Raw genomic sequence first — 144,179 nt, forward strand, 5'->3', positions numbered from 1 at the left:
GTGGTCTACCCTAGAAAATAGCCCATGTTCCCTTGAAAGTAAAGGATATTCTGCTGCTTTGTGATGAAATGTTCTGTTTTCTAAGTCAAGTCTCAACTATTTAACAATCTGACAGCTGAGACATCCAAGAGCACCCACTCACCCTTCTCATGGTTACTCACAACTGTCACTTCAGAAGAGACATTTTCCTCTCACCTAGCACATAATGGTGGTACCATAGGCTGAACTAAATTTTTGACTCTGGCTAACCCAAAGGCAGAAGGTACTGGTTTTTAGGATTAGAAGACTTACCAATAACAAGAAGTAGGGACATTTGGGTTTGTAAGACTGCAGACCTTTCTGACCTTAAATGACATGTAATATCAAAACCAGAGATTCTTAATAGGAATAGGAAGCAAAGCAGTATTTTTTTTTAAAAAAAAAACAAAACATGAAAAAACAGATTAAGCTTATTATGATGCTCACCTTGCACTTTATATCCATCCGTTAGCAAGTTACATTTATGGGCCCAGCACGCTTCCGCTGCGCGACTCTGCTTCTGCTACAAGTTACATTTATTAATTTCCTAATTCACTGAAGAGACAAAACTGTCCCAGATAAGTAACATGACCTACAAAAGGTCACCTAGCTGACAACCATGCCAGAACCTGCCTATATCCTCAAGAGCTAACACACTCATCACTGATAGCCTGCTTAAGCCTTTGCCTATGAGAATAAGTGACTTAGAGCAACTCTCAATCAGCACTGAGAACCAGGGTTTAAGACTAGTCTTTCTCCACATGTATATTAGTCACCAAGGGCTACCAAAACAAAATACCAGAGACTGGGTAGCTTAAACAATAGATATTTATTTTCTCACAGTTATGGAGGCTAGAAGTCCAAGATCAAGGGGTCATCAGAATTGCTTTCTGCTGAGGCACCTCTCCTTGGCTTATAGATGGCCAGCAACCTATTTATACTGGCCTTTTCCTTGCATGGCCTTTTCCTCTGTGCACTTGCCTCCCTAGTGTCTCTTCCTCTTCTTATATGGACACTATTCCTATTGGATTCGGTCCCATCACTTATGACTTAATTTATCCTTAGTTACCTCTCTGAAGGCCCTATCTCCATATAAAATCACACTGTTATGGAGTTAGGTCTTCAACATATTAATTTTGAGGGGACAGAATTCAGTCCAGAAGAGCATAAGAATTCTTTGACAACTGGGTGCAAAGAATGCTTATCCCCAACTCAGCCTACATTCATGAAACTACATTTAAGTCCTCCTTTCCAACACCATCCTAGAAAGAGCCTTATTCCATCCCTCTAAAACCATCACTGCTTCTTCCACTGTCACATCCCTTGCATTCTTCTCCAGCCCCACAATACCCTGCCCCTTCAGTTCTTTTGCATGTGTCTTCTGCATGTCTTTTTCATATGGGTTCTATGTTCCCCAGCAACTCTGTTAGCTTTCTAAGGGCAGGGACCAAATCATCTGTTTCCTTTGGGGCCCAAGAGACAGAAAATGTCTGGGCACACATGGGCACTTGCACTTAAGCCACATTATACCCTGTTTAATGACATGACATGAAATGATAGTAAATGTCACAACACTCCAGAAATGTTGACTGAGTGACTGCCAAGGGACGGGAACAGGAACAGGGTCATCTCATCCTCCTTTATGCTTCCTTTTTTAGTCTTTTCCAAACACCAAGGAAAAGGTCTTGCTCTTTGCTTCTGTTAGACTGTTCTATTTTCTGTCCTTACACGCTAGGCAGTGAGAAACTCAAATAAGACTAAAGGGCATTTATCTCACTCTGAGAGACTGAGTTTTTTTCTGCTGCTGCTCTGGGACTCTCGCTCTCCCAACCAAACAGCTTAATAACAATAAATAAATAAATAAATAAATAAATAAATAAATAAATAAATAAATAAAATGATATTAGGAATAGGGAGAAGGGAAAAAGGGAGGAAGAAAAAGAAGGAATAGAGATGAAAGAGAAAGCTAAGCCAACATTACATTGCCCACTGCTGCCCTCTGTGCTAACAGTAAGGGAGCTACATATTGCAAAGTACCTGTAAATATAGCCTTTCTTTGGACAAAGATCTTAATGAGAACTGAAAATGAAATGAGTCCTTTTTCATTCTTATGATCATGTTAAAAGTGTAACTTCATCATCTGGGTCCTCTTCAGCCCAAGAAGGAGGGCAGCAATTGCCTAGTGATTTTTAAAAAAATTATCTTTATTATTGAAAGTACTACAGATGTCCCAATTTTTCTCCCCATTGACCCTTTCCACCCCACCCCCACATTCCACCCCCAGGCCTTCAAGGCACTATTGTCTGTGTCCATGGTTTATACATATATGCATATAAGTTCTTTGATTAATCCCTTCCCAACCTCTTGGTTATTTTTATCCCTGATATCACCTCCCAGATCCCAGAGGGAGTCCAGCCTGGCTTATGTAAGATCACATGACATTGCGGTTAAATTCGTGTGTTCCTGAAGGACACTTCCTATCTGTTGCAGGAAAAGAGAGAACCTAAACTGAACTCCTTGATTCTCTGGCCCTTGTCTTCCAGCCAGTGGTTTAATAGTAGCAGTGAGCCAGAGAAGCAGCTCAATGACACTCCAAGTCCAATGAGTACACTGAACAATTACACCTGGCCCAGTGAGGTTATTTGTCACCAGCTAACAGTTCTGGAGTATTTACTAAACACAAGACTTTGCAATAGGGACAGTTGGTTTTTTACATAGAGATGGCATGATCTATGTCTTCAGGAGCTCCAAGATCCTGGGACAAGATTAATTCAGTAATGTATTCATTTTTAGTGATTGCTAACAAATTAGTATCAACTGTGTTTTAAATAACACCCATTTATTAGCTAGGTGATTTTCAACCTTTTTCACCTCGTGGCACACATAAATTAATTAATAATATTCTGTAGCACACCAAAAAAGATATTTTTTGCTCCAAAGTGACTTTTAAAAATATAGCAGGTGCCTAAACTTGTATATAATGACTTCTGGTATCAACATCACATAATCAATAAGCTATAACACTATTATGTGACCTATATATTTATGGTTCAAGGCAGGGCATTCAACCAGATGGCCATTGTGTTGGCTGTTGTCATCTTTTAAATTTGACAATTTAAGGGAAAAGAGGTCAGTGCCCCTGACTAAATAGTCAGGTGTCACATGTTTTAAAAAGTATTGTGGCGCGCCACAGCACACATGTTTAGAAATCACTGTATTAGATCATAGGTCTGTAGGTAAGAAGTGCTACATGTTGTGACTAGAATCTCTGCTTAAGGTCGTCCAAGGCTAAAATCCAGTTGTCAGCTGAACTGCATTCTCACCTGAAGTCCAGGGCTCTTTTCCAAGCTTGTGTAGTTGTGGCAGAATTAAGTTTTTTGCAGCTAGAGGACTGAGGTCCCCATCTTCTTGCTGATGGTAGCCAGAGGGTCACTCTGCTCCCAGAGGCCACTTGCGTTCTTTCTCATATGGCCCCTCAATATTCGAATCTGCAATAGCACTACAAATCCTTATCATCCTTTGAATCTCTCTGACTTCCATTTCTGCCTTTCATTTCTGCCACCAACCATGAAAACTTTCCCGCTTTTAAGGGTTCGTGTGATTACATTAAGCTCACTGGAATAAGCTTCCTATCTAAAGGTCAACTATGCCAAATAACATAATATAATCTCAGATATCTAATCAGATTAGAGAGTGGATCTAGGCAGGGAGGGAATGTATTTTTAGATTTCTTCCTAACACAGAAAATAAAAGGACATTTGTATGTGTGTGTACCGTTATAAACTCTTTACCCTCCCCATTTCATCATGCACAGTTTTGTAGACCTAGGAGTACATAAATCAGTACAAATTCATGAGCTGGCTATAGTCAGAATTATCCCGAATCTCTCCTTTTCTTGTCATGATTCTGGAAATATAGCAGATGCTACTGTTCCCATTATTTCAGATACGAGTGTAGTTCTTGAGTTTAAACTGCAAAAGAATGACAGAGAACACTATTTGAGAACAAATTCTCCCTTATGATTGGCCAGGAGAATGGAAACCATTTTTATTTGTTTGTTTTGTTTTGGTTTGGTTTATAAAAGTTCTCAATCCTGTGTAGCAGTGAGTGGTGACCACTTACATTTCATATGCTCCCTGGAACCTCAGATCTTTTTAAGTTGCTAATTATGAAAATACTGCAATTTACCTAAATGCTTGTGATTTTCTATTATTTAGAAGTAAAATGGGTTTCTGACTGCTGCCATGTACAATAGATTAAAATATAAATTCAAATTAGTGTTTTTGTTTTCTTCAGATAAATATCCAGGAGTGGAATTGATAGGGGGCAGAAATAGAATATTGGGGACCAGCTATAATTGTAAGAAATATTAATCATGCTCTGTTAACTGTGATTAAAGAAAGCACATTCTAACCTGGCTGGGAGTTGCACAAGGGACCTGGGAGCTCACCTGGAAATTCAGCCCATCCTCTATATCTAGGAGCTGCCTTTTATGATGGAAAGATTACCAACCTTTTCACAGAAATCAGAGCCACCAGCACTTTGAAGACCCCCAGCATTTCGTACACTCGCAGGCCTTTGCAAATGCCCAGCCCGCATTAACTGTAAACTGTCCATTTGGCATACACTTTTGCCTACTTCCCCATGCAATCTTTGTCCTTTTACCCATTATAAGAAGCTGGATTATGGTGGGGAGCTGATCATGTTTTTGTGGATGACCTGCTGCTCTCCCATACTGCCAGCATTGTTGGAATAAACACTCATATATGATTCAACCCTGTCTCTGCTGAATCAGCTCAAGTAGTGACAGGCAGCTCAGACCCATTGATTGTCTGGTTACAGATTTGCTGGATTATATGGTAGCTTTATTTTTAATTTGTGTGAAGAACCTCCATACTGTGTTTCATAATAGCTGTGCCAATTTATAATCCCAGCAACAGTGCCAGAGGGTTCTTTTTGCCACATCCTTGCCAATATTTGTTATTTATTGTCTATTTGATACTAGCCATTCAGATAGGTATGAGGTGATATATCATTGTGGCTTTTATTTGCATTTTCCTGATGATTAGTGATGTTGAGCGTCTTTTCATATGGCTGTTGGCCATCTGTATGTCCTCTTTGGAGAAATGTCTTTTCAGGTCCTCTGCCTATTTTCTAATTGGATTGTTTGTGGGGGGATTTTGCTGTTGAGTTTTATGAGATATATATTTTAGATATGAACACTTTATCAAGTAGATTATTTGCAAATATATATTCCACTCAGTAGGTCGTCTTTGTTTTATTGATGGTTTCCTTCCTTGTGAAATCAGAGAGCATGATACCTCCATATTTGTTCTTCTTTCTCAAGATTGCTTTAATTATTATCTGTCTTTTGTGGTTCTGTATGAATTTAAAGATTATTTGTTTTAGTTCTATGAAAAATGTCAGTGTGTGTATAATTAGATAGATAGATATTACTCAGCCATAAGAAAGAGTCACAGAAAGAGAAATTTAAAAAGCAATCCCATTTACCATTGCAACAACAACAAAATATAAGATACCTAGGAATAAACTCAACCAAGGAGACAAAGGACCTGTACTCAGAAAATTTCAGGATGCTAAAAAAAGAGATAGAGGAAGACATGAACAAATGGAAGAATATACCATGGTCATGGATTGGTTGAATCAACATCATTAAAATGTCCATACTACCCAAAGCAATCTATAAATTCAATGCAACCCTCATTAAAATACCAACGGCATACTTCAAAGACCTAGAAAAAATTCTCCAAAAATTCATCTGGGATTTAAAAAAAGGCCCCAAATAGCCACAGCAATCCAGAGAAAGAAGAACAATGTTGGAGGGATCACAATACCAGATAGTAAGCTATACTACAAAGCCACTGTTCTCAAAACTGCCTGGCACTGGCACAAGAACAGACATCTTGGTATAGACCAGTGGAACAGAACAGAGAACCCAGAAATCGACACAAGCCAGTATGTTCAGTTAATATTTGACAAAGGAGGCAAGAGCATACAATGGAGACAAGGCAGTCTCTTCAATAAATGGTGCTGGGAAAACTGGACAGATACTTGCAAAAAAATGAAACAACTAGACCACCAACTTACATCATATACAAAAATAAACTCAAAATGGATAAAGGACTTAAACGTAAGATGGGAAACCATAATAATCTTAGAAGAAGCCATAGGCAGCAAAATAGCAGACATTTGTCGTAGCAATACCTTTATAGACACAGCTCCTAGGGCAATGGAAACTAAAGAGAAAATAAACAAATGGGACTACATCAATATAAAAAGCTTCTGCACAGCAAAAACAAACAAAACGAACAACAACAACAACAAAAAACATCAACAAAACAAGAAAGCCCACTGCATGGGAGAATATATTTGCCAATGTTATCTCCAATAAGGGTTTAATCTCCAACATTTACAGGGAACTCATACAACTTAACAAAAGGAAGATAAACAATCCAATTAAAAAATGGGCAAAGAACCTAAATAGACACTTTTCGAAAAGGGACATTCAGAAAGCCAAGATACATATGAAAACATTCTCAAAGTCACTAATCATCTGAGAGATGCAAATCAAAACAACAATAAGGTACCATCTCACACCTGCCAGAATGGCTATCATCAACAAATCAACAAACGACAAGTGCTGGAGAGGATGCGGAGAAAAAGGAACTTTCCTTCACTGCTGGTGGGAATGCAGACTGGTGCAGCCACGGTGGAGAACGGTATGGTGTTTCCTCAAAAAATTAAAAGTGGAACTCCCATTTGACCCAGTGATCTTACTTCTAGGACTATATCCCAAGAAAACAGAGACACCAATCAGAAAGGATATATGCACCCCTATGTTCATAGCAGCACAATTTACCATAGCTACGATTTAGAAACAGCCTAAATGCCCATCAACAGATGAATAGATTAGAAAAGTTTGGTACATCTACACAATGGAATACTACACTGCTGTAAAGAAAGAAGGAATTCTTACCATTTGCAACAGCATGTATGGAACTGGAGAGCATTATGCTAAGTGAAATAAGCCAATCAGTGAAAGATAAATACCAGATGATCTCACTCATTTATGGAATATAAAGAACATTATAAACTGTTGAACAAAAATAGATAGAGGCAAAGAAGCACCAAACAGACTGCCAAACTACAGGGGGAAGGTAGGGCAGTGTTGGGGTGGGGGTAAGAGATCAACCAAAGGACTTGTATGCATGGATATAAGCACAACCAATATACGCAAGACACTGGGTGGAGGGGGAGGGCACGCGCCAGGGGGTAGGGGATGGTGGGGAGAAGTCAATGGGGGAAAAAAGGAGACATATGTACCACTATTTATAATACCTTAAACAATACAATAAAAAAGAAATAATCAAATCATGCCATTTAAAAAAATATGTTTTTATTGATTTTTAGAGAGAGAGAGAAACATCAATCAGCTGCCTCCTGCACGCCCCCTACTGGGGCTCAAGCCCTCAACTCAGGTATGTGCCTTGACTGTGAATCGACCAGCAATTTTTTGGTACATGGGTCGATGCTCAACCACTGAGCCACATAGGTTCAAACTGCCATTTTTGACAACTTAGATGGGCCTAGAGAGTATTATGCTAAGTGAAATAAGTCAGGTAGAGAAAGACAAATATATGATCTCACTTATATATGCACTTAAAAAAATGATCAAAACAGAAACAGACTCATAGATACAGAAAACAAACTGATAGTTGCCCTAGGGCAGAAGGGGGAGGATTGATGAAAAGGTTAAGAGGAAGAAGAGGTACAAACTCCCAGTTATAAAATAAATAAGTCATAAGGATGTAATGTATAGTATAGGTAAATAACCAACAATATTGTAATACTTTGTATGGAAATCGATGATTACTAGACTTATTGTGGTTATCACGTCTTATATAAATGTTGAATTACTATCTTGTATACGTGATATAAATTCAAAGAAAAGGCAATGCATGAGTAAAGACATGAAAGCAGGATATGTTAGAGTTAATGGTGCAGCTATGAATCAGGTTAGGTAGAGAGCTAATGTCCATGAATTCCTATGATTTACAGAAGAAAAAAAGATGCACATTATTCTTTAGAACCCTATAGGAATGAAAATAAATATGATTATTTTTGAATGGTAATGTGCCAGCCATACAAATGATAAAAGTCTTTAAAACTTAAGGTGTGTGATGATTCTAGCCTTTTTATTTCTTTTTTTTCTCCTTTTAGTTATTTATTTTATTTTTTATTATTTTTTTAATTAAATATTTATTGTTCAGATTATTACAGTTGTTCCTCTTTCCCCCCCCATAGCTTCCCTCCACCCATTTCTCACCCCCTCTCGGCCCTCACCCCACCCCCCCACTGTCCTCATCCATAGGTGCACGATTTTTGTTTAGTCTCTTCCCGCATCCCCCACACCCCTTTCCCCCTATGAATAGTCAGTCCACTCCCTTTCTATGCCCCTGATTCTATTATAATCACCAGTTTATTCTATTCATCAGATTATTTATTCACTTGATTTTTAGATTTACTTGTTGATAGATGTGTATTTGTTGTTCATAGCTTGTATCTTTACCTTTTTCTTCCTCTTCCTCTTCTTAATGGATACCTTTCAGCATTTCATATAATACTGGTTTGGTGGTGATGAACTCCTTTAGCTTTTTTTCATCTGTGAAGCTCTTTATCTGACCTTCAATTCTGAATGATAGCTTTGCTGGATAAAGTAATCTTGGTTGTAGGTTCTTGGTATTCATCACTTTGAATATTTCTTGCCACTCCCTTCTGGCCTGCATAGTTTCTGTTGAGAAATCAGCTGACAGTCGTATGGGTACTCCCTTGTAGGTAACTGACTATCTTTCTCTTTCTGCTTTTAAGATTTTCTCTTTGTCTTTTGCCCTTGGCATTTTAATTATGATGTGTCTTGGTGTGGTCCTCTTTGGATTCCTTTTGTTTGGGGTCCTCTGTGCTTCCTGGACTTGTAAGTCTATTTCTTTCACCAGGTAGGGGAATTTTTCTGTCATTATTTCTTCAAATAGGTTTTCAATATCTTGTTCTCTCTCTTCTTCTGGTACCCCTATAATTCGGATGTTGGTTCGCTTGAAGCTGTCCCAGAGGCTCCTTACACTATCTTCGTATTTTTGGATTCTTTTTTCATTTTGCTTTTCTGGTTGGGTGTTTTTTGCTTCTTCATATTTCAAATCTTTGACTTGATTCTTGTGATCCTCTAGTCTGCTGTTGGGAGTCTGTATAATATTCTTTATTTCAGTCAGTGTATGCTTAATTTCTAGTTGGTCCTTTATTACAACCTCAAGGGTCTCATTAGATTTCTTGAGGGTCTCACTAAGTTTATCGGCGGTTTCTAGAAAATTCTTGAAAAACCTTAAAAGTGTGGTTTTGAACTCTATATCCAGTAGTTTGCTTTCCTTCATTTCTGTCATTTGTGTCCTGTTTTTTTGTCTCCGCATTTTTTTATGCTTCGCTGTGTCAATAGAGTGGCTTTCTGTGCTAGGTGTCCTATAGGGCCCAGTGGCTCAGCCTCCCCAATTACCTGAGGTAGACACTCTTGGTGCACCCCCTGTGGGCTTTGTGCACAGTCTTGTTTTAGTTAAGCCTTGATTGTTGTAGGTAACACTGGGAGGGATTGACCTTCAGGCCAATTGGCTGTGAGAATCAGCTGTGTCTGCAGTGGGAGAACTTCTGTGCTGGAGACACCCCTCCAGGGCAAGACTTGCTTCATTGGGACTTTGGTGGTCACTGAGTCTTCCCCCTGAGTGTGTCCTTTATGGATCCGAGGAGCTGCAATCTGGATGGTCCCACTCTGACCACCGGGCACACTGGCCCCTGGATCTCTAAGGAGGTGCTAATCTAGCCTTTGCCTGAGGCTACCCAGCAGGAGCCAGCTGTGATGCAATGCAAGTTGTCCTGGGGCCTTGGGCCAGCTGCAGTTTTTTAGGTAATTATGAGATTGCAAAGGGCCAGGCCTTTCATATGCAAAAGCCTCCGTGCACAGCTTGGACGGGGCGGGGTCCCAGGGGATTAACAGGGCAGAGTGAGCAGTTATGGCTGCTCTCAGTCCTGCCCTCAGAGGCCCTGCTTCTCAGTGTCCTGGCAATCACTGCAAGCACCTCTGAGAGAAAGCTGCCCTCGAGTTCCGACTGATGCCAGACAGTCCAGTTTCTCCTGTATGAGTCTGGGTCCCCAGAGACTCGCCAAGAACTGGAGATCAGAGCTTGAGACTCCCTCCCAATTGAAAAAGACAACCGTGTCCTCAGAGGCCAGCCCTCTCTGCATGCGCCTCTGTACCTCTGTATTTTACTTCCGTACCACACCTCCTCTGAGTCTCGGTATGCTTTTCTCTGTCCTTCTTGTTGTAGAATTTCCACTCAGCAAGCCTTCTTGTGTTCTGGATGATGTCCGTTCCATCTTTCAGTTGTATTTTTTAAGTGGTTGTGCAAGGCAGCAATCTCCGGTGTTTACCTATGCCGCCATCTTGTGTTTTTTTTTTCTAGCCTTTTTATTTCTAAAAGCAATGAAGGAAAGATAAATTATAGAGGACAGACCTCTATATATCTCCACCCTATATCTGAGTTATGTTTTATAAATATAATATGTATATATGCCATGTATGTTTACATGAATTCATTTGAACTTCCCAACTCCCCAGTAAAAAGAATGGCTATACATAAAAGCAGGGAGGGATCTCTCTCTCCAAGTTTGCTAATTGAAAACAATCCTAGTCAGGCAAGAATTTAAAATAAGGAAAGACAATTTTTTGTTAGTGAGTTAATGTTCTAAACTACTGCTGACTCAGACCTAGAAGCATGGTGTGGGGATATGGTGGTCCTGGCTGAGAGAGAAAAACTGTAAAGAACTTAAGAGATCTCTGGGGAAGTTCCATGTCAGAGAGAGGAGGAATGCTTGCATAAAAATGAGAATGGCCCTTTTTCCTAGGTTGTATGACAAAGATTTTGGAGTTTATTTGTTCCAGGATCCTGGAATGCTAATGTTTCTGAATTTTGTATAAATAATTAGAACATGTACTTCTTGAAAGGAAAGATGAACTATATAAAGTTCAGCCAAAAAAGGGGGTTTTAATTTTAGGGAGGCAAGAGAGCTGCGACAGAGATGTGGCATTAGATGGGGCATATAGAAGAAGTATAAGGAAACTTAATAAACAAGTGAAAACTATAAAACACAATTTATATTTGAATGTACAATAATTGAAGAGAAGTAGCCCATAAATTTAAGAAGGACTGGGACTCCAAAGTAAGACTCTCAGAAAAGAAACCTCTGGAATGCAGGAAGGGAGAATTAGCTAGCAGCAGACAATGAGGTTGTTCTATGGAGGTCACCCCAATAGAGGGTGAGAGATAATGGGACATAAAACAGCTAGAAATAGTCTCAAATGAATATCTATCATTGGCTATGATTGTGATTTTTCTTTTTAGATAAGAAAGCAGAGACTCAGAGAGGTTAAGGTATTCATCCAAAGTCACACAGTTAATTAGCAGAAGATCCAAGGCTGGAACCCAGGACTCCTGAACTTTTTAGCAGCTTTCATCTAGGCTTTTCACCTTGAGTACATTATTGCAAAATGGTATTGAGTATGGCAGGGTTTGAGGAAAAGGAGATTAGAGGATAGGGAAAGAAACCCCATCAAGAACACTGAGTAATGGAACAAGGAATGCAATAACCATAAACATGTTAAAATTAGATTGTGTTGATGGTTACACAGATTTATAAATTTATTAAGAGTATATGAAGCATACAGTTAAAACAGGTGAATTTTTTAATGTTTAAGTTATACTTTAATAAGAATGTTTTATAAAGAAATCAACTAGGCACAGATATTTTCACAAACCTTTGCACATGTTTGCGCACTGATTATAATCACTCCCAAATCCACTTCAAAGAATCCTAAACATGTCCATAAAATGAAATATGAGCTAAGTAATGCAGCCTTCTAAACAGGAGAGCTAAGGATATTATTCCCAGGCTCAGGAAGAAGTCTGGCTAGTAACACTTGTGTAGTGAGTTTGAGGTTCGTTTCTCTTGGCTGGTCCCCAATAGTGGGGAGAGATAATGGGACATAAAACAGCTAGAAATAGTCTCAGAACATGGAACACTTGGGAACCCTAACAGAACTTCTTACAGAGTTTCCAATCTCTCACCCACATTATAAGTGACAGACACTACAGAGTTGACTCCTAAGACAGAGCAACTAGAAGCAACTCTGAACAGGGCCATCCTTAAGGTAAAGGGGTAAATAACCCAAGGTTGCCTTTAAAATTTATCCCTTCATTTCTGTTCCCAAACCGGCACCCAAGTCCCTCATATCACATAACGTGAATGAGGCTAAACTGTTGGGAGCATATTCCCAATAAAGTTTATAAGAAGGAGCTGGAACGGATATGACAGAAATCAAAAGAATAATTTTATAATGGCGAAATTTATGATGCAAATGACAGGTTAGTGTGGAAGATATTATTTTCTTAAAGAAGCCTTCCAAATACTCTTGAACTTATACTACAGAGCAACTGCCTATTTTGTAGTAATATTAATAGTAGTAATAATTATAATAGTAATAACAACAAAAATAATAATAAAGCAGCTAATATTTATTTGGCATTTACTATGTGTCAATGCCCTCTGCTAAGTGCTTAATATAATTATATCATTAAATACTCTCAACCAACCTTTGAGGTAGGTATTAATGTCAGATCTGGAAACGGAGACATAGGGAGGCTAAATACCTTGTTGAAGATTGCACAGCTAAGAGGCAATGGAACCTAGACTTTGAGTATTGTATACATTATTGAGATAGTTCAACAGGGAAACTGCAGATCCAAAATAGGAAAAGAAAAGAAAGGAGACTAACACAATTGAGTATCTAGATGCCAAGTACATGTTCTCATGGACATAGTCTCATCTACCCCTCAGTATAACCTTACAAGGCTAGTAGTATTGTCCCCATTTACAGATGTATGAAACTTGTATTCTTTCAACAAGTGTTTATTGAGTGCCTACTGTGTGCCAGTCAATGTTCTGGATGCTTGGTCCATAGCAGTCAACAAATAAGGAAAGTTTCCTGCTTTTGTGGAATTTACATTTTCATATGAGGGTGAGAGAAACAATAAACAAACACATGAAATGTGGTAAAATGAATCAGGATAAAGGGGGGAAAAGATTCCTTGTTCCCTCTCTCAAAAATAACCACTCTCCTAAATTTACTGTTTATTATTCCTGTTCTTATTATGTACACGTTACCATTTTTAGCTAGTTATTGAAGGGAAAGGAAGCAAAGGGAGAGTCAGACATTGTTAAGCATGGTCAGCTGAGAAGCAGAGGTTTGTTTGTCTCACCAGGAAGCTATAGCTTCACACTATCCCCAGGTAACCACCAGTACATTCCCCACAGATCACAGAACAAAGGGGAAGGTAAACACATGCACAATAAAGTCAAAATGGTGCAGGTGCAGATCTGTCAGTGTAACCTGGGAGAAATATCATTGGCTGGGGAGTGGAGCCAATGCAAGCCTAAGAAATTGGTGGAAGCTGGTCCATCCTTGCTGCTTGACACAGTTGCTGCAGGGAAGAAACATCTGCACAGCATATGTTTCAAGGGACCTGGCGTATATGGCATACTCTTCTTAATATGTTTGCTCCCCTTCTTGGCCTTATGTGTTTTAACCAAGGTCACCTCCCTGAGAAAGGTTGTTTCCCCAGGTAGGGATTTTTCCCTGAAGTTAGGGAGGGAATAAAACCCCTTAACTAAGTGCCAGGCGGGTAGTTAATCACTTTAACTACGAACAATCACACTTAAGCTACATAATCTTTACTCCCTGGAATGGAGATAAGAAACACCCTAACCTTTGGAATAGAAATTGATAGGATTAAAATCAACTGGTATAAATACAGATATAACAAAACAATAAAACACAGAACCTGGCTGGAGATCCTGGACAGAACCTGGCTACAGAACCTGGCTAGAGAACCTAACTATGCTGATCAACTGAAACCTGCCTCCGTGTCATTCCTTCTTCGCCGACTCTGTCCACACCTTTGGGAACCCCTGGACCTGCTGGGACTGGACCCCAGAAGGAAATCTTGGGAAGTTAATTGGTTATTTTGAACAAGTTCCTGGTTATAATGCCAGGAAACAAAGTCCCCCCCGCCTCAATCTCTCCCTCTCCCTCTCTTGCTTCTGACCCACCCTCGCCCCATGCATTTGCCTGTTCTCTTTCCATACCCATGTGACCTTAGCAGAAGCTGGCCATTTCAGACTCCAAATGCAGGCTCCAGGAGGGAGCCTGGGTACAGCAGAAAAGCAATGGATTGCAGCTGGGAACAAAAACTAAGCTAGCCAACCCTGGCCGGTTTGGCTCAGTGGATAGAGCATCAGCCTGTGGACTCAAGGGTCTCAGGTTTGATTCCAGCCAAGGGCATATACCTTGGTTGCGGGCACATCCCCAGCAAGAGGTGTGCAAGAGGCAGCTGATCGATGTTTCTCTCTCATCGATGTTTCTAACTCTTCCTCTCTGTAAAAAAATCAATAAAATATATATTTTTTAAAAAAACTAAGCTAGCCAGATGCTGGGCTAGGACTAAATTTTAATATGGCACAGAATCACTGGACATTGACTCTATTTCTGGACCTTATTTTTATGGTGGGACAGACAGAGATCAGACTGATGGAGATGGGCCATTGGAGAGGCTTCTTTCTGATTTGCATTACAAATAAATATTACCCCCAGACCTCATCCCTTCTTGTGAGCTCTAGACATTTTTTTTTTCTCACAACACTGCAAGAATCCTACTTCCACCGGCAACACACATGCATTACAAATATATATGTATATATATATATATATATATATATATATATATATATACACACACACATATATATGTGTGTGTATATATATGTATATGTATATATAATGTGTATATACATAAATATATATATGTGAATCTGTGTGTTGGGGGGAGTGCATGTGTATTCATAAACAACATTTTACTTTTCAGGTTTGGCTGTATATCAAACCTAGTGTCATAGAACAATAAGCATCTTGCCTGGCAGGTGTCACTCAGCAGTTGAGCATCGACTCAGGAACTAAGGCCACCAATTCACTTCCTGATCAGGGCACATGCCCGGGTTGCAGGCTCAATCCCCTGAGTGGGGCGTGCAGGACACAGCAGATCTATGATGTTTCTCTCTAATTGATGTTTCTATCTCTCTATCCCTCCCCCTCTCTAAAAAATCAATAAAAACATATTTAAAAAATAAGCATTTATTCTTCTGCTCCCAGGTCTACATGTCAGCTGGGGAAGATTTTCTCCACATTTTCTTTCCCTTTCCTTCTGAGGGTGAAACTGAAGGAATAGTCTCAGGGGACATGGTATGGGGGGGGGGGGAGAGAGAGAGAGAGAGAGATTGAAAGAAGAAGAAGGAGAAGAAGGAGGAAGAGGAAGAGGAGGAAGAAGAAAAGGAGGAGGAGGGAGGAGGAGGAAGAGGAGGAGGAGGAGACAGAAGAGAGCAAATTCTCTGTTATCTCTTTTTATAAGGCTACTAATCCCATCATGAGGTCCGCACCATCATGACCTTATCAAAACCTAATTGCCTCCCAAAGGCCTCCATCTCCAAATACTATCAAATTGTGGGTTAGGGCTTTTAACATATGAATTTTGGGAAGACATAATTCAATCCATAATGATCCTTTATTCTGTTCCATTGGTCTATTTGTTGATCCCTATGTTGACATTACACTTATTACTCACTATATCTGCATTAAGTTTTGATATCTAGATACATATGTGAAAATCAGCAAGTAAAGTTACAATAATAGAAAGATGTGATAGTTATAGGAATTGCTTAGAATTTACAGATTTGTTTAGAGAACTAAGATACACTAAAATATTTGGTCTTCATCCATGTAACCTATTTATCTCTTTTTTTAGTCTTTTCCCATGTTCTTGAATGATGTTTTTTATCATTCTCTGCATCTTTTATTAGATTTAGTCACAGGTGCCTGATGTTATTGGTTTCTATTATTGGCCTAAATATTTTTCATTGTCTTTTTCTGAATTAAATTATAATGTTTCTAAGATTTATTAGTACAATGTTTACTGAAGATTTGACAGATATCTGTTATCAGGTTAGAATATCCCATTTAATCCCAGTTTTCTAAGGCTTTTTATCATTAATGTTTTAGGATGATGGCAGTAGAGAGAAGAGAAATAGATAGATAAGGAATATATTTCTAGGTAGAATTTATAGGACTTGCACATGGATTGGAGGTAAGGGCCAAGAGAAAGAAAGAAATCAGATATTACTTACAGATTTTTGGCAGAAGCAACTGATTGGAGAAGGTGAAAAATAAACTAGTGATTTTCTTTTATTTGAATAACCTGACCTTGTTTAAATTAGAACATTATTAGCATATTTTATAAGATCACCTGGAGAGATTCTGCAAATTTAAAGGATCAATGTGTCCCCTGGAGCATTTCAACATTAAGAGGTAGAACAAAGGCAAAGAGTCAGAAAAGGGTGGGAAGAGCCACCAAAGAAGAGAAAACCAGGTAAAAATGGTGCCATTTAATTACTAAGATAGGGATAATGAAAAGGAGCAGGTTTAGGGAGAAGGATTTGAATCTTGGTTGTGGATATGTACAATTTGTCAAGCCCGTTAGACATCCAAGTAGAAATATAGAATATGTAATTGGACTTATGAACCTGGAGTTAAAAGAAGCTTGGCCTAGAAATATTAATTTGTGAGTCATCAATATTTAGTTAGTAGTTCTCAAACATGACCGCACATTAAAATCACATAGTGACATAAAATTTATGTATGTCTAGACCCTACCCTAGACCAATTAAATTAGAACTTTTAAAATTGAGCTTAAGCATTAGCAGAGTTTTAACTCTCCAACTGATTCCAATTTGCAATTGGAACTGAGAACCACTAGTATAGATCCTGGGATTCTTACTAAAATGAAGACTCTGATTGAGTAGGTCTGGCGTGGGGCCTAAGACTCTAAATTTCTAATGCACTCCCATGCTTTTGGAGTATACTGCCACTTTGAGTAGCAAGATTATATATAACTAGAGGCCCGGTGCATAAATTCATGCACCAGTAGGGTCCCTCGGCCTGGCCTCTGGGATCAGGCCAAAACAGGCTCTCTGACATCCCTCTAGGGGTCTCAGATTGTGAGAGGGCACAGGCCAGGCTGAGGGACCCCACCGGTGCATGAACGGGGCTGGGGAGGGACACGGGAGGGCACCAGGGCATGTCTGTCTTGTCTCATTCAGTCCCGATTGGCTGGATCCCAGAACAAGTTAACCTACCAGTTGACTGTCTGCCCCCTGGTGGTCAGTGCACATCATAGCGAGCGGTTGAGTGGCCTTAGCATGTCATTAGCATATTATGGTTTGAATGATTGAACAGACAACTGGACAACCGCATACTTAGCATATTAGGCTTTTATTATATAGGATATTTAAAGTCATAAGTTTGGATGAACTCATCAAAAGAGTAGCCCAGCCAGTGTGACTCAGTGGTTGAGCATCAGCCTATGAACCAGGGGGGTCATACTTCAATTCCTGGTTAGGGCACATGCCCAGGTTATGAGCTCAATACCCAGTGTGGGGTGTGTAGGAAGTGGCCAGTCAGTGATTCTCTCTCTCATCATTGATATTTCTGTCTCTCTCCCTCCCTCTCCCTTCCTCTCTGAATATATATATATATATATATATATATATATATATATATATATATTAGAGGCCCGGTGCACAAAAAATTGTGCATTCAGGGGGGAGGTGGGGTCCCTCAGCCCTGCCTGTGCCCTCTCGCAGTCTGGGACCCCTCAGGGGATGACCACCTGCTGGCTTAGGCCTGCTCCCCGGGGCATTGGGTATAAGCTGGCAATCAGACATCCCTCTATCAGCCTGGCAGCCCTCGGGGGATGTCCACTTGCCAGCAGGGAGCAGACCTAAGCTGCAGTCAGATATCCTTAGCGCTGCTGAGGAGGCAGGAGAGGCTCCCACCACCACTGCTATACTGGCAGCCATCAGCCTGGCTTGTGGCTGAGCAAAGCTCCCCCATGTGGGAGTGCACTGACCACCAGAGGGCAGCTCCTGCATTGAGTGTCTGCCCCCTGGTGGTAAGTGTGTGTCATAGTGACCAGTCATTCCCAGTCATTCTGCTGTTAGGGTCAGTTTGCATATTACACTTTTACTATATAGAATAGAGGCCTGGTGCACAGGTGGGGGCTGGCTGGTTTGCCCTGAAGGGTGTCCTGGATCAGGGTGGGGGTCCCGCTTGGGTGCCTGGCCAGCCTAGGTGAGGGGCTAATGGCTGTATGAAGCTGGTCACATCCCCTTCAGGGTTGGGGTCCCCACTGGAGTGTCTGGCCAGCCTGGATGAGGGGCTGATGGCTGTTTTCAGGCTGGCCACACCCCCTTTAGGGTGGGAGTCTCCACTGGGGTGCCTGGACAGTCTGGGTGAGGGGCTGAGGGCCGTTTTCAGGCTGGCCAGTGACTGAAGTTCCAGCCTCTCTTTTTTTCTTATTCTGGGATGTATTTACCTTCTATAATTGAAACTTTGTTGCCATCACTGGAGCTGAGAGCAGGCTCCTGCTCACTCCAGCTCTGTGGCCACGGCCTGCTGAAAGCAGATATCTGTGGTTTGTTTAGCTTCTATAATTGAAACTTTGTTGCTTTCAGTGGAGCTTAGAGCTGGGCCATGGCAGGTGGGGAACCTTGGCTGCCTCAATCACTGGAGCAAGCAAGATTCCTGCTTGCTTCAGCTACGTGGCTGCCAGCCGCCATCTTGGTTGAGTTCATTTGCATATCACACTGATTAGCCAATGGGAGGCATAGCAAAGGTACAGTCAATTACCATGTTTGTCTATTATTAGATAGGATATATATATATATATATATATATATATATATATATACTAGAGGTCTGGTGCAAAAAATTTGTGCACTCGGGGGGGTCCCTCAGCCCAGCCTGTGCCGTCTCGCAGTCTGGGACCCCTCGGGGGATGACCACCTGCTGGCTTAGGCCTGCTCCCCGGGGGATTGGGACTAAGCTGGCAGTCAGACATCTGTCTGGCAGCCTGGGAGCCCTCGGGGGATGTCCACTTGCCAGCAGGGAGCAGGCCTAAGCTGCAGTCGGACATCCTTAGCACTGCTGAGGAGGCAGGAGAGGCACCCACCACCACCGCTGTACTGGCAGCCATCAGCCTGGCTTGTGGTTGAGCAGAGCTCCCCCATGTGGGTGCGCAGCTCCTGCATTGAGTGTCTGCCCCCTGGTGGTCAGTGTGTGTCATAGTGACCAGTCATTCCCAGTCACTCTGCTGTTAGGGTCAATTTGCATATTTACCTTTTATTATATAGCATAGAGGCCTGGTGCATGGGTGGGGGCCGGCTGGTTTGCCCTGAAGGGTGTCCCGGATCAGGGTGGGGGTCCCACTGGGGTGCCTGGCCAGCCTGGGTGAGTGGCTGATGGCTGTTTGCAGGCTGGCCACAGCCCCTTCAGGGTGGGGGTTCCCACTGCAGTGCCTGGCCAGCCTGGGTGAGGGGCTGAAGGCTGCTTTTAGGCTGGCCACACCCTCTTTAGGGATGGGGTCCTGCTGGGTGCCTGGTCAGCCTGGGTGAGGGGCTGATTGCTGTTTGAAGGCTGGCCACAGCCCCCAGCCACCTAAGCTCCCAGTGGAGGCTGGCTGGAAGCAGGTATCTGGGATTTATTTATCTTCCATAATTGAAACTTTGTTGCCTTTAGTGGAGGCCACAGCTGGCCAGGGCAGGTGGGAAGCTTGGCTTCCTCCATCTCTGAGGCAGCCAAGCCTCCTGCTTGCTCCAGCTCCATGGCTGCCGGCCGCCATCTTGGTTGGGTTAATTTGCATATAGTCACTCTGATTGGCTGGTGGGCGTGGCTTGGGGTGTAGCAGAGGTGTGGTCAATTTGCATGTTTCTCTTTTATTAGATTATATATATATGTATATATATATATTTTTTTTTTAAGAGTAAGTGTATACCGAGAAAAGGTGCAAGAACAATTCTTGTGTTTTTTTGTCAATGTTTTAAAATTTGATGGAAGTTCAGATCAGGCAGATTATTACATTTAATCACAATTATGGCTTTATTGGACAAATATATGACAAGGTGAATAAGAGGCAAAAAGTGGAATATTTATTTAAGAGGTGAATATATTGATGAACTATGGATTCTAGACTGGGTAAGTAGCGTGGAGTCAGAGTTGATAGAGTGAAAATATTAAAGAACATGAGCTGAAAGGATAAGAAGTGTTGGTTAGGAATGGGAGACTTGAAAGCTGGATTTTGGTGATGTTGCATTTGTTGGTGATGCCAAGAATGGGAGTGGCAGTGGCTGGGTGGAAGAAAAATATCATTGGAGGTAAGGAAGTCAATGAACTTAGAAGCCAAGAAGTTGGTAGAGTGATTTGCATGGATGTTGAAGTTTACAAAAGGCTGACAGAAATAGGAATGAAAAAGAGAGTGAAACAGGTGTCTGAAGTTTTCAATAAATGAAAGATGACTAGGAGGTCAGTAAATTATATCAATGATGAAGATATTGTAATATGGTCTAGCAGCACCCATAAATTCAGACTCAGTTGAACTGGGGTGAGACCTAGCCATCAAACATTTTTTTTTTTTTTTTTTTGCCATCAAACTTTTTAAAAGCCTCTCAGAGGATTCTGTTGTGAACCAGGATTAAAAATCACTGTGCAAACTGGAAGGTGTGGGGTCATTGGAGAGTAAATGCCTTCTGTAGTTCCTGGGGAGAGTGGAGTCCAACAGCAGACAGGATATACTGTCTTATAAAATTTAGTAAATACAAAGAAGTTATGTAACTTGCCCAAAGACAGAGTTCAGAAGTTTTTGGGCTGGGATTCAAACCTTGGTCTGTGTGACTCCAAAGCCTTACTGTCTTCACTTTACTATGTTATCTAGGGGAAATATTTTAGCTTAGAAGATACAGAGAGATATCTTGGAAATAAATTTAAAGTTCCCAGATGAGATTCTAGTAGGCCTCAGTGGGAGGCAACACGTTTCTGGAATGATTCCAATATTTACCTCTCTATCTACCCCCTCTTTATTCCCCTTGATCTTTCTACCTTTCTTTGTTTCCTTTCTGTAGTTACCACTACTTCCTCAGGAAGGAGAGTCACTACATGAAAAGAAGCCAACATTGGGAGCTGCCCCATGGATGCCAGTTGACCTCAATATCCCTCTCCCCCAAGTACTATTCTCTGGGGGCTCCTTTCTGTAGAGGGAGGAGGAGCAGGACACGGTGCTGCAGTCAAAACCAAGCATTTTGTCTCCTCCTACTTCCTCCTGACATATCAGCAGTTCTGTATAATGAAAATCTAAATCATTTGTGTGCACACATAGCAACTGTTTATTTGATGTTAGCTTTGAGGACTCAGTGGGGGTTCAATGTGTTTAGAAAAGAGATCAACTCTGGGAGAGCATAATCTCATAAGTAGACAAAATGAAAATTAAAACTGAAAATGCATCTCTCTACATCTGAAAGAGAGGCCAGTAATAAATATTCTTCAACATCAGCACCAATCCAGCTTTTAAAAAAATGCTTTCAAACCAAGGACACAGGGCAGAGATGACTTTTTGGAAGTGTCCTGCCTCCTGTCTGTTAAGAAAGCTTTACTAGGCCTGGTTGGAGATTGATTGTGAGTTCTAGAAATAGCACACCTTTCCCCTCAAGCCACCAAGTGGGATGCCTTCCATCTTTTACAAATGCATTCACTATTGTTTTTTTTTTTTCTGAAACTTCCATTTTTTTCCCACTGACAGTCTGTCTTGGGACTTAATACGGTCCTAAAGCTTCTCCACATTAGAATTTCTGCCAGGAGTGAATGCCATACTGAAGAAAGTATCCTTATCACATTCTGAAGTGGCAGGCTTTTCCCTTTTAGGGTAATTTGTTGGAGAGTGTATAAAGCCTCTGCTTGCCAGCAGCTTCCTCATCCTCTTACCCTTCCAGGGTTCCCCTCCTCCAGAAACCTCCTATTGCCACCTATTCTTGCAGAAGCCAGAACTCCTTTTCCCAGAGGCCAGAGCCTGTCCTGTCTGTCTTGGTTCACAGCTCATGCTCTTGCAAGGTGAGAACCCACTGCCAGGAAGACACCAGAAGCTATAAATGAATGGAGGCACTTACTCCCCATGGGAGCAGGGATGATGAGTGATATTAAGGAGAGGGCACCACTCAAGACAGACCTGAGTGACTTAACACTTGCAATATACCAAGGGCCACACCAGGTGTAGAAATTGTAACCCTGCAGACACAGACACATGCCAGTCAGGCAGTTGCTGCCCATCTACCATTTCTGCTAAACGGACTCTTAATGAATACTCAGTTGATTGTGAGCTAGCCCCGGTGAAAAACCTCCCACCTCTCTCAGCCTCCCGCCCCCCCCCCCAAAAAAAAAAAACCACACACATAAGATCTAAGTGGTTCCAAAAATCAGGAAGGACCCATGGTTAGGCATTCCATTTGTGTACATGCAGGGAGCATGACAACCAGCCAGGCATAGGACAAACCAGTCTCTGAGGTCCTCACTTCATTTGTTCAGCCCTCCACCTGACCTATGGGCTCTACTTCCTCTGCTCAACAGAAGCCAGACCAGGTAAGCTTAGTTTTCAAGAGCCTGCTCCAGACCATAGAGAAAAAACAAGCTAATCAAACATCTATGCAAAATACAAGGCCTGGCAAGAAAAATATCAGACGCAGGCAGGAAGGAATTTAAATTCAAACTGAACAAGGGACTGGATCCCTCTTTGAATGTAAGGCCCTGCAGGCCCAGTTTTTTGACAGAAAAAAAAATCTTTTTACATTCTATCCTCTTTTTGTGGAAAAGGAGAGGAAACATTCCAACTGACTAGGACCTTATACAAAGTGGCAGTCATTTAAAATGGCTCTTTTTAAATTAACCCTTTCTTGAACAGTCACTTCTCTAGGGTGCAACTACTTCACCGGTGTTTAGGTATCTGGGCCAAGGAGAGCAGCAAAGCATTGACTTCTTGGGAAGCAATGGGTTAGGAATTGGTAGCATCAGGAGCTAAGAACACTCACTGAGCTGCTATTTTCCATTTGCCCCTCATGACCCCAAGGTCCTTGCTCTGCCTTTCTCTGCCATGCTTTGTGCCAAAGGAACCTGACCTCAATGGACTGTAACAACAGGGTTTCTTGTACCCCAACACTCTGGAGTAATTAAAAATAAAAACAGAAGAGCTGGCCTTTTGAGTCATAGGCCCTGCCTAATCCCTAAAGCTGTAGTTATGGAACAGTAGAGCTGGCCTGAATTAGTTGGGTGTGGGGGAGAAATAAATTCTGTCCCTGAGCGACAAGTTCTTCTATACCATCCATCAGCCTTGAGCACATTTGGGATGGTGGCCAGGCCTAAAAATACATCAGCCCTTGGTGACATCAAGGCTGTATTCTTTTGTCTAGCTCACCCCAGATGGAGGGGAAAGCATTTGATGAGCAATTTTTGAAATAGGCAGAGAAACATATCAATGTAGGAATGACTACAGGGGCAAAAGGCCACTGTGGATTTCTTACTCAGTAAAAATGAACTCTGATAGAAATTTCAGTAAGGAGTCAGCAGAAACATTCTTGTCATCATCATCATAAAACCATGTTTATTGAGTGCACAACAAGTGCTATTATATGCTCAGAACATTTAATGAACACCATTTCTGAATATATAAAGGACTAGAGAATACTTGCCACTATATTTTAATGCCAGTCACCAAGCCAAAACACAAAATGAACTCTTATGAATATTCTAGAGCATAATGAGGAAGGAGTCTTAGACTAAATAAGTATCCTTGGTTAATATTTTCCTTATTGATAATTACCCTCACCACAAGCTCACAAAAGAAAAGGAAAAGAGGCCAGATAAAAGAGGAAGAGTCAAGGTATATTCCTGAGAAAGTCTCAAGTATTTGATCAGTGGCATTTTATAGATAGTAATCAATACTAGGGGGAGGGCCATAAGAATGGAATGGCAGGAACCAGCCCTGTTCATCTCCTTGTCCCTCCCTGCTCGAGTGTTCTTATCTAGCTTCGTGCAGTTACATTTCAAGTGAGGATCTTCTCCTTATTTTTCATTAAGGAGTACTTTAGGACTTGGGGGCTAGTGGGTACTCACCAGCTAGGTAAACATTTGAGAAAATCATATATCTTGATGAATTTTGTAAGTAGTCACTGACCCACTGGCTTAAGGGCAAGTGAAAATGAATGACTGGTGAGTTAAAAAGCATGCAACTCTAGGCTACCCTGCTGACAGGTGGGTGGCAACTGGTCTAGTCTTAGTACCTCTTTTCAAGGCTCCCTTCCCTCCTCTTTCCCACCCTTTCCAGTCTTCCACCAAAGCTCAAGGCTTGAGGCAGTAGTCAAGCTCCATGGCATAAGAATTGGTGTTCCTCATGATGCTCTCCACCAACATTACAGGTTTGGGGTTTCTTCCAGCAAAGCAAGAGAGCCAGGTACAGATCAACATGGCTGCAGCTGCTCCACCTCCAGCACAGTAATAGGCCCAACCAAGCCTACAGGTACCTGTAGAAACAGGGACAGAGACATGAGGATTAGTGTAAGAGTAGGAAGCAGTGAATGCAACTGGGATTCCTGTGTCCTCTTTTTCTCCTTTGCCAGTGGCTGGTAGTTGCTTTAGCAAGAGGTTATAATGTTATTCTGTTACAGTAGGAATCTGGGGGTGATGTGGATGGTGATAGTGGTGGTGACGCTAATGACAATGATAATAAGACAATGATAAATTGTCAAGAACTAGGCTAAGATCCTCAGACATACTAGTACATCTCCTTGATCATTACAATAACTGTATGAGACAGATACTTTTATTATCCTTGTTTTTTTTTAATACAACGTGAAGCAATCAAGGCATAGGTAAATAGTGAAAAACAACAAAGCTCGAAAGTCAGAGTCAAAAATATAAATCCTGGCTCATCTTGATTCTAACACCACACTTTTTACCACATTGGTATACTATAGTGCATGGGCTGTTTTCAAAGAACAATATCCTGCATCAGCCGGAGATTTGACAGGTAAAATCATATATCTTGCCACTTACTCTATGTCTCTCTCCCAACCTACCTTTTCAACATCCAGGGAAGAAATATACATTGTAATCAAGGCCAAGCTACTAAGCAGTTAGTTTCAGTTTGAAGGGAAATGGGAAAGGTCATCTGCTCAAAAAATCTACCCTACCACCTGACACTCTATCAGAGGTATATTCTTTCATTTGAAGTGTGTGTGTGTGTGTGTGTGTGTGTGTGTGTTTCAGAGAATTTTCCCTCGGAAAATGACAATGCCCAAAGATAGGAGAGCTATTATTTTACCAGGGATCAAAATAACAACTAAATGTAAAAAATCAAATGCTTAAGCAAACAGAACTCCAGAAATTGGGATAGATGCCTAGTGTTAGAAAATTGCAGAGGAGTCCTGAGAAAAGAGGTAAGCAGCAACTTTCACCTGCCTCACAGTCTTGGAAAAAACCGAGTACCGACTACAGTCAGTTGGGGATGTCAAGACTGATTTTTGTAACAATTTACTTATTATTTTTATTTATTTATTTTTTTCAAGTTGTTTAATTGTGTTTATTTGTTGTGATGATGAATGAGTAGTGAACCTTCATTTTTTTTTATTGGTGACCACTAAAGAGGCCATGTTTTAAGGCATGAGAAAAAGTACTCTTCTTACTGATTCAGTTTCTGAGAAGAGGCTGTTTCTTAGGATCATATGGGAACTGGGGAGGGAATATAGGAGCAATGAAAAGGAATAAAATATAGATTGAAAAATAAGACCTCTGAGAAAAAGTTAGAAAAAAAAATAAGATCTTTTAATTCCATAAAGGAGAAAGCTGTTGAGATAGTTTAATAAATCATAAGTTATTGAGTCTTTTATTGAACGATTTAAATTAAGAAGGAATATAACAAACTGTTCTCCATCTCCAAGAAGGATAAAATAAGAGGGAATAAAGGTCTTTAAGGAAAAAAAAAAAAAGACACCATGAATAGTTTAAGGTTTAAAAACTTGGGTAGGAATCATTATGAAGCCTTCAATTTGATTTTGATTTTTTAAGAGAATAAAAATTTAAATATTATAGGATATGCTAAATGGCTTTTACAGGTTCTTTCTAAACCTTTTTTTTTTTAAATATATTTTATTGATTTTTTACAGAGAGGAAGGGAGAGAGATAGAGAGTCAGAAACATCGATGAGAGAGAAACATCGATCAGCCGCCTCCTGCACATCCCCCACCGGGGATGTGCCCGCAATCCAGGTACATGCCCTTGACCGGAATCGAACTTGGGACCTTTCAGTCCGCAGGCCGACGCTCTATCCACTGAGCCAAACCGGTTTCGGCTCTAAACCTTTTTTTAACTCAGGTTGGAACAAAGATGTCATAAAGAGCACTGAACGTAACATTTGAATTTCACTCATATCTGTAAGAATTTAGCTTATAAGATGAATTTGTTGAGCAGTAGATGCATGAGTGCAGTAAGACCTACTTAGATGTTATTTTTATCTTAGATTATTTTATTTTATTATTTTATTTATTTATTTTTATTGTCTAAAGTTTTATATGTCTCCTTTTTACCCAATTGACCCTCTAAAGCCATTCCCACCCCAGGCAAGCCCCCACTGCCCCAGTGTCTATGTCCATTGGTTATGCTAATATGCATGCAAATAAGTCCTTTGGTTGATCTCTAACCCCACCCCCCACTCCCCTGCCATTTGTCTCTGGATCAATTCTTGTTCATCAAATTATGTTGATCATTATATCCCGCATGTGAGTGAGATCATGTGATACCTTTCTCCAACTAGCTTATTTCGCTTAGCATAATGCTCTCCATTTCCATCCATGCTATTGCAAATGGTAAAAGTTCCTTCTTTTTTTTTATAGCTGCAGCAGAGGTCCAGTGCATGCAATTCGTGCACTGGGGGGGGAGTCCCCTCAGCCTGGCCTGTGCCCTCTTACAGTCCGGGAACCCCACAGTTGATTGCCATAAAGAGGTAGGCCCTACCCACCCAGCCGGGGTTCCTTAATTGATTGCCCTCGCAGGGGAGGCCCCGCCCACCTGCCACAGCCCGCTGGTTGGTGGCCTGGGCCTCCCTCTTTGGGTCGATCATGGAATCCCTTGATTGATTGCCCCACTGGCCAGTGGCCTGAGCCTGCCTCTGCAGGGCGATCATGGGGAAATGGCTGGTCTCCCAAATAATCACATTGCACCCACCTTGGCTGGCCAGGCACCAGTGGGTGTCATAGCGTGGTCATCCGGAAGGTTGTATGGATGGTCATTCTTCTGTTAGGTCCTTTGGCCAATTTGTACATTACAGTTTTATTATTATAGATAGTATTTCATCATATAGATGTACCACAGTTTTTTAATCCACTCATCTGCTGATGGGTACTTAGGCTGTTTCCAAATCTTAGCTATGGTAAATTGTGCTGTTATGAACATAGGGGTGCATATATCCTTTCTGATTGGTGTTTCTGGTTTCTTGGGATATAGTCCTAGAAGTGAGATTACTGGGTCAAATGGGAGTTCCATTTTTAATTTTTTGAGGAAACTCCATACTGTCTTCCATAGTGTCTGCACCAGTTTGCATTCCCACAAGCAGTGCATAAATGTTCCCTTTTCTCCACATCCTTGCCAGCACTTGTCATTTGCTGATTTGTTGATGATAGCCATTCTGACAGATGTGAGATGGAATCTCATTGTTGTTTTGATTTGCATCTCTCAGATGATTGGTGACTTTGAGCATGTTTTCATATGTCTCTGGGCCTTCTGTATGTCCTCTTTCAAAAAGTGTCTATTTAGATCTTTTGCCCATTTTTTGATTGGATTGTTTATCTTCCTTTTGTTAAGTTGTATGAGTTCTCTGTAAATTTTGGAGATTAAACCCTTATCAGTAATATCATTGGCAAATATGTTCTCCCATGCAAGGGGCTTTCTTGTTGTTTTGTTGATGGTTTCTTTTGCTGTGCAGAAGCTTTTAATTTTGATGTAGTCCCATTTGTTTATTTTCTCCTCAGTCTCCATTGCCCTAGGAGCTGTGTCTGCAAAGATATTTCTATGACATATGTCTGCTATTTTGCTGCCTATGGAGTCTTGTAGGATTTTTATGGTTTCCTGTCTTACATTTAAGTCCTTTAGCCATTTTGAGTTTGTTTTTGTGTATGTTGTAAGTTGGTGATCTAGTTTCATTTTTTGCATGTATCTGACCAAATTTCCCAGCACCACATATTGAAGAGTCTGTCTTGACTCCATTATATGCTCTTGCCTCCTTTGTCAAATATTAATTGAGCACAATGGCTTGGGTCTGTTTCTGGGATCTCTCTTCTGTTCCGTTTGTCTATATGTCTGTTATTGTGCCTTTACCAGGCAGTTTTGAGAACCATGGTTTGGTAATATAGCTTGATATCTGGTATTGTGATCCCACCACCTTTGTTCATCTTTCTCAAGATTGCTGTGGCTCTTAGGAATCTTTTTTTTTTATTCAGGATGAATTTTTGGAGAGTTTGTTCTAGATCTTTGAAATATGCCGTTGGTATTTTAATGGGAATTGCATTGAATCTGTAGATTGCTTTGGGTAGTATGGAGATTTTAATGATGTTGATTCTACCAATCCATGGACATGGTATGTTCTTCCATTTGTTTATGTCTTCCACTATCTCTTTTTTGAATGTCCTGTAGTTTTCTGGGTTCAGATCTTTTACCTCCTTAGTTAAGTTTATTCCTAGGATATCTTAATTTTTTTGGTGCAATGGTAAATGGGATTGTTTTTTCTCATTTCTCTTCCTGTGAGTTCATTATTGCTGTATAAAAAGGCCAGAGATTTCTGGGTGTTAATTTTGTATCCTACTACATTGCCAAATTCATTTATTAGGTCTAGTAGTTTTTTGATGGAATCTTTGGGGTTTTCTATGTACAGTATCATGTCATCTGTGAATAAGGACACTTTTACTTCTTCTTTTCCAATTCTTATGCCTTTTAGTTCTTTTTGTCTGATCACTATGGCTAGCATTTCCTGTACTATATCGAACAGGAATGGTGAGAGTGGGCATCCCTGACTTGTTCCTCTTCTTAGGGGAAATAAGTTTAGTTTTTGCCCATTGAGTATGATGTTGGCTATAGGTTTGTCATATAAGACTTTTATTATGTTGAGGTATGATTCCTCTATTCCCACTTTGCTGAGAGTTTTTATCAAGAAAGGGTGTTGGATTTTGCCAAATGCTTTTTCTGCACTGATTGATATGATTATGTGATTTTTGTCTCAATTTGTTCATGTGATGTACAACATTTATTGATTTGTGGATATTGTACCATCTTTGCATCCCTGGAATAAATACCACTTGGTCATGGTGTATGATCTTTCTAATGTAATGCTGAAGCTGATTTGTTAGAATTTTGTTGAAGATTTTAGCATTTATGTTCATCAAGGATATTGGCTTGTAGTTCTCTTTTTTGTGGTGTCTTTATCTGGTTTGGGAATTAGGGTAATGCTGGATTCATAGAAAGAGCTTGGAAGTGTGCCTCTTGAATTATTTGGAATAGTCTGAGGAGGATAGGTTTTAGTTCTTCTTTGAATGCATGGTAGATCTCCCCTGTAAAGCCATCCAGACCAGAGCTTTTGTTTGCTAGAAGATTTTTGATCCCTGCTTCAATTTATTCAGTAATTATAAGCCTATTCAGGTTTTTTTTATACTTCCTGATTGAGTTTTGGGAGCTTGTATTTTTCTAAGAATATGTCCATTTTATCTAGGTTGTCCATTTTGTTGGAATAGAGTTGTTCATAGTATTTTTTCATAATCCTTTGTGTTTCTGTGGGATCAGTTATTATTTCAACTCTTTCATTTCTGATTTTGTTTATTTCATTCCCTCTCTTTGCTTCTGGGTGAGCCTGGCTAGAGGTTCATCAATCTTGTTTATCCTTTCAAAAAACCAGCTCTTGGTTTTATTGATATTTTGTGTGTGGGTTTTTTGTGTTTGTTTGTTTATTTTTGGTTTGTGTTTGTTTGTTTGTTTGTTTTTGGTTTGTGTTCGTTTGTTTGTTTGTTTTTTGGTCTCTATGTCATTTAATTTCTGTTCTTATCTTTATTATTTCCTTCCTTCTGCTTATGCTGGGCTTCTCTTATTGCTCTCTTTCTAACTCTTTGAGTTGCAGGGTTAGATAATTTATTACCATTTTTTTCTTGTTTTTTGAGGTAGGCCTGTAGAGCCATGAACTTCCCTCTCAAGACTGCTTCCACTGTTTCCCATAGATTGTGGATTGTTGTGTTTTCATTGTCATTTGTTGACATGGTGCTTTTTATTTCTTCTTTGATCTCTTTGGTAACCCAATTATTATTTAATAGCATGCTATTTAGCCTCTTGGTGTTTGATTTTTTTAATTGTTTTTATTGTAGTTGATTTCTAATTTTATGCCATTGTGATCTGAGAAGATTCTTGATATGATTTCTATCTTTTTGAATTTGAAGAGACTTTGCCTGTGTCCCAATACGTGGTCTATCTTTGAAAACGGCCCATGTGCACTTGAGAAGAATATATATTCTTTGGCTTTGGTGTGAAATGTTCTGTAGATGTCAATTCATTCCATCTGATCTGGTGAGTCATTTAGGATTGATGTTTCTTTGCTGAGTTTTTGTTTAGAGGATTTGTACAGTGGTGTTAGTGGGGTATTAAAGTCCCCTACTATGACTGTATTGCTGTCAATCTCTCCCTTGATATCCTCCAGAAGTTGTTTTTTTTTATGTATTTGGGTGGTTCTGTATGGGGTACACATATGTTTACGAGAGTTATATCTTCTTGTTGATTTGCTCCCTTTAGTATTATTAAGGCCTTCCTTATCTCTTGTTATGGCCTTCACTTTGATGCCTAATTTGTCAGATATAAGTCTTGCTACTCCAGCTTTTTTTTTTTTTTTTTTTCATTTCCATTCGCCTGAGAAACCTTTTTTCATCCCTTCACCATCAGTCTGTGTGAGTCCTTTGTTCTGAGGTGGGCCTCCTGTAGACAGCAGATATATGGGTCATGTTTTCTTATCCACTCAGCTACCCTATGTCTTTTGATTGGGGCATTTAATCCTTTTACATTTAAATTTATTATTGATAGGTACTTGTTTGTCGCCATTTTTATTCTTTATGCCTGTGTTCCTTCTTCCCTTTCTGTTTCTTCTTTTTACAGAAGACCCTTTAGCATTTCTTGCATTTCTGGTTTGGTGGTAATAAACTCCCTTAGTCCTTTTATGTCTGTGAAGCTCCTGATTTCACCCTCAACTTTGATTGATAGCCTTGCTGGATACAGTATTCTTGGATTCAGACCCTTGCTTTGCATGACTTTGTATATTTCATTCCATTCCCTTCTGGCCTGATGTGTTTCTTTTGAGAAATCAGTCAATAGTCTCATGGGAGATCATTTGTAGGTAACTTTCTATCTCTCTCTGACAGCCTTTAAGATTCTTACTTTGTCATTGATGTTTGCCAATTTAATTATAATGTGGCTTGGTGTTGGTCTTTGGGGGTTCATCTTGTTTGGGACTCTGTGAGCTTCTTGGATTTGTGTGAGTTTTTTCTTCCCAATATCAGGGAAGTTTTCTGTCATTATTTCTTCAAACAGGTTTTCTATTCTTTGCTCAGTTTCATCGCCTTCTGGCACCCCTATTATGCAGATGTTGTTTCATTTCATGTTGTCGCAAAGTTTTCTTAGGCTCTCTACTTGTTTTTTAATTTTTTTTTCTAGATGCTGCTCTGCTTGGTTATTTTTTTCCTACCTTGTCTTCTAGCTCACTGATATGATCCTAAACTTCTACTAGTCTACTGTTGATGCGTTCTATTGAGTTCTTTATTGCAGCAATGTCATTTTTCATTTCTTCTTGGTTCTTCTTCATTTCCTCTTGGTTCTTACACATATTGTTGAATTTGTCTTCTATCCTTTTCAGTGTCCTTATGACCATTGCTCTGAATTCTTTCTCTGATATATTGCTTGCCTGCATTTCATTTACTTCTTTTCGTGATTCCTTCATATGCAGCTGTTTCTTTGTCTCCCCATGATCACTCCTCTCAGGGTGTCTGGTTAGGTAGCTCTCACTCTCCTGCGTTGACTTAAATGGACAAAATACAACACGACAAGACACAACACACAGGGCACCAAACACAAATGTATTCATGATACTGATAACCACAAAAAAAGGTGACCACCAGAGAAAAGCTAGGGGATAGAAAAGAGTGCAAAAGTGATATTGAGAAAAGGAAAAAATGTAAGAGAGAAAAGAAAGAGAATAAAAAAGAAAGGGGAATATATATATATATATATATATATATATATATATATATATATATATAGAGAGAGAGAGAGAGAGAGAGAGAGAGAACTCAAAAAAAAAAACAAAACCAACAACTAATCCAAAAAAATGCAAACAACAAAAATTCTGATGAATCTGAGAAGGCAGAGCTTATTTACAGAAGGTTAGGTGAAGGAATTGAATGAATGGGGAAATAGCCACAATTCAGTATAGAGAAGGTAGAAAGAGAATGAGTGTATAAGAAGAAAAGTAAAAAGCAAAATACAAAAAAAGAAAAAAATATTTATATTAAAAATATATATAAAAGAAAATTTATATATATTTTCCCCTTTCTTTAATCTATCTGGTATGTATTCATCTATTATTGGAAAAGGAGAATAGAGAGCACATAGGCCTGAGTTGGTGATTGGAATTAATTAAGCTATTAGTAGAAGAAGAGAACAAGTGAGGAGACTAAAAACAGAAGCAAAAAAAAGAAAAAAAAACAAACTAACAAAAGATGAATCAAACAACAACAACAAGACATTAAAGAAAGAAAATGGGGAAAAAATGGATAGTGAAGAAAGAAGAGAAAAGTGTTCATGGACTTGGAGCAGGGGAGAGGAAATTAGATATATGAGTAAGATCAATTTTTAAAAGGGAGTAAAATGAAAGGATAGAGAAAAATGACGGCAGGAACCAGGTAAGAGAAATAAGATGAAAAATGAGAAAATGAGGAAGAGTGTTGGCATAAAGGAAAAATTGAGATAGAGTAAAATAATGATAAAAAATAAAAATAAAAATAGAATGTAGAATACTAATCCAGAAAAAATAAAATAATATAAAGTAAAAATAAAATAAAACTTTAAAAAAGGTAAAATAATAGTAGTAATAATAATAATTAAAAATAAAAATGTAATAATAAAAAGTAAAATCAAGTGAGAAAAATAATTTAGTTTCTTAAGTAAAAGATAAAAAATAAAAAAGTGAAGTAGTGAAGGTCATTCACTTCCTCTACTGTTTTGTGTTTTTTTTTTAATATTTTTTATTGATTAAGATATTACATATGTGTACCCTCTACCCCCCCTCTCCCCGCTCACCCCCTCACTCCCCCGTTGTCCGTGTCCATTGGTTAGGCCTATATGCTTGCATATAAGTCCTTTGGTTGATCTTTCCCCCTTGCCCCCACCCTCCCCTACCTTCCCTCCAAGGCCCGACAGTCCAATCAATGCCTCTCCGTCTCTGGATCAGTCCTTGTTCATCAGTTTATGTTGTTCATTATATTCCACAAATAAGTGAGATCTTGTGGTATTTATCCGCTCTCCAGTTCCATCCATGCTGTGGCAAATGGTAAGAGTTCCTTTTTCTTCTTCCTCTTCTTAAAGAATACCTTTCAGCATTTCATATAATGCTGGTTTGGTGGAGATGAACTCCTTTAGCTTTTTCTTATCCGTGAAGCTCTTTATCTGACCTTCCATTCTGAATGATAGCTTTGCTGGATAAAGTAATCTTGGTTGCAGGTTCTTGCTATTCATCTCTTTGAATATTTCTTGCCACTCTCTTCTGGCTTGCATGGTTTCTGTTGAGAAATCAGCTGACAGTCGGATGGGTACTCCCTTGTAGGTAACTGACTGTCTTTCTCTTGCTGCTTTTTAGATTCTCTCTTTATCTTTTGCTCTTGGCATTTTAATTATGATGTGTCTTGGTGTGGTCCTCTTTGGATTCCTTTTGTTTGGGGTTCTCTGCGCTTCCTGGACTTGTAAGTCCATTTCTTTCACCAGGTAGGGCAAGTTTTCTGTCATTATTTCTTCAAAAAGGTTTTCAATATCTTGCCCTCTCTCTCCTTCTGGTACCCCTATAATTCTGATGTTGGTACGCTTGAAGTTGTCCCAGAGGTTCCTTACACTATCTTCATATTTTTTGAATCTCTTTTCTTTTTTCTTTTTCGGTTGGGTATTTTTTGTTTCTTTGCATTTCAAATCTTTGACTTGATTCTTGGGATCCTCTTGTCTGCTGTTGGATCTCTGTAAAGTATTCTTTATTTCAGTCAGTGTATGCATAATTTCTAATTGGTCCTTTTTCATGACCTCCATGGTCTCACCATACTCCTTGAGGGATTCATTAAATTTGTCGGCGGTTTCCATAAAATTCTTGACAAACCTTATAAACGTGGCCTTGAACTCTATATCCAGTCGTCTGGCCTCCTCCGTTTTTGCCAATTGTGACCTGTTTCTTTGTCTCCGCATTTTGGCTGCTTCCCTGTGTTGATAGAGTGGTCTGCGTGCCAGGTGTCCTGTAGGGCCCAGTGGCTCAGCCTCCCCAGTTACCTGGGGTGGACACTCTTGGTGTACTCTTGGTGCCTCGGTTGTTGTAGGATCACTGGGAGGAATTGACCTCCAGGCCAATTGGCTGTGGGAAGCAGCTGTGTCTGAAGTGGGAGAATGGTCCCCCTCTGACCACTGGGTACAGTGGCTCCTGGATCTAAGGAGGTGCTAATTCAGCCCCTGCCTGAGGCCACACAGCAGGAACTACGAAGAGGCTCAGCTGTGAAGCATTGCAAGCCGCTGCGGGGCCTTGGGCCTTCTCTTGGAAGTTCCGGGTCTGGCTGGCCCGGCTGCAGTTAGGTAATTATCAAGTTGCAAAGGGCCGGGGCATTCACATGCAAAAGCCTCTGCCGCAGCCCGGGTGGGGCATGGTCTCAGGGAGTCAAAGGGCGTAGAAAGAAGCAATGGCTGATTCTCCGTGCCCGGAGTCGCGCGTCTCAGTGTCCCGGTAACGGCTGCAAGCACCTCTGAGGGAAAGCGGCCCTCAAGTTCGCCCGCTGCCTCCTGAGAGAGCAGCCTCTCCCCGTATGAGACCTGGGTCCCCAGAGACTTCCCGGAACCGGAGTTCAGAGCAGTCGGGAGCTTGGGATTCAAAAAGACAGCCGCGTCCTCAGGTGCCACCCCCTTTCCGCGCGCGCGAGTCGCCGCCGTACCTCTGCACTCAGCCTCCGCAGCTCCTCTGGCTCTCAGCGTGCTTTTCTTTTCTTCTAGTTGTAGAAATTACACTCAGCCAGCCTTCCTGTTGTTTTGGACGATGTTTGCTCCGTCCTTTGGGCTAATTTTCAATTGCTGTGGGAGGCGACTATTTCCCGGTGTTTATCTATGCCGCCATCTTAGTTTCTCCACTTCCTCTACTGTTTTGCTTGGCATGTCTGCTTCCTGTCAGGTAGTCAGCACATTATTGAAGTTCTCTGTGATCCACTGCTCCTCTGTATCATAAGCCATAACCTTGTTTTCAAGCAGGCAGGATCTCTCTGCTCATTTTTTTTTCTCAGCCTGCCTTCAGTTCTATTTACACAAGAGTCAATTTCTGACACAACCCCTGGGTGGCAGTGTTTCTGTATTTATATCCAGGACTAAATGGCCCCTCTACCCAGTGTTTAAATTCTTCTTTCCCTGCCGCACTTAATATTGGGTTGGAGGGATGGACTGACTCAGAGCTGGTTTCTTGCTCGTCTCTCCTTATTCTGATCCCCAGTGTCCATAAAAACAACTTTCCCCCGCAGTCTTGGTGAGTGTTTTTAAATGGAAGATCCTATGTAATGGACTTAGCAAGCAAAATCAAGGAGTTAAAAAGGAAAAAAGCCAAAGGAAGCACGCCAGCTCGCATCTTTTTCCCTTGGCACTGCACAGCTGGTATAGAAATTCAGGATGCCCTTCTGGGTTCAGCCCAGCTATGGGCTAATATCTAGAGTCCCCTTCTGACAGCAGCCCTGTGGACCCCTTCCCACATTCAAGGGCTACACTGATCCCAGCGGTCATGGATTTTGTGAGGCGCAGTCTCCCTCTGAGGCTCTAGTTCCCACTGTGAGCATTTCTCCCTCCAGCCTGAATCCCAGATCTCACCTTTCTCTAAGCAAGTGGTTCTCAACCTGTGGGTCACGACCCCTTTGGGGGTCAAACGACCCTTTCACAGGGGTCGCCTAAGACCATCAGAAAACACATATATAATTACATATTGTTTTTGTGATTAATCACTATGCTTTAATTATGTTCAATTTGTAACAATGAAAATACACCCTGCATATCAGGTATTTACATTATGATTCATAACAGTAGCAACATTACAGTTATGAAGTAGCAACGAAAATAATTTTATGGTTGGGGGTCACCACAACATGAGGAACTGTATTAAAACTGTAATTCTGCAGCATTAGGAAGGTTGAGAACCACTGCTCTAAGCAATATCTGACCTTTCTGTCCACGGACTGCCTCACCAGCTGTGTTTAATTTGCCAATTCTGGGTGGGTGTTGTTCGATTCAGCTGCTCCTTCTATCTGCTCTGTGAGAAGGTATAGGACCTGTCTGCATATTTGGGGCCGCTTTGTCTCCCCCTGTACAGACTTTTTAGGTCTCCACAGTCAGGGAGGCTGGAGTCTCGGTGTTCGTGGGTTCGCAGCTGAGGCAGCTGATTCCTGGGCGTTGTGGTTATAGGGTCCCAGGGGGTATCCGAGGTCTCCCCGGTTGAAGATAAGGCTGGGATTCCGATGACAGCTGGACTCCCCTTCAAGATGGCATGGTCTCTGAGGCAGAGCCGGCTGCTCCAGGAGAGATTTCAGCAGTAGTAGAGGCTCCCTGGCCAGGGGAGCCTGGTCTGCCAGTCCCCGACAGTCACACTATCTTGCAGCCTCCTGTCCCATCGGCAGCAATCTCTGATCCCTCAATAATTTACTTTTTAATAAGCAATTATTTCTGCTTACTTGGTGCCCAGTGAACCTTACTTTTTCTTTTAATTGACTTGTTGGTTTGTCATATACAGAGTGTAAGATGGCCCCAAGTTAGGCTGTTTTGCTTTTCTATTCAGGTCACGCTAATTTATCTCAAATTTCCCACCTCAAAATAGATTTTCTACACAAAGTCATCATTCATGCTGTCTCTCCTGCCAGAAATATTTTCTTTTATCCACCAGTTTATATCACCCTCAGACCACTATGCAGGACTAAGCACCTCCAGGAAGCCTTCCCTGATTAATTCCAGTGGGCTCAAATCCCATCAACCAAGTCGTCCTCCAGGAATTTGTTTATATACCCTTTATGTGTATGTACATGGTGGGTAAAACATTGGGAGGAAGATTTATATATCACATATTTTCATCTGCCCTTTACCTTCTACCAGATTGTTAGCTCTACAGTGCATATCTACTTGTTTCTTTCTTGATAATGCCTCTCATGCTCTCTCAACAGTGGGCACTCAGTATGCATGATTTAGTTTAACAATACGTTTTTTTAAAATGTATTTTTATTGATTTCAGAGAGGAAGGGAGAGGGAGAGAGAGATAGAAACATCAATGATGAGAGAGAATCATTGATCGGCTGCCTCCTGCACACCCCCTACTGGGGATCAAGCCCAAAACCAGGCATATGCCCTGACCAGGAATTGAACCGGTGACCTCTTGGTTCCTGGGTCAACTCTCAACCGCTGAGCCACACCCAGCTGGGCTAGCCTAACAATACTTTAAAGGGGTATACTTGTATTTGTTTTTACATTTTTATTGATTTAAGAGAGGAAAGGAGAGGGAGAGAGAGATATAAACATAAGTGATGAGAGAGAATCAGCGATAGACTGCCTCCTGCACACCCTCTACTAGGGATCGAGCCTGAAACCCAGGCACGTGCCCTGACCTGGAATCGAACCATGACCTCCTGGTTCATAGGTCAACGCTCAACCACTGAGCCACTACAGCTAGGCAGTATACTTGCATTTTTAACCCTCAACACCCCAAACTATGGCTTAAATTTTGAATTAAAGTTAAAAACCAGCTATAGTTGTATAATATGTGTTTCTGGAATGTGCTATGGCCGTTCCCACCATAAAACCTGTGCACATTCTGCTTGCTTTGTGTGCAAGTGTACACATACGCTTCACTCCGTTATATTTGCCTAGTCAATGTTCAACCACATTTTGGAGCTCAGGTCAATCATTCATTCCTTAGTGAAGCCTTCCCTGACCTCCCTAAGTCAAATTCCTTTATCACAGGCCCTCATTGTCACTGTGTATCTTTTCTTCTGTACTTAAAATTAATAAGCGAACCCCTTATTCCCACCTATGGCAAGTATCAAATCCTAGTTCTTCAGAGGAAATAGCATTTTACCTATGAACTCATATAGTCATGTAACTTCTTGATGTCCCATGGCCCCACCAAAAATCATGGTGAAAGCCAGACTGCAATAGCTATGGAAACAATGCAATTTTAAGAGAGAGGGGTTGAATTTGAAAGAGGAGCCTTCTTAAAAAAAGAAATCCAACTATCTACAAAGTGGCTTCAACATGATTAATAATGATGTAACTCTGGGAAGAGTAAACTAAAGAATACAGCCCAAGTGTCCATCAGCATATGATTGGATAAAGAAGATAAGGTGCATTTGCAGAATGGAATACTGTGCAGCTGTGAAAAAGAAGGAACCTTTACCCTTTGCAACAGCATGGATAGACCTGGAGAGTATTATGCTAAGTGAAACAAGCCAGTCAGAGTAAGAAAAATACTATATGATCTCACTAATATGTGGAATCTAATGAACAAAATAAACCAACGAACAAAATGGAACCAGCTACATAGGAGTGACTGGCTAAAGGACATATATGCATACTCCATGGACATGGACAATAGCTTGGTGAAGTCCAAGGGAGGGGGAGGAGGGGGCAGTGGATGTGGGCAAAGGGTGGGAAAAAGGAGATACCTGCAATTAGGTCAACATTAAAAAAATTAATTACAAAAATAGAACCATATTTAGACAAGCAGCCAATAGATCTGTATCCTCTCCTCATCTTGTTGTGCCTCCCCTTAGACACATACTTACTCATTCACTAAAAGTAGGATGTTTTATATAATACTTTGAATTTCACAGAGTTGAAAACTCTAGAGACAGACAAACCTTTGATTTCTTCCCTGTTTGGGAGGAAGGATGGAGGCTTTATTGCATCCATGACACAGACAGGAATGTGAGCCTCAGTTGACAACCCTAGTAATGCCCTCAGAATCAGAGGGGTAGAGGCAGGAATCCAGACCAACTCTGTGCTCTCAATCTGGTGCCCTGCCCTCTACTGGTTTTCTAATCCTTCCAAAAGCCATTTTCCTCTTACAGGATCCTTAACCTGTAAAACCTAAAGTGGAGGCTCCTAAGTCAATTTGTAATAGAATCATCTGAGCTTCTCCGTTACAACCCCAATCTCCTGTGCTCATATGGCAGAGTAGACAGGAGCCAGTGCTGGGGTAGGCCCAATGTTGGGTAACTTCCTCCTCTTTGCCATGCTCCCAATCTAGTCTAGACAAGGCAGCAGAGGCCTCATTCTGTTTCTTCATTTGCTTGTCAGGTCATCACTCACATTAGAGTAGCGGTGATATTTCTATTAGGTATGTGAAACCTGGAACCAGGGAAAGACTTGTTTCTGTAAATAAAAGGCATAAATGCATAGCGTGCCATTACCCCACAGCCTTCAGCAGGAAGAAAACCAACAAAATGGGAAGATCCAGAGTAGAAAACTAGCTAGAACGGTGCCAATAAACCTTACTGAAATCAACTCATAACCAAGTATCACTGGGCTCGGAGTCAATACCAAATTGCTCTCATTGCCACCCCAAGTGCATTCTGAGTTTTCCCCACAGAAATTTGTATTAGGCCACTGAACAGCATCTAAGCCCCAGACTGCTCCAAAGAGAAATCCAAGAAATAAAGGGACTATATCTTCTATCCAACTCTATCCCCACAACCCTACCTGTTATCTTACTGAGGAAACAAAGAGGTTGTATCACTATCATTGCAAATGGAAACAAAAACATACCTTCTATAAACTACATTTCTAGGTTGAGACCTTCTGTTCGTACTCACCTACTCCATAGAAAGTTTGGATGCTGCTCTAGTGGCCTACAGAAGAACTTGTGTTTTCTATGCAAGACTGCAAAATTAGGGAATAGGAACAATGAACTACCACCCGTTACCTCCAATAACCTTATAATAAAGTCCCATAACTATCACCCATCCCTATATCCTATTCCTTGAAGTACTGCTAATACTTCTATTCATCTGACAAATACTTATTAAGTACCTACTATGTGCCAGACACTTTGAATATATCATCTTATTTTATTCTCATAACAGCCATGATTATTTCCATATGCAGTTGAGGAAACTGAGTCTCAGGAAGGCAAATTATTTTACCAACTTACAAGGACTTGAAGTCCATGGCTATTTATTTCAACCATGCCAAGAGAGTAGAGCTAAGGGCACACGATTGGTCCAAATTTTATGGGAAAATATGATTCCTTTAACTAATCCACCTTTTTCTTTCAATTTTCATTTTTTCTAAGTGAAGGTAATTTTACTGGAGAGATTTCCAAAAGCTCCCTGTAATTCAATTTTTTTTCTACTATGAATGTGATAAATGCTTTAAAAGGCATATGAGTAAAATACCATAGGGATATCCAGAGAAAGAGAAAGTATTTGTAGCTGGGAGAATTTGGGCTCAGACAAGGTTTTGCAGATGAGATAGCATTTCAAATTTACTTTAGTAGTGGTAAGTGAGCATCTAGGCAGCAGGAGTGGTTGGTGTGTGAGCAAAGTTATATAAGTGAGAAAGTAGAACATGTTTCAGAAAAAGCACTCCATTCAGTATTGTTTCAGAAAAGGTGCTGTTGACAAATAATGAGCTAAAGCTAGACCAGGGGGTGGGGGAGCATGAAACCTGTCATCTTTCCCATTAACAGTGGGAACAATGAAACATTTCTGATCAGAGGATGATATGATAGAGCAAGATTTCTCAACCTTGGAACTATTGACATTTTTGGCCAAAACTTCCTTTGTTGTATGGGAATAAGGTGGGAGGTTTGTCCTGCACATTATAGCACCATGGTCTCCACCCACTAGATTTTCACAACTTGTCCCTTCCCCTAAGTTGTGGAAACTAAAAATAACGACAGCCATTGCCAAATGTTCCTGGGGGTGGAGAGAGTGAATTGCTTTTCATTAAGAACCACTGAATTAGAGGTATGGTTGGGATGATTAACCTAAAAAGGACTGGAGGAAGTTGCACTATATGCACAGACCAGATAAACAGAGGCCAGGGATGCTGATAACACATTCAACAACACATACAACAACCTCTCACAACAAAAATTATCTTGCCAAAAACGTCAACATTTTCAAGGTTGAGCCACCCTCTTCTAGGCAGACACCAGATATTTATATTTTGAATTATCTCCAAAATGAATCTTGATGACTGAATGATTAGCCCAACAGAGTGGAATCTTCTCTCTTAAAAACAGCTGTGTGTGCCGAAACCGGTTTGGCTCAGTGGATAGAGCGTCAGCCTGCGGACTGAGAGGTCCCGGGTTCGATTCCGGTCAAGGGCATGTACCTGGGTTGCGGGCACATCCCTGGTGGGGGATGTGCAGGAGGCAGCTGATCGATGTTTCTCTCTCATCGATGTTTCTAACTCTCTCTATCTCTCTCCCTTCCTCTCTGTGAAAAATCAATAAAAATATATTTTAAAAAAAACCAAAAAACAAAAAAAAAAACCCAAACAGCTGTGTGTAGTTCCTTACTGACTTGGGAAGCTCGGTGGAACTGGAGCGTGGCCAACATTGAGCATTCTAGTATGTTAGCCCAAGGAAGCTGCGGAAGGCCAAGAAAAGAGACCTCACAAGGTCTCCTCTTTTATTGAGGAGGAAGCACTGGAGTCAGGAGACTGAAATCTTTGGAGAAACCTCTTAACCTCACTTAAACACACTCCATCACCCTTAAAATAGGATAAAGTAGTTAGGTGCCTTCCTAGAGACAGAGAAATAGGACCAGATGAGTTCTTAAGGTCCCTTTCAGAAATAGCCAGGCTCACTGCTGCCTTGCCTTTCAGGTTGAATGTGAGCTGACATTGCACCTGGAGATTATCTATACATACATTCATAGGTATCAGTGAAGAGAAAGATTGGGGAAAGAAGAAGTCCTAATTGCAAATTAGCTTTATGCAAAGATTCTGGATGAGCCCTGAGATAAGCATGTTCCTTTTTGTACTCCTCTATATCATTTCTAACACCCTATCATGAGTCATTCTATCCCAGAGTTGAATTTGCTGTGACAATATTCTTCATAAAAGTTATTAAATCATCACTCAGCAGTGGATCTGGCATTTAAATCAAGACATGTTGCTTTTATTCCAAGTTGCAAATCAAATTGCTTTAAAGTTTGGCTCTATTTATTTTGATTCAGCATTAACTTCTGTTATTACATCTCTGTTATTTAGAGAACAAATTGTCACTGGCTGCTACTTAAACTGACCCCCTTCCCTAGAGCCCTAGTCCTATGCCCTTCAGGCACTTGGTATCTGGCCAGCTGTTAATGTATCATGCTGAGCTACTGGGAGAAATTAGCCACAAACCAATGTTTTTGGTGGGGCCTAGCACTGGTGTGGGTTCAGGGTTGCGAATCAGAGAAGGAAAGAGTCTGAAGAGTCTAAAAGAGAGGCTCTCTGTGCTGGGGGCATGTTCAGAATATCAGTTTAGAATCCAAGAATAGTAAAGAACTAATCTAATCTAAAGAAATCTGTCCTCCTTTGAGGAAGAGGGGAATGTATAAAAAGAGAGTGAGACAACTTTGGAAGACAATTTGACACTGTCTTATAAAACTAAACATACTCATAGATATGATCCAGCAATACCACTACTTGGTATTTATCCAGAGGAGTTGAAAACTTATGTCCACACAAAAACCTGCACACAGGTGTTTATAGAAACTTTATTCATAATTGCCAAAACTTGGAAGCAACCAATATGTCCTTCAGTAGGTGAATGGATAAGTAAACTGTGGCATATCCAGGCAATGAAATATTATTCAGAGCCCAAAAAATGAAATGAACTATCAAGTCATGAAAAGATATGGAGGGACCATAAATGCATATTAGTAAGTGAAAGAAGCCAATATGGAATGGCTGCATATTTATAGTATGCCAACTGTATGACTTTCTGGAAAATGTAAAACAATGAAGACAGTAAAAGGACCAGTGACTGCCATGAATTAGGAGGTGTGGGGAGGGATGAATAGGAAGAGCACAGAGGATGGATAGAGCAGTAAAAATACTCTGCACAATATTCTAATGATGAATACATGTCATTATACATTTGCCTAAATCCATAGATTATACAACACCAAGAGTGAACCCTAAAGGTAAATTATGGATTTTAGGTGATTATAATGGTGTTAATGTAGGTTCATCAGTTATAACAAATGTACCAGTATGGTGCAGGATGCTGATAATGGGGAGGCATGTTAGGGAGTGATGGGCATATAGAATATATGTATCTCCCCCTCAATTTTGCTATGAACTTTAAATTCCTTTATTAAAGATGAGAGAGAGAGAGAGAGGAGAGAGAGAGAGAGAGAGAGAGAGAGAGAGAGAGAGAGAGAGAGAGAGGTAAGTGTGTATTTAGGTTTCTCACATCTGCCCTTTTAGAGAATCATCTGATGGAATTCTAGGCCCCAGAAAGATTTGAGGAAGAGACAGGGAAGCAGGGAAACGACAAGCACATAACGACCACTAACACCTCTAAAACTGACCAGGACAGAATAAATGTAATGGAACTTTCAGATATTTGAAGTTTTGATTTGATGCAAGTGTTGCCAATATCAAGGACTGAGAGCTGATACTCCAGAAAAAGGCATGCTCGTGACTCAAGACCAATGGTAAGAAGCCACAAATATTTAGTTTGGTGAGGGAGAGGGTGATAAAGGGGATACGAATTGTAGAATAGCTGGGAGCTTTGAGGTACTTCAAGAATGGATATAGATAAATGTTTCTTAAAATATAAACAAACAGTTTAAGGATGTGAGAGGTTATTATATTTCTATAAAATTTAGATTCAAAATCTAGAAACTCAGGGAATCAGGATGTTGGGTGGTATTTCAGGTAGAATTCAAATCAAACAATATTGACATCTGTTATTTCATCTACTATAGTCCAATAACTAGGGAATTTGAGAGACACTGCTCTAAACTTAGGCCCAATATAATAAGGATTTACCCCAAGGATGGAATAGGACCTGCCATGGGAACCAGCATATTACGATCAACCTCACCATACAGAGCAGGGAGACAGGGCAGATATGCAGAAATGTTTGCCTGGGAGCCACCTGGATGTGGTGGCCTTCACAGCCTTCATCATATCAAACCAGGCTCTCTGCACTGACCCTGAGGGCAATATCCTCAGCTACAGAGAGACACCTAAGCTTCCTTTGGAATTCTATGGAATAGAAAGGGAAAGGACCAGAGAAAGATCAAAGAGGAGAAAGAGACTAAAGGAGGGTCCATTGGTTTGATGGAAGAAGAAGGGAAGAAAGGAAGATAGTTTGCTTAGAGAACATTCGAAGATTAGAACACCAGAAAACACGGTCCATATGGGCTGAAAAGTGCAGAAATTGGGCTCTTCAACAGCCCTCTTATTAAAGAGGGTATTGTTTTTTTCCAAGGAGGACCAAGCTCAGAAAAGCCAGCTGCTCTTCCCATCACTGTGTCATCATCTAAGCTTATGAAGCCAGGACTATAACCTGCCTCCAAAATGCTGTTTGGTATGTATGGTTGAGGGGAGGGAGAGGGTGGGTTGCTTTTTGCTTACTTAACATATTTTTGCCACTGGGACCTGAATTTTGTGTTAAATAATCAGCAGGGGTTTGGAAGACGCTGATAGTCCCATCTGTTGAGAGAGATACTGCTGACTTTAGGGTCTCCACAGGTAGCAACATAAAAATATTTTCAATGCAGCCAAGGTAAATGAGCAGAGAATTTTCTCTTTTAGGTTCTACACAGATGAATAATCATCAGAGATAAAGCAAAGCCAACAAATTCAAGGTCAATTGCCAAATGCCCTACTCTACACACACACACACACACACACACACACACACACACACACACACAGCCTACAGTAAAAAGATAGCCAAACCCATGTGAACAACATTCTTCTCACTCTCCAGGCTGGGTGTATACAGGAGCCCAGATTGGAGGCCCAGGAACCTGTCAGATTTCCTTGCCAGAGATTCCAGGAACCTGTCAGGTTGCCTTGACAAAGAAGAAAAAAGCATCTTCTGAAAACTTCATTAGTTCAGGTAAACATGTTATTTATTGCTAAAGTGATTATTTGGTTCAGTCAAGTCTGCTAGGGAGGAAGTACATTCTGAGTGTTAAACACCATCTTGGTCCAACCCAATGTTCTAAGAGCAGAAACCAGAATATTTTCTAAAAAGTAAGGGTAGCACTTAGTAATCCTCATGGTGACAGAGGTACTCTGATATAGTTGATTTTTTTTCTCTTACACACACTTCTGCAAACAAATTGTGTCCTTCTATTGAAATCTTCCCCACCACTATTGAGCATTTGCTTCTAACTGATCCTCATACTTTGTCAACCAATCTTTCTCATTTATATAACCTCTTGCATAGATAGCCTGAGTTTTAGCTAATCTGCTCATTTTTCTATTCATTGGGGAGTTAGGGGAGGAACCATATCTCAGGCCAATTTAAATTGTGCTTTTGGAGAGCCAAGATGGCATTGTAGGTAAATGCCTGCACTCGCCACCTCCCAGAACCACATCAAAATTACAGCTAAAATACAGAACAACCATCATTCAGAACTGCCTGAAAGCTGGCTGAATGAAAGGCCTACAACTAGAACAGTAAAGAAGAAAGCACATTGTAACTGGTAGAAGGAGGTGCAGAATAGGCCGGTCTGACACCCACATGTGCCACTTTTTTAATTGGGGGGGGGGAGATTGTCTCTGTACAGGCTGCCTGTGTGGAACAAGGGGTCCCAGCCTCACACCAGGCCCCCATCCCAGGGTTTCAGAGCTTGGAAGAGAAGTCCTGGTAACTATGGACTGGAAAAACCAGCAGGAATTGGGGCTGAGAGGCACAGAGGCTGCTGGAGCCCCAGCTGTTCCTGTTAAAAGGCTGGTGCACAAACTCAGACTCAGACTTCTGAGCTCAAGCATCAGTTGGCTCTGGGGGACACAAATACTTACAAGTAGGAACTGGGCTGCCTGGCAGTGGAGCACAAACTCAGGGGTGGCTTTCTCCTGGTCAGGGGTGCTTGCAAGAGTCATTGTTCCTGAGCTGGGACCTCCCCTGTCATAGGATTGACTGGCAGCCATATCTAAGACTCAATCAGCCTAGAGCACACTGTTTGCTCCACCTTGAGGATTCACTGAGAATCTTCCCAATCCAATTTGCAGCCCCACCCAAGCTGTTTGCAACAAATTTTCCATATGAATAGACTGTTCTGGTTTAGGCTTCAGACTTTGCTAAAATCTCTCAAACAAGCTGCACTGGTGACAGCATGCCCCAACCTACCAATAAAAGGCCCAAGACCCAGGACTAGCACCAGCCTTCCTTACTTGACAGCTGGGATTCACCTCCTGCACAGCAGTTCTCCTACTGTAGTCACAGCTGATCCTACAGCCAATTGGCCTGGAGATCAACTCCTCCCAGAGATGCCAACAGCAACCAAGGCTCAACTACAAAACTGTGCACACAGCCCACACAGGGGTGAACCTAGAGTGCCCAGCTCAGGTGATTAGGGAGGTTGAACCACTGGGCCCCACAGGACACCTACTACACAAGGTCACTATTCCAATTCCAGGAGACATAGCAGCTCTACCTAATACATAGAAACAAGCACAGAGAAGCAACCAAAATGCAGAGACAAAGAAACATGTCACAAATGAAAGAAATGGAAGCAAGCAAACTACTGGATACAGAGTTCAAAACTATGGTTATAAAGTTACTCAAGGATCTTCATGAGACTTTCAAGGATCTTAGTGAAAAGATCAAAGGCATGAAAAGGGACCAGTCAGAAATTAAGCATACACTAACTGAAATATAGAACAATTTATAGGGATTCAACAGTACAGTAGAGGATTCTGAGAATCAAATTAATATGAGGAAGCAAAAAACACCCAATCAGAAGAGCAAAAATGAAAAAGAATCCAAAAATATGAAGAAAGTATAAGGAGCCTCTGGGAAAACTTCAAGTATACCAACATTCGCATTATGGGGTGCAGAGGGAGGAGAGAGAGAGCAGGATATTGAAAACCTATTTGAAGAAATAATGACAGAAAACTTTCCCTACCTGGTGAAAGAAATAGACTTACAAGTCCAGGAAGCACAGAGAGTATCAAACAAGAGGACCCAAAGAGAACCACACCAAGACACATCAAAATTAAAATGCCGGAGGAGCAAGATGGCGGCGATATAGGCAGACACGTCCCAGGTCCTGTCCCGGAGCAAATGGAGTGAGCAGCTGAAACTAGTAACATCCACCCCGAATTGGCGAAATTGCTCAGCTGGTGAGACAGTTTGCAGCCGGGAAGAGCAGAACTCCCCTGGAAAGGTAAAAAAAAACAGGGATTTGGGCAGGAAAGTTTGCCAGACCTCTGAGCCCAGAGAGTCAGAGGGAGACCGCGTGGCAGACAGCCGCGTCCCTTGGGACAGGCACAGCCCCTGACAGGGGAAAGGAGAACCGCGGGATTCCTGGCGCCGCTGGGGGAATTGAGAGCTGGGTTCTGTGATCACAGAGGACTGAGCCTAAAGGGGGCAGCCTGAAGAGCTGACCAGACCATGCAGTCCCGGTAAGAGAAGAAGCTTACAGAAACCAAGCCTTTCCCGTTTCCGCGGCCAGCGTTTGTTTGTTTGTTTTTCCTGAATCCTGTTCATGGGACATTTCGGATACAGACACTCACCTGTGCTGAAGAGAGGGAGAGTGTGCGGAGGAGTGGAATCTGGGGAGAGACTGAGGAGAGAAGGGGGGCCGAAAGAGGTGGCAGCGAATTGAGTGCTGAGACACCCCCGAGCCCAGGTCTGGGGCAGACATTCTCTCCAGAGAGTAAGACTCCTCCCCCCAGCCCCCAGGCAAGGAGCACAGCCACACCCAGATTCCACCCTGTAGGAGATCAAGGATTAAAATAACCTGATCAGTCCCTGGGAGTTAACAGGGTCTGGCCTATAGAGGGATTTCAATCCCAGCAACAACACAGCCCCCTTAAGTAACTATTATGCAGCCAGCTCTGGGCAGTGAACCTCCACTGGACAGAGAGGCCCTATAGCCTCAGAGGCCAACCCCAGAACACTGCCACCCAGAGGCTGATCCACAAACTGACTCTTTGCTAAACACAAAATAAGGCAGCCTGGGAAACAAATGCGGCTTGCTTTAAAATAAAGACTGTGGTTTACAACACAGAGGAACAGTGTATCGCAGGGAAACTCAACACTCTCCTGAATACCTGGAAGGTCTAAGGCGAGCCACACTGAAGAATAGAAGAACCGAAGGACCTTCACTACTGCAATTTTTTTTTCTTTTCTCACCTTTTAACTACGAAACCAATTTTTTTTCTTTTTTTGTTTCTTTTCTTTTTTTTTTCTTTTTCTTTCTTCTTTTTTCCATCACCTGATTTTACCCGTTTAATTACTACCTTCTTATTTTTAACCAGTATTATTACTGCTACCATTTTACCATTTTTTTTTAAAGTGCCATTTTATTTTCTCTTTATTTTATTTTGGGATTAGTGTTCTCCATTCTATTTTCATCGTTATATTATTGGTTGTTTCTAGTTTGCACTCATCTCCAGGGAGCTGTTGCTGGAAATTGTTGGGATTAATGGCTGTTCTATAGGAGTATTCTCCTCATATAAAATAAGTCTCCTCCCCCCTTCCACTTCATTCTCTCTCTTCGCTCTTTTTTTTTCTTTTCTTTTCTTTTCTTTTCTCGCTTTTATTTTCCCCCCTCCTTTTTCCCAATTTCATTTTTGCACTCCTTTTTTTGGTCCCTACTTTTCTTTTCTTTTTTCTCTTTTATCTTTTTCTCCTCCTTCTTCCTTATCCCCTAATTCTCTTAATTCAGGTGGTCACCTTTATTTGGGGTTATTAATATCGTGAATATATTTGTGTATAGTGCCTGGTACGTGGTGCCTTGTTGTGTTGTATTTTGTGCCTTTAAATCAACGCAGCAGATCCAAGCAACAGCAACCTCCTGAGCACCAACACCCTCTGCTGAGGAACAGCAGCTGTACGTGAAACCTCGACCCACCAGCCAGAAGAGCCACCACAGCTGTGAACAACACCCACCAGAGGAGCTGCTGCCAACTGAAGAGCAGCTGCTACTGCAACCGCCCGAAGAGCAACCACAAACCAAGGAGTCACTGCCACCAAGGGAGCAACCACTGAACGACTCAACGTCTAGATATGTCAGTGAGATCAAACATGGGTAAACAAAGAAACCCCCAAAGGAAAGAGAAGGAGGACTCTCCAGAAAAGCAGCTAAGTAATACAGAGGCATGCAACATGACAGAAAAAGAATTCAGAATAAGGGTCCTAGAGTGCATAAACTGGATGGAGGAAAAAATCGACAACCTCTGCAAGAAGCTAGAAGAAACAGATGAAAAAATCAACAACTTAAGTAAGACCCAAGAAGAAATGAAGAGTGATATAGCTGCAATGAAAAACTCCATTGAAAGTATCAGCAGTAGACTAGGAGAAGCGGAGGACCGAATTAGTGAATTAGAAGACAAGGAAGCAAAACACACCCAAACTGAACTGCAATTGGAGAAAAAAATTAAAAGACAGGAGGAGAGCCTAAGGGAACTTTGGGACAACATGAAACGAGACAACATACGAATAATAGGGGTACCAGAACAACAGAAGGATGAACAAGGATTAGAAAACCTATTAGAAGAAATAATATCAGAAAACTTCCCTGAGGTGGGGAAGAAAAAAGTCACACAAGCCCAGAGAGTCCCAAACAAGGTGAACCCGAAAAGACCCACACCAAGACACATCATAATTACCATGGCAAACGTTCATGACAAAGAGAGAATCTTACAGGCTGCAAGAGAGAGACAGAAAGTTACATACAAGGGATCTCCCATTAGATGTCAAATGATTTCTCAACAGAAACACATCAGGCCAGAAAAGAATGGACAGAAATTTACAAAGTGATGCAAAGCAAAGGACTGAATCCAAGAATACTCTATCCAGCAAGGCTATCATTCAAACTTGAAGCGGAAATAAGAAGCTTCACAGACAAAAAAAGGCTAAGGGAGTTTATCACCACCAAGCCAGCAATGCAAGGAATGCTAAAGGGACTGGTATAAAAATAAGAAATAAAAAGCTCAGAAAGAAAACAGCCACACAAAAACAGAAATGGCTACAAACAAGTACCTTTCAATAATAACTTTAAACGTAAACGGACTAAATGCTCCAAACAAAAGACATCGAGTGGCTGAATGGATAAAAAAACATGACCCATACATCTGCTGTCTACAAGAAACCCACCTCATTAGAAGGGACTCACACAGACTGAAAGTGAAAGGATGGAAAAATATCTTTCAGGCAAATGGAAAGGAAAAGAATGCTGGGGTAGCAATACTTATATCGGACAAAATAGACCTCAAAGTGAAGGCCATAACAAGAGATAAGGAAGGCCACTTAATAATACTAAAGGGATCAATACAACAAGAAGATATAACTCTGGTAAACATATATGCACCCAATGCAGGAGCACCCAAATTCATAAAAAAAAACTCCTGGAAGATATCAAAGGAGAGATCGATAACAATACAATCATAGTAGGGGACTTTAATACACCACTGACAACACTGGATAAGCCCTCTAGACAAACAATCAGCAAAGATACAGCAATCCTAAATGACTCACTAGATCAGATGGACTTAATAGACATCTTCAGAACACTTCACCCCAAAGCCAGGGAATATACATTCTAATCAAATGCTCATAAGACATATTCAAAAATAGACAATATATTGGGTCACAAGCAAAGTATCCACAAATTCAAGAAGATTGAAATCATAAAAAGCGTCTTCGCAGACCATGATGGCATAATATTAGAAATAAACTACAATAAAAACAACCCCAAATACTCAAACACCTGGAAGCTGAATAGCATGCTATTAAATATTGATTGGGTTACCAATGAAATCAAAGAAGAAATTCAAAACATCCTGGAAACTAATGACAATGAAAACACAACAATCCAAAACCTATGGGACACAATGAAAGCAGTCCTGAGAGGGAAGTTTATAGCTCTACAGGCCTATCTCAAAAAAACAAGAAAAAATGGTAGTAAATCAGCTAACTCTACAACTCAAAGAATTAGAAAGAGAGCAACAAGAAAACCCCAGAGTGAGCAGAAGGAAGGAGATAATAAAGATTAGAGCAGAAATAAATGACATATAGACCAAAAAAACAATACAGAAAATCAATGAAACCAAGAGCTGGTTCTTTGAAAGAATAAACAAGATTGACAAACCTCTAGCCAGACTCACCAAGAAGCAAAGAGAGAGGACCCAAATAAACAAAATCAGAAACGATAGAGGCAAAATAACAACAGACCCCACAGAAATACAAATGATTATTAAAAAATACTATGGACAGCTCTACTCCAACAAACTAGACAACCTGGAGGAAATGGACAAATTCCTAGAAAAATACAACATTCCAAAACTCAATCAGGAAGAATCTAAAAATCTCAACAGGCCAATAACTATGGAAGAAATTGAAGCAGTCATCAAAAAGCTTCCAGCAAACAAAAGCCCAGGACCAGACGGCTTCACAGGGGAGTTTTACCAAACATTCAAGGAAGAACTAAAACCTATCCTCCTCAGACTACTACAAAAAATTCAAGAGGAAGGAACACTTCCAAGCTCATTCTATGAAGCCAGCATCACCCTAATACCAAAACCAGGTAAAGACAACACAATGAAAGAGAATTACAGGCCAATATCCCTCATGAACATAGATGCCAAAATCCTCAACAAAATCTTAGCAAATCGGATCCAGCAGTACATCAGAAAGATCATACACCATGACCAAGTAGGATTTATCCCAGGGATGCAAGGTTGGTACAATATTCGCAATTCAATAAACGTGATACATCACATAAACAAATTGAAAGAAAAAAACCACATGGTCATATCAATTGATGCAGAAAAAGCATTTGACAAAATTCAACACCCATTTTTGATAAAAGCTCTCAGCAAGGTGGGAGTAGAGGGATCATACCTCAACATAATAAAAGCCATATATGACAGGCCCACAGCCAACATCATACTCAATGGACAAAAACTAACACCATTTCCCCTAAGAACAGGAACAAGACAGGGATGCCCCCTCTCACCACTCCTGTTCAACATAGTACTGGAAGTGTTAGCCATTGCAATTCGGCAAGAAGAAGAAATAAAAGGCATCCAAATTGGAAAAGAGGAAGTAAAACGGTCCTTATTTGCAGACGACATGATATTATACATACAAAACCCTAGAGACTCCATCAAAAAGCTACTAGACTTAATACATGAATTTGGCAATGTAGCAGGATACAAAATTAACCCCAAGAAATCTGAGGCATTTCTATACAACAATAGTGAACTTTCAGAAAGAGAGATTATAAAAACAATCCCGTTTACCATCGCACCAAAAAAATTAAGCTACCTAGGAATCAACTTAACTAAAGAGGTAAAAGACCTCTACTCAGAAAACTACAGGACGTTGAAAAAAGATATAGAGGAAGACATAAACAGATGGAAGAACATACCGTGTTCATGGATTGGTAGAATCAACATCATCAAAATGTCCATACTACCCAAAGCAATCTATAAATTCAACGCACTTCCCATTAAAATACCAACGGCATACTTCAGAGATCTAGAACGAACTCTCCAAAAATTCATCTGGAATAAAAAAAGACCCCAAATAGCTACAGCAATCCTGAAAAAGACCAAAGTAGGTGGGATCTCAATACCAGATCTCAAGTTGTATTACAAAGCCACTGTTCTCAAAACTGCCTGGTACTGGCACAAGAATAGGCATATAGATCAATGGAATAGAATAGAGAGCCCAGAAATCGGCCCGAACCAATATGCTCAATTAATATTTGACAAAGGAGGCAAGAACATACAATGGAGCCAAGATAGTCTCTTCAATAAATGGTGTTGGGAAAATTGGACAGATATATGCAAGAAAATGAAACTAGACCACCAACTTACACCATACACAAAAATAAACTCAAAATGGATAAAGGACTTAAATGTACGACAGGAAACCATAAAAATTCTAGAAGAATTCAAAGGCAACAAAATCTCAGACATATGCCGAAGCAATTTCTTCACCGATACAGCTCCTAGGGCACTTGAAACACTAGAGAAAATGAACAAATCGGACTGCATCAAAATAAAAAGCTTCTGCACAGCAAAAGAAACCATCAACAAAGCAACGAGAAAACCCACTGTGTGGGAAAACATATTTGCCAATGTCATATCTGATAAGGGCCTAATCTCCAAAATTTATAGGGAACTCATACAACTCAACAAAAGGAAGATAAACAATCCAATCAAAAAATGGGCAAAGGACCTAAATAGACACCTTTCAAAAGAGGACATTCAGAAAGCCAAGAGACATATGAAAACATGCTCAAAGTCACTAATCATCTGAGAGATGCAAATCAAAACAACAATGAGGTACCATCTCACACCTGTCAGCCTGGCTATCATCAACAAATCAACAAACGACAAGTGCTGGAGAGGATGTGGAGAAAAAGGAACACTTGTGCACTGCTGGTGGGAATGCAGACTGGTGCAGCCACTATGGAAGACAGTATGGAGTTTCCTAAAAAAACTGAAAATGGAACTCCCATTTGACCCTGTGATCCCACTTCTAGGAATATATCCCAAGAAACCAGAAACACCAATCAGAAAGGATATATGCACCCCTATGTTCATAGCAGCACAATTCACCATAGCTAAGATCTGGAAACAGCCTAAGTGCCCATCAGCAGATGAATGGATTAGAAAACTGTGGTACATCTACACGATGGAATACTATGCTGCTCTAAAAAGGAAGGAACTCTTACCATTTGCAACAGCATGGATGGAACTGGAGAGCATTATGCTAAGTGAAATAAGCCAGTCAATGAAGGAAAAATACCACATGATCTCACTCATTCATGGATAATAGAGACTATTATAAACTTTTGAACAATAATAGATACAGAGGCAGAGCTGCCTCAAACAGATTGTCAAACTGCAGCAGAAAGGCCAGGGAGGGTTGGGGGGCAGGAGGTAGGGGGGTAAGAGATCAACTAAAGGACTTGTATGCATGCATATAAGCATAACCAGTGGACATAAGACATTGGGGGATAGGGGAGGCTAGGGGACTGTCTAGGGCGGGGGGATAAAATGGACAAATATGTAATACCTTTTGTAATACTTTAAGCCATAAATTAAAAAAAAAAAAACAATATCTAAAAAAAAAATTAAAATGCCAAGGGTTAAAGACAAAGAAAGAATCTTAAAGGCAGCGAGAGAAAAGCAGTTAGTTACCCACAAGGGAGCACCCATATGACTCTCAGCTGATTTCTCAATAGAAACTTTGCAGGCCAGAAGGGAGTGGCCAGAAATATTCAAAGTGATGAATAGTAAGTACCTACCAAGATTACTCTACCCAGCAAAGCTCTCATTTAGAATTGAGGATCAAAAAACTTCACAAACAAGAAAAAGCTAAAGAAGTTCATCACCACCAAACCAGTATTATATGAAATGTTGAACAGCATTATTGAAAAAAAAGAAGTAGGAAGAGGAGGTGGAAGAGGAGGAGGAAAAGGAGGAGGAGGAGAAGAAGGAGGAAAAGAAAAGATAAAAAACATGAACAATAAAATGGCAACAAATACATATGCATCAACAATTGAATCTAAAAATCGAAATAAACGAACAAGAAATTGAATGAACAAAATAAACTGGTGAATAAAACAGAATCAGTGGCATGGAAGCATGGAACAGAGTGATGAATCTCAGAGGGAAGGAGGGAGGTGGAAGGGGAAAAGAATAACCAAAGATCTTACCTATGGACACAGACAGTAGGGTAGTGAAGGCCTGGGGCGGGGCAGGAACCGGGTGGAGGGGGTAATGGGGGTGAAAAACAGGGACATCTGTAATACTCTCAACAATAAAGATTTAAATGTCTAAAAAAAATAAATTGTGCTTCTGGGTCTTTCTTAAGATTGATCCACACCTGTACCTGAAAAAACCTCCATGCTACTCTGTGTTATCCTTTGTGCAACCCACCAGTTACACTGGAGCAGCTTCCTCAAAAAGCTTTGGGTCCCCTAAAATTTGTAAATTAAATTTAATCCCCAATGTGATTGTACTTGGTGGTGGGGCCTTTAGGAGGTGGTTAGGTCATGAGGGCAGAGACCTCATAAATGAGATTAGTGCCCTTATAAAAAGAGACCCCAGAAAGCTCCCTTGCCCCCTTCTACCATATAAGTGCATGGCAAGAAGATGACCATCTATGAATTAGGGAGTAGGATCTCACCAGACACTGAATCTGCTGGCACCTTGATCTTGGATTTCCCAGCCTCCAGAATTGTGAGAAATAAATGTCTGTTGTTTATAAGCCACCCAGTCTTTGGTATCTGCCATAGTAGCCCAAATGGACTAAGACAGATACTTTCTCCAAAGAGACAGGTCAAAACCCACTTAACCAAGTCTTGGACCTCTTTTACTCAGCATGAGTTTTCTAGGATACTTGTTCTCTAAGAAATTGACCTCTCTCCTCTAACATCTGCTTAATAGTTCTCTGTTTGCATCTACTTGAACTTCCTCAGCTAATTAAGTATGGAACTGAAATAGTAATAGCTAATATTGGTCAAATGCATCCATGTGCCAGACACTGTGGTAAATTCTTTAAATATATTCTCACATAGGTAAGATCAACCAACCAGATGAATGAAAGGAAGCCAGAGATAGAAGTGGGACAAGTAAATACACTGCTGGTTTGACAAGTACTATGATATAGGGCAGGGGTGGGCAACCTTTTTGTGAGTGTGTGCCAAAACCAGCAAAATCTCTGACTCAAAATTCTTCTGCGTGCCAACCCTAATATTTTTAGAACATGTTACGCCTACTTGATATCGCTTAAGGTGTACGTATGTGAAGAACCTTGAAGAAATTATAAAATTCATTCGAGCAACAAAAACACAGTATATGATGATGAAAAATACATTTATTTTTTAATGTATACATGTACACTGATAGTCCGACAGAAAACTTTATAATTCCATTTGATATTATCAGTGGGACTTTTGCTGCTGCATCACTGATGACAGAGATTTTACATCAGGTTTATATTTCGTGACCTTCAGAGATATGCACGAGCTACTACTTTCATCCATCAGGTTACTCCTATTATGAGACTTAACAAAATTCATCACTGAGAACAAAGATTCACAAGCATATGTGGATGAAACCAAAACACTGGTCGGATCTAGGAAGGCAGGGAGAGTTAAGGCAGAGGCATAGAAATTGCTCTTCCCCTCTCTCCTCAATCCATGTCTATGGTCTTTAAGATAACTTGTTATGTAAAATTATTTATTTATCTAAGATGCACCTACACTGAATTTATCTGAAAAATAAAAAAGTTGATATTAAGAAAAAAATTGTAAATGGAAGATTATAAGAGAGGGTTTCGCATGCCAGCAAAAGTTACTGGCGTGCCATGTTTGGCATGCGTGCCAGGGGTTGCCCACCCCTGACATAGAGTAATCAGAGGATATAAGTGAGGGGTATCAAATCAGATTAAAGGGAGCAGGGAGTTTTCAAATAAAAGTAAGAAGTTAGCTAGGTAAGGAAGGGGAGAAGAGTATTTCTAACAAAGGAAAGAAACCATGCAAGGTTGCAAAGATTTGAAGACATGTGGTATTTGCAGGGTGGCTGGACAAGAGAAAAAAAAAATGAGTGATGAAGGAGGTGATGGCCAGGTTTCCTACAGGCCTTTATCCTGAAGGCAATGGGGAATTACTGCTAAAGAATGGGAATGACATCAGATTTGCATTTATGAAGCATCACTTTGGCCATAGAATGGGAGAACAATTAAGGGAATGGTATGCATATCTTCAGGAATAGGGAGAGAGTCAGGGGCTGTTTATTGTAATCCAAATGAAAAGTGATGCTAAGGAAAAGAAGATAGAGCCTACTCATGTGTGTCTTAGCTAGCAGTATTTATTTCTTCTAATGATTGACATTATTAGAGTTTGGAATTGGCATTATTATGGTTGTATTTGTTATATGTCCATATATATAGTTTCCTTAAACTACAAGCTCATCGAAGACTCTATTCCTGAATTCACTGAATTATGTACAGCATCATTCAGCATTTTATATACAGTTAAGAGTCCAGGATATGCTTATTGAGTGACTGTTATCTGTTTTTGACATAGTTTTAAAATACCTATGAATGTAATGAGGCCAGTCCTGGCAAGCTGACTTATTCAGGAGCGAGTGCACCATTGTTCTAGCCATTGACTTAGGCCTATACCAGCAATTCCAGAGTTAAGCATCAGCTGTTTCTATGCATGCTCCATTGGCCAAGAGACATAGACCACAGGGACTTTCCTGGGATCCAAGGTCCCTAGATAGCAACCAATCCCACAAATAATATCACCCAGTGTGTGTGTGTGTGGTGCTTTATAATTTACAAGGCACCTTTGCCATCCATTATCTCATTTAATCTTCTTTCATTTGTTTTATTCATTTATCAAGTCCTACCTAGGGGCAGGAATATTGTTATAAAGCAGCCAAATAAAGTGTTGGACCAAGATTTCCACTTAGTCAGGAAGTAGGAACTAGGACAGGCCCTTGCGTGCTTGGAAAGTCATGTGGTATAGGGAGAAGAGCCTGGGATGAGGGTTACAGGGAACTGTTTTTGAAAACATGCCCTGTCATTTACAAACTGAACCTCTGGGCAAGTTGTTTAACCTTTCTGAGTTCCATCTTCCCCGTGGGTAAAATGGAAGTGACACACCTACTTCACAGAGCAGTTGTGAAGGTTAAATGACATGACAGATATGAAGCACTTAGAACAGCTCCAAGAATGATTGATATTTCTCAGCTCCTTTACTCACAGCTAAACACTTTTCAACTAGTCCACTAGTTTACAAAAAATATCTGGGGAGAGCTTTATAATACAGATTCCTAGGCCCTGCTCCAGATCTACAGAACTATTATCTCTGAGGAGAGAGCCCAGATGATTCCGATGCACAGTTTAGTGGGCAACCTCCTGAACCAAACCATATCCTTAGCCCAAACTGGTCTAGCTTTCAGATGAAAGGTGAAAGGAAACCAATATTTACAGTATTGTGGTTAATGCAATGCTAGGGGCTTTTCTGGAAATATATATTTGTATGTAAATTCTCCTGATTCACCTGGTTGGGACTTGGTAAAAATTATTTGAAAAAGCTATATGACACAGACTACAGACATATATTTTAACTTTATCAGAGAATTGCTCCTAGGATGTGCTGGAGTTGTCCTTGGTTATCCTTCTGGTTCTTACCTTTGCAACCTATTTTATGGTGTTAAAAACCTTCTGGTTCAGTCTAACCTATAATAATAACAACAATAATAATAACAGTTACTGTTAACATTTATTGGGTTCAAGCCCTGAACTAAATATTTTAGTTACCTCATTAATCCTCATGAGAGCCCCGTGAAATGGATGCTACAGTATTAATAACCCCATTTTAAAATGTTCTGTTTCTAAACAAAGGCTTAGAATACCGTATCATTCCAGAGTAGACAGGGCTAGATAAATGTTCACTAAAGGTGAGGAGGATAAAGAAAACCGATGCTGAGGTTTATAGAAAGAAACTGAGTGGAGGAAATGGAAACAAGGAAATTAAGCGTGAATCACATTCTTTGATCTGAAGACCCAGAGGCAGGGCTGTGAAAGAAGTTGAGAACAGAATGAATTCACCTGACTTTACTGCCATCGTGTGGTGATGCGATGTATACAGACAACCATTGAGCAATTCTGCATTCATTATCTCAGTCAGTGAGCCTCACCCTTTGCAAGGCACTGAGTAGGGAAATGATGCCACATAAAGCAGAACACATGCTTGAAGCCTTTTTTTGAGCCTTGTCTTCCTCTGGAGTCACCAGGCTGGAAGTCACCTTAGGAATAAACTACACCTACCTACAGGGGTAAGCACCATTTTCTCATGCAGTCTATTTTAGGACAGAGGAATGTTTCTAAGCATCACATAATTTTTATTCAAAACGAAAAGACCTTAGTATCCCTTGGATGTATAGAGTCTCATCGTTTTAACGTCACTATTTTGAAGAGAAAATGGTCAGTGAAAAAACTGGCTCTGAATTTTAGGTAATAAAATGATAGGAAGGAGAAAATGTAATGGTATATCAGCTTTCTTATCTTTCACTCCTTATATATGTAGGACATTGTTTACATAAAGCACATTTATATGTACTTAAGTCATTTCTTGGTCAAAACAACCCCTTGAGGGTAGAGAAAATCATCCTCACATTAGTCATGGGGAAATAGTTTTAAAGAACTAAAATCTATATGTGGGGTCTAAAAAAGCCAAAATCATAAAAAACAGAGAGCAAAATGGTTACCAGGAGATTGGGGGGTGTTGGAGATAGGACAGATGTTATTTAAGTGTCCAACATCGCAATGAGTAGTAAATAAGATCTAGAGATCTAATGTAGAACGATATTGTATTGTAATCATCAAACTTGCTAAGAGACTAAAACTTAATTATTCCAACCACTAAAATAATGATGATTATGGAACACGATGTGCAAATTATTGCTACAGTGCAATCATATTACATATACACATATACATATAAATGTATCAAATTAACATTACGCATTAGATTTACGCAACGCTATATGTCAAACGTATTTCAATTTTAAAACAAGAACTGAACTGACTTGGCTGTAATCACAAAGTAAGATGGCAACAGAAATGCCATAGAATGTTTTCATTCCACTCAATGAAACATTTAGAGAGTGCCAACAGAGTGGCAGACACCAGGGATATGCAGTTGAATTAAGTTGTTCGCTGACCCACAGATTCCATCCTGCCTCCTCTGGTTTAGCCCAACTTCTCCTCTGGAGGGAGACTCCTCTCTGTGTGGGCTAGAAGGCAACTAAAAAATCTTAAGCAATACCTGAGTTATGAGTTTTCCAGAGAGACTGGCTGCCCGGAGCATTCTAGCTGATGCTGCCCAATGAATGAGTTGCTTTTGGCAATACCCTTGGCTGATCTCTGACACTCCCCCACATGGATGAGTAATACTAAAAGTCTCCTATCCTCTACAAGGGCTGCTTAAATAGATTGTTAATTTTTTCATTATCCTTCCGGTCTCTAAGAGCAAAATAGAAAAATATAAAATCAGAACAAAGGCCTCACCCTAAAAGTGAACAGATCACAACAGGGAACTAGTTAGATATCTGGAATCTCAGGTTGCTCTTCAGTCTAGTCCAGTGCACTCTATCTAAAAACAAGGAAACCAAGGTTCAGGGTGGGAAAGTGATGTGCCCAAGCAAGCTTGGGAAAATTAAAACCCAGCTGTCTTTATACCCAGGCCAGAGCTGTTTCTACCACACTCTGCTGCCCCTCTGTGGACATGAGGATGTATTAAGCTGCCTCATTGGACTCTGGTGAGCACAAGAAAACAGACTGTCCTTAAAGAAGGAAACTGACAGAGCCTAAAGGTATCAGGAAATGTCTGGAAACTGATCCCACAAAGGCCAAACACCAAATCACCATAAAAGGCTGTGAACTGGTAAGAATAAGAGGAAATGATGGGAATACAAAGGAAATGACCCTCTGAGAGAGGAAACAGGGAGCACACACCAGGGCTTTGGGTAGCTTCTGTTGCAGGCCTTTGTCAAGTTGGGTGGGTCCCTCCCTCCCACCCAGCAGCCAAGTCTTGGGCATCCTCTCCAAACAGCCTCTTGAGAAAGAGGCTGACTACCTACTAACAGCAAATTACATTTAGTGCATACTATTGTACTGAATGCTTTGTATGTATGTATTACTTAATTTTCTTAATACCTTATGGAGAAAAATATTTTTATCAATCCCCTTTGATGGAAATACAGGGAGGTTAAGTAGAGTGCCTAAAGATGCACAACTAGTGAGTGACGGCTCAAACTTGAACTTGGGATTTTCTACCATTAACTTTTGTTTATAACCATCAAGTTATAAAGTAGCTACTTGCTGTAATAGGTCTTTCTTTTCTGAAAACTAAAGCACTATTGTGTGGTTACCACAGTGATTTTCAACCCTTTTCATCTCATGGCACACATAAACTAATTACTAAAATTCTGTGGCACACCAAAAAAAAAAAAAAAACTTTTTTGCCGATCTGACAAAAAAAATAGGTATGATTTAGATTCATTCACACTGGACTACTATTGTTGTGTTGGCTGTTGTCATTTTTTTGTTATTTTACAATCTAAGGGAAAAGAGGTCATTGCCCCTGACTAAACTGTCAGGCATTGCACTTTTTTTAAAAATATGTTTTTATTGATTTTTGGGGGCTCTTTCTAAGTGAGACTGTGAGTTACTGTATAGTTTTTTTGTGTGTGTTTTTAAATTTATCTTTATTGTTGAAAGTATTACAGATGTCCCCTTTCTCCCCCCTCCCACCCCGCCCCATTGATCCCTCCTCCCCACTCCTGCCCTCTCCCCAGGCCTTCACAGCACTATTGTCTTTGTCCATGGGTTATGCATATAAGTTCTTTGGTTAATCTTTTCCTACCCCCCTTTCCTTCTGAGATTCATCAGTCTGTTGCATGCTTCCATGGCTCTGTATCTATTTTTGTCAGTTTATTTTGTTCATTAAATTCCACATATAAGTTAGATCATGTGGTATTTGTCTTTCTCTGACTGGTTTATTCCACTTAGCATAAAAATCTCCAAGTCCCTTCATGTTGTCTCAAAGGGTAATGGATCTTTCCTTTTTATAGCTGCATAGTATTCAATTGTGCTATAGTATTCCAAGAAGCCTGAAACACCAATCAGAAAGAATTTATTGATTTTTTTTTTTTTTTTAGCGAGAGAGGAGGGGAGAGGGAGGGAAAGGAACATCGATGAGAGAGAAAAACATCGATAGGCTTCCTCCTGCATGCCCCCTATTGGGAATCAAGGCTGCAACCCAGGCATGTGTTCTAACCAAGAATCCAACTGATGACCTCTTGGTGCATTGGCCAATGCTCAACCAACTGAGCCACACTAGCCAGGGTTGGTATTGAATATTTAAAAAATTTTTGTGGCACACTGGTTGAAAATCACTGGGTTACTATAAACCAAACACTGTAGTAAATGTTTTGCATGTGCAATCTAATTTAATCTTCACAACAACCCCATGAGATAGCAATAAGCTCCCAAAATCCCAGGGTCACAAAGCCAAAGATGTGGCTATGCTAAAGCTCACTCTTACCACTAGTTAATCCTCCCATGACTTCTTCCTTGGCTCCCACTGTTCTTACTGTCAAATAGAGGCTTGGTGAAGAATAAATAGGAGGTGGAGTTAAAGCATCAAATTAGTGTTGGACTGAGAAGGATTCATTTGTTTGGAATCAAGTCCCTGAAAACTTCATTTGATGGTTAGAGTCCAATTAACAACCATAAAATAGCTTTCTTACCTTAAATCTTTCATTTGCTTAATTAAAGTATGGGAAAGTGTGCATTGACAGGGCTATTCTTGGGAGTCTTTGTTTGACTTTGTCCTTCTTACTGAATGGGTGATTCATCCAAAAACAGAAATTGTATTGCCATTGAGCCACATCTATAGTGTATGTGAGAGTCAGGAATCTAGTCCCCAAGTCTCTAGTGTGAGGCCTTGAGAAAGTCCATGGCGCTTATTGGGTCTCAGTAGCTATAAATGAAATCACTGATTGATCTGCAAGGTCCCTTCCATTGTACATTCCAGTGCAAGCTCATGATTAATGTCTGTTTTTTTTTCTTTTTTTAAACTATTTGATTATAAATTCTTATTAGCTGTAATTGGCATATAACATTACATTAGTTTCAGGTGTACCACATAATTTATATATATACTAGAGGCCCAGTGCACAAAATTCGTGCATGGGTGCAGTCCCTAGGCCTGGCCGTTGATCGAAGCGCAAGCATCTGGCATCGAAAGGCAGGTCCCAGCTGACCTTTGGGCCCTGGGCAGGACCTGGGCACCCAGGCTCCTGCGTGCCCCCCTCTGCCTGAGTCATGGCGCCTTAGTCCCCATGTGGAGATGAAGTGAGCACAGCCGGATGCCGTGGCCAAGGCGCAGCATGGGTCTCTGAGCTGCCCAGTGGTGCAGCACAGAAGCCAGGCGGCCAGTGCACTCTCTCCCAGCTGGCCTCACACACCAGCTCCTGCACGAACCCACGGGGAGCTCGACCAGCCCCTGTGGTCCTTGCAGCTGGAGCCCGGCTTACCAGGAAGAAGCTGCATGGGTGCAGGCTAGGCTCCTCGTGGGCGCCGGCATCTGAGCATGGGGGCTTCCCTGGTGCACGAGTCCTGGTGTCTCAGGGTAAGATAGAAGGGGGAGTGACAGCAAGCTCAGTGAACACCCCACATTCTCACCGCACCTCCATCCCCATCACCCCTGCCTCCAGGTAACTGGCGAGAAGTCACAGCACCCCGCCCAGGTGCCGCAGGAGTTTGGTTGCCACCACCCACCCCCAGTTCCCCATCCCAGCCTGGGGCCAGGCCCAGATCGGGTGATAAGGGCCTGATGGCCACTGGTCACCATCTGTGGGACAATTGGCGGGGCTATCAGGCCCCTGCTCACACCCACCTTGGCCTGGTGCCACACATTCACCATTGATAAATGTGTAGAAGTGGAATTGTTAGATAATATGGTCATTCTATTTTTTATTTCTTTTTTTATTGTCTAAAGTTTTACGTATGTCTCCTTTTTCTTCAATTGACCCCCCCCCCCAGCCATTCCCACCCCCGAAGGCAAGCCCACATCGTCCCAATGTCTGTGTCCATTGGTTATGCTAATATGCATGCATACAAGTCCTTTGGTTGATCTCTAACCCTCCCCCTCCCCTGCCATTTGTCTCTGGATCTACTCTTGTTCATCAAATTATGTTGATCATTATACCCCACATATAAGTGAGATCATGTGATATTTATCTTTCTTAGACTGGCTTATTTCACTTAGCATAATGCTCTCCAGTTCCATTCATGCTGTTGCAAATGGTAAAAGTTCCTTCTTTTTTATTGTGGCATAGTATTCCATTGTGCAGATGTACCACTGTTGTTTAATCCACTCATCTGCTGATGGGCACGTAGGCTGTTTCCAAATCTTAGATATTGTGAATTGTGCTACTATGAACATAGGAGTGCATATATCCTTTCTGACTGGTCTTTCTGTTTCTTGGGATATAGTCCTAGACGTGGAATTAAAGGGTCAAATGGGAGGTCTACTTTTAACTTTTTGAGGAAACTCTATACTGTCTTCCACAGTGGCTACACTAGTCTGCATTCCCACCAGCAGTGAACAAGGGTTCCTTTTTCTCCACATCCTTGCCAGCACTTGTTGTTTGTTGATTTGTTGATGATAGCCATTCTGACAGGTGTGAGATGGGATTTCATTGTTGTTTTGATTTGCATCTCTCAGATGATTAGTGACTTTGAGCATGTTTTCAATGTCTCTTGACCTTTTGTATGTCCTCTTTAAATATGAAAAGTGTCTATTTAGGTCCTTTGCCCATTTTTGATTGGATTATTTATCTTCCTTTTGGTAAGTTGTATGAGTTCTCCTCTCTCTCTCTCTCTCTCTCTCTCTCTCTCTATATATATATATAGCTCAATGGCAATACAATTTCTGTTTGTATAAGTGCACATATAAAATTTTCCCCTTTCTTTAATTTATCTATGTATTCATCTATTTTTGGAAAGGATAATATAGAGCAGATAGGCCTGAGTTGGTGATTGAAACTAATTAAGCTATTAGTTGAAGAAGGGAACAAGAGAGGAGAGAAAAAACAGAAGCATAACAAAATTAAATAACAAAAAACAGAAAAAAACAAACAAATAAACAACAAGAAAGAAAGAGAGAGAGAGAGAGAGAGAGAGAGAGAGAAAGAGAGAGAGAGAGAGAGAGAGAGAGAGAGAGAGAGAGAGAGAGAGAAAGAAAAAAAATTGGCTAGTGAAGAAAGAGAAAAGAGAAGTGTGTATGGACTTGGAGCAGGGGAGAGGAGATTAGATATATGAGTAAGATCAATTTTTAACAGGGAGTAAAAAGAAAAGATAGAGAAAAACTAAAGCAGACACAGGGGAAGAGAAAGAGGGTGAAAAAGGGGATAAGTGAGGAAGAAAGTGTTGGCATAAAGGAAAAATTGAGATAGAGTAAAATAATGATAAAAAATAAAAATAGAAATAGAATCTAGAACACTAATCTAAAATAAAATAAAATAAAATAAAACTTTAAAAATGATAAAATAATAATAATAATAATAAATATAATAATAAAAAAGTAAAATAGAGAACAAAATTTTAGTTTCTTAGGTGAAAGATAAAAAATAAAAAAAGTGAAGTAGTGAAGTTTGTTCGATTCAGTGGAGCTTCAATGACCCATGAGCACTAGTTTAAGACCCCTCTCTACTGTTCTGCCTGGCACATCTGTTTCCTGTCAGGTAGTCAGCACAGTGTTGAAGTTCCCAGCGATCCATAGGTCCTCTGTGTCATATGCCACAATGTTGGTTTCAAGTAGGCGGGATCACTCTGCTCACTTTGTTTCTCTGCCTGCCTTTAGTTGTATTTACACAACTATCTATTTCTGACACAGCCCCTGGGTTGCGGTGTTTCTGTATTAGTTTCTGGTACCAAATAGCCCCTCAACCCAGTCCCTCAGGGCTCCCTGGGGTTGTTTAGACTCTTCCTTTCTATGCCACACTCAAGACTGGGTTGGAGGGACGAACTGTCCCAGAGCTGGTTTCCTGCTCATCTCTCCCTATTCTGCTCCCCAGTTTCCACAAAAACCACCTTCTCCTGCAGTCTTGGTGAGTGTTTTTAAATGAAAGACCCTATGCACTGGGTTTAGCAAGTAAAAGCAAGGAAGTTATAAAGACAAAGAAACTGTGCTGACTTGTGTCTCCCCCGCCCCCCTGCCCAGTACTGCATGTCCAGTATAGAACTTCAGGCTGCCTTTCTGGGCGCAGTCTCCCATGGCTGTGGGCTTAGTTCTAGAGTCCTCCCTGCCAGCAGCCCTATGAACCCCCTTCCACATTCGAGGGTTACACTGACCCCAAGGGCTGTGGATTTGGTGCAGCACAGTCTCCCTGTGAGATTCTAGTCTTGGCTGTGTGTGTTTCTCACTCCAGCCCAGATGCCAGATCCCACCTCTCTCCAGGCAATCTCTGACCTTTCCACCCACGGATTGCCTCACCAGCTGTGTTTAATTCACCAGTTCTGGGTGCATGTTATTCAATTCAGCTGTTTCTTCTATCTGCTCTCTGAGAAGGCACAGGACCCACTGTGTATTCAGCCACCACCTTGTCTCCCCCTGGACAGAATTTTTAGGTGCCTGCTGCCAGGTAGGCTTGGTGTTCATGGGTTCACAGCTGAGGCAGCTGGTATTGTGGCTGTAGGGTCCTGTAAGGTATATGAGGCCTCCCTGGGTGAAGGTAAGGCTGGGCTTCCAATCACAGCCAGTCTCCCCTTCAAGATGGTGCAGTTTCAGCAGCAGAGATTTCAGCAATAGTAGAGGCTGCTCGGCTGCCAGTCCCCGACAGTCCTGTGGAACATAGCTGTCCCTCACTCACAAATACGCACATTCCCTGCATGTCCACACACTCTCCTTTCACTCTCTCATTCACTCACACTATCTTGCTGACTGCTGTCCCATTGGCCGCCATCTTGGATCTCTATTTTTAATTTCTTGAGGAAGCTCTATACTGTTTTCCAAAGTAGCTGCACCAATATACCTTCCCAACAACAGTGTATGAGGGTTCTCTTTTCTCCATAACCTCACCACAACTTGTTATTTCTTTTTTCTTTTTTTTTATAATGGTTATTCTAACAAGTGTGAGGTGATAGCTCACTGTGATTTTGACTTGCATTTTCCTGGTAATGCTGAGTACCTTTTCATGCACCATATGCTTTTAAAAAATGTTTATTCAGATTCTCTGTCCATTTTTCATCAATTTTTTGCTATTGAGTTGTATAAGTTCTTATATATTTTGGATATTAACCCTTTATCATATACATGATTTGCATATAGTTTCTCCCATTCTGTGGGTTACCTTTTCATTTTGTTGATGGTTTCTTTTGCTGTGTAGAAACCTTTAGATTGATGTAGTCCCATTTGTTTCTTTTTGCTTTTGTTGCCTTTGCCTTTGGTTTCAAATCCAAAAAATCATTTCCAAGATCAGTATCTACAAGCCTGCCATTAATGTTTCCTTCTAAGGGTTTTATGGTTTCAGGTCCTATGTTCAAGTTCTTAATCCATTTTGTTACTTTTTGTGTATGGTGTAAGGTAGTGGCCAGTGTGTCTTTTCTTTTCTTTTCTTTTCTTTTTTCTTTTCTCTTCTTTTCTCTTCTTTTCTTTTCTTTTCTTTTCTTTCTTTTCTCCTTCTCCTCTTCTTCTTCTTCTTGCATGTGACTGTTGTTTCTGCAACACCATTTATTAAAGAGACTCTCCTCTCTCCATTGTATATTCTTGGTTCCTTGTCATAATTTAATTGGCCATATCTGGATAGGTTTATTTCTGAACTCTATTCTGTTCCATTGATTTACACATCTGTCATTATACCAATACCATACTGTTTTGACTAGTATACCTTTGTAATAGTTTAAATTAGGGAGTGTAATGTCTTCAATTTTGCTCTTTCTCAGATTGTTTTGGCTACTTGGGATCCTTTGGGGTTTCATACAAGTCAAATTCTTTTTTAAATGAATAAAATAAGAAAGGGAATCAATTATCTACACCACTAAACTGATAACTCTGGCGAGTGAGAGCCGGGTAAGTGATATTCCAGTGGGGGGAGTAGAGCAGGGGACTGGGATAGCAGTGGCCTGGAAGCTGGACTGGGAGACATGAGACGAGATCCTAAAAACAGGAGAGGTGGTGAAAGGAAGAAGGTCAAGCATGTAGTGGACAAGGGATTTGGGATTCATTTGCAACTGTAAGTTTTGTCTTGAGACTTGTGTCTATTCTAACCCCCTTCCAATCTTTTATCCCACTCCACACACGTATAAACACATCTCTTTCTCTCAAGAAGAGAGAGAAGTAGATATCCCAGAAGACCAGAGAGAGGCCTTAAGTAACTGTTTTTAATTTTAGAACATGTGGAACACAAAAGCTTTTATATATATTTCATTTGTAATCAAGTTTAGCAAGATAATTTACGTGCTTTTATTAGTGCAAGTCAAATCTAGAGGGACTTTAAAATTTCCCATACTTATCTATTCTACTGAGGATATCTTTGAGAATCCCATCAGGTCCAGCCACTGCCTTATTTATCTATACTCTGATTATACTGAAAGATTGACAGGGGACTCAGGCTGAGGATGGTGGTGGGGGAGACAGGATGCAATACCAGTACTTTCCCATATAATCAATGGAATATTACTCAGCCATAAAAGGAATGAAATGTTACCATGTGTGACAATATGGATGGACATAGATGGTATCATGCTAAATGAAATAAGTCATTCAGAGAAAGACAAATACCATATGATTTCACTTATTTGTGGAACCTAAAGAAGAAAATAAATGAACAAACAAAATTGAAAGTGACTCATAGATACAGAAACAGGCTGATGGTTTCCAGAGAGGAAGGGGTTTGAGGTGAAATGATTAAGAACTACAAACTTGATTACAAATGAAATATATATAAAAGCTTTTGTGTTCCACATGTTCTAAAATTAAAAACAGTTACTTAAGGCCTCTCTCTGGTAGTTGCAAAATAGTCATTGGGATGTAAAGTATAGCATAGGGGATATAGACAATAATATTGTAATAACTATGTATGGTGTCAGATGGGTACTGAAAATATCAGGTGGAACACTTTTTAAACTATATGTTTGTCTAAGCACTATGATATACATCTGAAACATACAAAATAATATTGACTGTCGACTGTAATTAAAAAATTAAAAAATAAAATAAAAATACATATGAGTATACCTCTTGAAATATCAACCATACAGAGAAGACAAGTTTTAACATAATGTAAATACAGTGTTGGGCAAAAGTAGGTTTGCAGGTATGAGTATGCAAAACACAGTTTATTCCTATATTATTATGTATTATTTTCCATGCAAACAACTATAAACCTACTTTTGTCCCGCCCTCTATAATCACTACTTTTCTTAATTCAAATTACATATATATACATATATACAAACACACATGCATATATATTTACATAAAAATACCCACACACATATGCATATTACATATGAATGCTCTCTGAGTCTCAATTTCCTTATCAGTTAAATAAGGATAAAAAATAGCCACCTCACAGAGGTTACACTCACAAATACCCAACATCTCTCTCTCTCTCCTATAAACAAAATGTTTTAGCTGCTCTTCAATAAAAATTGTAAAATTTAATTCTCAAATACTCCGAGGGAATAATATGAAATATGCTGGGGTTTTTTTATAGTTACAATGAATTTTGAGTATTTATTATTTAACATTTTTTCTTTTTAATCCTCACTGGAGGATATGTTGTTGGGTTTTTTTTAATTTTTATTATTAAGAGTATTACAGATGTCCCCTCTTTTTCCCCCATTGTTCCTCTCCACCCAGTTCATGCCCCACCCCAGGCCTTCACTGCACTATTGTCTGTGACCATTGGCAATGGATATATGCATATAAGTTCTTTGATTAATCTCTTCCAATCCTACCCCCTTCCCTCTGAGAATTGTCAGTCTGTTCCATGCTTCTATGCCTCTGTTCATCAGTTTATTTTGTTCATTAGATTCCACATATAAGTGAGATCATGCGATGTTTGTCTTTCTCTGACTGGCTTATTTCACTTAGCATAATAATCCCTGGGTCTCTCTATGCTGTCTCAAAGGGTAACATATCTTTCTTCTTTATGCTGCATAGTATTCCATTGTGTAAATGTACCACAGTTTTTTATCCAATCATCTACTGATGAGCACTTGCATTGTTTCCAGATCTTAGCTATTGTGGATAACAATGCTATGGAACATGGGGGTGCATATATTCTTTCTGATTGGTGTTTTGGGATTCTTAAGATATATTCCTACAAGAGGAATCCCTGAGTCAAACAGCAGTTCTATTTTTAATTTTTTGAGGAAACTCCATATTGTTTTCCATTGTGGCTGCACCAGTCTGCATTCCCACCAGCGGTACACTAGGATTCCTTTATCTCCACATCCTCATCAACACTTGTCATTTGTTATTTATTGATGGTAGCCATTCTGGCAGGTTAGAGGTGATAACTCATTGTAGTTTTAATTTGCATTTCTCTGATAATTAGTGATATTGAGTATTTTTTCATATGTCTCTTGGTCATCTGTATGTCCTTTTTGCTGTTTATTTAAATCCTTTGACCATTTTTAATTGTTTTATTGTTAAAATAAATATCCCCATTGTGGAAAAAATGCTTTTTACTTTATGTCAGTGGTTCTCAACCTTCCTAATGCCGCGACCCTTTAATATAGTTCCTCATGTTGTGGTGACCCCCAATTTCATTGTTATAAATTGAACATAATTAAAACATAGTGATTAATCACAAAACAATATGTAATTATATTTGTTTTTTGATGGTCTTAGGCGACCCCTGTGAAAGGGTCGTTCAACTCTCAAAGGGGTCGCGACCCACAGGTTGAGAACCGCTGCTTTATGTAGTCATATTCATCTCAAAAGCTCCAAATGTGTAAATAAAGAGCCAAACATTCATTAGGGAGTTAACACTATTGAAAATTCAGGATATGTGTTGTCATTCATTCAAGATATATTTTTCATATAGCTAATTGTGAGAAATCTTCTGTTGATGAAGAACAGTAGTTCATACCTGGATGCTGGACTCATGGGGAGACAAAAGAACTCCCTACAAAAAAAAATACTGGGTACTTTCCATAATGTGCCAGACATTTGTTTTTTAAAACAATAGAGCTAAAGTGTGTCCAAAGGAAAAGAATTCTCAAATGACTCAAGACATACCCTCACCAACAAAAAGGGAAAATGTCATTGTAGCACACACAGGACAGTGAATTAGGCTCCATTCAGAGTTCTACCTTTAACTTGTTGTGTGACCTTACACAAATCACTTTGCTTTTCCATATCTCATGGTTTCCTTGTTATAAAATGGGCATATTACTATCTGCTATGCATGCACTTTTAAGGATCAGATTAGATTATGTTTGGGTTAACATGTTGCAAATATAATCTATTGATAGATGATACAGACCTTACCTTAGAATTAAGTGCTATTGATAACACAATGGTTTTATAAGCTTGTTTGAAAACAGCTATGTTCCATTAGAAATATTTAGCTTTACTAAATTTTCAATGAGCCTAATTTGTGTGTCCATTGTCTATAGGCCATTGGATATGAAGGAATTATCTAGCAGTTTTTGTGGCTCTAAGAGGATTTTGAAAATCACAGCAAAGCTAAAATATGTTTATTAGGAAATCAGTTTAAAACATTTGAAATCTCAGTTCAAGGGTTCTCATTGCACCTTCACTTTCTCAAATACCTTGTTTTTCTGCATCAATCTCTCTGCTCTGTAGAATCATTACCATCATTATTCAAGTTTTTGGCCATCTTAGAAAAAGCCTCTCTTCTTCCCACTTTCTCCTCCAGCCATTGCTCAGTTTTTTAGCTCTTCTTCATAACAAAACTTTTTGAAAGAATTGTCTCCACATGCTGCTTTCATTTTCTGTATCTCACAATTCCGCCAATATCTATAACTGCAAACGTGCTCCTCTAGGTCACCTTTGTCTGGCTGACACAAATGGTCACTTCTCTATCCACATATAGCAACTTGCAACAGCATTAAACACAATTGACTATGCCCTCTTCCTTGACATACTCTCCTCCTCTTGCCTTTGTGACCTCACCTTCTTGATTTTCTTTACACTGCTCTCTGGCTACTCCTTCTGAGTCTCTTTAAGAGGCTGTTTTTACTCTACAGAGGAGCATAGCAGCTAAGAGCAAAGACTGTAAAACCCTGCTGCCCAATATGGTAGTCACTAGTCACTTTGTGGTTATTACATTTAAGTTAATAAAATTAAATAAATTAATAAAATTAAATATTTATTAAATAAAATTTAAATTAATAATATTAAATTATGAATTCAGACTCACTAACTTATACATTTCAATTGTTCAACAACAACACGTGGCTAGTGGCTAACATATTGAACAGTAAAACACAGAACATTTCCATCATTGCAGACACTTCTATTGGATGATCCTACCTAGACCAGACTTCTAGAATTTGAATCCCATCTCTGCCACTCTACCAGCTGAGTTATTCAATCTCATAGACAAAAATTTCTGCCCTCATGGACTTTACACTATCCCTACAATGTAAAAATATGACATACCTAAACTGTGGGGGGAGATCTATAAACATTAATAACTCTCCAAGAGATATTAGTAAGTGAAAAATGCAAGGTGCAGAATGGTATAGCTAGCTAGATGGCTAGATAGATACATAATATGATCTTGGTTAAAAATGAAGATATGCATAGAAACACATATTTTAATATTAACAACTAGATGCCCGGTGCATGAAATTCATGCACGGAAGGGGTGTCCCTCAGCCCAGCCTGCACCCTCTCCAATCTGGGACCCCTCGAGGGGTGTCCCGGTGGGTTGGGCCTAAACCGGCAGTTGGACGTCCCTCTCACAATCCAGGACTGCTGGCTCCCAACCGCTCACCTGCCTGCTTGCCTGATTGCCCCTAACTGCTTCTGTCTGCCAGCCTGATCGCCCCCTATCCACTCCCCTGCCAGCCTGGTCATCCTTAACTGCCCTCCCCTGCAGGCCTGCTTGCCCCTAACTGCCCTCCCCTGCTGGCTTGGTTGCCCCTAAATGCCCTCCCCTGCAGGCCTGGTCCCCCCAAACTGCCCTCCCCTGCAGGCCTGGCCCCCGCAAACTGCCCTCCTCTGCTGGCCCAGTTGCCCCTTACTGCCCTCCCCTGCTGGCCTGTTCACCCCCAACTGCCCTCCCTTGCTGGCCATCTTGTGATAACATGGGTGCAACCATCTTGTGACCACATGGGGGTGACCATCTTGTGACCACATGAGGGCCGCCATCTTGTGATCACATGGGGGTGGCCATCTTGTGCGAGGGTGTGATGGTCAATTTGCATATTGCCTCTTTATTATAGAGGATTCTGGAGAGATAAAAAGGAATGTAATGGCCCCTTTGAGGAATGGGATTGAGGTCAGGAAAAAGACTAACTTTGCATTTTAAACCTTTATGTACTGTTTTGTTACATATTACCAAAATACATATTAATTATGTTTTATTATACATAATTTTAAGTTTATATGTGTATGATTTTGCATTTTCTGGTTATCCACCTGTATAATAAAAGGCTAATATGCAAATCGACCGAATGGCAGAATGACCGGTTGCTGTGATGCACACTGACTCAATGCAGGAGCTGTCCCCTGGTGGTCAGTGCATTCCCACAGGGGGAGCACTGCTCAGCCAGGAGCCCTGAGCCGGGCTCATGGCTGGCAAGCTCAGCGGTGGTGGCGGGAGCCTCTTCCACCTCCATGGCAGCGCTAAGGATGTCCAACTGCAGGGGGAGATCTATAAACATTAATAACTCTCCAAGCAGGGAGTGGACCTAAGCCATCAGGCGGACATCTCCCAAGGGCTCCCGCACTATAAGAGGGTGCAGGCTGGATTGAGGGACCCCCCCCTCCAAGTGCATGAATTTCATGCACCAGGCCTCTAGTTGAATAACAAACTACCCCAAGAACATAGTAACTTAAAATAACAACCATTTTATTATATTTCATGAATCTGTAGGTCACAATTTTGTCAGGGCTCAGCAAAGTGATACTTCTACTGCAATTGGCACTAACTAGGGTCATTCAGTGGCATTCAGATGGCTACTATGGAGGGTCCAAGACTGCTTCAATCACATATCTGGTGCCTTGGCAGAAATGGTTGAAAATTTTACCTCAGCTGGAACTCTCTCTGTCTCTAAATCTATCTCTGAAATTTTCCATATCTCTCCAGCAGAGCAGTCAGATTTTATTATATGATGACTCAGATTTTCAAGAAACTAACATGGAAACTACATGTTCTACAGAGGTTAGGCCTAGAACAAGCTTGATGTCACTTCTGCCATACTCCATTGCAGGGGTCCTCAAACTACGGCCCGCGGGCCACATGCGGGCCGCCGAAAACATTTATCCGGCCCGCCAGGTGTTTTTGCCGCCGCTGTGTGCATAGGAATTTGTTCATAGTTATTTTTTAAACTATAGTCCGGCCCTCCAGTGATCTGAGGGACAGTGAACTGGCCCCCTGTTTAAAAAGTTTGAGGACCCCTGCTCTATTGATTAAAGCAGTTATAGGCTCCAGCCCAAATTCGGGAGAGAGAGGTTAGAGGTGGACCCAGCCTCACTATGGGACGACTATCAAAGAATCTGTGGCTATCAGATGTAGACATCAAGACTGCTGCCTTAATACAAGTTATAGCTTTGGTAATTCAGATTAAGACTAAAAATCATAATTGTGGATGGTTTAGGCTAACTTGAATGGAGACCTAGGAAAAGAGGAGTTGAAGACATGGGTGTTACCCCTTTATACCAGAGGCTGTAGGAGACCATTTGGAGTCTCAGAGTGAGAAATCTCTTTTACTCACTCTCAAAACCATTTTGGTAGACTGACAATGTCCTTCTTACCCCCTTCATCTCTCTCAAGAAAGTCAGGGTAAGTAGCTTTGTTCCTTAAATAAGGTCCATGTCTTTCTTGGCTCTATGAATCTCCCTTCACAAAATAAAGAATGCATCGTAGAGTGTAGAGCCTACAGCAGAATTAAAGTAAATGCCATCAAATGACAGTCTACCCCACCCCACCCCACCCCCAGCACATTCTACTCTATATTTTAAAGAAGCCTACATATACTTTAAGTCAAACACTATGCTAGGTACTTTAATATGCATTTTCTTTTCATTGTAAAAACACTGGTACAGGTATTATCCCCCATTTACAGATAAGGAAACTGAGACAAAAATATCAAGCAACTTTACCGCCATGTATTACATAGATGAAAGAGCCTGGATACCAACTGAGATCTTTGACTCCAAAGCCTATGCTCCTTTAGTATACCATGCTGCCTCTCAATGAAAAAGAAACAAAGACTGTAAAATGGACATTTCATGTATGTTCTTTTTATTTTGTTCATCCACCCAAAAATATCTAAGGTGTGTTGAGGATGCTTCCACACTGCCAGAATCTCTAGAGTATTAAAGAAAGCTTTAAGGAGAGAAAAGATGTACTTCTAGCATGGCATTCCCGAACCTTGATATTTACAAACTTGGCATAACCAGCACATCATAAAAATCTTTTAAATCCTACTCTATGTTTTTTCTGCTGTGCCTGGATCACCTCTATTTTTTAAGGGAACAGTTATGTTTGGACAGCTGACCAGAAAGGGGCCAAGGATGGCACAGTTCGTTTCTTCTTTTCAACAATAACCATTAAGGTGTAAATGTGGGGACATGTAATTGGAGAATATGAGCAGCAGGAAATGTGAGTCTAAGAGGAATGAGAGACACTTAGGCAGTTGGAAGAATGCAAAGGTTTCTCAAAATAAGAACTAGGAGGGCTTGATAAGCAGTATTCAGCAATACCTTTATCCATAAGGATTCATAGAATAACACTGTCCAATGCACCGAGGAGAGGGGAGTTAGCACCCTTGGGCAGACACATGGTGCAGAAGAGAAAGGTAAGTAAAGGAGGAGAATGCAGTGGAGAGAGAAGCAATAACAAAAAATTTAGTAAAAGAAGAAAGAGAAAATTAATGATCCTGTGGTAAATACAATTGAAGGCCATCAATTGAAGGCAGAGACAGCCACACACAAAATTTCATTTTTGCAAACTAGGTTCCTGGGGATGCTGATTAGTGCAGAAAACTGCCAAATGACTACATGCAAATCATGTATCTAATTTTTAACTTTTGGCATTTTACATTAATCAAAGTAGAATCAGAGCAACTCAATCTATGAGGCCAATATTACCCTTATTCTAAAGTCCAACAAACACATCATAAGAAAAGAAATATACAGACCAATATTCCTAATGAATATAGATGCAAAAAGCCTCAACTCAAAATACTAGCAAACAAAATCCAGAAAAGTATGAAATGGATTATACAGCATGACCAATGGTAATTTATCCCAGAAATGCAAGGTTGGTTAACATATGAAAACCAATCAATAAAATTCATATGATTATCTCAGTAGCCGAAGAAAAAGCATTTGACAAAACTCAGTACACTTTTTTTAAATCCTCACCTGAAGATATTTTTCAATTGATTTTTAGAGAGAGGGGGAGAGGAGAGAGAAACATCAATGTGAGAGAGACCCATCAATTGGTTGCTTAACTCAGGAGTTTTGACCTGGCCTGGCGATCAGGGGTGGGGATTGAACCTGCAACTGAGGTATGTGCCCTTGACTGGCATAAAATCTGGGACCCTTCAGTCTGTGGGCAGAGTCTCTATCTACTGAGCCAAACCAGCCAGGGCAGATAGAAACATTGATGATAGAGAAACATCAATTGGCTGCCTACTGCATGCCCTCTACTGGGGATCAAGCCTGCAACCCAGGTATATGCCTTGACTGGGAATAGAACCAGCAACCCCTTTATGTATGGGACAATGCTCAATCTACTGAGCCATGCAGGCCAGACACTTTCATTATGAATACATATTAACACATTAGGAATGGATAGAAGGGAACATTCTCAATGTAATGAAAACCATCTATGTAAAAAAACATAAATGGTGAAAAACTGGGTGCTTTACCCCCCTAAGATCAGGGATAAAATAAGAATGTGTGCTTTCACAAGTTATATTCAATATTGCCCTGGAGGTTCTAGCCAGGGTAATTAGACAAGGAAAATAAACAAAAGAAACAAAAATTGGAAAGGAAGAAGTAAAATTATATCTATTCTCAGATGACATGATCTTGTATATAGAAAATCCTAAGTAATCCACTAAAAATCATTAAAATTAATAAATGAGTTCAGCTAGGTTGCAAGATACAAGGTCAAAATAAAAAAAAATCATTTGTGCCGAAACCGGTTTGGCTCAGTGGATAGAGCGTCGGCCTGCGGACTGAAGGGTCCCAGGTTCGATTCCGGTCAAGGGCATGTACCTGGGTTGCGGGCACTTCCCCAGTGGGGGATGTGCGGGAGGCAGCTGATCGATGTTTCTCTCTCATTGATGTTTCTAACTCTCTATCTCTCTCCCTTCTCTCTGTAAAAAATCAATAAAATATATTAAAAAAAAATCATTTGTATTTCTATACATTGACAATGATATCCAAAAATAAAATTATGAAAACAATTCCATTTATAATATTATCAAAAACAATAAAAATAATCAAGAATTTATTTTACAAAGCCACTAAGACTTGTATACTGATAACTATAAAATATCATCAAAATAAAATAAAGATGACCTAACTCGATGGAACATTATCTCATGTTCATGAACTGGAAAACTTAATATTGCTAAAGTAGCAATACTATCCAAACTAATCATTGGTTCAACACAATCTCTATCAAAATCCTAACTGGCTTTTGTGCAGAAATTGACAAGCTGAACCTCAAATTCACATAGAAATGCAAGATTAGCCAAAATAGTCCTCGTGACCTTGGATTTGGCAATATATGCTGAGGTATGACACCAAAAGCACAAGCAACAAAAGAAAAAAATGAAACTGGATTTCATCAAAATTAAATAATTTTGTACTTCAACGGATATCATCAATGAAGTGAAAATAAAAACAAAACAACAAGAAAGCCTACTGCATGGGAGAACATATTTGCCAATGTTATCTCTGATAAGGGTTTAATCCCCAACATTTACAGGGAACTTATGCAACTTAACAAAAGGAAGATAATCCAATCAAAAAATGGGCAAAGGACCTAAATAGACACTTTTCGAAAGAGGACATTCAGAAAGCCAAGAGACATATGAAAACATGCTCAAAGTCACTAATAATCTGAGAGATGCAAATCAAAACAACAATGAGATACCATCTCACACCTGTCAGACTGGCTATCATCAACAAATCAACAAACGACAAGTGCTGGAGAGGATGTGGAGAAAAGGGAACCCTTCTGCACTGCTGGTGGGAATGCAGACTGGTGCAGCTACTGTGGAAGACAGTATGGAGTTTTCTCAAAAAGTTAAAAATGAAACTGCCTTTTGACCCAGTGATCCCACTTCTAGGACTATATCCCAAGAAACCAGAAACACTAATCAGAAAAGATATATCCACCCCTATGTTCATAGAAGCACAATTCACCATAGCTAAGATTTGGAAACAGCCTAAGTGCCCATCAACAGATGAATGGATTAGAAAACTGTGGTACATCTATACAATGGAATGCTACACTGTGGTAAAAAAGAAGGAATTCTTACCATTTGCAACAGCATGAATGGAGCTGGAGAGCATTATGCTAAGTGAAATAAGCCAGTCAATGAACGAAAAATACCACATGATCTCAATCATTTGTGGATAATAAAGAACATTATAAACTGATAAAAATAAATACAGAGGTAGAACAGTATCGAACAGACTGTCAAACTACAGCGGGAAGGCTGGGGAGGGTGCGGGGGGCAGGTAAGAGATTAACTGAAGGACTTGCATGCATGCATATAAGCATAACCAATGGACACAAGATACTGGGGGGTGGTAGAGGCCAGGGGAAGGTCAAGGGGAAATAAAAGGAGACATATATACTACTCTTTGTAATACTTTAAGCAATAAAAGAAAATAAAAAAGTGAAAATACAAACCACAGAATGGGGAAAATATTTGCATATTATATATCTGAAAAAGGTCTAGTATCCAGAATACATAAAGAACTCTTACAACTCAACAAAAGAAAGCAAATAACCCAGTTAAAAAATTAGCCAAATAATTTGAATAGACATTTCTCTAAAAAAGATAAGGAAATGGCCAATAAGTAAATACAAAGATGTTCAACATCATCAATAATAAGGAAAATGCAAATTAAAGTCACAATGAGCTACTAATTCACACTCATTAGGATAGATATAATTTAAAAAATGGAAAGTGAGTATTGGTGAAGATTTGGGGAAACTGGAACATTGGTACATTGTTGTTGGGTATGTAAAATGATGCAGTCACTTTGGAAAATAGCCTGGCAGTTCCTCAAAGTCTTAACCATTTGACCCAGCAATTCTGCACCTAGATACATACTCAAAAAATTGAAAGTATATATGCCTCTGGCCACATAGCTCGGTTGGTTAGTGCATCATCCTGATACACCAAGTTTGCGGGTTTGATCCCTGGTCAGAACACATACAACAATCAACCAAGGAATAAATAAACAAGTGGAACAACAAATTGATGTCTCTCTCTCCCTCAAGTCAATTTTTCAAACTATATATGCATACAAAAACGTGTACACAAATATTCATAGCAGTATTATTAATAATAGTGTAAATGTGGAAAACTCCATCTATCTACTGATGAGTAGGCAAATAAAATGTGTTATAGCCATACAGTGAAATATTAGTCAGCCATGAAAAGCAAAAGTACTGATACATGCTACAATGCGTATGAACTTGGAAAACTTTATGCTAAGTAAAAGAAGCCAAACACAAAAAGCCACATATTATATGATTCCATTTATATGAAATGTCCAGAATAAGCAAATCTATATAGACAGTGGTTGCTGGGGGTTAGACACAGGGGGGAATTGAGAGTGACTGCTAATGGGTAGGAGATTTCTTTTGGGGTCATAAAAATATTCTGAAGTTGAATAGTGGTGATGATTGCACAACCTTGTGAATATACTGAAAATCATTAATTATACACTCTAAAAACAAAAATTTTATGGTTTGGGAATTATATATCAACTAGAGGCCAGGTGTATGAAATTTGTACATGGGTGGGGACCCTCTGCCTGGCCAGCAATTGGGGCCGATCAGGGCCATCTTGCCCAGTCCCAATTGGGACTGATCAGGGCAGTTGGCTGGGAGGGACCACGGGAGGGACCGAGGGAGAGGTCCAGGGCGTGTCTGGCTCCATCTTGCCCAGTCCCGATCGGACGGACCCCAGCAGCAAGCTAACCTACCGGTCGGAGCATCTGCCCCCTGGTGGTCAGTGCACATCATAGCGACCAGTTGGTTGACCTCTCAATCGGACACTTAGCATATTAGGCTTTTATATGTATAGATTGTAACTCATGGTGCGGAATTCTCGGCACACACTTTCCCTCCAGCCCCTGGTCTTGGAGACCTCATGTCCTTCCAAGGCTCTGCTCACCCTCTTCAGATGCCACACGAAGTAAATTGCATCGTGTGCGTGGAAACCCTTCGCAGGCTCCATGGGTGTGTCTTTACTTCACTGCAGTTCCAATTACCCCAACATAAGGAGAGACATCCTCATTATCAGGTAACACCATTGTGGTAAGACCCCTGCTCAGCCTACTGCAGCGGTTTTAAATAGGCCATGGGTCACCCTAGATATTTCCCTTCTTATTCTCTTCCATCATGGAAAGTTAGAAAAATATTTTTAAGTCTTCCAATTAGAGCCCAATCTATTCCTTATTCACAATAGTAAATCCAAGCCATTCTCATTGAGAGCTGGCAATCATAGAAGAGTCAAGAGCTATTTCTGTCACTCCTTCTAATACTTAACAGTTACTGCCAAAGTAACAATGTCTGTAACATGCCAGTAACAATTCCCAATATTCAACCTGGGTTCCTAATGCATGATGAAAACCAAATTAACCTTTGTTATATCCTCAGTGGAGAATAAGAAGAGATACTGTTGATTTGTCTTTGAAAAAAGTGCCTAGAACGATATATTAATAGGAAGTAGGATTTATTCAGAGGATGACAGATCATCAGTCTCCAAGCATTTGAAATCCCACTGTAGATAGGGTTTCCCCAAACTGGTAATAAGACTCTGGGTAAAATTATACAAAGGGTGTGGAGAGACATAGTCAAGGAAGTGGAATTTATGTCCACTCCTTGTGAGTTAGCAAGTCCAGATAATCTGGCCAAGCCACCACATCTCACAAGCTATCACCGTGAGAGAGACTCAGGCAAGCACCACTAGCAAGCAGAGGCCCATTCAAGATGTAAAGCACTTTGAAAAACAGATGAACCACCATTGCCATCCTGCCCAGGCCACCTTACCTAACTGAAATTGATTGGAGATATTCCCACATGTTTGCATTACTTCCGGGCTATTCCATCCTAAGGGGTATAATGCACAGCCTGAGCTTATCAGCAGCCCTAGAAAGAAAAACATACACACAGGTAGAAAAAATAAAATAGGTCTTGTGTCACTCCAATATTCCCTCTAGATTTTCTCAGCTCAAATTCTGCATTTTCCACTCAGAGTTTACCTCTCCCCTTTTACCCTAAATGTCTATAACACTACCCAAATCAAAAGGGTATCTTTGCCATACCATAAGTGGCGAGTTGTAGAGGGGACAACTTATAAAAGGCAGTATTGTGAATTGAGACAAAGCAATGTAATTTTTACCGCCGAAATATTTTTGACAATGATTTACAAAGCAAAGTTGGCCTCTCCAACCAGAATCCTCTTCTATCTTGGTCTGATTTACAAAGAGTCACAATATAGAGAATAATACTGTTTCCTAAAAGTTCAGCCTTTTCTAACAATCAATCAGGTCCCTAGGAGTTGAAGGTAGGTCATGATTTCTGTAACTTGGAACCAGCTGCCAGACTAGATCTACACTCTACACAAAGCATGCATGTTGCATAGGCTTCTCCTGGTGAGCAGGCACCACACTCCCTCTTCCGGAAACAATTACTTCATCTGAGAAATCATTCCAAATTCATGCTAAACATGCCTCCTTTCTTTTTTTTAAAAAAAAATATTTTATTTGCATGCATACAAGTCCTTTGGTTGATCTCTTACCCCCACCCCCAGCCCTCCCATGCCTTCCCACTGAAGTTTGACAGTCTGTTTAATGCTTCTTTGTGTCTGTATGTATTTTTGTTCATCAGTTTATAATGTTCATTATATTCCACAAATGAATGAGATCATGTGATATTTATCTTTCTCTGACTGGCTTGTATGCATGCATATACAATAAGCATAATCAATGGACACAGACACTAGGGTGTGGGGGCCTGTGTTGGGCAGTGGGTGTGGCTGGGGGGAGGTCAATGGGGGAAAAGGGAGACATAGGTAATACTATATGTAATATTTTAAACAATAAAATAAAACTTAAAAAATAAAAAATATAAAGTCAAATCTAAAGCTGAAAAAAACCTCCTCATGGTCAGTATATTAATTTGTAAGTATTAAACACTGAGCTTAACTGTTTATAAAAATTTGAGCGCCAAAAAGACCACTTCCATATCTTACTCCTTTATTATTTTTGTATCTTTTTATGTATATTTTATTGAATTTATTGGGGATATATACATAGATAGATAGATAGATAGATAGATAGATAGATAGATAGATATAGATATAGATATAGATATAGATATAGATATAGATATAGATATAGATATATAACCTAAGCAACCAGCCAACTGGCTGACTGGCCGACCAGTAGCTATGATGTGCACTGTCTACCAGGGGGCAGACACTCAATGCAGGAGTGGAAACCACAGGCATAGAAACATGGAAAAACTGATGAATCTCAGAGGAAAGGGGTGAGGGGGGAGGGCAGGAAGGATTAACCAAAGATCTTATATGCATACTAGATGCCCGGTGCACAGATTCATGCACTGGTGGGGTCCCTCAGCCTGGCCTGTGCCCTCTTGCAATCCTGAACCCCTCAGGGGATGTCGGAGAGCCAATTTCAACCCAATCCCCGCAGGCCAGGCTGAGGGACCCCACCGGTGAATGATCATGCATTGGGCCTCTAGTTGGTTAATAAAATTATATAGGTTTCAAGTGTAATATATATATATATATATATATATATATATATATATATATATATATATGTAATATGTATATATATTATTGATTTTTACACAGAGGAAGGGAGAGGGCTAGAAAGTTAGAAGCATCGATGACAGAGAAACATGGATCAGCTGCCTCCTGTATGCCCACTATTGGGGATCAAGCCCACAATCAAGGTACATGCCCTTGACTGGAATCAAACCTGGGACCCTTCAGTCGTAGGGCCTATGCTCTATCCACTGAGCCAAACTGGTTAGGGCTATGCCTCCTTTCTTTATCTTCCCATACCTTCCACTGTGTCCCTTGTCTTCATCTCCACTTTGTTTAGTTCATTTAGTCACTACCGGGAAACTTTGTGAGATCTTACTTATAACCTTACTCTTCCAACCAGAAATACCAATCTGATACTTGTGAGCACTGCCTTCTAAGTAAGGGTAAATGCAAAATCCACAGGTCTTGCTGCTGCCTAGGTTTACATTTTATAACCTCTGACCTCCCCATACCATGCCTGTGGTGACAGTGAACTGGATCTAGTATTGGCATCTGATACAAAACAATAAAATTTATTAGCTGGCCAGTAATCAGTGACATCATAATCTGGCATGTAGACATGATCTGGACCAGACTCTTGTTTCTGAAAGTTTTAATCAAGAAACATAGAAATGCTATATTATAGAAGAAGAAGAAGAAGAAGAAGAAGAAGAAGAAGAAGAAGAAGGAGGAGGAGGAGGAGGAGGAGGAGGAGGAGGAGGAGGAGGAGGAGGAGGAGGAGGAGGAGGAGAAGAAGAAGAAGAAGAAGAAGAAGAAGAAGAAGAAGAAGAAGAAGAAGAAGAAGAAAGAGGAGGAGGAGGAGGAGAAGGGGGAGGAGGAGGAGGAGGAGGGGGAGGAGAAATGCTAAGTTAGTTAACAGATACAGAAGAAGTTGAGAAAAAGATACCAGGAGGTAGAATCAAGTCTGTGTCAAGCTGAAGCCAAGTTCAATCTAAAGTTATGAGTAGATATAACATCTTGGCAATCTGAGAAAACTGATTGATAGAGGGAGAAAATGCAGTAGCACTTTCCAGTGATTCCCAATGGCTTTTGAGTTCAAATTTCCTTATGTTATAATAAATTCCCTTTTCACTGAGAGATCTCAAGTGAGTATCCTACTTTCACCCAAGAGAGCATGATACTTGAGTGCTACCCCAAAGGTCATGGAGTGGTCACCTGCCACAAATATGGATGCAGAAACTAACATTTAACATAGAACCTCTGGAAAGCAGGTATTTGATTAATGATGAATGAAGGGCATATTTTTAGGTTCCAGAGCTTTGGGGCTTAGCTGGACAGTGAAGTCCATACTGCTTCAGGGATTTCTTAATGAGGAAAAGTCTATATATACTCTAAGAAGATAATAAGCTAATTTTGCTTTCCGATGAAGACTTTTGAAAGAAAATCACAAAGTACTCTCTAAGTTTATCTGCAACAAGGCTATCAGATTTTTGTACTCAGAGAAAAAATCAAGGACTTGAAGAAACAGCAAGAAGCATTTTCACAGGAAAACAGAGAGACCATTCTGACAATGAGATGGCTTAGAAACTTAGAAAATGATCAGTTAAGGTTAGAAATTCCCTTCAGTGGAATGCTTAAGTTAGAAGGCATTCTTATCTGTCTCATAGTCTTAAAGGAAAAGGAAGTTTGTGTGTGTGTGTGTGTGTGTGTGTGTGTGTGTGTGTGTATACCACAGATAAACTGAATTCCTATAATATGAAGAAATATGAGCCAGAGTGTATGAGCTCAGGATTTGCACAATGGGTTAAGGACAAAATTGGGTATGAAAACTAAGCCTTTTCCTCCTTCCAGTGTATGCTCTTTAAGGGAAGAGTTAATAAAAAGTGAGCTTTCTCACACAGACTAGGAAGAACAGCACCCAATTTTATAAAATAACCATAGTTCAGCTTTCCAACCTCCACATTCAGATCCCTGGGACTGGCATGAACTCTGACTTCTCAAGCAGGAAGTAGTGCTGGCCAAATGTCTTTCTTGACATGTCAGTGGGGGAACATTCCACCTTCTTCAGTCCCCTTGCTCTTCAGACCTTACCATGTGGAGGAGCTCATGTCAGGAAATACCTCCTCAAGGAAGCCTTTCCTCACCATCCCCAACCCCCAGGCAAAGTTACACATTCTCTCTCTCTCTCTCTCTCTCTCTCTCTCTCTCTCTCTCCTCTTTTTCCCCATATCAATCTGTGCTTACTCCTGTGATTAAAATATACTGTGATCTATATTTTTACAACACTTTGTTGTCTGTATCCCTCAATGGAGTGTGTGGTCCTTGAAGGGATGAGCCATATTTATTCTCAACGATGTATCTTTGGTACCTGATATATAATAGGTGCTCAATAAATGCATCTGTTTCACAGTATGCTCTGTCTACCTTGCACACAGCTTCCTTCACCTGCGCTACCCAAACAGGAAGACTTCTGAAGGGATCTCTGTGAAAGATGATTCTAAATAGCCCCACCTAAGCATCTCTAAAGTCCTGATGCCCGCCTCCCCCATGACATATAATTCTTATTCAAAAAGTGAACTATTCACGTGGAGGAAGTCTAAAGGGCCATTAACTTGGTCTAAACAAGCTTCCAAAGAACATGACATCCATTAAAGAGAAAAATAAAAGAATGAAAGGACAGTTGAAGTACTGAGGAAGAAATCACTAGGAAATTATTTTTAAAAATAATATGAAGTGATATGAAAAAATAGCAAATAAAGTTTCAAAACATATAATAGAGAACTGAAATGTATAAATATGTCACAATACATATTTATATACTGTATATGAGGCCCCTAGAATCATAAGAAATGCAAACAATTTACTGTTAATAACACATTCTCTAATTGCTTCCCTTAAAAATCAAATTTCCCCCCCTCCCCGTGGGGCATGTGCCCCACAATGGGAACCACTGGTCTAGACCTAAGTTCAAATTCCGGGTCTTCCACCTAGAAGCTGTGTAACTTTAGGCAAGTCACTTAATCTCTCTGTACTTCAGTTAACTCATCTTTAAACTGGGAATACTAGTACTCTATTTTATAGGGATGTTTCAAGAAGTTATACTCATAAAGTTTCTGACACATAGAAAGTGCTCATTAAAGATTGATTATTCTCCTTTCTCTATGGCTCCTCTCTCACTTTCAACCTATATTCTCCATGCTAATATTTTCCCCTCACCTCTTTGTTTTTATAACAAATGACTGGAAAGTGAAAAGCTGAATAAGGCTCCATTCAAAAGCTGCCTGATGGGAGTTGTTATCTTGCAATAATTCATAAGCACCAGGACAGAGATCAGAAATCTTTGCCAGGCATGTCTTCTGGCCCAGTGCATGTGGCTCCATGCTCTGCCCAAACTGCATTTCTACTCCTCCTATCCGGTCCTTCATTTGGCCTTTTAGACAGGTGAGCACAATAGGTTGTACACATACATCTTGGAGACATTGGACTTGTAACTGACAGCTGATTCCATCACATTTCATCATAGCTGGAGAAAGATGTCCTGGGAGACATATTTTAAATCATGAAGTTGCAGGGGAATTTTTTTTTCCATTATATTTGTCCCCAGCAGTTCCCATCAATTTCAAATTGTGAAGATGTGTTTTAAATAGCAATACAGAAGTCATTTGCCAGTACCAGGCCCTGCCACCTTCTGGAATAGTGGGAGTTATTAAAAATGTAGATTGGCTTGGCAGGCGCAGTTCAGTGACTGAGCATTGACCTATGAAAAAGGAGGTCACCTTTCGATTCCAGGTCCAGGGCACATGCCCAGGTTGCAGACTCGATTCTTAGCAGGGGGCGTGCAGGAGGCAGCTGATCAATGATTCTCTCTCATCACTGATGTTTCTATCTCTCTCTCTCCCTTCCTCTCTGAAATCAATAAAAAATCTTATATAATAAAAGACTAATATCCAAATTGACCAAACGATGGAATGACCAGTCACTATGATGCGCACTGACCACCAGGGGGCAGATGTTCAATGCAGAAGCTGCCCCCTGGTGGTCAGTGTGCTCCCACAGGGGGAGTGCTGCTCAGCCAGAAGCCAGGCTCATGGCTGGCGAGTGCAGCGGTGGGCCTAAGAGGTGAGTCAGACATCCCCTGAGGGCTCCCAGACTGCAAGAGGGCTCAGGCTGGGCTGAGGGACCCGCCTTGAGTGCACGAATTTTGTGCACCAGGCCTCTAGTATATTTATAAATAAATAAATAAATAAATAAATAAATAACATGTAATTTGGGGGCCTCATCCACAGGTATTTGATTCAGTAATTGCAGCTCAGGAATATACATTTCAAAAGTACCCTAGTAATCTGGTGTTGTTGCTTGGTGGTTAGAGCATCAGCCCACTCACCAAAGGGTCCCAGGTTCAATTCCCTGCCCCAGTTGGGGGCGCATGTGGGAGGCAAGCAATTAATGTGTCACTCTCACATTGATGGTTCTCTCTCTCTCCCTCCACCTTCCATCCTTCCTTCCATTCTCTCTAAATAAAGCCAATGAAAAAATATCCTTGGGTGAGAATTAACAAGAACAACCAAAAAAGAAAATGACCACTACAAATATTAGAAGCATGGAGTCTGGTGGCAAAGAAGTTGAAATCCTGGCTCCCACTTCTCTGTGTTCCATTGCTCATCCCCAGTTGTACGGCCCTTTGAACCATGTATGCCCTTTGGAGAAGTCTGTCTCAACTGATTATGCTCATCTGGCTACTTCTCTATAGGAGGGGAGAGAAAACCCTTTAGAATATGTTACCTTCTTCACTCCCCTACTGCACATGTGCAGCTTACCATTTTGTTTCCCTTCCTCAACTTCTCCCTCCACAAGAATCTACTTGCACAAAATATACCAAATGCTCTCCCCAAACATAATTGCTGTAGTTTGAATTCACTTCTTTGACCAAGCAGAAGCCCAGAGTTGGATACTTACTCAGCTTTGGGCCTTGTGGCAACCTCAACACCAATACAAACCCTCAGGCGCACAATCTCAAACAGATCTTGGAACCCTACCTGCAGCTACATCCCTGCTGCCCTCAAGGTTCCCTGCAGCCAGAATCACTACTTCCCCATATTGCAGCATCTATGTAACCCCTTCCCAATTGCACATTCTCAATTAGACAGATGCCTAAATTTGGTCTCTGGCCAGGGAAAGCCTCCTCACTGGGTGTAACCATCCCCATTCACAAGAGTAACTTTTGAGAGTGCAGTGATTTTGTTACTTACCCGACCCAATCCATAAATACTTGTCCAAATATGGTTATTAGTACTTTGAATTTACTACCCTGAGCAGAAGCCTAGTATGAGTTAGTTTGCTATTAATTTGCTCAATTTATTGCTCTTGTAGCAACTTCAACTCAAACACAGTGGAAAATTTATATCTACCCTCCAGCTATATCTCAGCTTTCCCTTTCCTGGGAACTCCCCCACTCAGGTCTTCCATTCTTTTGACCTAATATTTTCAGTCAGAGTTATAAGACATTGCAGTGCTGCTAGAGATTTCTAAAGTAGATCAGTGGAGGCTTCACAGCAAAGATGAATTTGACTTTGCCTTTGGGAGATAGAGGGATATTTATGTACAAGCAGACATAGAAGAAAAGGGAACTCCATTTTAAAAGCAATATTAAAACAAAACTTAGCAGAGGTTCTCAACTTTTTATGTGTACTGGAATCTGCTGGAGAATCATAAATAACAAATCCAAGACAGTAGTTACCTTTGCTGTGGGGACAAGGGACTATGATGACGGTAGGAAGGAGACTTCAACTGTATTGGTAAAACTCTATTTCTTCCGCTGAGTGGTACATACATCAGAAATATTTCCTACTATCACTTCAAAAATAAATCAGCATGAGAGGTTGTATAAAATGCAGGGTGCCCAGCATCAGTTCTGATTCAGTGGTCTTAGAATGGCCCTACGCAAGCTGCATTAACAAGCACCCCAGGTAATACTTAGACAAGTGCTTCATGGACCACTCTGCAAAGCACTGTGATAGCATTTTTTTCTCCAGAGGGAAAAAGAAAAATCAGTAGCACTGGTGCATAAAGCCCAGAGCTGAGCATCAGAATCCCTGAACCATATTCTCTGCCCTGCTTCAATTTGTACCTGAGTCTTTGCTAGCAGGTTAACTTCTTTGAAAACATTTTCCCAAACATAAAGCCACTTTTATAATCCTTGTTCAGCCTGGTAAGGATGAGTTAAATAATTTCTGGTGAAACTTTGGAGGACTTTCCAGGAAATGGTTTTTAGAAAAATAGCGCCCTTTCCTTGAATCAAGTTCTCAGTGATCTGTTTCCAGTGGCAATTTTCATCTGGCCTGAAACATGTAGCACAGAATAAAATATGGGTGCTGGTCTGAGTGTATTAAATTGTATAAATAATCTCCAGGGTGGTGGTTCTTACTTGGGTTGGGGGAAGGGAACACAGAATACACATCAGAGTCACTAGGGAGATTTTTCAAAATATGCCTTCCACCTTTTGCTGTGGATATCAGAATGGGAAAGTGTGAAATCCATATCATTTAAGCACCCCAGGTGATTCTGATACATTCTCTACTCTAGAAAGATTCTTGGCCTCCCTCAAGCAACCTGATCCAAGAGCTTACACTTTGTCCTGCCAAGAAGTTCCTTATATTTACTTCTCACTTATTTCTTCTTTGTTTAGCTCTCACTGAAGATAGAGGATAATTCACAAGTATCTTGTGTATACATCCACAGGGGAATGCGAATAATGACCCTGTTCTCAGAGGCTGGGGGCCAGCTGGTTGGAAACCTCAGCATCCCCAGGGCTGAAATAATCTCCTGACCAGATGTTTCCTTCACCGGTTGGAGCAGGGCATGAAGGTCCCAGTGGAAGGCTCTCTGGACCCCAGGCTTGTCCAGCTGGATCAGCTGCAGGTGAAGCTAAATGGGCCCCAAGGGCCCCATCAGGTCACCTTGCTGAGCATGACTCAGTCAAGCAGATCTTTATTTCTTCCTGTCTCTCCCACTTCCCACCGCTCATCTCTGTGGGAAGCCGCCAAACTGGGGAATAAGAGTCAAGCAGGGGGAGGAGATAGTTCTTAATGGATACTCCATCTCTTCAGTGGTTTGGGGTCTGGCAGAGATAAACCAGACCTGAAACAAATTGGCTCCTCCCCCTAATGTATTTCGGTTAATGCACTAGCTGCCGAGAATCAGCCAGGCCTAAAGCAACAAAATCAATTCCCCTCAGTTGAACAACAAGTTTAAACTAAATCCCCCACAGCTCTTTCTCTTGAGTCAGGCTTGGCTGTCTGCCACTAGTAGAGCCCATCTTTGAGGAGTCAGACCTGAGATCTCTAAAGAGCCTTAGGTAATAGTCATGTGCCAAAGGACTCCTAGAAAATATGATATATCCAAGCAGTTTTCACCATTCCTTCACATCTGATGCCACCTTAACAGGCATAAGTTTCTAAAATGTAGGTGGTAATGACTATTAGTTGGTTGGTGTTACAGATATGGAAACTGGAAAATTAGTTATCTGTCCAATATCATTCCCTTGTCCAATATCATTCCCTTGTCCAATATAAGGGATAAACCTTATCGCACACCTTGAGTCTTGACTCTTTCCATGACTACTGTCAAATGGCATTTTATTCTTAAATTTTAAAGACCCTCATCTCAGTGTAAATACTGTGACCATGCTCATATGAGCACGGGTCAATGAGGAATATAGAATGGCAGAATCATATGGGATGAAAAGGGCACTATTTTGACTCCCCCTATATGCACTCAGCCAAAGTTCTTCCCCACTCAGTCCATGAGTGTCTAAATCTCTATTTTACCTACCCACATCTCCCCTCAACAATTTCCTTTGAGTTTCTAGACCTAGGAAGTGGGCCCAACTAAAATATGTCACATATAGAACCATAAGGGTTTTGTAAACATCTCAGCCAAGCCCAAGATAGGATTCAAGCTTGGAGTAGGAGCCATTGTTAATTCTTGGAGTCTGATGGAGGTTATTGCTACTGAACTTCTGATTCCTACAAGTTAATACTTCCTCAGCCTCTGCCAGAAATTCTTAGAAATGCAAGTGAGGCTAACTCAGGCGTGGGCAAACTAGGGCCCGCGGGCCGGATCCAGCCCGTTTGAAATGAATAAAACTATTCAAAAAAAAAAACCGTACCCTTTTATGTAATGATGTTTACTTTGAATTTATATTAGTTCACACAAACACTCCATCCATGCTTTTGTTCCGGCCCTCCGGTCCAGTTTAAGAACCCATTGTGGCCCTCAAGTAAAAAAGTTTGCCCACCCCTGGCTAACTTGTCACTCTCAGGTCAGAAGAGAACTCAGGAAGTTAACACCCTTGATGGAAGCCTGGAAAAAAGGAAAGGATGTGAATGAACCCAGCTCTCATTTGTCCATTTTATTCCAAATGTCACTAGACATTGCCTTAACATGTGTTCATTCTTTCTACAGTTCTTAAAAACCTTCTCTGTGCTTGGCACTGAGGTTGGTCCTAGAGCTATAAATATGAGTTTCAAGGACCACCCCTTATTCTTGACAGGTAAGTGAAAGGTGAACCTGATTAAGGTTCATTTGTGATATCCAGGGAGCCCCTAAAGGGGATTAATTAAGTCATTGGCTTAGACTAGCTTTAGTAATTAGTTCTATACCATGGTTTTCAAAGGGAAGAAATAAACAATCTAATGAATTGCCAGTGTGGCCAGAAAACCATTAATAGCTATGAGTAAAAAAATTCAGAGATAGGGGAGAGTAGAATGTTGATTCAAATTTCAAACTTTTGCAATGAGTATGAGTAAAGAGAGAACCTGAAAACATCACCTTAACTGTGATTCAGCAAAAAGAATCTGGTGCTTTTCATAAGCCGTTCAGGAAACCATGATACCTTAGCTCAGGGTTTCTCAACCTTGGCATTATTGACATTTTAAGCCAGTTTCTTCTTTGTTGCTGGAAATGGGGAGCTGTCTTATTCTTTTCCACTGTGGGGTATGTAACAGCATTCTTAGCCTTTACCTATTAGACGTCAGTAGCACCCTCTTCAAATTGTGATTACCAAAAATGTCTCAAAAATATTATTAGGTGTCTCAGGGAAAGGAGGTAAAAAAAAAATCAGCCCCAGTTGCGAATCACTGACTTAGATTATCACTACCATCTCATTCTAAGACCACCTGAACAAGTAATTGGAAAAAAAAGGAAGAAAATTGGGATCTGGGCTATCTTGCCAGTGAACAAATTCAAGGAAAGAAAGGAAGTGAACACAGGAGAGGTCACTGTCATTTGCCCATGGTCACAGGGCAATTTAGTGGAAGAGCCAGAAGTGAGATCCAAATTTCTTGGCTACAGTCACTCACACTGTGTTGCTAATGGAGATGAGAATGATAACGAATTAAATAATGATTTCAAAACTTTATGAAAAACAACCCACTTCAACAATAGCTCCTATCAGCACTTTTTCCCAGTGCCTCAACCAGGTGTAAAATATAGCTCACATATTCATACATATATTTGCCTGTCTGTGTAAAATTGCTTTTTCACCTTATACAATTCAAATTAAGTTTCTCCCACTGCCTTCCTGCAGGTTGCCATTTTGTATTTGGTCTTTCCTAGCCCGTTCATACAATTCCAACATCCGTGGTTTACCTGCACTAATTTAGAGGGAGTTTGAATGAGGGAAAAGATAAATAGTATAAGACAGGGCCATAAAAAATCTAGATTGACTGCTAATGGCTACCAGACAGGGATAGCCTTATATGTGGGCCAAATAAGCATTTATCTACAGTCTGTTTGGTACCTAGCATTTCACTATTAGATGTATTTCTTTGTTGAGGACTTTACATTAAACTCTTATTTGTAATTAGCACTTGTGTGTAGGTGTTTATTAGATCACTATTCTCTGATATCAGGGCTTTTAAAAATCAAGTGTATTTTGAAGCAGTAATACTAGAATATATGTTGCTGCCCCTGGAAAGTAGACCTGGATAATATTCTTAAGTGGACACCCTGCAGGCAGAAGAAGGTAATAAAAATGGAGGCTAAAAAACACATATCAACTACCTACTAACCAATTTCACTGTGAATAAAACCCTCATGTACTAGTAGATTACACTTTAGAGCAGCAGTTCTCAACCTGTGGGTCGTGGCCCCTTTGGGGGTCGAACGACCCTTTCACAGGGGTCGCCTAAGACCATCGGAAAACACATATATAATTACATATTGTTTTTGTGATTAATCACTATGCTTTAATTATGTTCAATTTGTAACAATGAAATTGGGGGTCACGACAACATGAGGAACTGTATTAAAGGGTCACGGCATTAAGAAGGTTGAGAACCACTGCTTTAGAGGGTCCTAGAGTATTTTAAATGATTCCTTTTTTGTAGCTTTAGAGATGGTAATAGAGGAGGTAACATTTTTCATTCCCTTTTCTCCCTGCCCCCACAATGACCCCCAACCTACCCAATCCCAGCAACACTGTCTTACCTCCCACGAACTGTGCTGCTCCCATGCAACGTCCCATCATTCTGGAGATAAGCTCCTCCATGCAGCAGCCCAGGACTGCAGTCATGGCCACCAGGAGCAGGAGAGCACAGCCAACACCTGTCACCACTGTGCACATCTGCCAGGCAAGGCTTGGGATGGCACTGAAGCTGGCATAGCGCCCACATTCTTCCACCATGATCAGACTGTGCCCCTCTCCCCGCACAGGGTAGTTGCACCTCCGGAATGTGCTGAATGACACTGGCTTCCCCAGCTGGGATCCAAAGAGCCAGTATGGCAGGAAGTAACTGGTAGAACTGGCCATAGCGGTAACAAGGGACAGGAAGGCCCAGAGGGTCCCCACCAGTGTCAGGCTGCTCCTCATGGTCCCAGGTTTCTCTGCGGGTATGGCGAGATGAGTTAGTTTTGGGTCACAGAATCAAATACAGAAAGTTATCATGTAGGCTCCATCAGTCTATTTTTCATCTGGCTGGCCAGTCCTATGGCTCATTTATGTGTCACTTGGCTCTTGTTTTTGGATAAAATTATTCTCTTGAGGACCATTTGGGTCCTTATGGGCTTCTGCTTTCCAGCACTTTTTCCATCATTCCTTCCTTCCACCTGATTTAGAGTTCTGTGGTCTCTAGGCTACAATGAAAAAAGACATAGAACTGAATTAGTGACTTTTCTGCCAACTCAAATGCAGCCTGATCTGACATCTTTTAGCTCTTGACATCCAGCATGAAACGAGTGGCCAGAGGGGAGCCTAAATGAAACCCAGGCTTCCCCGAGAGACTCCAGCTTCCAGTTGAATGACCTTTCTGGCTTGGAAGCCTGGAAGGCGGTGATATCTCAAGAGGGTCAGAAACCAAGTTGTTTTCAGTGAGAGAAGGACGAAGGAAAACAACTCACAGAGCCTGCTCTTAATACAAGGGAGAAGAGAGAAGAAAAGCTCACCATGGAGTTGCAGGATGTGTCCACTTGACCTAGGTAGAATGTCCAATAGTGCGTTCATGTTGGCTTTTCACAAGGATGCATCAGCCAGGTTGAAATGGGTAGAATAAAATAAAGGATGCCTAATCACACACTCTATGCTTATCACTGAGTAATACCATTCAGTCATTTTGTCCCAAAATCAAAATGTGAGGCAACTTTCTAACCATTGAGGGCTGTTTAACTCTAGACTGATTACTAAGAAAAGCTACCTCTTCCTTTCCTTAATATAACCAAGGAAGCTTCTCATCTTTTATCAGGTGTCCCCTGCCTGGCAGCAAGAAGATGTAGTTACAGGGACCTTTCAAGGTGTCTTTGGAACAAGTTATCTCAGATTCGAGGTGCTAAGAGTCTTTTTAGATCTAATCTCCTCAGCCCAGCTCACAAATGACTTTCACAGACCCAGCTGTCAAACATCAACCACTTTCCTCCCAATTCCATTAATCTGTCATTGCTTACTGGCCTGTTTCTCAATTAGGGCAGCCAGAGACCACACTAGATCTTGATGACAGCACTGTGAATGTCTCCAGCAGGTAAATGGTGGAGTATGTTTCAGAAGTTCCTCTATGTTTCATCATTACTGGTTAAAGTTAGAGGTGGTGGAAGAGGGGTTCAAGGGTGGAAGACCCAAGGCAAGAAAAGTATAGGAACTGGCCTACGGGTCCAATCTGTGACAGTGAGGAGCAAGCAGCAATTGTACTCAGGGTCTCAGGACTGTTCCCAGTCATAATTTCAACTACCATCATATAGTGCCTGACACAGAGTAGGCACTCCAAGTAATGTTTATTTAATGGAACTCATTTCATAAAAGCATCCAATTTCCAGTTTGGCTGGGACCTTAATGAATCACCTAATTCAACCTTCTTGTTTTACATATGAAGGATTATGGCCCAGTAAAGGGGGAAATGATTTCTCCCAGGTCACAGAGTAAGTAGGCAAGCAATAACGCCAGAATAAGAAACCTGATCTGCAAATTTCTGGGCCAGTACTTTTCTACACACACACACCCATCACTTACAGATGGAATCACAGAAAGGAAGTGATTTACCCAAGGGTAAAGGGCTAGTGAGATACACAGGCCAGACCACAGCCCAGTTATTTGAGTCTTAGTATAATGTTCTATTTTCACTCCACTGCAATTCCTCTCTTGATACATATGTATTGTGTGCTATGTGTTTTGTGCTGCAAGGGAACAGAGATCATAAATTGCAGGTGCTTAGTTTGGAATGTTAGGGCTTGGGAAGAAAGTGCCCTGAGCTGGGCCCCTGGGAATGAGGCTTTGTGCCTGAGAATGGGGGAGGGGGGGCGCGGGGAATGAGAGAAAGATGTGATGAGGGATGGAAAGTCAACAGGAGGAGAAGTGAAACTCGTTATGAGTAATTACTGCTAGAAAGCAAGTATGCTTGGCCACAATGAGGTCATGCCTCTGCTTGTTATAGTAGAGTTGGTAAGATTATGAAAAATGCAAGCAGCCCTCTGCTGTGGACTCACTTCCTGGTGAAAAAGCCCAGGCCAGAGAATGAGAGGAAACAAGCTGATAAACATCTGCGGCTGCATCATCACAGTCCCTTCCAAGTCCATTATTTCATTCGCTCTGTCCAACAATCTCCTTAGGTTGGTAAGAAAGGTATTAACCCCAATTTACAAATGATCAAATTGAGGATCAGAAAGCTAAGAAACCTTCCTCCATATTCTCCCTCATGACCCCAAAAGTATTACAATTAAACGCTTCTATGATCTCTCATACAGAATTTCAAGAAAAAAAATGTTTAAGGGTGGGAAAAAATTAGAGGGGAAGACAGAGATGGTAAGAAATAGGAAGGCCACTCTCTCTAAGCAGTGTATAAAGCAACAGAACAAGAACATAAGTTGTTTCAAGCTCAGAAATTGTAGTCAGAACTAACCGCATATGTCCTCCATGACTGTCATCACCTGAAGACCAAAAGTCCCAGTATGACAACCAATAGAAGGGCAGAGAACTCAAGGAAGAGAAAGGAACTATATCAGTGAGAGTACTTATACTATACTAGAAATAAAAGGAGGGGTTCTGACATAAGCTTATGTCATCTGTGACAAATCAAGCTGTTTAAAAAACTACAATACTATTGATACTTTATGGTATAAAGAAGATGCACACACACACACATATATACAATGAAATATTATTCAGCAGTAAAATAAAGAAGGAAATCTTGCCATTTGCAACAACATGCACAGACCTTGAGGGTATTATGCTAAGTGAAGTAAGTCAGACAAAGAAAGACAAATACCATATGATTTTACTTATAAAGGGTGTCCCAAAATTCACGCAAGAAATAATTTTGATAGAAAACACAGGTTTATAATTAAAAATTGTACATTTTTTTATTGATTCATAAAGTATACAGTATAGGGTAGTGATGGCGAACCTCTGACACGCATCTCAGAGGTGACACGTGAACTCATTTTTTTGGTTGATTTTTCTTTGTTAAATGGCATTTAAATATATAAAGTAAATATCAAAAATATAAGTCTTTGTTTTACTATGGTTGCAAATATCAAAAAATTTCTCTATGTGACACAGCACCAGAGTTAAGTTAGGGTTTTTCAAAATGCTGACACCCAAGCTCAAAAGGTTCACCATCACTGGTATAAGGTTATGTATGGAATAGCATATCAGGTAAATGGATTATCATGTCATGATAGCAAGCACCATTAACTGTTATTGCTTCAGCAGCTGCATTTTCAAAGAAGAATGGTCCGATGATGCCTCCAGCCCAAAATCCACACCAAACAGTGACACGTTGTGGATGCATTTGTTTTTCAACAATCACTCATGGATTTTCTGAACCCCAAATGAGACAATTTTGTCGATTAATCAAGCCATCAAGATGAAAATGAGCCTCATCGCTGAAGATGATTTTGTTTGAAAAATCAGCATTCACTTGTTGTTGTTCCATAATCCATTTGCGTATGTCCCAGCAAAGCCATGGAGGCCATTTACCCGATATCCTATTCCATACATAACCCTATACTGTATACTTTATGAATCAATAAAAAATTTACAATTTTGAATTATAAACCTGTGTTTTCTATCAAAATTACTTCTTGTGTGAATTTTGGGACACCCTTTATGTACTTAAAAAATGAAAAAGCAAACCAAGACAGAACCAGACTCATAGATATAGAGAAAAAAGCGATGGTTGCCACATGAGTGGGGGTGGGAAGATGGCTGAAATAGGTGGATGGAAATAAGAAGTACAAATTTCAGTTATAAAATAAGTCATGAGGATGTAATGTACAGCATAGTTAATATAGTCAATAATATCACAATAAGTGTGTACAGTGACAGATGGTTACTAGACATATTGTGGTGATTACTTTATAAGACATATAAATGTAGAGTCACTATGTTGTACACCTGAAACTAATATCATATTGTATATCAAAATACTTTAATAAAAATATTAGAACACTACCAACCACTGTCACCATAATTTTATTTTTTAAATGGTATTTTAAACCAAGATTTGGGAAGGCAGGATCACAAAATTCAGTATAAATTAAATATATTTAGTTTTAGAAAAACTTATTGGCTCTCAAAATTTAAATTAAGTATGTTCAACATTAGGAAAAACTCATTGTCCTTATTTCATTTAGGACTAGGATGACCAACCATTCCAGTTTGCCTGGGACTAAGGAGTTTCCTGGGATATGGGACTTTCAGTGATAAAACTAGGAATGTCCCAAACTTGGATGTCCCTCTAGGACTAGAGGGGTGGTGAACCAGCACCGCCCATGGATAGCACGTTGAAAATCACTGTCACACTTGATTTGCCAATGTTCTCTCTGCAGGATTCAAGCAATACTAGTAAGAGTTAAAAGTGATCACAGAATTAAACAATGGAGGGATAAAGCCTATATATTTTGAATGTAAACCTTTGTGAATCATAGACTTGACCTTATGCAGTCAAGAAAGAGATCTCAGAGATCCAATGGCTCAGTGTTTTCTGAACACAAAATAAGCCCCAGCCCAGCTTCTTCTATGGCTAGATAGAGAAGCAACGGGCTGTGTGGAGTCTGTGCATGCTCATTGATACCTGTGTCAGATAGAAAAGTGCATTCAAGTAAATGCTTTCAGTTTCTGTATAATCCGCAATGGAGTAACTTCCCTTAGTCCCTCCAAAGCAAGCCAAGTTTACTCACAGGAACTAGCTAAGTCTTTGCTCTCACATAAATAAAAATCATCCTGGCTGGTGTTGCTCAGTGGCTAGAGCCTTGGCCTATGCACTGAAGGGTCTCAGGTTTGATTCCCAGTCAGGAGCATGTACTGGGTTGCAGATTCTATCTCAGGCCCCAGTTGGGGTGCATGGGGGAGGCAACCAATTGATCTTTCTCTCTCACATCAGTGTTTCTCTGTCTCTCTCTATCTCCCTTCCACCCTCCTTACCACTCTCTCTAAAAATCAATGGGGAAAATATCCCCAGGAGAGGATTAACCAAAAAAATAATTTTAAAAATCACAAATAATTATATGCTTCTTTTTTGAAAAATATATTTTATTGATTTTTTACAGAGAGGAAGGGAGAGGGATAGAGAGTTAGAAACATCGATGGTAGAGAAACATCGGTCAGCTGCCTCCTGCACACCCCCTACTGGGGATGTGCCCACAACCAAGGTACATGCCCTTGACCAGAATTGAACCCGGGACCCTTCAGTCCGCAGGCTGGCGCTCTATCCACTGAGCCAAACCGATTAGGGCATATGTGCTTCTTTATATCTTTACTAGTAGCCCGGTGCACAAAATTCGTGCACTGGGGTACAGGGGTGGGGGGAGGAAAGGGGCCCCTCAGTCTGGCCTTCACCCTCTCCAATCTGAGACCCCTCAGGGAATGTCCAACTACGTTTTTGCCCACACTTTTAACAGATAACAGCTCCATTGTTGTTTCTTTCTTATGCTTAAAACCATTGGAATTAGTAGGTATTCAAAGTGTGTATACATTTTGGGGGGACACCCTGTATATCTCTAGTCAGTGGTAAAAGAAACCAACAGCAGATTTGGAGCCCCAAGACGGGGAACCTCGCTCACTCCCCACATGTCTCCCCACTTCACTTTCCACCTTCGTGGGCAGCAGGAGAATCAACGTTTTCTCTCATTAATTCGGAAAAGCACGTCCTGTCACCCGCTGCCCGGCAGGAGTGCACTAGGCCCCAAGCAAGCGAGGCTCAGTCAGGGCAGCCTTCGCTCATGGGTGCTGGCACCCAAAGTGCACATTCCTCCTCTACAGTCGCCCCAACTATCCCACTGTTTCACTGAGAGGATGGAATTCCTCTCCACCTCTGGGTTCTTGATCTTGAACGCTGACCGAAGGCACCTCAGCGAGGGCCGCCCGTGCCTACCAGGTGTGTCTGTCTGCACCTGCTCCTGCCTCAGCACCTGCATTAACCCCCCAGAGGTGATCTCGTAGCTGCACTGGCCTCCATGGGAACAGGGCATCACCACTCCGCCCTCTCACTGTCATCTCACAGGCGCCCACTCTCAGCACCCAGAACACCCAGACACTCTCCAAAGGATGTGAGTGCATCAGAGGGGATGTGTGCACATCCTGTGGGGGTGTTAGGAATGCTGGGTTGATGGAAGTGCGGTGGAGAGGCAGGGGGAACTTGTGCACGCCTTGGTTTGCAACTGTTGCAGGCCTGGGAGGGTGACAGTGTGCTGGGGGATGTTCGTACGCCAGGGGGGGATGTGCACACCGGAGGCCTCTGGCTTTGCAGATCCGCAAACCCCCGTAGTGCGGCCAGGAGGACGTCAGTCTGGCCCGCCACGGTGGCTGTCCCTGCGATCCTGCACCTTCTGGGCCAGGAGGCGGATCTTGTGCAGCCACTCCTGGGTGCTGATGGCCTGGAGGCGCTACTTCAGCTCAGCCTGCAGGCTCCGCTTGGCACACTCACAGCTGTCACCACTGCCATGTGGGGAGTACAGGCCACCCTCCACCGGCCTGCCTCCCCTGTCCAGAGGCTCTCTGCGCTGCTCACCTGCCCAGAGTGACTGGGGCTGGGCGGAAGCCAGGCGTCCTGCCCTGCCCAACCCCGGCCGATCCGCCCCTTTGCAAGCTGCCGCCCCGCCAGGAAGGGTCATGGATCCGGGTCCCGGGACTGCAGACAGCCTCAAGTGCTGCCCCCCACCCACCAGGACATGGATCCGGGACCCAGACCACCGACAGCCTCAAGCACTCCCCCCCACCTGCCAGGTCACGGATCCGGGTCTAGACCACCGACAGCCTCAAGCACTGCCCCCCGCCTGGCAGAGTCACAGATCCAGGTTCGGGACAACGGACAGCCTCCCGTGGTGCCCCCCGCCTGCCAGGTCATGGATCCGGGTCCGGACCGAGGACAGCCTCAAGCACTGCCCCCCACCCACCAGGTCATGGATCCGGGTCCCAGACCGTGGACAGCCTCAAGCACTGCTCCCCACCCAGCAGGGTCACAGATCCGGTCCCAGACCGCAGACAGCCTTGCCCACTACCACCTGCCTTCAGTATGCAAATTAGCCGCCATCTTGTTGTTTCAGGGTGGGGGTCCCCACTGGGGTGCCTGGCCAGTCTGGGTGAGGGGCTGAGGGCTGTTTTCAGGCTGGCAGGCAACTGAGACTCCCAACCTCTCCTTTTTTTCTTTTTCTTTTTTTATTCTGGGATTTATTTACCTTCTATGGCTGTCACTGGAGCTGAGAGCTGGCTTTAGCTGTGAGACCCAGCTGCAGCTCTGAGGCCTCAGCTGCTGAAAGCAGGTATCTGCGTTTGTTCTATAATTGTAACACTGTTGCAATCCTGCTGGCTGAAGCCCGGCTGGCTGAAAGCAGGTTTCTGAGGAATATTTAGCTTCTATATTTGCAACAATGTTTCTTAGAGTTGCAGCTCAGAGGCTGGCAGCGGCAGGCGGGGAACCTTGGCTTCCTCCGTCACTGGAGCAAGCAAGCCTCCTATTCACTTCAGCTGCCTGGCTGCCGGCCTCCATCTTGGTTGGCAGTTAATTTGCATATATCCTGCTGATTAGCCAATGGGAAGGGTGTCGGGGTTATGGTCAATTTGCATGTTTCTCTTTTATTAGATAGGATTCTTCTTGTATATTTCATATATGCAATAGCTTTGTTTCCATGTCCTAGAATGTCTAGCTACACTGGATTTCAGAAATCAAGAATTCACAATGTGGTTATACTAATTGGCCCAGTAAAAAGTTATTAATAGATTTGTTATTGACCCTCTTTCTTTGGTGTTACATGGCCCCTCATATATTAGTTTGTTCATCACCTAAATGGCTTACATGCCTGTTTCTGAGAGTGGTTATATGAGAAGCAGTGAGAGTGGCCAGAAAGTTGTAACAACCAGAGTGAAAGCACAAAATCTGTTCTGAATTTACTATTCTTACTAAAGACTACTGTTCACTACTTTGGAGATATGGTAGTTATTCTAACACAGATCATGGGTAGAGATCACTTCAAACTATGAGTCAGGAAACCCACCTAACCTGTTTATGTCAAATGGTTGCTTTTAAAGAACTCTAAAGAAAAAGACTACATTTTTTTCTCAGAAGCTTAACAATTCTCGCTGTCAAGAATTATTTATGTCTCATTTTAAACATTTTCTGCTGAAATTTATGACAATTCCTCTGGTCAGGTCCTCAGAGGGAATGGAGAAGAGGTTGGCCACTGTCCTCCAGATGAGAGCCCTTCATCAACTATGATTGCTGTAGCTTACTGTTGGCACTTTTCCCCAAAAGTGAGTATTCTAACTCTCCCTGCGGTGACTCATTGCCCAGTCTTTAATCATTTGTTCTTACCTCTGCACTCTTGTGTGTACCTACTCACTGTGGGCACTTATTTCTCATCAGTAAAACTGGAGGCATTGCGCTTATATTTTTCTTGGTGGAGAAAAATGAACCAAATCATTCCTCTACCTAGCCTCCTCCCCAGTCCCCACAGAAGACTAAAAATCCTTTTGTTCCCACTTGAGCTTGCCATACAACTTCTGAGTTAAAGAAAGCAATACCTTACCAAGGGCCTAGGCAAAACAGCCAGCAAATTAATGACCAGAACATGAAGTGGTCAGAAAAGGAGTCTCTGATATGCAGCTGCTGAGGAAAACATGGCTGTAAGACTGCTGGTTCAGACTGGTCTGCAAGGAGCTGCTTTGTTGTCACTGATTTTGGCAAAGAAATATGAACAGGCCTTTCTACTCACGCCCCCAGATAGTATGCATTGCCTACGTGCCAACCCTGTTACAAATACTCAGTGTTGAGACTTCCCTAGGAAATGAACAAGATAAACAGGCATATGTTTCCAGTGCACAAATAGAGTCCTGTTCCAGAAAAATGTCTTTGCCCAATGTGCCTCCTTGTGTCAAGTTGGGTATATAAGTAGCCTGTTTCAGACACAACCTCAAATGGGATTTATTTCTACTTCCCAATAATTTATCCCTTCACTTACTGCCACCAGAGTCCCTTGGAAGTTTCCCCTTCTCTGTGTATCTTCACAAAGAGAGTTGCCTCAGGTTCTGCTATGCCTGAAATCATATCATGATGTAGCTACACCAAAGGCTTTATTTCCCATTTGTATATCCACAACTTGAAGAACACTTCACTTTTTTCAAGCTTTTTTGGGGTATAATTGCTATATGAAAAATATGTACATATTTAAAATATACATCTCAATGAGTTTAGACATATGCCTATATCTATAAAACCATGAATACAATTAAGGCTCTAAACATATTCATAACCTTCAAAAAGTCCTGTGTGTGTGTGTGTGTGTGTGTATTAAGAGCACTTAACATAAGATCTATCCTCTTAACATATTTTAAAGTACACAACACTGTATTATTAACTATAGACACAAAGTTGAACAGAAGATCTCTAGAATTAATTCAATGGCCTAACTAAAACTTTGCACCCATTGAGCAACAATTCCTCATTTTCCCCTCCACCAAACCCCTGGCAACCATCATTCTACTATTCTCTGCTTAAGAAGACCTCACTTTTAATTTAAGCCTTATCTTTCAAATTCCTCAGCTTTCATACTTGCTATCCTCTTTCTAAGCTTTCTCCTTCTTTTTCATTTTTTCCTAGGGTATAAAGACTAGCAAAACTGTGTTGGACTTGTTTATTTATTTATTTTCATCCTGAGGTGGGGATGATCACAAGCAGTTAAGGCATTAGAAGACAAGAAGCGAGAGAGTAAATAGAGAGAGAGGACCATCGAGTCATTGACAACCTAGAAGGTCAATTGCAAACAATCAAGTTGGCCATGCAGAGATGAAGAGTCCATAACACAATGGAATACTACACTTCAGAAAAAAGAAGCAATTCTTACCATTTGCAACAGCATGGATGGAACTGGAGAGCATTATGCTAAGTGAAATAAGCCAGTCAGAGAAAGATAAATATGACATGATCTCACTCATTTATGGAATACAATGAAAAACATAAACTGATGAACAAAAACAGATCCAGATCCAGAGAAGCATCAATCAGACCATCAAACCTTAAAGGGAAGGTAGGGGAGGGTGGGGGTAAGAGGGATAGTTCAACTAAAGGACTTGTATGTATGCATATAAGTCTAACCAATGGACACAGACAACAGGGGGGTGAGGGCAGAGTGGGGGGTGGGGGGTAATGAGGGGATAAAGACACATATATAATACCTTAATAAATAAAGAAAAACACACACAAAATTTAATGAAAGCATTTGACAATTTTACTTTAAAAAAACACAGGAAAGAAAAAAAAACCTCCAGCTTGGCCAGCATGGCTCAGTGGTTGAGCGGCAACCTATGAACCAGGAGGTTATGGTTTGATTCCTGGTCAGGGCACATGCCTGGGTTTCTGGCTGGCTCCCCAGTGGTGGGTGTGCAGGAGGTAGCCAATCAATGATTCTCTCTCATCACTGATGTTTCTATCTCTCTCTCCCTCTCCCTTCCTCTCTAAACACAACAAAAATATTTTTTTTAATTAAGAAAGATCCTCCATATCAGGCCCTGAGCTATTCTCTTGCTCTAGAGTCTGAGGTTAGAAAAGTAGGGATTAGAATGATGTCTCTAAATTTCATATGACCTTCTCCCTTCCATGAAAAAAAAAAATGCTGTTCATTGAGCTTCTGCTTTGGAAAGTAGGGTGCCAATTGGAGATCTTCGCAGTTATTACTCTGGATTGACAGGTACCACTATCTTCAGTGCTTAATTGATTGGCTAGGGGTGTCATACCCTATACAAGTTAGAAACTATTCCTACAGGCCTACTTTGGCAAGACATTGTTAAGCACTATCAGCAATGAGCTAACTGGTAAACCATCTACTCACTTGTTTAAGCTCCAGCCCCAGCTCTGCTATTGTTGGCCCAGTAGTCCCTCTAACCATGGCCTCAACTGGGAATAAAATGCCATCACAGTTAACCACCTCCATTCAGTGAACCTGGACAGTGTAGGAAGAAGGTGAGCTAAATGCTTCTCCGGCCACTTCAGCAGACATGAGAGGCAGCATGGCATATTGACTGTTTCTCAGAATGGGGCTCTAGACCCTCTGCACCAGAATCACTTTGAATGCTTATTCAAAATGCAGAGTATTACATTCCTTCTCATATTCACTAAATTAGAACTTATGGGATTTGGATTTTTTTAATCCTCAATCGATTCTGATGGGAACTAATGATTGAGAAATACTGTTTTAGTGGGAAAGAGCCAAGAGTTTGGAATCAGATCTGGTAGAGTCTTGAGGTCTGTCCCTTATAGGTTCTATGAACTTGAGAGGATCACTTAAAACCTCTGAGGTTCAGTTTCCTCTATAAAATGAGATAATAGAATGTAAAGTTAGAGTGAAGTAATATCTGTGGTCAACCTAACACTAGGATAACTGTCAATTCTCTCCCCTACCAGAGAATACCCATTTCCCATAAGTATCAGAGAAGACTTGAGTTCATCTAAGAAGTAGAACATCACTCCCCTCCCCCTCTGTTTCCCCAAACACTCTAAGTAATTTCTCCTCACTCCTAGTCTTCATTCTGCTTTCAGTTTTTCACCACAAAATGGAAACACTTGGCCCAGTGTTCTTTCAAGAACGGATTTATAGTTAAACTATCTCAGGTTTTCTGGAAGTCATCATGCTTGGCACATAGTTAAGAACTCACAAATATTTACTGAGTGAATGCATTCTTTTATTTCTAGCCTCAACTGATTTCAACATCTGCATTTCAGTTTAACGCCATTACCCCATTTCAGTCTCATAGCCCCAGTTTAGGCAAGTCTAAGAGATCAACCCCAGCACATCAGCAAACCAGATCCGCTTTTACTTCCACAGACAAGTCAGAACAAAATCCCTCTGTCCACTCCCAGAGACATGCACTTCCTCTCCTCAAGTTACCAATTCTTCTGGGGAAACCAACTAGCATTTAACCCTTAGGTCCTCAAACCACGTCAATATGAAATAGGAACCCAGCCCTGATTCCGTTTAGCCTCTGTGCAAACAACAAACTATATGGAAGCAAAAATGTACCAGGCTGCCTTTGGGAAGAAACAGCTTCTCTGAGCTGTGAGATGAAAGGACGGGAAGCCTGGGAAAGGAAGGGGAGGAGGAGGCTGAGCAAGGGGAGAGCAAAGCAGTTTTTATCCAGCTGTTTCAATTGCATTTGGCCCAAGCTGCAAATTTACCTTCTGGCCACGAAGGCTGATTGACTTGTTTCCTCTCTTCAAACTCAGATCTGAGAAACAACTTCTCCTTACAGCTTGTCAGAAGGGGATGGGAATCCCAGCTGCTCTTTGCAGGGTTGCCTGAAAACCCTGCTTTACCTTTGGGAGAGAGGGGCGGAGTCCAACCTAATGGGAATTAACTCCAAACACGCTGGAGGCTTCAATCCAGCCTGAGACTTGCAGGCACTTGATTTGGCTTAACAGGCAATAAGTCCCCCCACCCCCATGCTCACAGCTGCCAAGTCAGCTGTGTGTGTGTGTGCGTGTGTGTGTGTGTGCGTGTGTGTGCGTGTGCGCACCCGTGTGTACAGGAGTGCCCACATAACAGTCTCACTTCTGCATCTGCTGCCCGAATGCCTGCTGAGGAATAGTGGTTCTCCCTAACTTTCCCCCAAAGCCCTAAACTATCTCCACTATACATATTGGGTAGCAGATATATGTGCATTGAAAAGACTCAGAAAACACATGCCTGAACTGAGTAAAACAGAATAACCTCTTTTCCCAAAATAATTTCCACTGTCTAATGGGTAAGGCACTCCAACAGAGAAATTTATGGCTCCAAAATGTAACAAGTTCACATTTAAGAAACCAAAAATCACACACTGAGAAGGCTTAATAATACATTTTTTAAAAAATAGCAGTACTGCCAAAAGTCAGTGTCTAACTTATCCCAAAACATCAATAACTGCTTTAGTGCTTGGGAAAGGAGCTGAGAGGTCTAGAGATTAATGAAGCTTGCCTGACACTCTGCTCCAACGTAATTTCATCTCTCCCACCTATGAATGTCCCTGACACTCCATATTTATTTTGGGAAACTTATCACTTTCTACCTTATACTAGTATTCGTGTGTGTGTGTGTGTGGGGGGGGGAAATCAGGTGTGTTTTGTTTGTTTGTTTGTTTGTTTGCATATGTGTCTCATTTCCAGGATACCTTGTGAACAGATAACTTTGCTGAACAAAATGAGTTGGAAGGATGAAGGGCAACTAGGTTAACTTAAAACAGCATACAAGATTGATCCAAAGTAACTTTGCTTCTATAATGGCCCACTTCCTTTCCCAGAATGCTATAAAGGTTATCAGGCCTGTTTTCTAGAATTTTGTGGCAATAATTTAAAATGTGAACTAGCAGTTTAACACATTCATTGTATCCTGATTATTTTATGAGTTAATATGTTTCTTCTCAAGCAAGCATCCTGTCTTTTATCCGTGATATAGCCTTATATCCATGCATGCGTACATTTGTCAGCCTTGCTATTATTGATCATCAGTTTTTAAGCACTTTTTACTTTCCCTACACACTGATAAACCGCATTCCCATCTGCGATAATGGCTTACTATGACAGTTTTTTGGGGGGAGTGAGAGAGGACTCCTTAAGTGGAATGTCAGACTTTTGACAGTGTAATCTCCTGAGATAACTTTATAATTTCTCAGTTGGTGTACCCTTAAGAATCACTGCTTCAGCCGAAACCGGTTTGGCTCAGTGGATAGAGCGTCGGCCTGCAGACTGAAAGGTCCCAGGTTCGATTCCGGTCAAGGGCATGTACCTGGGTTGCGGGCACATCCCCAGTAGGAGATGTGCAGGAGGCAGCTGATCGATGTTTCTCTCTCATCGATGTTTCTGGCTCTCTATCTCTCTCCCTTCCTCTCTGTAAAAAATCAATAAAATATATTTAAAAAAAAGAGTTAAAAAAAAAGAATCACTGCTTCAGATATAGGGCTATGTAAAGAGAAATGCCAAACCCTCTCTCAATAAAAATAAGTCAATATTAGAGGAAATCAAGATGGTGGCATAGGTAAATAGCTGAAATTGCTGCCTTGCACAACCACTTCAAAAATACAACTAAAAGACAAAACAGACATCACCCAGAACCACAGGAAGGCTGGCTGAGTGGAAATTCTACAACTAGAAGGAAAGAGAAAAGCACACTGAGACTCAGAGGAGGTGCAGATGTAAAGTGCAGAGGTATGGAGGCGCACGTGGAAAGGGATGACAATTAAGGACAAGGTTGTCTTTTTCAATCAGGAGGGAGACAAAAGCTCCTGACTGCTATGAACTCCAATTACAGGCAAGTCTCTGGGGACCCAGACTCATATGGGGAGAAACTGGTCTGTTTGGCATCAGGCAGAACTCTAGGGTGGCTTTCTCTCAGAGGTGCTTGCAGTGACTACCGGGAGACTCTGAGACCTGGGGCCTCTTAGGGCAGGGCTGAGGAACAGCCATAGCTGTTTGCTCCACCCTGTTGATTCCCTGAGACCCCGCCCCACCCAAGCTGTGTGCAGAGCTTTTGCATATGAATGGCCTGGCCTTTTGCAATCTAAAATTACCTAACAAACTGCAGCTGGATCAGAAAGACCCAGAACATCCAAAAGAAGGACCAAGGCCCCACAGCAGCATGCATTGCTTCATAGCTCAGCCTCATCTGGGCACCTCCAAACCCCAAACAAAGAAGAGGAATCTGAAGATCTCTCCATAGCTCCTGCTGGGTAGCCTCAGGCAGAGTCTAAATTAGCACCTCCTTAGAGATCCAAGAGCCAGTGTACCCAGTGGTCAGAGTGGGACCATCCAGATTACAACTCCTCAGATCCATAAAGGACACACTCAGGGGGCAGACTCAGTGAGCACCAAAGCCCCATTAAAGCAAGTCTTGCCCCATAAGGGTGTCTCTAACACAGAAGTTCTCCCACCGTAGACACAGCTGATTCTCACAGCTAATTGGCCTCGAGGTCACTTCCTCCCAGTGATACCTACAACAATCAAGGCTTAACTACAACAAGACTGTGCACAAAGCCCACAAAGGGGTGCACCAGGACTGTCCACCACAGGTAATTGGGGAGGATGAGCTACTGGGCCCTATAGGACACTTAGCACAGAAAGCCACTCTATGAACACAGGGAAGCAGCCAAAATGCAGAGACAAAGAAACAGGTCACAAATGACAGAAATGGAGGAAAACAAACTATTGGATAAAGAGTTCAAAACTATGGGTATAAGGTTTTTCAAGAATTTTCTAGAAACTGCCAATAAATTTAGGGAGATCCTTGATAAATCTAGTGAGACCCTTGAGGATATGAAAAAGGGCCAACTAGAAATTAAGCATACACTGACTGAAATAAAGAATAATATACAGAGATCCAACAGCAGACTAGATGATTGCAAGAATCAAGTCAAAGATTTGAAATACGAAGAAGCAAAAAACACCCAACCAGAAAAACAAAAAGAAAAAAGAATCCAAAAATATGAAGATATTGTAAGGAGCCTCTGGGAAAACTTCAAACGTACCAACATCCGAATTATGGGGGTGCCAGAAGAAGAGAGAGAGCAAGATGTTGAAAACCTATTTGAAGAAATAGTGACAGAAAACTTCCCCTACATGGTGAAAGAAATAGACTTACAAGTCCAGGAAGCACAGAGAACCCAAACAAAAGAAATCCAAAGAGGACCACACCAAGACACATCATAATTAAAATGCCAAGAGCAAAAGACAAAGAGAGAATCTTAAAAGCAGCAAGAGAAAAACAGTCAGTTACCTACAAGGGAGTACCCATAAGATTGTCAGCTGATTTCTCAATAGAAGCTATGCAGGCCAGAAGGGAGTGGCAAGAAATATTCGAAGTGATGAATAGCAAGAACCTACAACCAAGATTACTTTACCCAGCAAAGCTATCATTCAGAATTGAAGGTCAAATAAAGAGCTTCACAGATAAGAAAAAGCTAAAGGAGTTCATCACTACCAAATCAGCATTATATGAAATGCTGAAAGGTATCCTTTAAGAAGAGGAAGAAGAAGAAAAAGGTAAAGATACAAATTATGAACAACAAATACATATCTATCAACAAGTGAATCTAAAAATCAAGTGAATAAATAATCTGATGAACAGAATAAACTGGTGAATATAATAGAATCAGGGGCATAGAAAGGGAGTGGACTGACAATTCTCAGGAGGAAAGTGGTGTGGGGGGTGCGGGAAGTGACTGGACAAAAATTGTACACCTATGGATGAGGTCAGTGGGTGGGGGGGAGGGCAGAAGGTGGGGTGGGAACTGGGTGGAGGGGAGCTATTGGGGGGAAAAAAGGAGCAACTGTAATAATCTGAACCATAAAGATTTAATTAAAAAAATAAATCAATATTAACATATGCATAATAACTGTGTGTGAAATATGGCTAAATTTTTTGACATAAGAAAATAGTTGCTTCCACTTTATGCAAAAGTAAATATTGTCCTTTGCTTAGTGGCTGCCCTTGTCATTAGGGAAACTGATTACTATTTGCAGATCTAAGAAAAGCTAAATTTTACTTGCCATTTTTTATCGTCTATTTTATATGCCTTCAGTTACCTTAAGTTGAATAATATGGAAACTTAAATGCATACTAAATAATCATAAAATTTATTGGGTAAAGTTTTGTTTTCTGTTTTTAATATAATGGATGAACATTCAGAAAAAAAATTGCTTGCATCTTGTCGCTCTTGGTTTTTTTTTTCCACATAAAAATACTCTTCAGTCCTGCATACAAAAGAGCATGTGGGAAAGATTGAGAACTGAACACTTCTTGTAATTTATGTAAGGAATTAATGAGATAATATAAAATATTTATAATAATGCTTAAATGGGTATTGGTCATGGACCTAGGGAATGCCACATTTCTGTCTTTGATCCGCCTTGAATAAGAGATCCTGCAAAGACAAGATATTGTGACAGGTGATTCTGATACATATGCCCACCCCCACCCTTAATTCACAAAACACTGGTCTATACAATAGAATTTCCCAAGCAAATGACCCAGTGATCCCACTTCTGGGAATACATCCTTAGAATCCTGAAACACCAATCAGAAAGAATGTATGCACCCCTATGTTCATAGCAGAGTCATTTATAGTAGCCAAGATCTGGAAATAGCCCAAGTGCCCATCAGTAGACAAATGGCTAAAAAAGATGTAGTACATTTAAAAAGATGTCTCCCTTACCCTCTCAGACAGCATGGGGGGAACTGGAGAGTATTATACTAGGCAAAATAAGCCAGTCAGAGAAAGACAAGTATCACATGCTCTCACTCATATGTGGAATATAATGAACAAAATAAACTGCCAAACTGACAAACAAAAGAGAACCAGAGGCATGGAGACAGGGAAAAAACCGACAGGCCTCAGAGGGGAGGGGCATGGAGGAAATTGGAGGAAAGAAAGAGTGAAGGGATTAGCCACAGAACATATATGCATAGCCCATGGACACTGACAATAGTGTGGTGAAGGCCAGGGGCGGGGGGACAGGGGCTGGGTGGAAGAAGGCAAAGGGGAGGAATGGGGGACATCTGTAATACTGTCAACAATAAAAAATAATCACTTCAGGTGTTTAGGACAGGAACCTGGGATCTAGTCAACCTGTTCATGTCATTTTTAAAAATGTGATGCTGGTTGTGTAACAAATTACCCCTAATTTAAGAGCTTAAAACAGTAATCATTTATCCTCTCCCACAGTGAACACAAAATTAAATTTAAAAAATAAGAAGATAGTAGCAAAACACAGACAACAGTGTGGTGATGGCCGGCGGGGGGGGGGGGGGGGGCTGGATGGAGGTGGGAAAAAAGGGAGAAAATGGGGAACAACTGTAATAGTGTCAACAATAAAAACACAGTAAAAAAAAAATCAATGTTCCCACTACATTTCACAGTCTAGACAAGGGATTAGCTATGCAGCAACTCCAATAGGCTGCCTATTTTTGTAGTTTTATTGGCACAAAACAACAACTTATTAATTTGCGTATCATCTATGGCTGTTTTCATGCTACAACTGTAGAGTTGAGTAGTTGTGGCAAAGATCTTATGAGCCATGAAGTCTAAAATATTTACTATCTGGCTTTCTACAGAAAAACATAAAGCTGACCACTGGTTTAGACCCACACCAATAGAGTGTAGTAGAGACATTATGTTAATTGTTAGAAGAAATGGTTTGAAAAATAAGAGGGGAGTGAAATAAGAACAAACACTGCTTGATTTCAGCTTTGTTAATGTGCCAGTCAACCCTCACCATTCTTTAGAATCTGTAAAGGTAATGCATTATCAATTAATATAAGCCAAATATTTGGTAAACCTATGAAAATGTATTTCTCTGCTAACTCTCCTTTAAGCCTGTGTTTATGTTGTTCTCTTGTATACCCCAAGTTTTTTACTGAAAACTTTACTAAGATATAAATCACATACCATATGTACACCTTTTTAAAATATAGAACATTGTGGTCTGTTTTGCATATATTCACAAATTTGTGCAACCCACCACCAATACCTAATTCAATAACATTTTTTATCACCTCCAACACAAACCCCATCTTGTTAGCATAGACTTTAAGTTATTTCTCTTTTGTCAGAGCTGCTTCTTCTTTGGGGGCTACTTGGGTCTTTTGTTTTTGTTGTTGCTGTTTTGTTTTTTTAAATACAATTTCACAGAGGGAAGGCAGGGGAGGGTGGGTGGGAAGAGATCAACCAATGAACTTTTATGCATATATGCATAACCCATGGACACAGTGGAGTGGTGAAGGCCTGGGGGTGGAGGGCGGGGGGGGGGGGGATGGGAACAGGCTGGAAGAGGTTAATGGGGGTGAAAGGAAGACCTATGAAGGCCTATACAATACTTTCAACAATAAAAATTAAAAAAAATAAATACAATTTCTTATTACTGTGGGTGTATGTTCTGCTCTAGTCTTAGAAGAGGGAGTCATTTATTTCTTAAATCATTTCTAGAGTCCCATTGCCCTTGAAATTTGGAAAGTTCGCAAATAAATGCTTAGAAATGTAAAACCACATAGACTCCATGACCTATCACCCATGCAGGTTGCATAGGGAAGGTACACCTTGCCTATACTATAGTTTCAGTTTGAGATAAAAAACCTAGAAATTAAACTGATATTTCTTTTTTATAAAAATCAGAACTGACAATTCTTTTGTTGAGTTTCCTTATTGACCTCAGAGGGATGAACTGATAGTGTTAACCTTCGATGTGGTGTGCTGATAAATATTTAATAACTGGTTTTGGGTGAGCAAGAAAGTGCTGCTTGTGGCATTTGCTGATTCCCATGCTATAAATACTCCACCAATGGCCAATTTCAAGCTACCAACTTGAACTCAATGAAAGTGAAGTTGGGAAGATATATGTATATATATACACACTCTTATGAGCTGGTACAAGCCAGTCCTAGCACATCACTAGAACAAAATAAATCCAGAGACATTGAAGCATGGAACAGACTGACAAAACTCAGAGGGAAGGCAGGGGTGGGTGGGTGGGTGAGGAGAGATTAACTAAACAACTTATATATGCATATATGCTTAACCCATCCACACAGACAATAGTGTGGTGAAGGCCTGGGGTTGGGGGTGTGGTGGATGGGGTCAATGGGGAGGGGAGAACATATGTAATACTTTCAACAATAAAGATAAAAAATTTTCAAAAGACCACACAACTTCAGACACACTTCTATAAAAACAGGAATAGCTACAGGAAAAAACAGCCATCAAATCCTATTGTTGTCTCAGGATTTTTGAGGTACTATTTTTAACAGATTTGTTAGTAGTAAGCTGAGGTTTGCTACTTAGGCCTGAGGTTAGTAAACTTTATTAATTAGGCTTCCTTGACCTAGGATGAGTCATTATCTTCATGATTCTTTGACCCTTGACCATGCTTTCTGGTCTGGCCTATCACAGACCAAGCTATTACCTGGTTTAAAACATTATCTGATTCACATTTGAAAACTGTCTTCTTGTAAAATAAGAAATTTATAATGGTATTTTCAGGTGTCAGATCTTTCTCAAAGCTTTCTTCTTCTCTCAGCGATCATTTTGCATCTATAACCTTCAAATTCCATTTTTCATTTCCATTTTAGCCCCTGCATTCAAGGTACCCTGATGCTGAACTAATTATGAGATTGATTTGCCTTAGAATAGTAGGTCCACTCTCTCATACTCCTGTTGATCAAGGTTTGACTAGGATTCTGTTTTCCTATAGGGTCCTAAATGACGCTCCAGATACCTGAAAGAACAAATGGTCTCCTCCTAAATCTATCAACAGTATTTCCTGTTATACTTCCTCATCCCAGTTCTCTCATCAAAAAGCCATCAGTGGCTTTGTTTGCTTGTTTATTTGTTTCAGAAAGGAAGGGAGAAGGAGAGAGATAGAAACATCAATGATGAGAGAGAATCATTGATTGGTTGCCTCATGCACACCCCATACCAGGGATCAAGACCCCTACCCGGACATGTGCCCCAACTGGGAATTGAACCATTACCTCGTGGTTCATAGGTCGAAGCTCAAACACTGAGCCTTGCAGGCCAGGAAAGCCATCAGTATTTTTTTAAGCCTTTCTAGCCCTAGCGCTCCCATCTTCACAGTTGGCCAAACCATGTGGAGGCATGGTCACTGGTAGCACAACTGATTTTCTAAACCACCCGGATTCATTTTCCAGAGAATAATCTAACTGGGGTATATGCGTTACAATTAAACAAGAGAAATGGCATTCCAGAACCAACAAATGCTTATTATTCTTGCATCTGCTTCCTAAAGCAAGTCACAGAGCTTTGTCAATTTGGGGATTTCACTCACAAAGACTGGCTTATAGGTATCCATTTGGTTATTACAGCATTACTACACTTTGGGGCTTTGCCGAATGGTGTAGCCAGCCAGGCTACTCGAAAAGACCTGGGTAAACCACACAACAGAAGGGCATTAAAAGAGATGAAACAATGTGTGTGTCTCCTGCCATTTTAGTATTGGTTAAAGGCTGAAGGAAAAGGGTGATAGGATAAGCAAAAATGCTCAGGAAATGAAATGTAGAGCTCAGGAAATATACAACAGAATTTTCCACAAGGGTAATCTGATAGGGCTAGTGGCTGGCCAGTGGAGACAGCACTATGAACCAGACTATTCGCCCACAAAATCCCATGAAGCAACAGCTGCAAGAAACAAGGACCACACCATGAGAAAGGCCCTATTCTATGAAACTGAGCATTGCTCTCTAGGTAAGCATGTGGCTACTGGGGAATACCTCCCCAGAGCATACTAGTATTTGGGCATTTGCCTAGTGATCTGCAGTATATACCATGTTTTCATAGCAGCTGTGAGAAAATTCAACTGACAGCCACAAACTTTGTTCTATCTCTTTCTGAGATGTAATGCTGGTTCCTGGGAACATCATAGGCATATCAGGGATTCTAAATAGAAGACTAGTCTATGAAATTATTGTCATGGATATTTGCTGGGAATTGTGGGCAAGCATTCTTAATCTTTGCAAGCAGGACTTGCCTTTTTCTGAGTAATTGTCCCTTAAATTTGAATAATAAAGTTGATCTTTATGATGTAGACATTACCCCCATTTTCAGGGCAAGAAACTGATAATTAGAAAAGTTAAATGATGAATCTCCATATTGTTTTCCACAGTGGCTGCACCAATCTGCATTCCCACTGACAGTGCATGAGGGTTCCTTTTTTTCCACATCCTTGCAACACTTGTTGTTTGTTGATTTATTGATGACAGCCATTCGGACAGGTGTGAGGTGATATTTCATTATGCACATTATGCAATGTGCATTTCTCTGCTGATTAGTGACGCTGAGCAATTTTTCGTATGTCTATTTTCATATGTCCTCTTTAGAGAAGTATCTATGCAGGTCATCTGCCCACTTTTTCATTGCATTGTTTGTTCTTTTTGGTGTTGAGATGTATGAGTTCCTTATAAATTTTGGATATTAACCCCTTATTGGATGTATCATTGGCAAATGTTTTCTCCCATTCAGCAGATTGTCTTTAAATCTTGTTAATGGTTTTCTTTGCTGTGCAAAAACATTTTAGTTTGATGTAGTCCCATGTGTTTATTTTTTCTTTTGTTTCCCTTGCCCAAGGAGAAATATCAGAAAAATATTGCTAAGAGAAATACCAGAGATTTTACTGCCTATTTTTTCTTCTAGCATATTTATGTTATCAAGTCTAACATTTAAGTCTTTAATTCATCTCAAGTTTATTCTTGTATATGGTGTAAGAAAATGGTCTGGTTACATTTTTTTACATATATTTGTTCAATTTTCCCGGCACCATTTATTGAATAGACTGTGTTTATAAAAATTCCACTTATGGATATATATCCAAAGAAACTGAAAACACTAATTTGAAAAAAAATAAATATATGTACCTCAATGTTTATGGCAGCATTATTTACAATAGCCAAGATATGGAAGCAAGTGTCCATCAATGGGATGATTGGGTAAAAAAGATGTGTTACATATATACAATATACAATAGACTGTTACTCGGCCATTGAAAAGAATGAAATCTTACCATTTGGGATAGCATAGATGGACCTAGAGGGTATTATGTTAGGTGCAATAAATCAGCTCATGAAAGACAAATACCATATGATTTCACTTATATGTGGAATCTAAATAACAATATAAATGAAATAACAACCAGAAACAACTCATAGATACAGAGAACAGGTGGATGTTGCCAGAATGGAGAGGAGTTTGGGGGCTGAATGAAAAAAGTGAAGGGATTGAGAAGTATAAATTGGTAGTGACAAAGTAGTTACAGGGATGTAAAATTCAGCATAGGGAATATAGTCAAAAATATTGTAATAACTACTAATATGTATGCTACCAGGTGGGTACTTGAAATATAGGGGGATTACTTTGTAAAGTATATGATTATCTAACCACTATACTGTACATCTGAAACTAATACAAAATAACATTGAATATAAACTGCAATTGAAAAATAAAATTACAAGTAAAGAAAAGTTAAATGACTTTCCCCAAACCACAGAGCTCTAGGTCTACTAAGTGATAGATTCAGAAAAGGACTTGGAGACAGAAGACAGGCCAAATGGGAACAGACGGGAGGGGCCAAAAGCAGTATGAGGGAAAAGGAAAATATGGTATGAATCCTACATTTCTGCTTTGAGAAACAGGGTGTATGAAGATATCCTTAATTAAGATAAGAATAAAAGTGAATTGCAGTGTGACCTGCCCACACACCTTCTCTTTGGTGATAGGCAATGAAGAGCTGTAAATAATTGAGTTGACTTGGCTATTAAGATAGAAGCATCTATAGAACATCCTAGTGTATAGTAAATAGTTATACATGTTCGGAGGAAAGTTCAGGGCTAAGAGTTCAAGTGTGGAAGACAAGCCCTAAGAATAGATGACCAAGATGCTTATTTATAATAATAAAAGCATAATATGCGAATTAGACTGGACGACCTTCCAGATGAAGCCTTGGCGGTGGGGGCTGAGGCAGAGGCAGCCATGGTGGCGGTGGTGGGGGCTGAGCCCCTTACACTAATTTCATGCATCTGGCCTCTAGTCCTGCATAATAAAAGGCTAATATGCAAATTGACCGAAATGCAGAATGACCAGTCACTATGACACACACTGACCACCACAGGGCAGATTCTCAATGCAGGAGCTGAACCCTGGTGATCAATGTGCTCCCACAGGGGGAGCACCTGTCAGCCAGAAGCTGGGATCACGGCTGGCAAGAGCAGCTCTCCTGCCTCTGCAGAAGTGCTAAGGATGTCCGACTGCCAGCTTAGGCCTGCTCCCTGCAGGATCAGGCATAAGCCATCAGTCGGACATCCCCCAAAGGCTCCCAGACTGCGAGAGGGTGCAGGCTGGGCTGAGTGCCCCCCCCCCCCGGCAGTGCCCAAATTTTGTGCACCAGGCCTCTAGTCATATATATAAAGGCCATGGATATGAACAACCTTGATAAGCATTGACATTTAAAGGATGGGTAAAGGGACAGGGACCTGTGAAGAAGACAAAGATTGCTCAGTCCTGTTTCCCACATACCACAGCCTCTCAAGAATAAGAGCTGGCTCAGGAAGAACTGGTTCAGGAAGGATGTGAGTATATAAGGGTTGAGGGGGACTGAATGGTTAAAAATTTGTCATTGCTAAGAGCTTCATTGACCAACCTTTGTCTGGAAGTAACCAAGGATGAGTTGTAAGAAAATAATCTCACTCAGAAATGCGGCTATATTTCCAGGTTGTTTAACAAGTTTCTTTCATTTTTAATGAGTTTTAAGTAGCCAGTGTTTGCTGTGGTTGGCAAAGAGCCATCAACTTATAACCACCTGGTTTTCCTTCTTGACTTTAGAGATATTTAGAGGAACAACAAGGAGGCTGAATGCAGGTTCAAGCACCTTTGATTTGGCCTTGAAGAGTCTCCTGTGTCGTTTCCTTTTACCCTTGTGGGATACTGCCAGTTAAATTGATGCTGTAAAAATCATTCCACAAATCGAAGCCTATCTGTTGACCTTGAGGAATCACTTTTACCCTTTCCAGAACTTAATTTTCCATCTAGAAAAAAATTGAAAATAAAAAAGCATCCTCATGCACAAGTCATTAAGTTGCAAAATAATTTGGAAGACATTGTTGTCAGTGTTATACTAATAATAGGGCCATTATTTTCATTCTACAATGATTATGTGAATGCCTATGTGTCAGGCACTAAAGGTACAGTGGTAAAACAGGATAGACAAGGTCTTTGCTCTCACAGAGCTCACATCCTAGTGGGAAAGAAAGCTAATAAAACAAGTGAACAATTAATAAAACACAGTGGTATGCTCTAAAACAAAAAGTGGTTATAAGATAGGGTGTTGGGTGCAAATAAGGGCAACTTTAGATTAGATTGGGTAGTTGGAAGAGGCTCTAAGGTGATATTTGACATGAGACCTAAAGATAAGAAAAGGCCAGGTAAGAAGTTTTCAGGCAAAAGAAACAGAAAATGAAGAGGTCTCATGTCATTAAATTACTTAGAGTGTTTAAGGAACTAAAAGCAGTTTAAGGACAACTAGATGTCCACATACAAAAGAAAGAGACTTCACCTCAAAGCATATACAAAAATGAAGCCAAAATGGATCAAAGACCTAAATATAGGAGCTTAAAACCATAAGACTCATTGAAGAATACCTGAACATAATCTTCATGACCTTGGGTAAGGCAATGTGTTTCACATATGACACCAAAAATAAGAAATTAAAGGTAAAACAAAAAATTGAACTTCATCAAAATTAAAAATGTGCAGCAAAGGATACTACCAAGAAAGTGAAAGGACAACCCACTGGGATGACTACAAATCATACATCTGATAAGTGCTTAGTATTCAGAATACAAAAAGAACACTTACAACTCAACAACAAAAAGAAAACCTAATTTCAAAATGGGAAAGGACTTGAGTAGATATTTCTCCAAAGAAGATACGTAAATTGCCAATAAGCACATAGAAAGATGCTCAACATCATTAGTATTTAGGAAAAAAGCAAAAACAATAATGAAATACCACTTTACATCTACTAGAATGCCAATAATAATAATAATAGTAATCTACACTAATAAAGGACAAAGATGCTAATTGACCGTACTTTTGCTATGCCCACCAGCCAATCAGAAGAGTATGCAAATTAACCCAACAAAGATGGCTGTTAAATTTGCATACTGCAAGTGGGGGGGCAGCACCAGATGCCCCCACGGATCTGGGCCCCAGATCGGGGACCGGGAGGCTGGCGGGCAGTGCCAGATGCCACCCAGGGAGGCGGAGCTGGCGATTGCCCTGGCCAGAAGCCTGAGGCCTGGGCAGGGGAAGAGCCAGCAATTGCACAGGGCTGGGGGTCCCCTGCCCAGGCCTAATTCCCTGCCAGAAGCCTGAGGCTTGGGCAGGGGTGGAGCCTGCAATCAGAGCAGGCTGGGGTCCCCTGCCCAGGCCCGAGGCCCCGGCCAGAGGCCTTAGGCCTGGGCAGGCGATCGGAGAAGCCAGGGTGTCCCCTGCCCAGGCCTAACGCTCCAGCCAGAGGCCTGAGGCCTGGGTAGATGATCGGAGTGGTCTGGTGGTCCCCTGTCCAGGCCTAATGCCCCAGCCAGAGCCCTGAGGCCTGGGCAAGGGTGGAGCCTGCAATAAGAGCGGGCTATGGGTCCCCTGCCCAGGCCTAATGCTCCATCCAGAGGCCTGAGGCCTGGGCAGGGGCGGAGCGGGCCATTGGCCTGAGGCCTGGGAACCGGTGGAGCTGGCAATCGCCCGGGGCTGGGGGTCCCCTGCCAGGCCTAATGCCCCTCTGGCCTGTGAAGGGGTGGAGCCTGCTATCTGAGCAGGCTGTGGGTCGCCTGCCCAGGCCTAATGCCCCAGCCAGAGGCCTGAGGCCTGGGCAGGGGCAGAGCTGGCAATTGCATGGGGCTGGGGATCCCCTGCCCAGGCCTAATGCCCAGCCTAAGGCCTTAGGCCTGGGCAGGGGCCGAACCAGGGATCGGTGTGAACTACAGAGGAAATGCTTTTTCTGACCGCTCATTGGCTAAGCTCCCTGTATGCCACTGGTAATATTCTTAGTAACTTGAGTAATAAGAATCCAAGAAGGTGATGTAGGGTTTTTCCACCTCACTCCTGGAGAAAAAAACAAAGGTCTGCTGCTGGAGGGGCTAAGAAATATTATTTCCTGCCCTAGCTGGTTTGGCTCAGTATATAATGCCTCAGCCTGCCTACCACAGGGTCTGGGTTCAACTCTGACCAAGGGCATGTACCTAGGTTGCAGGCTCTTCCCTGGCTGGGGCCTAGGTCAGCACTCATGCAGGAGGCAACCAATCAAAGTGTTCCTCTCACTTTGATGTTTCTCTCTGTCTTTCCCTTTCTCTTCCACATTTTCTAAAAATCAATGGAAACATATCCTCAGGTGAGGATAAAAAAAATAATAAAGAAATGTCATATCCTATGAAAGACACATCTTGAAAATTCCTAAAGAAAGTTGTCATTTTTTCATGGTGAAGGGACTGGAGTTCATGTTGATGAAAACACCTTGGTGTCTGTGGTGACTGGCATTGGCTACAGCAGCAGGGTGATGGGGCTGGCGCCTTCCCCTGATCAGCCCGGTCATCTCCCACAAAGGGAGGCCAGACTGTGGCTTAGGCCTGCTCTCCAAGGGGAGCAGGGAGCAGGCTCAAGCCATCAATAGGACATCCCCTGAGGGCTCCCAGTATGTGAGAGGGGGCAGGCTGGACTGAGGGATGCCCCCCGCCCCCAGTGCACAAATTTCGTGCACCGGGACCCTAGTAGTCATAATAATGGGAAATAAGTATTTCACAGGGGGTGGAAAATTTAGACCCCTTGTATATTGCTGGTGGAAATGTAAAATCATGCAGCTTATGTGTGAAATTGCTTGGCAATTTCTCGAAATGGTTAAACATAGTGTGAACATAAAATCCAGCAATTCTTCTCCTAGGTATATGCCAAAAAAACAAAAACAAAACAAAAAACTGAAAACAGGTATTCAAACAAAAACATGTGCATTAACATGAACAGCAACACTTTTCACAATTGTCAAAAGGATTTAAATAACCACAAAGTCCATAACCTAATGAATAGATAAACAAGTTGTGGCATATGCATGCAAAAGAATATTAATCATCCATTAAAAAAAAGAAATTCTGACACATGCTACAACTGGATGAACTTTGAAAACATTATGTTAAGTGAAATAAACCAGACACAAAAGATCATATTTCATATGATTTCCTTTATATGAAATGCCCTGAATAGGCAAATTTGTAGATCAACGGTCACTAAGGACTTGAGGGAGGGGATGAGGGAGTTATTGCTCAATAGGTATAATCTTTCTTTTAGGAATGGTGAAAATATTCCCAAACTAGATAATGGTGAAGGTTCCACAACACTGTGGTTATAGTAAAAATCATTTAAATGGGTGAATTAAATGGTATGTGAATGATCCTATATAATAACCGTATATAATAAAGAGGTGATATGCAAATTAACCCTCACACCATCACAAGATGGCTGCACCCACAGCAGAGGTGGGGTTCCCATAACGAGCCATAACAAGCGATCAGTGCTGGACTGGGTGGGGGGGGAGGGGGATCAGAGGCCACACACCCCACCTAGCAGGACTTGACAGGGTATGTCAAGGCATGCCCCCCACCCTGGCTCAGGCCAGGGGACCTCATGCTGCACCCCATGACCCAGCTCTGGGCTGGGGGACCTGTGGCTGCACCCCCAATCCTGCACCAGGCTGGACAGGAAGCCATACCCGACACCAGTCCAGGGAACCTCAGGCCACACTCCCCACCCAGCGGAGCCTGACAGGGGACCTCAAGGCGCATCCCCCACCCAGGCCTGGGCCAAGGGACCTCACGCGACGACCCCTGTCTCAGCACCAGGCCGGGGGACCTGAGGCCATGCCTCTTGCCTGGCGGGGCTTGATGGGGGACCTCAAGGCATGCCCCCACTCCAGCCTGAGCTGGGGGGCCTCAGCCCGCACCCCCCGCCAGGTGCCAGGCTGGGTGACCTGAGGGTACACCGGGGGGCCTGAGGCTGTGCCCCCCCCACCCAACAGGGCTGACAGGGGCCCTAAAGCTGCACCCCCTACAAGCAGGGCTTGATGTGGTCCTGAAGCTGTGCCCCCTGCCTGGTGCCGGGCCAGGGAATCTGAAGCTGTGCCCCCCACCTGGCACTAGGCCAGAGGACCTGAGGCTGTGCCCCCATGCCTGGTGGGGCTTGATGGGGGTGGGGCCAGCCATGTCTGGATCTCACACAATGGGGGTGGGACCAGCCAGGTCTGGGTCTCCTGTGATTTCTAGGGGTGTGCAGGTGGGTGAGGACTTGACTCTGGGTCCTGCAGCACACCCCAGACTCTTATAGGAGGAAGATTTTCACATATATTCTACTAATTTTCTTTCATCTTTGACACATCTATTATAGAGAAAGGGCAAATAGCAATATTAAAATATTTCCTCTAATTAATTCCCTTTTAATATGCACGAATTTCATGCACCGGGCCACTAGTATCTCCATAATAAGCTGTTATCACAAACAGCAGGTTAATGTTATAGGAGAATAGTGAAGGAGCAGACATAGAAATCGCCTAAGGATGCCATCCACCTAAGATTCCATGCAGATCTAAGGCTCTTTGCACTAGGCCAGTGGTCGGCAAACTGCAGCTCGCGAGCCACATGCGGCTCTTTGGCCCCTTGAGTGTGGCTCTTCCTAAGCCATAGGAGTACCCTAATTAAGTTAATAACAATGTACCTACCTATATAGTTTAAGTTTAAAAGATTTGGCTCTCAAAAGAAATTTCAATCATTGTACTGTTGATACTTGGCTCTGTTGATTAATGAGTTTGCCGACCACTGCACTAGGCCCAAGCCCTTTTCTTTCCTTTTAGAAATTACTACTCTAAAATCAAGAACACACAGCCCTAAAACAATTGGGGGAGAAATAAAACGTCCTTGTATCTAGAACAAGGCTAGTCCAATTACCCTCCCTAGTCCCATTCAGGGTGGAAGCTTCCTCCCAACCCCCACTAAATATTCCAGAGACATCAACGGAATCAAATGAGTAATAGAGAGAGGATACAGTAAGTTTCCAAGGACATGGAAGTTTGATAGCTTCCTGCTTGACATCTATTAGTAAACCTCTACTCTCCAGAAATGTGGCCCTAGAGTCACCTTGGTTAACATTAACAGCTACATTTATTACATGCTTATTCTGCGCCAGCCATTATGCTAACTGAATTCACATAGGTTGTCTCATTTGATCCACACAATATTCCAGTGAAGATGTTAAAATGCCCAATTTATAAATTGAGGAATCTGAGGCAAAACTGGGTCAAACCCTTGCCTAAGATTTTATAAAAAATAAGGAGTACTCAAGTTCTGTCAATCTAAACTTGCTCTGAAGCACATTATCATACTGCCCTGTCTCCTCTAAGTCCCAGGAGTGCTCCTCTTTTATTGAGTGAGGAGAGGGAGCTCTGAAATCCTTCTAGAAGTTAGTGGTATGCTCTTCACACCTTTTTTTTTTGGTGAATTTAATGGACAACTTTGGTTAACCGCTTATGTAGCTGACTGTTTTAGAGATGATAACAAAAAAGTCCTCTCCGTATCCTTTCAGGATGCTATTTCTCTGACCCACCTGAGGTCTGTGAGAAAAGAGAGCAAGAGTGTTTGGTCATCTAAGCTTTGTTTCACTTATCATATGAAAACCTTTACTCAAAACTCTAGCCTGAAGGTGTCCTTAGCTAGCAATTATTGCTAACAAATACTGGTACTTACTATCTAGTAAGCACTGTGGTAAGTGCTTTTACAGAGATTATCTAATTTGATCTGATAACAACCCTGTGTAGTAGCTACTATGTTATCACCCACTTTTTATAATTGGAAGAACTGAAAAATGGCTATAACAAACTTGTCCTAGATTTCTCAGCTCAAAAAAATACTGAAGTCAAGTGTTTCACAGAACTAGAACAAATAATTCAAAATTTTATATGGTACCACAAAAGACCCCAAATAGCAATGGCAATATTGAGAAAGAAGAACAAAGTTGAAGGAATCATGCTACCTGATATCAAGCTATACTATGGCCATAATAATAAAAACAGCATGGTACTGGCATAAAAACAGACACATAGATCAATGAAACAGAACAGAGAGCCCAGAAATAAAACCATACCAATGTGGTCAATTAATATTTGACAAAAAAGGCAAAGATATACAATGGGGTAAAGACAGTCTATTCAATAAATGGTGTTGGGAAAATTGGACAGATATATGCAAAAAAAATGAAACTAGACCACCTTCTTACACAATACACAAGAATAAACTCAAAATTGATTAAATATTTAAATGTTATACTCAAAACCATAAAACTACTCGAAGAAAACATAGGCAGTAAAATCTCAGACAGTATTTTTAGTACTATTTTTTTCTGATATACCTGCTCAGACAAGGGGAACAAAAGAAACCCATCAAAAAAATGAAAAGACAACCTACTGAATGAAAGAACATATTTGCTGATGATATATCTGATAAGAACTTAATATCCAAAATTTATAAGGAACTCATATAATTCAGCACCAAATAAATAAATAATCCAATTAAAAATGGGCAAAGGACCTTAACAGACACTTTTCCAAAGAGGACATACAGATGGCCAATAGACATATGAAAAGATGCTCAACATCACTAATCATTAGAGAAATACAAATTAAGACCACAATAAGATATCACCTTACAGATGTCAGAATGCCTGTCATCAACAAATGCACAAACAAGTGTTGGTGAGGACATAGAGAAAAGGGAACTCTTGTGCAGTTAGTGGGAATGCAGGTTGATGCAGCCACTAGGAAAAACAGTATGGAGGTTCCTAAAAGTAATTTTAAATAGAACTGTCTTATGACCCAGAAATTAAACTTCTGGGTATATATCCAAAGAAACATAAAATATTAATTTGAAAAAATATATGTATCCGATCTATGTTCATTACAGCATTATTTACAATAGTGAAATATGGAAGCAAACCATCAAAGTATTATTGGATAAAGATAATGTAGTACATAAATGCAATGGAATATTACTCATCCATAAAAAAGAATGAAATTTTACCATTTACAACAACATGGATGGACCTAAAGAGTAATATGCTAAGTGAAATAAGTCAGTCCAAGAAAAACAAATACCATATGATTTCACTTACATGTGGAATCTAAGGAGCAATATAAACAACCAAACAAAATTGAAAATAACTAATAGATACAGAGAACAGATGTATGGTTGCCAGATGGGAGAGGCGTTGGATGACTAGGTGGAACATGTGAAAGGATTGAGAAGTACAGATTGGTAGTTGTAAATAGTTATGGGGATGTAAAGTACAGCATATGGAATATATTCAATAATATTGTAATAACTATATCTGGTGCCAAGTGGGTTCTTGAAATATTGGGGGATCACTTTTTAAATTATATAAAAAAAAGTAAAAATAAAAGATTAACAACTTAAAAAAAAATACTGACACCTAACAATGTCCAATTTTAGTCATCAGATCTCAGTGCCCTTAGTTTTTAAACTTTTTTTTTGTGGAAAACACACATAAGAAAATTACCATCTTAACCATTTCTAAGTGTACAGTTCTACAGTGTTGAGTGTATTCACATTGTTGTGCAAAAGCTCTCCAGAACTTTTTCATCTTGTATAACTGAAGCTCTAAACTGATTAAACATAAATATTCCCTTGTCTCCTCCCTTAGCCTCTGTTAACCATCACTCTATTTTCTGTTTATATGAATTTGACTAGTTTAGATACCTCATGTCAGTATATTCATATAGTATTTGTCTTTTTTTATAACTAGCTTATTCCACTTAACATAATGTCTGTTTATTTCATTCATGTTGTAGCATGTGACAGGATTTCTTTTTTAAGGCTGAATCATATTCTATTGTATGTATGTCTTAGTCTGTTCAGGCTGCTATAACAAAATATCAGAAATTAGATGTCTTAAACAACATAGATTTATTTTTAGCAGTTCTAAAGGCTGGAAAGTCCTAGATCAAGGTACCAGCAGAGTTTCTGTGTCTGGTGAGGACCTTCTTTCTGGTTCATAGATGGCCATGTACTGCCTGTGTCCTCACATGGCAGAAGGGGTAAGGGAACTCTCTGGAGTCTCTTTTATAATGGCACTAATCCCATTCATGAATTCTTCACCTCATCATCTAATTTTCCAAAGGATCCATCCCTAATACCATCTCATTGGAAGTTTGAATGTAAAATATGAATTTGGGGGCATATATGACAGAATTTAACAAATGAATTTCATCTATAGCAATGTATATACCACATTTTGTTTATCCATTCATTTGTCAACTCAAGGCCTGGCGCACAAAAGTCTTGCATGGGTAGGGTCCCTAGGCCTGGCCGGCAATCAGGGCCGATCAGGTTCCCTTCCTCCCCACCTCCCCGCCTCTTCCTTCCCTTGTTCCTTCATCCACTGCTGGTCACCTGCCATGTTCCGTGCCGCCCCCTGATGGTCAGCATATATCATAGGGAACGATCGAACTCCTGGTCTCCTGGTCGAACTCCCGAGGGGACACTTTGAATATTAGCCTTTTATATATATAAATGGACTTTTGGGTTATCTCCACTTTGTGACTATTGTGAATAGTGTTATGAACATGGATATGGAAATATCTTTTTGAAGCCTTGCTATCAAATCTTCTGGTTATATAACCAGAAGTAAGGTTGTTAAATCATATGGTACTTTAATTTTTAATTTGTAGAGGAAATGCCATACTGTTTTCTATAGTAGTTACACCATTTTACAGTCCCATCAGCAGTGCTCAAGGGTTACTATTTCTTCACATCCTTGTCCACACTTATTATTATTTTTTATAGCTGCCATCCTCATTAGTATGAGGTGATATCTCATTGTGGTTTGATTTGTATTTCTCTGCTAATTAGTGATGCTGACCATCTTTTTATAGGTTTGTAGGCTATTTGTATATCATTATTGGAGTAGTGCCTATTCAGGTCTTTTGCCCATTTTTTTAATTGGGTTTTTTGATTTTTATTCTTGAATTGTAGGAGCTTATTATGTATTATGAATTTTAATCCCTTATCAGATAAGTGACTTGCAAATATTTTCTCCCTCTACAGGTTATCTTTTCACTCTGTTTTTTATCTTTGATGCTCAAAAGTTCTTTAGTATTGCCGAAACCGGTTTGGCTCAGTGGATAGAGCGTCGGCCTGCGGACTGGGGGGTCCCAGGTTCGATTCCGGTCAAGGGCATGTACCTTGGTTGCGGGCATATCCCCAGTGGGGGATGTGCAGGAGGCAGCTGATCGATGTTTCTCTCTCATCGATGTTTCTAACTCTCTATCTCTCTCCCTTCCTCTCTGTAAAGAATCAATAAAATATATTTAAAAAAAAAAAAAAAAGTTCTTTAGTATGATTAAGTCTCACTTGTCTATTTTTGCTTTTTTTGTCTATGCTCTTAGTGTCATATACAAGAAATAATTGCCAAGCCCAATGTCATGAAGCTTTTCCCCTGTTTTATTCTAAAAGTTTTAGAGTTTGCGATCTTATGTTTAGGTCTTTGATACATTTTGAAATTAATTTTTTGTATATAGTGTGAAATAAAGGTCCAACTTCATTTTTTACACGCTGATATCCAGTTTTTCCAATAAAACTTGTTGAAGAGCAGTCCCCAGTAAGTGGTCTTGGCACCCTTGTCAAAGATCATTTTACCATACACTTGAGGGTGTATTTCTAGGTTCTCTATTATATTCAATTTGTCTATTTGTCTGTCTCTTTGCTAGTACCACACTGTTTTAATTGCTGTAGCTTTGTAATATGTTTTGAAATCAGAAAGTGTGAAACCTTTAAATGTGTTCTTTGTTTTCAAAATTGTTTTGGTTATTTTGGAATTCCTTGAAATCCCATATGAAATTTAGGATAATGTTTTTTGTTTGTTTGTTTTTACTTCTGCTAAGATTGACAAATGGGACTACATCAAGCTTAACATTTTTATTAAAGTACTAGAGGCCCAGTGCACGAAATTTGTGCACTGGGTGGGGGTCCCTCAGCCCAGCCTGCCCCCTCTCACAGACTGGGAGCCCTCAGGGGATGTCCTACTGATGGTTTAGGACATTATGGCCTCCCTCTGCAGGAGGTGACAGGGCTGATCAGGGGAAGGCGCCAGCCCCATCACCCCGCTGCGACAGCCACTGCCAGCCACCACAGCCACCAAGGTGTTTTCATTAACACGGACTCCAGTCCCTTCACCACGAAAAAATGACAACTTTCTTTAGGCATTTTCAAGATGTGTCTTTCATAGGATATGACATTTCTTTCTTTCTTTTATCCTTATCTGAGGATATGTTTCCATTGATTTTTAGAGAGCTTGGAAGAGAGAGGGAAAGACAGAGAGAAACATCAATGTGAGAGGGACACTTAGACTGGTTGCCTCCCGCATGAGCCCTGACCTGGGCCCGGGCCAGGGAGGATCCCTCAACCTAGGTACATGCCCTTGGTCAGAATCAAACCTGTAACCTGTGGTTGGCAGGCTGAGGCTCTATCCACTGAGCCAAACCGGCTAGGGCAGGATATGACATTTCTTAGCCCCTCCAGCAGTGGACCTAAGTTTTCCTCCAAGAGTGAGGTGGAAAAACCCTAGATCACCTTCTTAGATTCTTATTACCCACGTTACCAAGAACATTACCAGTGGCATACAGGGAGCTTAGCCAATGAGCGGACAGAAAAGGTGTTTCCTCTGCAGCTCATGTGCAGAGGCCCCCCTGCATAGTGTCTGCAGGGTTGGGGGTGTGCTGCCTGCCCAGACACCCTCCCTCCCTCCACAGCCAAGGCACGGGACGCTGGCCTCATCACTGGGGCGATGACACCAGCATCCCGCCCTGGCCGCTATGGGCACTGCCATCTTTGTGGCAGAGTGATGGTTAATTTGCATATTACCCTTTTATTAGATTAGATTATCTTATAAACCTGTTTCATATCTATAGTATCACTTGTAAAGTTCACTCTTTCATTTCAGATTTTTCTTATTTAAATTTTTTCTCTTTGTTTTTTAGTTGATCTAGCTAAGGGTTTGTCAATTCTCTTTATTCTTCCAAAAAACAAACTTTTTGCCCTAACTGATTTGGCTCAGTAGATAGAGCATTGGCCTGTGGACTAAAGGGTCCCAGTTTTGATTCTGGTCAAAGGCACATGCCGGGATTGTGGGCTAGATCCCCAGTGGGGAGGGGGGAGAGAAGACAGCCTATTAGTGATTCTCATCATTGATGTCTATCTCTCTCTCCCTCTCTCTTCCTCTCTGAAATCAATAAAAAATATATTTTTTAAAAAAACAACAACAACCAAACTTGTTGTTTCATATATTTTCTTTTTAGTTTTCTAGTCTCTATTTTGTTCATTCCTGCTACAATCTTTATTATTTTTCCTTCTTTCTGCTAGATTTTGGTTTAGTTTATTCTTGTTTTTCTATTTCTTGAGATATAGTTAGATTGTTGATTTGCAATCTTTCTCCCTTTTTTATGTACACTTTTATAGCTATAAAATTCCCTCTTGGCACTGCTTTTGCTGCATCACATAAGTTTTGGTATATTGTGTTTCATTTGTCTCAAAGTATTTTCTAATTTCCCTTGTGACTTCTTTTTTGACCTATTGTTCATTTAAGAATGTTTTATTTCCACATATTTGTGGATCTTCCAGGTTTCCTTTAGCTATTGATTTCTAGTTTCATTATATTGTGATTGGAAAAAATAGTTTGTATGATTTCAATCTTTTTGATTATTAAGACTAGTTTTGTGGCCTAACATATGGTCTATCCTGGAGAATGTTCCATTAGAAAAAAGTATATTATGCTGTTGTTTGGTAAAGTTTTCTATGTATGTCTAATAGTCCAATTAATCTATGGTATCATTCAAGTCTTCTATTTCCTTATTCATTTTCTGTCTGTTTGTTCTACCTATTATTAAAGTGGTATATGGAAATCTCCTACTATTATTGTTTTGTTCTCTATGTCTAACTCCAATTCTGTCAAAATTTACTTCATACATTTAGGAGCTCTGAGCTTTGCTGCACAAATATTTATAATTACTATATATTCTTATTGAATTGATCTTTTTATCATTATACAATTTTCTTCTTTGTCTTTTGTGACAGTTTTTTTTTACTTAAAGTCTATTTTGTCTGATATTAGTATAGCTATCCCTGCTCTCTTTTGCTTACAATGTGCAGCACAGCCCTTACTTTTAGCCCCCCACATTGTACAGTCTCCCTCTGGCTCTGTGGTGCTCCCCTCTTGTGGAGTAAGAGAAGGTGCCTGAGTTCCTTCTAGAACAGTGGTTCTCAACCTTCTGGCCCTTTAAATACAGTTCCTCATGTTGTGACCCAACCATAAAATTACTTTCGTTGCTACTTCATAACTGTAATGTTGCTACTGCTATGAATCGTAATGTAAATATCTGATATGCAGGGTGGTCTTAGGCGACCCCTGTGAAAGGGTTGTTCAACTGTCAAAGGGGTCGCGACCCACAGGTTGAGAACCGCTGTTCTAGAAGTTAGGTATGTATATTAAGGTATTTTATTATGTTTCCTGTAAATTCAGTGTACTAATGGACAGGTTCTATGCCACCCAGGGGTGTGTCTGGCACCCTTAGAGAATGAGGTTTGTAGAATATCAGAGAATCTACGCAACCACTTCTGACCAATGAGAAGGTGCTTCAAAAACTCAAGTCCTTCTTTAAGAGTCTTTGATATTTCTCACTACTGAACTGGAATGGAGCTTAATGGACTCTCAAACCTTTAAACCTCCTTCATCTCATCTTTTTCCAAGAGTTCTCTGTGACCTTAAAATCCCAAGTTGGCTGTGCTCAAGGCTGGTGGAGGTCTAGGCTAGTGTAGGTCTTTGAAGTATTTTCTGTGAGGATAGGGAAGGGAATTTATAAAATAAGTACTCTTACTAGATCTGTAATCAGCTTATCTGAAAATCAGGTCCTCTGAACTAATATAACAGTCTGCTTTTAGAATGAGCCTTGTTGCTTATATCCGAGTGCTTGTGTTCCACAGCTGCTCCTGGGCAATTATTTCGAGTGGGATACTTCAAAGTAATCTCTGAGAACACTGCTTGTAGGGAAGGCCACTCACAAGCCAGGGCAGTGGCAATAAAGCTCACTGCTGCAGCTATCATTCTACCAGTGACAGGCACTTCCACTTTCATCTCCCCACCACAGCCAGCTTCAGTTCTCACTGACTTCCTTCTTTTCAGAACAGCGTCTTCCTGTAAATGCAAATATTCAGGTTGGCCATAGCTGGCTTTGTTCCTGTGGCTCTTTGATAGAAATAAGGCTAATAATAGAGTTTTGTGTGAAAATAGAGAGCTGAATGACATCAAATAATCATGAGGCATCCTGCTGATTAGTGGGCCAATTGTCCTGAAGGTCATCTGGTCTAAGCTTGGCTAAAAATCATTAAAACATGGGATGTTATTCAAAGCAACCACTGCCTTTTCAGAGCTTCCAATTTAGCCCAGAATAAGAGATGACAATTGCACTTTTGACTCACAGAAGGACTATATCTTTAACTGAGTCTTGCATCAGCTTTTCTTCATGTTTCCCCAAAGGGCAGCTGATCCTTGATGCATATAACCTGATTTTCCCATTTGTGGGATTCCCAAATGCCCAGACTCCAGGTGTTCTTTTTCTTTCTTCAAGCAATTTCTATAAAAATGATTCTTTCAATATATACATCAAGTAAACAAAGTGTAGAGTTTATACAAAGTGTAGGGTTTATTGTGTGCATAAGCCCCTGGTTTTCCCACTGGCTTTTCTTATTGCCATTTATTTTGTTGTTTTATTTTTGTTTTGTTTTGTTTTTTCCTTTGGGCAGGGGTAGGGAATGTTTTCCAATGTTTCCCCTTGGGAACAAAGGAAGCTCTCAAAAAAATATTGTATCACTGAAAATAAACAATTGGTAGCTTTTCACAAGAGACAAACAGACACAAAAACAAATGACATTATCAGGAAATAAAAACATCTTTGGTAGGTTTCAGTGTGGTAGCCCCCATTTTAGTGACTTTTTAATGATATGCAGTGTTTGTTTGCTAATTAATTTCTTTATTTTCGTTTTGTAGTGTGAGGAAGCTATTATTTATCTTTTAACAGAGGATGATTACTTCAGCTTTACTAAAGCAAGCATTCAGAACAGGTCAGATAGGTTAAGGCTAAGCGACTTCCTTACCACTTACTGCCTATTCTAGGCCAGCTGCTCACCCAGTAGACCTTCTGTGTCTTCAATATTGCCAGTTTCTTGGATAGCTTCTTCATTTTACCCCTTCCCCCTGATTCACAGTATTCTGAGAGATTCCTCAGGCCTCACCATATTAGACAGTCAATCTAATTTTGTGTGACAGGTCCTATTTTCTCAGACAGGTCCTGGCATTACACAAAGGAGTGGTAGACTTCATGAGTGTTCCCTGGCATCAATACTTTCTGTTGCCATTTTATATAGTTTTAAAAATGTTTCTTTTATTTTATTTAAAAAATATCTCCTTTGTTTTATCAGTCAAGGTGAACCCCTGTGGGTCCTAAAAACTTAAAGACTTTCTAACCAGATCTTTAATCTTTAAGTAATAGCACATCCTACTCCCTGGGTCAGGCCAAGGGACACTCCTTGGGACAGACTTGGCACTCTTGGGCTTTGCAATGTAAAGTATGTACAACTGGGAAGTCTCAATGTGGTAGACTCTCCTTCTTTCATTTTTCCACTTTTTGGGAAAGGGACAGATTCTTATCTTTATTTAAAATAAAGAATGCTAACATGTCATTGGCTACAAGTGTGCATCATGCATTAGACATATTTCCTCATGAAGTCCTAAACATTTTCTCATGGATGACTGCATATTCTGGAGCCCTAAGTGTTTTGTTTTGGTGTGTGTGTGTGTGTGTGTGTGTGTGTGTGTGTGTGTGTGTTTAATATATATTTTTGTTGATTTTAGAGAGGAGAGGAGAGGGAGAGAGAGATAGAAACATCAACGATGAGAGAGAATCATCAATCGGCTGCCTCCTGCACGCCCCACACTGGGGATGGAGCCTGCAACCCGGGCACGTGCCCTGACCGGGAATCAAACCGTGACCTCCTGGTTCATAGGTCGACACTCAACCACTGAGCCACGCCAACCTGGCTGGAGCCCTAAGTGTTTTAATCTGAGCATTCTGCTCCTTCTTAAACCCTAACTTCAGGCCTGGCCAAGGAACCCGCTAAACAAGGAGTTTGCCTTTCCAAGAGGCTCTCTGCATTTTGGCTTTTTTTATTGACTGGAAGCCAGACCTTTGGCAGACCTCTTCTTTGCCCCAACACAAAAATTCGTATTCTCACTTCATTATCCACTTAAGTTATAAAGTCTTATTCTAAGTATCCTGGCACCACACAAAGGAATGGTGGCCTTCAGCGGTTATCCCATTAAGGATACTAATAGTTACTTACTATATTTTTCATATTATATACTTTTTAAAACTTCTCTTTCAACAGCAGGACTTCAGTCATGTGGTTGGTCAAGGTGAAAACCTGTTAATCATGAAAGTTTCTCCCTCATCAACATGTACTTGTTCTGTTATCTTTAAATAATAGTGCATTATAAGCATAACCAATGGACACAGAAACAAGGGAGGTGAGGGCATATGCTGGGGCGAGGGACAATGGGGGAAAAAGGAGACATATATAACACCTTAATCAATAAAGAACTAAAAAATAATAATAATAGTGCATTATGCCCTGCCCAGTGTGCTCAGTGGCGAGAGCATTATCCCATGCACCAAATGGGCTATGGGTTTGATTCCCACTCAAGGGCATGTATCTGGGTTGCAGGTTCAATGCCCAGCTATGGTAGGAGTGTGTGTGGGAGGCAACCAATCAATGTGGCTCTCTCATATTACTGTCTCTTTCTCTTTCTCTCCTTCCCCCTTCCTTCCACTCTAAAAAGCAATGGAAAAAAAAATATCTTCAAGTGACAATAAATAAATAAACAAACAAATAAATAAATAAATAAATAAATAAATAATAACAGTGCATTGCTACTCCCTGGGTCCAGCCTTCTGACTGTTTCAGGACAATTCTCCCTTCTGGGCACATATGTGGTTGGATGCACAAATCCTAGATAATGTACAAGGAGCCTCAAGGAGCCATGGCCACAACTTTTCAGTTGAGATGCTGGGAAGAGGCATGCCTGAGATCTAGGCTACAGCGAGAGTGCTTTGGAGGCTAAGATCAGTTTAAAGAATACAGAGAGAAGGTTGTTGTGTAATTCAGTAGTATTTTGTACTGGTTTTCCTTACTTCTCCACCAGTCCAGGATCTCAATGGAAGCCCCTAGCCTCCATCAGAAGATAGAAAAAACAGATCTCTCACCATGAGTATAGTAGGCCAGAGGAACCTGAGAGAGAAGCCTGGATGTTGCTAGGGCAACACTGACTGGTAAAGAAATTCCACCAAGGAGTGACGAGGTTCCAAGTTGCTGGGGAAATGTGGCATGAGTGTGGTCAGCCGGGAGAATTGATTTGGTACAGAGGGTAGGAAAGGACAATGAGGCTCATGACTTTTTCATAGAAAAATGAGATGGCCAGCAGAGCTATCCCATGGACTTATTGTGGGAAGCTCCCCCATTGTCTTCCTTTACCCCTCTGATTGAAGGACATAGGCAGCAGGTACATAGAAATATTCTTCATTTTACTCACACAAATCAGGCTTAACTGATCTGGCACAGCCTAATGTAGACCTGTGAGGCGGAATGATAGCCAAAAGGTATAGATGAAGACAATTATCAGGGAAGCGAAGCTCAGGAGGCAATAAGAAGGTGCAGAACAGTAACAAATCATGCTAGGCGATAATATGTACTCCCCATCTGCTTGGTGTGGGGAACACAGTGATGTTGACTGACACCCTACTCCAAGGCCTCTTAAATCACTTGAGCCATAAATGCATGCCCTGGAACCGTACCACACCCAAGATTGGTGGGCTTCATACATTCTCATCCTAAATGGATGGAATTTTTTTAAAGTCTATTTTAGATCCTTTCTCTTTGTTATGCTTTGTGTTTCCTTTATATTTGTTTCTGTTGTTTGTTTTCCCCACTTGGCAGTTGAAGGTAGGTGCCCTGTGGTGCTATGGTTGCTCAGCGTGAATCACATTGAACAAGCCAACTTTATTGTGGGAAGCCTTCTCCCTTTTGAGCTTACCTGTTGCCAGCACCTTACCCTGAGTTTTGTCCCTTGTAAACAACAACTTAGACTCCAGAAATAAAAATTGTCAGATGAAAGAATCAATAACTGATAGTTTTGGGTGTGATAGTCTCCTATTTTTTTTACTTGCATTTCTGTTTTATTTTCCTTTCTTTGTTGGAGGAAATGATTTTTATCTTTTAATGGAGGACAGCACCTTATGTTAGCTGAAGAAAACATGGGTGCATATTTTGCCCCTTTTATAATCAGAGCCCATTGATCCCCTGACGTTGGTTCTAGCCCATGGACACCCTAAGCAGGAAGCTTACCTTTCCAAAAGGCCCTATGCCTTCATCTCGATGATTCACTAGAAGCCAGTTTCTTCACTGACATTTCTTGCACTTCACCACAACTTCAGGAAACAGTTTCCCTGATGAACCCACAAGGTCTTTTTCTTTGAGCCACTTAAGCCAAAAAATCTTCTGTCTAGTATCCTCGCATAAAAAAAAAAAAGTGTGATGGTTCTCAAGCATTATCCATTAAAGGGACATTTCTTGGTTGTCTTCACTTTTGGAAATTTGTATTTGTTTTTTCCCATTTAGAGAAGAGCCCTTAAGTCCTGGGAGTCAGCCAAGGTATAAACATGGTGGGGCATCGCAGCAGCTTGGAGACTCCCTGTCCAATGCCTCAAAGTTCTGTAATTAACAATGATTTGCTGTTCCCAGAGTGAGCTTCTAAGCAACAGCCTTTCCTCACTCTTCATTCCTCTTTCTTTTTCTCTTGCTACTTTTACTGTCTTCTTAGATCACACTCCTCCTAGCCTTGTCTCAAATGAAACACACACACACACACACACATACACACACACACATACACACATACACACATACACATACATACACACACATACACATACACACACACACACGTGTCCACAAAAAATGTGCAAGTCTCTCACATGACTGAAGGGCTGTATATAAGAGGCCCATGGAGTGTTTTTTTCCTGTGTATGGGATAGGATATGTAGGCGGGGGCTTCGTTGTTTTTTCTTCATTGCCTCTTTAGAAATGTCCTCACTGATACCAGTTTCCTATAATCCTAAAATAGAAGCACATGCTGTCCTTTCCAGTCTGGTAAAGATGACCTTCCTCTGCCTCAAGACTGTCATACTCTTTCTCTTTTCAATACCAGGCTTTTATTTCAAGCATTTCCCCCAAACGTTAAAAAATAAAAACTTGTCTTCAATAAACAAAAGATCATTCATATGTGGATATAAATGACTGGTAAGTTTGAGTGTCATAACCCCCAACCACCCCCTCCTTTCTTATTTTTTCTTTTAAAATGAAAGATTGATTTTTTCCTAGCGTGTCTCTTTAGAGATACCCTCAAACAGAAAGATAGGTTGGTCCTCTGGATCAAGCAGGGTTGACACTTCTTTAGGAGATATAAATGACGGGGATGGTTCCCTATAGCAGCATCCTCACCTTTTCTGAAAAAATAATATCTTCCTTAAATAGTAAAAGGAAGGAATTGCTATCTTATAAAAAAAAGAATATTACTTTGCAGTTAACTAGAGACAATAGGAAACATCCATTTTTCAGGTGGCTTCAAATTTTCAAATTTTGCTGCCATACATGTTTTAATCTGCGAATACTGCATCCCCAAAACATAAGTCAAGCCTCCAGACCCTTCTATGTGGAAGCTTGCCTTTGCAGGAGGCTGTTGGCATTTTGGCTCTCTTTTCACAAAACAGTGGGCTTTTTTGCCTTACCCGCTTTTTTTGCCAACCCCATCTACTACTAACTTCCTGAAGCCACATGAACTATTAATCTTCTGTTATGTGTCCTAGAACTACACACAAGCATGGTGGCCCTTTTTCTAGCATTTGAAATGTACTGTTGTTTTCCTCTTTTATTTAAACAATAGCCCCTAAGCCAAGGTGAACCCATGTGGATCTTGAAGGCTAAAGATGTATTCACCAACATCTACTTACTATGCAGCACTTAAATAGAAACTTCTTTAAATATTAGATTTTTTAATGTATTTTTGTTTTCTTCTGTTTCATCAATAGCCCATTAAGTCATGTGGCCTGCCAAGCAATGTGCTGTGGGTTCTGAAAGCTTGGAGATACACTCACCAACTTTTGCCTTTTATACCTTCTATATATAATAGTACACCTTACTCCTGGATCAGGACACCCCTGGACAGCCTTTATACCTCTAGGCTTTCTACTTATGAGGCAACTGCCATAGAGGATATAAAAATATCCTCATCAAACTTCTAAATCAATTGCAAGGAGGTATAAACGCCCGAAAGGGCTCAATGTAGTAGACAAACATTTCATTTATTTCCCTCTCTACTTCACTGAGAAGAAGAAATTGGTTTCTTTGAACAAAGCATAGCCTCCCATGGTTTAGCAGTATAAGTATAACATGTATTCATGAGTTTTAGAGATTTCCTTACTGATCACTATATGTTGTCCAGCCATAAATATTTTAGTCCTAGTACCTTGAATCCCCAAATTTGATTTTAGCCAATAAATACAACAAAAAAGTAATCTTGCATTCCTAGCTCTTTTTATTTTGTTTACCATTAAAAATCAGCATTGTTCCTATTCTCCCCTTTGCGTGCACCCCATCCACCACTACAGAAATCAATATTCCCAACTGACCTCACAAGCCTCCTTCTGTGAGCCACTTCAATACAAGGTCCAGTGTTAACTGTGTGTGTGCCGAAGAAAACTGTGGTGGGTGTCATGTATTATCCTTCTAAGCAAGCACTGGCCTATAAAAATACAATGAGAGTAAAAAAGTAAACCACATGCGTAAGTTTAAAATTTCCATACACACATTTAAAAAGGTGAACTTATTTTTTAAAATGTATTTTATTTACATCAATTCATCCAAATATCATTTCAAAAAGGTTAAAATAATAAAAGGTTAAAATTTATTAATGAGATCGTTTACCTAATTTGAAATTAAATATGCATTCTGCACTTAAAACACATTGTAATTCAGATGAGCCACATTTCAGGTGCTTATTAGTTACATATCACTACTGGCTTCTGTATTGGAAAGCCCAGCATTAACTGATACCTATCGTTGCTCTCTCTAAATTTTTATAAAAAATAAAATTCAGATATGATAAAATCCAGGCTTTTATTTTTTATTTGTCTTTATTGTTGATAGTATTACAGATGTCCCCCATTTCCCCCATTGACCCCCTCCTCCCTGCTCTCACCCCCCTCCCAGGCTATTTTATAAAGTGCAAAACTCAGCAATTTGTTAGTATAGCCACAGTTTATGTACAAATCATCACTATTTAACTTCCGAGCATTTTCATCTGCACAAGAAGAAACCCTGTACCCACTAACACTCCCTCCCTCCTCCTTGTTCAAACCCCCAGCTACCAGTAATCTTTCTTTCTCTATTAATGTGCCATTTGGAACATTTTATAGAAATATAATATAATATGTGGCCTTTTGTGCCTGGCTTCTGTCATTAGCATAATGTTTTTAAGGTTTATCCATGTTGCAGCTTTTCTCAGAAATTCATTCCTTTTTATGGCTTAATAATATCCCATTGTATGGATATACTACATTTTGTCGTATCCATTTATTAGTTGATAGACATTTAGATTGTTTCCCCTCTGGCTATTATGAATAATGCTGCTCTAAATATTTGTGTACAAGATTTTGTGTGGACATATATGTTCATTTGGCTTGTGTATAGACTTAGGAGTAGAATTGCTGGGCCAATATGGTAACTATATGTTTAACATTCTGAGGAACTACCAGACTTGTTTTTCACAGCAGCTAACCATTTTACATTCCAACAGCAATATATAAGGATTATAGTTCTTCTACATCCTTACCAATACTTGCAATTTTCTTATTATAGTCATCCTAGTGGGTGTAAAGTGGTATCTCATAGTACTTGGGGTTTGCATTTCCTTAATAACTAATGATGTTGAGCATCTTTTTATATACTTGTTGGCCATTTATATGACTTTTTCCAGATTCTTAATTGGGTATTCATTTTGCTATTGACCTATAAGTGTTCTGTTTATTCTGGATAATGCAACTTTAACAAATACATGATTTGCAAATAATGTCCCCCATTCTGTACATTATATTTTCATTTTTTTGATGATGTCCTTTGAAACAAAATGTTTTTAATTTTTATAATGTCTCATTCATCTGTTCTTTTTTTCTTTTGACACTTGGGCACTTAGTATCATATGCAAGAAGCCATAGCCTAATTCGAAAGTCATGATAATGTACATTTAGTTCCCTTTTCATGTTGATGATGGCTTCTTTTGCTGTCCAGAAGCTTCTTAGTTTGATGGCGTCACCTTTGTTTATTTTTTCCCTTATTTCTTTTGACCTAGGGGAAGATTTTGCTATGTGAGATGTCTGAGATTTTGCTGCTTATGTTTTCTTCTAGGAGTTTCATGGTTTCATGACTTACATTTAAGTATTTTATCTATTTTGAGTTTATTTGGTATGTATGATGTACGTTGGTGGTCTAGTATAATTTTTTTGCATGTAGCTGTCCAATTTTTCCAGCACCAATTATTGATGAGACACCCTTTACTCCATTGTATGCTCTTGCCTCTTTTGTCAAATATTAATTGGCCATAATGGCATGGGTCTATTTCTGGGGTCTCTGTTCTGTTCCATTGATCTATATGCCTGTTCTTATGACAGTACCAGGCTGTTTTTATTATAATAGCTTTGTAATATAGTTTGGTATTTGGTATTGTGATCCCTCCAACTTTGTTCTTCTTTCTAAAGATGGCTGTGGCTATTAGGAGTCTTTTTTGGTTCCATACAAGTTTTTGGAACCCACTATATAGGAGAACATAGTTGTCAATGATACTTCTGATAAGGGGTTAATTTCCAAAATATATAAAGTACTCATATGACTCAACAAAAGGAAGATAAACAATCCAATTTTAAAAAATGGGTGGAAGACTTGAATAAATTCTTCTTCAAAGAGGACATACAGATGGCCAGGAGACATTGAAAAATGCTCAATGTCACTAATCATCAGAGAGATAAAAATTAAAACAATAACAAAATACCACTTCACACCTGTCAGAGGGCTATCATCAATAAATCAACAAACAAGTGCTGGTGAGGATGTGGAGAAAAAGGAACCCTTGTACGTTGTTAGTGGGAATGCAGACTGTTACAACCACTATGGAAAACAGTGTGGAATTTCCTCAAAAAATTAAAAATGGAACTGCCATTTGACCCAGTGATCCCGCTTCTAGGAGTATATCCTAAGAAGCCTGAAATACCAATAAGAAAGAACATATGCACCCCTATGTTCATAGAAGCTTTATTTATAATAGTTAAGATCTGGAAACAGCCCAAGTGTCCATCAGTAAATAAATGGATACAAAAACTGTAGTATGTTTACACCATGGAATACTATGCAGCTGTAAAAAAGAAGCACCTCTTACCCTTTGAGACAGCATGGAGGGACCTGGAGAGTATTATGCTAAGTGAAACAAGCCAGTCAGAGAAAGATAAGTATCACCTGATTTCACTCATATGTGGAACCTAATGAACAAAATAAACTGATGAACAAAATAAGTCCAGAGGCATAGATGCATGCATCTGATTAATGTAATTCAGAGGTGTGGGGCAGGAAAAGATTAATCAAATAACTTATATGAATATATGCATAACCCATGGACACAGACAATAGTGTGGTGAAGGTCTGAGGAGGGGACAGAAGTGGGGTGGAAGGTGTCAAAGGGGGAAACAAGGGGGGAATCTATAATCCTTTCAACAGTAAAGATAAAAAAAAATTTAAAGATCCTACTTGGTCGCTCCCATTATATCCCAACTCCATTCCACCATCCTAGACAAGGCAAGCAAGAAATTTCCACTGAGTGGCCAATTGCAAGGAAGGGGTTAAGAATGAATGCACTTTATAGTAATATAAAGAAGAGAAGTGGGTATCTAAAAGTAATAAAACTTCATATGAGATTCAAAAGTTGACTGCAAAATTTCTTCAGATTTATGGATGAGATTTGATGTTTGTCGAGGTTCTCCCTTCTCTTATAAGATGATGTGAATATAAACATTTTTTCAGGATAACATCAGTTTCTCAGCTCCTTACACTGCCCCTGTTTAAGAGGAACCTAAGGGGAACTGGTACAGAAAGCCAATTAATCAGCAAACATCAATGGTGTCAGATGTGACAAGAGGAATACTGGGAAACTTAAAGGAGCATAAAAAAAAAAAAGATTTGACGAAGGAACACTTTTACCAATTCTATGAGAAAAAGACCAATAAAACTATATACTTTTTTAGCATCACTATTTTTTCTAGTATTACCTTAAGCTGATTGTAGACAGAAAATACCCAGAAACGAAAGGACAAAGATCTGAACTGCTCATTTTCTAAGTGGGTGGTAACTTCAGCTCCACAGTTCTGAAATTTAGCAGAAATAATATTATTGAGAAATCTGAAATCTGCCACACAACTGATAAAAAGGAGTTTCCAATTAAAAGGTTTTTACGCTCAGGAATTTTTCATTGACATTATCACTGCATAACAAAAACTCATATGTGACTATTTTTATGGCTTGGCTGATGATATACAGATATGGAATCTATTTTTTCAAAGCATAAATTGGTACAGATGGCTTATCAAAATTTTCTTTCTGATTTTCTAATATATTATGATCATTCTTACAAATGAATAAAAATTAAACTACATTTAGTTGTGCATTTACATTTTAAAAATTTAAATTAGTTAATTAAAAAAAAAACCTGATACTGTTCAGGAAATACCTGCATGCATTATTTGACTTATTTGGACAATTAATATGTTGGTAACTATTTCAGCTACACTTCTATTAGAATCCAAGAATTTTTCAATCCTTTGCCCTTCCATATTACCTGCTCGGCCACCATACCCAAACACCTGATGGTGTTGTTTTTGGTTTTTGTTTTGTATCTGCTGAATTCTACAATGAAAAGTTGGCTCTACTACCAATGTATGCCATTTAATCCCAGTTCAGCCTTAAATACTGATTAGTAATTCTTTTTTATTCCTATATTAATGCCCCTCAAGCATGAATATATAATAGTTTTACTTTTTATATGCTCTCAAATTCAAAGAAAAAAATCAAGTAAGGAAACAGAACAATTTTTTTAAAAAAGTATACTTCAATATCCCTGAAACAGGATTTAGAGCTGCATATTTAAAAAGGAAATTAACCCAGCCAAAACAACTAATACAGTATTTTTAAAAATACTTTTTTTTAAAAAAAAAGAAACTCTTTTATTGAAGTGGGAGACGGACACACACTGAGACTTTTTTGATGGGGTGTCGGGGCTCAGGGGGGCCCCGGCTGGGGACAGCGGAGCAGATGGGCGGCGAAGAGGCTGGTGCTCCGTTGCTGGGGCCTCGCATACTTGAGGAAGATGGCAGCACGGCCAGGTGCGGGGCCTCGGAGCACCATGCGGGCCATGCATGGCTCCAGCGGATCCAACTCCGTGGGGCTGTAAAGTGCCGGCTCCAACCGAGAGCCCATCAATTTACTTTTTTTTTTTTATCATAAATTGATACCACCAGATGTTGGTATAGTCTAATAAAATTACTGAACTTTAAGGAAAAAATTAGTGAAAAGACCCAAATCTCTCATAAAAAAGAGAAAACCAGATTATTATCAGACTTTGACAACAAATCATTCTGCTAGCAAAAAATGGAATAGCATGTTTAATATACTCAGGGAAAGAAAATGTGAGCCAAATATTTTTGTCTCCAGTCTGATTTTCAAATAAAAGGGCCAGAAATTTATCAACATGTGAGAACTCAGGGGATATCATTCCCACAATTCCCTCCTTATTTTAGAGAATGAGTTTCTTTTCTTTTCTTTTTTTTGATGATGAAAAATACATTTATTTTTTAATGTATACATGTACACTGATAGTCCGACAGAAAACTTTATGACTCCGTTTGATATTATCCGTGGGACTTTTGCTGCTGCATCACTGATGACAGAGATTTTATATCAGGTTTATATTTCGTGACCTTCAGAGATATGCAC

At 40.6% G+C, this 144,179-nt stretch overlaps 1 protein-coding gene across 1 annotated transcript; it reads right to left on the bottom strand.

The window, feature by feature from the left end:
* Positions 1-24,454: 24,454 nt before the first annotated feature.
* LHFPL1 (LHFPL tetraspan subfamily member 1) lies at positions 24,455-94,332 on the bottom strand (the record flags this gene model as incomplete). The annotated part of the gene is made up of 3 exons (XM_081115378.1): positions 93,876-94,332; positions 81,641-81,739; positions 24,455-24,636 (listed from the first exon to the last, which is right to left on the bottom strand). Exons 1-3 carry the CDS (start codon positions 94,255-94,257, stop codon positions 24,455-24,457), a joined length of 663 nt encoding a protein of 220 aa, XP_080971504.1. The 5' UTR covers positions 94,258-94,332.
* Positions 94,333-144,179: the final 49,847 nt, after the last annotated feature.

This window comes from Myotis nattereri (genome assembly GCF_964212035.1).
Source record: "Myotis nattereri genome assembly, chromosome: X".
Classification (NCBI taxonomy): domain Eukaryota; kingdom Metazoa; phylum Chordata; class Mammalia; order Chiroptera; family Vespertilionidae; genus Myotis; species Myotis nattereri.